The sequence below is a fragment of the Crocodylus siamensis genome, chromosome 5 (assembly GCF_052110815.1).
Source record: "Crocodylus siamensis isolate JL-2025a chromosome 5, ASM5211081v1, whole genome shotgun sequence".
Lineage (NCBI taxonomy): Eukaryota > Metazoa > Chordata > Crocodylia > Crocodylidae > Crocodylus > Crocodylus siamensis.
The window spans coordinates 91,199,493-91,343,671 of record NC_143399.1 but is presented as its reverse complement, the minus strand read 5'-3'; the positions used below and the strand labels follow the sequence as shown (position 1 = coordinate 91,343,671).

At 42.9% G+C, this 144,179-nt stretch overlaps 1 protein-coding gene and 1 long non-coding RNA gene across 4 annotated transcripts; one reads left to right on the top strand and one right to left on the bottom strand.

The window, feature by feature from the left end:
• Window positions 1-33,443: 33,443 nt before the first annotated feature.
• Window positions 33,444-45,617, bottom strand: LOC149864403 (uncharacterized). 3 transcript variants are annotated; one of them, XR_016442679.1, is made up of 3 exons: window positions 45,478-45,617; window positions 42,861-43,043; window positions 33,444-42,133 (listed from the first exon to the last, which is right to left on the bottom strand). It is a non-coding gene; the product is annotated as an uncharacterized LOC149864403 (long non-coding RNA). The 3 variants fall into 3 exon arrangements; XR_016442678.1 differs by having other exon boundaries at window positions 33,444-43,043; XR_016442680.1 differs by having other exon boundaries at window positions 33,444-43,043; window positions 45,427-45,566.
• DAP (death associated protein) lies at window positions 45,223-128,174 on the top strand. The gene is made up of 4 exons (XM_090049704.1): window positions 45,223-45,422; window positions 53,673-53,769; window positions 121,352-121,394; window positions 127,524-128,174. Exons 1-4 carry the CDS (start codon window positions 45,368-45,370, stop codon window positions 127,641-127,643), a joined length of 315 nt encoding a protein of 104 aa, XP_089905830.1. The 5' UTR covers window positions 45,223-45,367; the 3' UTR covers window positions 127,644-128,174.
• Window positions 128,175-144,179: the final 16,005 nt, after the last annotated feature.

Below are 144,179 nucleotides of genomic sequence, written 5' to 3'. Positions count from 1 at the left end.
TTAGGGAGTACAAATGTGATAAAATTCCCTTTGGCCAGCTTGTAGTTATCTGAATGTGGTTACTGTGTACGTGAATGCTTTAACATTTTTTTCCTATCGCAGAAAATTCCAATTTAGATAATTTCAGGAATGTCAAACTAGCCATGGGCTTAGGGTGAGATATAGGGAAGATCTCTGGTGTCTACAAGCCAGGAACTGCAATTTATAAGTTCCTGGCCCCCAACATGTCACCCAGAACTCAGAGTTAGTTGCCTAGAGACCCCCCAAGGGGAGAATTAGGAGCCTCAGAACAGGAAAGATGCCTGCAGAGAGCTAGCAAACCAGGGACCCACAGCATAGAGGGCATCTGAGATCCTCCTCCAGAATTTGTGTACCTGACTCAAGGCTGAGGACAGGTACCACCATCCCCTCAGCACTCTGGAGCTTGCAGTTTTCCCCATTGGTAAACACCTGCAACTGGTTCTGAAAGAACAGGGCAGGGCTTGGGGTAGCTTACTGTTGCATCCCCAGAACACAGGATGTCCCCTTGGTAAGGGGAAAGACCACCAGCCCCCTTAGCCAATCAGTGGTGAGGGGTGGGGCTGACGCCTCCTCAGCCAATCAGCAGCAAGGGGCAGGGCCACCAGGCCCCTTGACCAATCAGCAGTGAGGGGCAGGGCCACCACAAAAAGACTGCTTTTCAGTCCACGAGCCCCATGCCAATGAATGTGTGATCCCCTGTGAAATGAGGGACAGCAAGTGCTAGGATCAGCAGCAAGTTTGTGATCCTCTGCAGCTCAGCTGGCAAGGAGCCTTGCCTTGCTTCCCCTGCATCGTGATTTCACATACCCCACAGCTCTGCCACTCTCTCCAGACAGCCCAGCCTTGAGAGAATGTAGCATAGCAGGTGTGAGGCTCGAGCACCCCTTCCCCCCACTGGGATCTGGTTTCACTCCGGCCCAGCTCCACATTTGAGAGCCAGGGGCACACACTGCATAGGGACCTCATCTCCCCACATCAGCATTCAGCACAGGCACTGGGCACCCAGGAATCCGCCCTGGCCACATTCTGGTCAGAGCTGAGCTGAGAGTGGTCAGTGGGTGTTGGATGCCTGTGGCAGTTCAGCCAGCTGGCTGGAGAGACCTTCCCTTCCTTCCCCAGGAGACCAACAGGTTTGCCTGTCCCAGAGGAGTACTAATAGCTCTGTGAGCTGGCCCAGCCACCCAGGAGCTCAGAGGCCCCTCTGCCTAAAGCTCCCCCTCGCCATGCACCAGGACACCCCAGGGACTTACTGGGCTGCTCTGTGGGTGCAAAGATAGTGACAAAAGCCTCCTCCAAGTCCCACTGGGGTTCCAGCAGATACAGATGTAGTGCTCCGCCTATCTGCTCTCAGAGCTATTACCTCGTGCCAAGGCAGGACAAGGGGGTATGCATGTACATCAACTGCCTAGTCCTGGCAACTCAGCTGCCCCCTGGGCCCAGGACCACCTGCACATGCCCAGCCCAGAGACCAGCACTTGGCTTTCACTGTGCCTGCACATGTACTGCAGTCACAGCTCCTCATGCAGGTGCAGAGCAGCCAGCCCCTGATATCCTCCACCTTGCTCCCTTCTCCCTGGCTGGCTTTTACATGTGCTCCAGGGGCAGGTGGGGGAAGTGGTGCTTTACTTAGAGTAGCTCTGAGATCTGCTCTAATTAAGGCACCACAGTGTCTCATGTAGCAGCTTGGAACCCTGCACCTCCTGGCTGTGCACAGCCCTACCTTTAGACACAGCCTATAGAATCATGAGGACAAATGATTGCCATGTCCACCAAAGAACTGAAAAACAGAATTTTTTGTAGTCCATTCTTCACTCATGAATGCACAGGAGACAATGGGTTTAAGAACAGAACAGTCCAGTATGAAACAAGAACAGTGGTGACCCTAGCCGTGCTCAATATTTTCTTTCAAGCCTCAGCCATCAGAGGAGGTCTGAGCCAAGCCAACACCCATGTTACTGAAGGCAGAGCATTTGCTCAGGAATGAACAACCCAGGTTAAATCCCAGGAGAGTAAGCTAACCACCAGGGGAGAGTCTGGGCTGTAATGCGTCATTTTCTAGCTCTCCTGTTGAAACTGCCACCCTGCAAAACCAATACAAGATTCATGGGAATCAAAAGTAAAGGAGTAAGCATGCTTCTTTCCTAAGGAACCCCAATTTATTAATGGCTAATGCTCTCTCCTGGATGGGGGACTCCTTGGCTCTGGTCTATGCTCCCAGGAGTGTTTATGCATTTTGTATATTGAAATATCATTCGATTGAAAGAAAGAAAAAACATTCCTGGGAGCAGAGACCAGATCTGCATGTTAGGGCTCAGACGCCTAAATCCCTCCTCAGTTCTATCCTAGATGCCTTAGCTCATACTTGCTTGTAGCTTTTAGTTCACACCTGGCACATCTACAAATGTGCTTTAATGCACATTAGCCTATTTTAATGTGCATTAAAGCATCACATAAAAACCATGCTCTTTAGCTAATGCACTTTAAAAATAAGCTAATGTGCCTTTTTCTAGTACCTCACAATGGAAGGCACTTTTACACATGCTCCAGGGCACGGATGGACAGCGCTTTAATTAGAGTGGCTCTGAGAGCTCCTCTAATTAAAGCACCACAGTGTCTCATGTATTCACAACCCTGCACTTAAAAATGGCAGCTGGGGTGCTTGAACTAAGTTCATTCAATGGGCTTTACTTCAAGTGCCCCCACTGACATTTTAAAGTATGGGGATCCTGATACACGAGATGTGGGAAGCTGTCATGCTCCAGCAGACTCTATTATTCAGGTCTGCTGCTGATTACAGTGAGTAAAGCAGCCTCTGTGCTCATGTATAGGTACCCGGAGGTACTAAATTTAATGCACATTACCTAAAGTGCATTAATGCATATGTAGACACGCCCACTGACAGCACATGCATGAGTTTCAAAAACCCAGCCACAAAATCTAATGTACACTACCAGAGACACGACTGGAGTTTGCGCTTTGTTTATATGAAGTATGTGTCATCAAATCCTACCATCACTGAGGATATTGAATTTAGAAAGAGCTGCCAAATTTTACAGATGGAGCAGAGTGAAAAGATATTAGTAGCTGATTCATTAGCTACCAAGCTACTGGCAGTCCAGATCCCCCATACAATAGAACCATCATTTTAAACAGAGAACACAATGCTTGCCACCATTCTAGCATTCAACCTGTAATAACAGCACTTTGCTGATTATATTTAATCCAAGGTTCCCTCCTTACAGGAACTTTCTTTCCCCAGTTAGCTGTTCTAGTGCTAAGTCCTGTAACATCAACACAGTCATGCAGCTGCAGCTTTAAAATGGATGTTTTACAAAGTGCTGTTTGAATTTCTCTCTGGAGGTGGGAAGTTTAGGTATTTTCTTGCTATACAGAAGATTACCCATTCTTTCAAGCAGTTAAAACAGCCCAAGAGTAATGAACGTTAGTCACAGCACTAATGTCTGAGAGAAAAATAAAAAGAAAATTGAAATAATAAAACCTGTGTAGAGACTTGTGCTGCTGTTTTCTCAGCCTCTATCTATAGATACAGAAATGAGAAAATTAGAAATTAGTCCTTGTTTTCATCACTCATCCATGAAAAGCCTCATGATTGAAGAAGTCTGACTTAAAAATAACACAATATCATGAAAACAGGGTTCTTTCTATATGTGAAATATGGGTTTTTTCCCTACATTCATAACAACATAGTATAGAGCTTTGCTTACTATAGCTAAAGATGCTTGCTTTTGTTTACAGCACTACTTACAAACTACTGCAATATAGTGAAAAACTAGACATTGTGGAGGAGGAATGCTATTCTAAAGTTAAATATTTAGATCCCTAACTGAAAATAAGCTAGGGAATGGGGTGTTAAACATGACCTGAAGGCCAGTTCCAGCCCCTGGAACCATTCCATCTGACCCACCAGTAGTCCAGCAAACTACCAGAAGATTGGGGGTTTGCAGAATTTGGGGTCCATGGACTCTGATGGACATTGCAATCCACAGCAGCCACCCATGCTACCAGGGAGCCCATGCTGCTACACACCCTCAAACCCATGCTACCACCCACCCATAGAACTGCCGTCTGAACATGGCCCCATCACATTTGCTGCTGGCACCAGGGACCTGAGCTAAAAAGAACCCCTGTGGTCTGTGGCCCAGTGTGAGTTTGATGTCCCTGAGATAGGGCAAAAAAGGTAATCTAGAACAGTGGTTTCAAACTCATCTGGCCCCACAGGGCAGATGATTGGTGGAGGACTAGACCATGGTCTGCAAGAACAATGCGGGCCCAGCCGTGTGGGTGAAATTGGGCCCACAGAACTCCTTGACTCTGTCTAATCTGGGATGTGAACCTCATGTGGCACCCACTGCAGCTCATCTGGGGTGGATGCCACATGCAGGGCAGGTCCTAAACCAACTAGAGTGGGTACTATGTGCATAGCAGTTCCAAACCAGCTAAAGCAGGTACCAGCTCAGGCATGTGGGGGACCTGTGGAGCCCCCACCCCCCACATGCCAAATCCAGCTGTCACTCTGGCTGGCCTAAGACTGAACCATGTGTGGTACCCACCCCAAGGATGTGTGCTGCATGCAGCATCTGCCCCTGACTGGCTGGAGCAAGCATCATGGTCTTGCATTGCAGACCAGCTAGAGTGGGCACTGTGGTTACTGGATCCAGCATGCTGGGGGTGGGTTGGGGGGAAGGGTCCCCCCAGACCAGGGGCTGTATGATGTGGATCTATGGCCATGATCTAGAAAAACATTCAGGGCAGAGAGAACATGCCCCCTCTGCCTTCCCCTCCCCCCACCCCTTTTCTTACCAGTCAATCACTATCTAATTTTTATATATGAAGAAATCAATCTTTGTTTAATCAATTGTTTTTATGAACCTGCTGCTTAGTGCTCACCGGAAGCCCTAATCAGTGTTTCCAGACATACAATAATTATCATGCTTGTATGGTAAATTCAACCCAGCTTCAACAGCGATTCAACAATGTACAATACATAATTGCTAAAATGGTCAAGTAGGACAATGCAGGAAAATATAAAGAGTGCTGGCATTTGAAAGGAAAAATGCAATCAATTTTCCAGTTTCAGATGACTTTTATGTCAGGCAACCATAAATTGTCTTTGTGTCATCTGCTGTGCAGAGTCACTTGGAGGCATATTACACACATGATTGTGCTTCTGAAGTGGAATTCAAGTGTGGTATTAAAATTCTAAGAGGTGACATGAGTGAAATGAGCAAAATATTTGAGATTTTTAGCAATATGCTCATATATTACGACAAAAATATTCCTAACTCTTTGCAATGCACAATAATTTTTAATTAAACATTATCATTTTGAGATTTCAATACAATTATTTCCATTTTTTCATATCTGAAAGTATTTGTCCTAATTTTTTCTCATTTTGTATTGATTTTCTGTGATGTCATATACATTGTCCCAGCAACTAAGAGAGTGATAACTATAAGAAGAAGCCTGCAGCTTCAGCTGGAATATAACCAAGCAATATGACTAGAAACTCCCAATTAACAATGATCCTGTACCTCTACCATGTATTTCACGCATTAGTTCCAGAAGTGAAGCTATTTGTTTTCTCCTGCTCTCATTAAATTCAATGGAAAGAGTCACAATTGCAGCAGTCGCTGGGCCCCTGGCCTCTAACCTAGAACTTTAATAGCTATCTAATTGGACAAAAGACCCAAGTTTTTCCTTCAAAAGTAATGGTGGGTGAAAGCTCCAATATATTATATACAGTCCACCAAAGCTTGCAAGAAGGGGGTTCTATAAATCTCAGATTTAGAGCACTCCAAAAGCAACACACTAGAGGGCATTTTAAAATAGTTTCATGGTCTATGAAGGAAATAAAACTTATAGGGAGCCCTATCTAAATTTAACAGTGCTGAAATGCTACCTCCTTAAAAGCCAGTTGACCTACATGTGCTATATTTTAACTTCTCCATTACTTGGAGAAGTTTTTTAAAGGTTCGGGGGGGCTGGGGGGAGGGGAGAGGGATGAACAATTATAATTAGCACTAATTAGTATCTTTGTTGACAGACTTATCAGAGACTCACTACTGCTTTCATAGACATTCATGTTACCATATGGGTAACCTGATGTGCTTCAGAGTGGCTGGAATTGGAAAATTTAGACACCATGTTTCCGACATTTGACAATACAGCAATTAATTTCAATGTGTAAGAATAAATTAACAAAATTGCAGTAAATTTGCAACATTGGTCTAGTTTTCCCCCTACTCTAAGTACTTACACAGCCCCATTACTGTGTTTATCTAAATGCTTCATAATGTTTCATGTGTTGATGCTCAGAATAACACCTATGGAGGTAGGGTTAGGGCTAGTGCTCTTGCTCTCATTTTACAGATGGGGAACTGAGGCACAGAGATCATTTTAGACACCTAACTCCACAACCACAATGCTTAAAAAACACTGCTGAACCTCACAGGCCCCAACTTCTCATCAGCAAATTTTCCCAGGAGCCTAAACTTCTGCTTCTCCACACACCTTGGACTACCTCAGTCTTATTGGGGCTAAGTAGATCAACACTGCTCTTATATCTGTGTTCAGTTAGGTATTCTATCCACCTGCAGCCACACCTACAAGATCAGGCTCTACAATTCTGCAAGGTACAGTGGCTGTAGCCTGGGTTGAGGGGTCTGTGCCACCAGCAGAAAAGAATGCAAGGTTATAGGGCCAGAATTAGGAAGATATAGTAAATGTGACTCTAGCTCTTATTTAGAAATAGTATCCTGGATCCTAGTCCCTGTTCCAAAGATGTTTACATTATATTTTACATTGAACATTAAACAAACATTGAATAAAATGCATCTTAATCCTTGGAAACATGACAACCATCCAAGACAACAAAGATACTTTAGTGCAAAAACAGACTGTATGTTTGAAAGAGCTATCCAAATACTCCTCAGTGGCCTGCTATGCTACAAAAAGAAATCCACCATGCTGGCACACCCAACACCTTTAATAGGCAAACTGGGGAAAAAAATTCTTAAGTTGGCTGATCTTTTTTTCTCTTGCTGCCTTTCAAAAACAGGGTGAGTAGTATATCTCATTCTGGGACATACTTTTAGCAAGGAAATATGGTATATAGGCAACTGAATGTGGTGAAATGGAAATTGCTTGAGATCCAACATTCAGACTGAGGAACAGAAACCACCTTAAATGACAAATTGCTAGGTGATAAAATTACAGTTCTCACATTCTGCATTCACTTTCTCACAGTCTACAACACATTTCTCTAGCATTTCCTTTTTGCACTTTTCTTTCCTCTGTTGATGTATTATCAGGTTTCAGTGAGACTCTCTAGAAGTTCTCTTATTACCAACATAGTACGCTGCTTTTTTCCTTCTCAGGTGAAAAGTAATTTTAGTGAAACTGTTAAGTTTATTATTATGTATTTAGTCTATTTATATGTTAGGTGTCTTGACTTGGTCTGTTCTAGGCTTAGGAGGGAGGTCACTGATGGATCCCTGAGAGTAGGATACCATTTAAAGGTGAGTAGATAGGTGGTGAACTCCTTAGATGTGGCCTTTTCTTGTAGCTGTGGTCAGGTCCTGTCTGTGTCAGTTTTGTCTGCCATGGCTGCTCATGTCCTTCCTTCACAGGTATAGCTGCCCCTTAAGTATGAAACTCTAAGTAATTAATGCTTGGTTCCCCATATCAGGAAAACTATTATCAAAATCTTCTTCCATCTTGAATGGATTTATAGATCCTCTCCTATTCAATTTCATTTAAATTGAGGTTATTTAATAGCTGTCTTTCACAGAACTAATTGTAACAATGATTTCCAGTCTTCTCTGAGTATAAATCTGTAGAAATGCCTTTTAGGTCTCCCTTCTTATTCTTGATAGATAAATCTCAACCATGGGGAGCATTGTCAGTTTGGTGTAATAGCTTCTGATTTCTGAAAGTTCAGGCATAATGTTTGGTATTTAATGCTTTAACTGACCTCTTCTCTCTCCCAGATGGAACCAGTATTAGTATTGCTGACTTCTATTACCCCTTGCCTCCTGCTCCTTCCTTACTGAGATGTCTTTTGACAGCTTTCAATTACCTGATTTTTTCTTGTCTAAATTTTAATATTTCTCAAGGTTCTTTTTGGTCTACCTTCTGCAAATGTCTCTGATACTGTCCTTACACATTCTCCATCTTTTGGTATGGGGTTTTGCCACAGGCTTATTCAATTAGGTTGCCTTGCAACATACAAGAACAAGATGGTTCAAAGGATTGAAAACGTGCATTGAATGACCTTAATTCACAGGCCCAGAAGTACATTTTGGGGCATATTTTTGAAGGCAACCACTGCAGCCTTAAAGATTATCTCAAATGTCTCAGTACTGCTAGATTTTATTCCCTATAAAAGAGCATTATAGCCTTCAGAGTTTCCTGGTGCTGTTCAGGAAAATTGTTCGTATTTCTATATGCTTTTATCCAATGATTTCACAACATTTTGCAAACACAGTCTAGCAACTTGTTGCAATATTAAAATGAGATAAGCAAACATGAATGCACCTGTGATGGAGACAGATAAAAATGAAGTAAAGTATAATCAACTAAATGTGAAATAAGTGATCTCCTGGGACTCACATCAGGCATCTAACCCATTTTTCTGGGACAAATGCAATGCAAAGTTTATCTTAGTACTGTGCTAGAGAGCAGAAATGTGCATTCTCCTAGTAGAGCATATTTTACCAAAGGTAACATGGCAATTACCTTTTTAGAAGTCATGCTCTGTATTTGGTAAACCACACTTTATTAAGGTGAACAGCTGGAGTGAAAAAAAGTCCATCTGTTGCACACTTGAGCTATCCCTGTGCTATCTTGAGCCATGGGTGAAGATCCAGCCATGCTGTTGGTGCACCAGTGAAAAACACTTTCTTCAGCTTACCTTCCCCCATTGGTCAGTAGAGAAATGGACTGGGCCCTGGCATATACATCACTTGACTTTCTCCAGCACTCCCAAGACACTGCTCTAGAGCACACCTCATCACTGCTTCCACTCTGGGTAGGGATAGAAATTACACATAAACTGGTATAGGTCATAGGAAACTGGTTCACATATGTAACACAACAGAAGTTCAGTGCATATAAGCCACTTTCAAAAGGCTTTCAATAAAAACAAACAAACAAACTGAAACCAGTTAAAGATAAACCTGGATGGATGTAGTATCAGACTTAACGGATATAAGTTAAATCAGTTTATTCAATTTCCCAGATCCCCTCCAGATTCAAGTTAACTCACAGTCCCCCAGCATCCCAGAATGCTTTGCACCTTCCCTGCAAATCCCCTCTCACGGGCTGGATGGGCTAGCTTTGGCCCAAGTGGTCTGCTCCAGTCAAGCAGGGAGGTGTGCTCTATTGCCCCCCCAGCTTTTGGCCTAGGCCATTGAAGGCATGTGGCTGCATTTCCAGAATCAGAAGTGAATGTCTGTTCACTTGCTTATGGATTCAATCTGTGCAGCTTGAACTAACGAGCAAAGATTGAACTCATTCAGCCTTGGGCTTTTTGACTGTCTGTACTTAGTCTTTTTGTGCCAGGTCTAGAAATGAGGTGATGCTGCTGCTCAGAGTATAATTTCTTGCCACAGCTCTTAAGAGGATGCTCCTAGAGTGCCTTCTCCACCTAATTTCTGGGTTGAGCTTTGAAAATCAATAGGCAGGGCTTCCTTGAGAACAGGGCTTCCTTGAGTGCCCCTATGGGTGTCAGGGAAGCAGTATAGATACAGCCTAAGTGACTTACCAAAATATGCAATAAAACTGGCAATCAAGCATTAAATCCAAAAGCTCTGAATCCCAGTCTTATCTGTAACCCCAGGTATACTGTAAGTACATAAGAACTGGAGAGACAACAGTTGTTTTGGATTTTTTTTTTCTTTTCATCCAGTAGCATGCTCAGACCTTTCATAACTGTTATCTTTGAAACTAGTTGTTAACTCGTCCCCACGTGGTTTCACTTGGTGTTGATCCTGTAGTATTTGTACTCTCTCATTCCAGAGCACCCCAGCAAGACTTATGATGCCACAGCAGAGAAGCAAAATGCAAGATACTGGCAGAACTACCAAAGTTAAAGTATTGTGACCAACAGATCTTCACAAAACTCATTTCTGTTTCAGGCAAGAAAGTTGCTTTAATCAAATTCCAGGGGCAGATCTTAAAAAGAATGACAATTGGGTAAAACCCATTCTGTTCTGCCCCCAGTCTGCACCCCACTTTTTGCTTTGATGGGAATTAATGTAAAAATAAAAATTAATTTAAAAAGCAACGTAAGCAGAAAAAGAAAGTTTCAGGCATGTGATTACTAAATTCTCCCCAACAAACTCATCTTAGATAATAGTGTATCACATAACATTTGCTTTATTTTCTCTGTAACAGCAGGGTATTTCCTAACTCTCACATCCCATCTGTATCCATTTTCACAATGACTGAACAAATGCAATTAGTCTGCAGTCAGCCAAGTAATGGTCTTCAACAACTACCACTAAGGTATTTTTAGTCCATGGATTCTTATTTCTCAGTCATGCCTTTTTTCTTTTCCTGGTTTTCACTTATTACCAAATTGGGTTTTTCTCCTTCCAGTATGAGTTGGTGAAAGAATTCTAATATGTCTTATCTTTTTTATTATTTTTTTTGTAGCCAGAATGACTAAGGCTCATTGAAACCTCAGGAAAATTATCAGGAATATTTTTGCACAGGTTAGTCTCTATTTTTTTCTCAAATTTCACACTTAAAAATAATTACCATCTCTGGGTGGTGGACAGGCTGAGGCAGAATGTTTTACACTGGTTCACCTGGTGCTACAAAAGCATTTCTCTAGGAAATGCTCTAGGAACTCTGTTATGTCAGTTTGAGCAGATTGGGCAATCTCAGGTACATCTCCCCCTCTGTACTCTCCTGCCACGACTTGGATCAAGAAGAAAAGGAAGGGAATCAGTATTTTTTTGATGTTTGAGATTAATAATTGCCGCCTGGATGTTATGCACTCAAAGGGTTTAATTTATTCTGTTACACATTTATAAGCATAACAACACCCATCGCTTCACCAATTACTTCATTGGTGAAGGGAGCCCTGGTTATAGATACAAAAGTTTCCCCTTTTGTCAATCTGTTACTTTAGCCTCTTGTTGTCACTAATTACCTCATTAGTGGCCTGCATGCACCAGGCCTCTCTATTCTTTATAGGTGTCCTATGCTGGGAGCTGCCCCGGCTGCTCCCTCACCGTTTGTGCCACCCTTATGGTACTGGAGCAGTCCTGACCATCACAGGGGTTAGTGCTTGTTTCCCCTGTCTGTGTCTCACCCCGAGACAACTCCTTCACTCCAGGGTTCTCCCTCCCTCTGCCGAGCCATGTCCCCGGCTCTTCTCCGGACTCACCAGTATAACTGAATTTCACAGGTAAGTAAGTGCCTTCTCTCATGCCTGACCTGTTGTGCTCTGGAGTCCCTTGGTCTCAGCATCCTCCAGGGTCCCAGGTCCAGTTACTGGTGTCTTCTCTGGCACAATCTGAATCACTCCCCAACCATTCTTTGGTGCCTGAAGGCAAAGAGTCTTTTCTGCTGCCAGCTTTTATGCCGGTTTTGGCAGGCTAATTGCCTTCCCCCTTTACTGGTGTGTAAGTTCCTTCACCTGGCAGGGTTCATCCTCAGGTCAACCCTGCCCAATTTTATCCAAGTAATCGGGCTCCTGCCTGGGCCCCTGTTATAGTCAGGAAAGATCTGTTGTCTTTTTCATTCTCCTACTGTATTCTTTCTCTATCCTTCCTTCCTAATGACTTGGGATGATAAGCAACTCCATTGACTTTTTTCAAGTCCTAGCCATGTGCCTCCTATGCACGTAGTGGAGCAAGGATGGTGGTCCACTTGATGTGTGCTCCACCCTGTCTGTAAGTCAGAGCATCACCTCTTAATTCAATTTCAGTTCAATAAAAACAAACATCTGTAATGTTAAGTTATCTTCCTCTTTTACTACATCAACCATAGTGTGTAATTTCCCCTTTCTGAAACCCTCCACTAGCTTCCTTAACAAATTAAAGCTTTTCAGGGTATGTCTACACTATATCCCCCAGATTTCTAGGGAAGGGATGCCACACATATCCACTCTCATTCACTCAAACCAAACCTGGAAACACAGCAATGAAACTGCTCCAAGGTGCTCCCTGCAACTGCTCTTACACATGCTGAAGACAGATTTCAGGAGCTGCCCTGAGGGGTTCTAGGTTTGCTATGTGCAGATGGCACAAGTAGGCAAACATGTTCAAGATCATTCTTCCTTAAGAACACCAGGGATGCAGTGTAGACATACTCCCATATACCTCTTCAAAGCCTGAACAGTTACCCCTCTGCTACATCTATGCTTTTAGCTCTTTCTGCTTCTCCCACCCTGTGGGGTCTGATCCCTTCAAGCCATCTCTCATATAAAAGTCATTCTTTTATTCATCTCTCATTCCATACCACTTCCTTATGTGAAACACCCTCCTTTATTGTCAGAAGTATAACTAAGAAGTTTTGGCTGCATGTACACGCCACAAGATTTGCCATTCAAGGCACTGCAGTGGCGTTTCTGTTTACATAAGCGGGTTTTCCCACCACTTTAAAAGCCTTTTAGGCACGTTGAAGTAAGCTGCTGGGACATAGTTTAGTTTGTATTTCCACCAACTCCGTTACCGCATCTATGGATTCAGTGTGTGCAAATATAAAAGCACTCAGAGACATGACATGAGCCTTTTGACCACCAAATGGCACTGTGGCTGTTTTGTAGCTTGTCCCTTTGTCTACCAGATGGTACTTTGAGCTTGTGCATTGTGGCAGCCCCATCCCAGGGTGGGGGGTAGTACAAAACTCCCTTTCTCCTCCCTCCAGCCTGTGCTGGGGCCAGACACATGCTGTCACCTGCATGAGACAGACCAGCATGCTCTGACCCAGTTAGGATGGGGATAGCTGGGGTCTCTCTGGCAGGGATTGGGGGGACAGGAGTTTGTGGGTCAGGAGTGACAGGTACCAGCAGGGCTGGGCAGAGGGCAGGGGGATGCAGGTCAGGAGTGAAGAGCACTGGCAGCACTGGGGGGGCAGGGAGCTGTGGGTCAAGTGTGGAGAGTACTGGAAGGGCTGGGTCAGTGGGTCAGGAGTGAGGGGCAGCAGTAGGGCTGGGGGGGGGTTGTGGCTTGGCATTGAGGAGCAACAGAATGGGCAAAGGCAAGACACCAGTATGTCACTGCCCTCCCCACCAGCTTCTCCCCATGTCACAGGACTACAGTTCCCAGCATCCCCAGCTGTCCAGGCTTGGTACAGTTTCCATGATTACTGTCTCATTTCATGGACCCCGGGTGTATAGTGTCCTTTCTCCATCAAGCCAGGCAGTGGAGAGTTTGTTAACACTTGTGTGTGTGTTTGTACAATCATCTGTTTGCCTGCTTTGTTGGGAAAGAGTGAAAATGCCTGCCTCTGTTACTTTAAATTGCCAATTGCTCAAATCAAGAGTGAGACCATATAAAGAGGGATAAGGCAAAATGTTGTGTTTATTGATTACATGAAACAGATACATAAGCTTGGACACACAAGTCATACAAACAGGCACACACAAGTATACATACAAACAGACATAGACAGACATACAGACAAAACCACTCCAGTAAGATGTTATAATTACCAGCAGAGATTATTCAATGTTAGCACTGGGTGGCCAGCCCAGGTTCATTGAGGGTGATGGGAGCGGGGCGAACAGATGCGCCTGTGCTCCAGAGAGTGGATTCCCCATCATGGCTTGTCTTCATCTCACTTTTGTAGGGATTTCAAGTCTTTGTTTTACATTGGGGTTTTTCCATGCTCAATTTTTAATTAGAAGTTGTTGTTTCTTATCCATCTTCTGGATATCTCAACTTGAGGTCATTCCAGTACAGTTGGTATCTCAGAGTTGGTATCTCAGCCTTGAGGCACTGTGTAGATCAAATGGCAAGATATGCAGAATTCCTTCTTCTCACTATCTCCTTTTGCACCTGATCACAGACGAGTTCTTCAGCCATCCATTAATTAGTTTACTGTCTGGTAACTCATACATTGGTGCCTTGTTGCTTAGACAAACAATTAAATCTTCTTTTGCTTTCATGCAAAAATTCCCATTCTTTCACCATTCACCCTCTCACACAGACTCTCGAGTACACAGGGCATACGAAGTTCATTTACTCATGTCAAGCAGGGAACAAGCACAATATGGAGTTTTAGTTGTTCATAAAAGAAAAAATCAACTAATATACAAAAATTCATACTACATGGGTAGAATGAGGAGTGGGAGGGGGGAGGGGAAGAAAATCCTTCAATTTCTCTTGCTCCCAGGAGAACAAAAGAGATGGAGCTTGGCATGAAAAAGCTTCTAATTGCCCTTTTTGAAATGTAATGTATGCCTTCCCTGCTTTTCTTGGCTTTTTCACTGCACTCTGCTCCGTGGCCACAGAAGTGAGGGGCTTCTGATTGTCTGTGAAAAGCAATAAGGGGTTGGCTTGCTCCTGATTGTGCCTGTAGAAAAGTAAAAGCTAAGTTGGGGGTGGGGGTTACCTTAAGAGTCTGGAAATGCCAAACACTGACAAAATATATTTGTTCTCCTTATCTCTCTCACAAATAACTGCTTCCTACACTGAGAAAACCCCAAAAGAACACTGCATGTAACTAAACTAAAATAAACAGAGAGAACTCCTGATGTTAACATGTTTGCTAGGGGTTTTCTTATAGACACATGTGAATTGAAAATACCTTCCTGTTGCATTCCTTCCACATCTGTAAGGCACATACTTAGAAGATTTCATTAAAAAATATTTCCTCTTATCATGAACAGATTGTGACATAAGCCAGATATTTCTTAATCCTAACACACAGTCTTCATCAAGGGCATATTCTTATTTACACAGTGCAACTAAACTAAAGTAATTGTTTTACCTGGTATTTATAGTCATTTTATCTGCCCTATTCCCAAGCTTCAGGATAAGTATTTTGGGCCTGAACATTTGCCTAACATTTCTCCCAACTGTAAGACTAATCCAATAAAAGATATTACCAAACAAAACTTTGCTTCAGATGTACAAAAGGTAACTATGATTCTAATATTGGCACAATGAGAAATGAGTATTACCTGGCTACAAATAAAGTTAAGCTGGGGACTGAAAGAAAGTTTCTATCAAAATAGTTCTGGAGCAGGTTCTGGAGCAGACTCCAGTAGAAGGAGCAAAAAATGCAACTTCTTTTAGGGTACAGTTTGACCCATTTATAACAGGGATCATCTGATACTGTTTCTTACTTTAGGAACAGACTGGATTTGATGACCAGACAGTCCCTTCCTGTCTTGGAGAAATAATTCTCCAGTCTTTAATGTCAATGCTGAATCATTCAGCAGTGGCCCAGCCTCGTGACTGAAGAGGAAATCTCTTGTACACTGTGATGGTGGCACTTAGGATGCCTCTTCATACCCTCTTATAATCTCCCAAAAAACTATAGGTACTTTCCCACCTGCCATGTCTTGGATGTTATTATTATATGTTCTAATTTATGATGTCACTAGTCAGGAGGGTTATTATATATAGTTCATTTTTTGTTTGTTAGTTTGTTGGGGTTTTTTGTGCCTCTATTAGGGGTTCTGGTATTATGGAGGAATACCTCACTCACCTTCTCAGCTATCCACATGCACTCGCTGATATATATATATATATTCACAGTCTGATTCAGATTAACACTTGTCTTTATTTTTATCTTTTATCACACGATACAAACTTTCTTTACTTTTAAGCAGAAGCTGTCCATTTATATCCTTTTCCTTTTTTTCTTTAGCCTTATCAATCATATCAACTTTGTAATTCTATTATGTAATGTTCTTATGTAATTGCTATCAATTTGGTTGGACTGAACTTAGTATTAGAAAACAAAGTCTCTTTCTCTCTTGTTCATCTGTTTATCTTTTTTGGGCGGGCTTTTATTTTCAAACCCCGACTTACACTTTCTCTTTATTTTGTTGCTATAAGTGTATACCTTTTATTCTGCATGTGCCTGAAGTCATGAATCCTCATGACAAACAACCAGATGCTGTCTCCAAGCTTGAGAGAGTGGGTCGATTCACTCTCTTCTTTTCTTTGTTTACTTTCCAGGGCAGCAGCCAGATATGACCAGAGGTGTGTCTCCTTGGGGATCTGCCCCTCTTCCTCGGAGCTCCGCTCTCTCTGGCGTCATGAGAAGTCTTGAGGTAAGTCTCTTATCCCCTGAGGATCCTTTCTCTCTCATTTTCTCTTTCAGCCCCTCTCCCTTTTTCTTTTGAAACTCCCATCTCCTCTCTTTTTTCCGCTCTCAGAGCTTCCATCCTAATATGGTAATGGCTCTGGAAGCGGCATTCTCCAGCTCTTTTCATTGCATCTGTGTTTACTCTTTCACATACACCATGCCTAACAAATATTTGTGATTGTACATGTAATCCACCCTTGCAAAAGGATTCAATTCTGCATATGGAATCAAAATCAGCCCAAACACTTGACAACTGTTGTGAAGTATTAGCTCTTCAGTAGAAAGGTTACATTGTTTTGAGTCCATAATGCTCTGTGGTATTGTATTAGTTCATTGTAAGACCAATGTGATTTTCATCTTTCTAAGGGAAGGTGTGGTGGAAAAAAGATGATAAGCTCAGCTGGCCTAATGGGCCTGATATTTTTTCAAGTCTCTGCAGTGCACCTGCCTTTGGAAAAGAAGAAGATAAAAATGTGGTACTATTTCAAAGTAGCATTGCTCCTAGCTAGGGGAATTGTAATCAGTGCCTGATTATAACATACTGAGGCCCTAAACTATGTCCAGTTTAAGAGTCCCCATATGATAAAAATAATACTTTATTATTCTCACAGAAAGGACACTGAAAATATAAATATGAAAGCTTTATATTTGCATATATACAAATACATACACACACACACACATAAATAAACTGTAGAGCCATAAATATACCTATTTTTGTCATATTAAAAGAAAAATGTCCATATTTAGAGAGTCATTTTCCCACATCTCCTTTATTTACCAACTGATTATTGTAAAACTCGATATTGAGTCTGACTCTTAAGGTAACCCTCCCAATTTAGTATTTACTTTTCTACAGGCACAATCAGGAGTAAGCCAACCCCTTATTGCTTGTTACAAGAAATCAGGAGCCACTCACTTCTGTGGTCATGGAGCAGAGTGCAGTGAAAAAGCTAAGAAAAGCAGAGAGAGAGCATCCTCTACATTTCAAAGAGGGCAATTAGCACCTTTCTCAGGCCGAGCTCCATCTCTTCTGTTCTCCTGGGACCAAGAGAAACTGAGGGATTTTCTTCCCCTTCCCCCCATCCTATCCAGAAGCAGGCATTTTTGCTCCTTCCCAACAAAGCAGGCAGACAGACAGACAGACAGATGAACATGAAGCTTTATTGCACTGGAGAGATTTGTATGAACACACACACAAGTGTTACACTCTCCGCTGCCTGGCTTTATGAAAAAAGGACACTATTCACCTGGAGTCCCCATGATAAGACAGTGATCTGTGGGTCCCCATGGAAACTGTGCCAAGCCCAAACAGCTGGGGGATGCTGGGAACTGTAGTCCTGTCATCCAGAGGGAGGATGATGGTGAGAAGGCAGTGACATGCTGGTGCTCTGCCTTTGCCCATTCTGTGCTCCTCAATGCCAAGCCACAGCTCCCCCCCAGCCCTACTGCTGCCCCTCACTCCTGATCCACTGACCTAGCCCTTCCATTGCCCCTCACTCTCAACCCACAGCCACCTGCCCCCCAGCCCTGCCAGTGCCCTTAGCTCCTGACCCACAGCCTCCTGCCCCCCAAGCTCTGCCACTGTCCACCCCACACTGCTAACCGACAGACCCGTGCCCCCTCCAGCCCTGCCAGAGGGGACCCAGCTGTTCCCATCTTGACAGGGCCAGAGCGTGGTGGCTCCATCTCATGCAGGTGGCAGCAGAGTGTATCTGGCCCCAGTGCAGGCTGGAGGGAAGAGGAGGGGAGGCTTTTGGCACCCCCCCACCCTTGGATGGGGCTGCTGCACTGCGCCAAGTAGCCTGGCCACAGCTCCCCTTCCCCCTTCTTCCCCCTGGGCAGCATCTCTTGGCTACTAAGCCACTGCAAGTACAGGCACCAGCCCCTGTGCTGCCCAACTGGCCATGGAGTTCCTGGCTACCCTCAGAGGCAACCTCCGCCCCTCCTGCCCTGTAGCAGTCCCAGCCTCTGCCCCTATCCCTCCCTGCCCTGACCATATGTCAGGGATTTTACTTTACTTGGCTGGTGCAAGCAGGGGGCAACGTGACCTGAGCTAGACTGGTGTTTGGCTTCCCCTGCTGGTATTTATGGGGAATTACACACAGGACTTAATTCATTTGAAACCCTAAGGCATGCAAACACAAATGCGATGCACCAAAATAACCCTGGTTAAAAATGTTAAACCTTGTTAAATTAACAAGGATTAAATGCCATGGCATGTACAAGTGCCCTTTGAGCTTTGGGCAAAATCCTGCAGAATTCGGTGTGGTATCAGACCTTATACCTACCACATCTCCAGAACTCTTTCTTGTCCTTTCCTGGTATTTGATCTGAGGAAAACCCACACATGGGAGAAAAAGAATAATTTTGTCTGGCATGATTTAATTTTCTTTTTTTTTAATGTTTTTCTTTTAAAAATGGCAACTATCTTTAAATGTGCTTCAAGCACTTGGAATATGAGAGCTAGATATAACTGGCATGGTTTATCGGGCAGCAGGCTGGTTAAACAGCCAAACTTCATGGTAAATGCAGTGTGTTAGCTGAATCTCAACAAAAAATATTATGTTAATTGTTTATAACATTATATATATTAGAAGGCCATCACTGAAGTTGTCATTAGGGTTATCCATGCCACTTTATTTGCTCTTTTGTAAATGTATTATGATAAAGCCTTTAATGACTGAATCGTAGTTTCATAGTTTCTAGGGTCGGAAGGGACCTGAGCAGATCATCAAGTCCGACCCCCTGCCATGGCAGGAAAGAGTACTGGGGTCAAACAACCCCAGCAAGGTGATTGTCTAGCCTTGTCTTAAAGACCCCCAGGGTAGGAGCCAGCACCACTTCGCTTGGAAGTTGGTTCCAGATCCTAGCTGCCCTGACCATAAAGTAGTGCCTCCTGATGTCTAATCTGAATTTACCCTCTGCCAGCTTGTGACCATTATTTCTAGTCATTCCTGGTAGTGCTCGGGGGAACAGGGACTCCCCCAGTGCCTGCTGGTCCCCTCTGACTAGTTTGTTACAGGCCACTAGATCCCCCCTCAGCCTTCTCTTGTGGAGGATGAACAGGTTCAGGTCCCGTAGCCTCTCCTCGTAGGGCCTGCCTTGCTGCCCCCTGATCATGCGAGTGGCCTCCTCTGGACCCTCTCCATGCTGTCCACATCCCTCTTGAAGTGTGGCACCCAGAACTGGACGCAGTACTCCAGCTGCAGCCTAACCAGTGCTGCATAGAGGGGGAGCATCACCTCCTTGGACCTGCTTGAGATGCATCTGTGGATGCATGACAAGGTGCGGTTGGCCTTCCTGACTGCATCCCCACACTGTCAGCTCATGTTCGTCTTGACATCAGTGACACATACTGTATTTTTTTAGGACCCCTGCCTCATTCAGGGTACAGGGCTGATGGTGTTCACTCAGCAAGACACAATTTGATGTTTTATTATCCTCTCATTGTGCAGTCTGTGTGGCTCCATTCCCTAAATATTGCACATATTTCAAACCTACCTTAAAGAAAATGTTATTTTCCTAGCAAGGCTTTTTATGATCTCTATTATCCTCTCTGGACAAGCCACAAAAGAAAAGTAATTGGTACATTCTGCCATTGGGATTTCAGAAATATCTGAAGGTGGCAATTTGGGAATTTTGGGAATCAAGAATCCTCAGTTACATTCTAGAAAATGTGCTGCAGTGATAAGATCTTGTGACCCCTCTCCTCACTGTTCTGTCACTGACACAGTGTCTTCGTTGTTTTCTTCTGCTCCTCTCCCCTCTGTTTAGCATGCCTGCTTCCTTCTCCAATTTCTAAGACATCAGGAAAAGGACAAGCATTGATAGCAGTCTGATTAGCTTCTGGTCTGATGTTCAGCATCACAGTAGCTTGGATTAGATGGAAGAAGCCATTACAGAGAAATCCCTGCTTTAGCCCTGGGCTGAAACAGTGTCAGTACAAGCGGAATTCTTCAGAGAATTTTTCCACTACATTCTAATGAGCTTATAGTGATCATGTGTAAATAGCAATTTTCAGAAGCTTATAAGCTGGCCAAATTTAGATACACTTTCATAGGGTCAGCTGAAGGCACCTCAGGCCCCTGTCAGACAGTGAAATAGCTCAGGCCTTTAAAACCGTTTTTACAGAGGGACACGTAACTTCAAAAACTACACTGATCAGAGGAAAGAATTTTAAATAAGTCTTTAAGCAAACAGTAGAATATTTACCATTTTGTGATGAATAGTGCAGTGAAAGCAACGGTGATAGAGAGGTTTAACAGAACATTAAAATTAAAGATGTGAAGGTATTTTACAGCGTGCAACACCTTTCACTACATTGCTGTGTTACCAGAGTTTATAAAGAGCTACAACCACAGTTATCACAGAACTATCCATACCAGGCCTGTTGACATGAACTTCTCAGACTTTCCATAGATGTGGAAAGTCATGTACATTATTTCAAAATAAAAGCAGCAGCACCCGTGTTCAGAAAAGGAGACCACATAAGGATGTCTAGGACCACAGGGAGGTTTGAAAAAGGTTATGAACAAACATTCACCAATGAGATTTTCATAGCGAATGAAGTCCTTAGATGTGTGCAGATGCCTGTATACCACCTAAAAGATTACGAAGACGAACCTATCAAGGGTTCTTTTTACCCTAAAGAATGACAAAAAGTGAACTCCAAATGGGACAGAGTTTACAAGGTTGAAAAAGTTCCAGCAACAAAAGGAAAGGGGAGAAAGAAGCAGTTGCTGGTGAAATGGTTGGGGTGGCTGGCTAAATTTAACAGCTGGGTGAAAGCCTCCCGAGTTTGTAATATATAGAGGTACCTCAGCCAGAGGGCCGAGATGTGTGACAGCGGCTTTTACATCACTTTGCCCAGCAACGCCTGTGCCAGGAATTTTCTGCAGAACACCAGCTCAAACTTTACCATACAGCTGGTTAAACCTCTAGATCCTGGGGAACTGGGAGATAGGGTTAGCAGAAATACAATACCCACACAGCTGGAACAATATCAACAAAGTCACCCCTTTCAAAATCATTTCTGGGACCCAAAGATGGGAGTATGTCCTGCATCGGGGGTATTATACAACCATCACAGAGTTGCCAGACCTTATAAATGATATTATTGCTACCCACCCTACTCCACCTAAATTAATTATGTACTATGATTATGTGATCAGAAAAGTGAGACTTAAAACCACTGATAACCCTTATGCTTTTTATACCTGTAGTGAGCTAACCTATATTTTGGGAATGCTACCTGGGTCCCCTGTTAAAAAACCACCCTTCCTGGCTCATGTTACTGGAGGATTCAATTCACTCTATGTCTACATTGCAGAACATTAGCTTGTTTAGAAAAATCAGACTTTTCAGTTCCCTTACTACGCTGCATCCCTGTCTATGGAAGCAACGAGTTTGTCACTATCACATATGACAAGCTGCATTATGTCCCCAGGAGTCAGCACCACATCAGCACAATCAGCATTGAAATAAAGACGGATCAGAACAAACACATCTCATTTTACTTTGGTAAAGTGATAGTTAAACTTCACCCACATCCCTGGAAACCTTTAAGATTTTAAAATAGGTAAAAGCACAATGGTGATGGTAAAAAACTATGGGAACCCTAACTTGTACAGAAATTATTATAAAGTCCAGGCCAGGTCTGGTCTTCCCAGATATCAGGGGGTGCCCGTGATGTATGGGGCTGGCGTGGGAGACATATTTCGCAGCCTCTTTAGAAACGCCATTCTGCTTTTGAGAAGGGGCCTGGAGATTATTAAGCCGCATGCTAGAAATGCGGCTCAAAACATAGCCAAAGATGTGATCGGTCATGTCTCCTGAGCTGTTCTGGATAAGGTGGTCAAGCTGATGATGCAGGAGGGGTCCAGCCTCATTTATATTCAAAGAAGGTGCCTTAAAAGAAAGAGAGATGCACCACATTCTGGACGTACAGGATCTCCCCAGTAACTTAAAAAGAAGAGATTAAGTCAATGGGGTAGCCATACACAAAAGACCAAGAAGCAGCTTGGAAGAAAGAAGTGGTGCTCTCCTGAAGGAACCAGAAATACTTTTTAATCACCATGGCCTTTGTTCACTGTGGGTCTGAAGATTGTGCCAAATCTGAACTGGATGCATTTCAAATAGCTTCTACACAGAAAAAAGCCCAAACTCATCATCATCTGGTCCATGGATAATGATGCCTTTAGAGGGAATTATACTAAGAATCCCTTTAACTTTAAACATTACAATATTAATTTTGTGGACCTCTACATTGATGGAGAAAAAACCCCAACAAAAACCCTACAACCAGATTTTGAGAACGGTAACTGTGTGAGAGAATACCTGCAGCTGGTACAGACCGGTTGTAAACATATAAAAGACCGGGCCCTGATAATCAACCGTGAGGAGCTTGCCTTGGGGTACACCTTGTTTGCCTTTGACCTGTCTCCTGACCAGGAGCGTGCTGATTAAAACCAGGAACCTAGGAGCAGAAATATGCTTTGCCACGACTTTGCCCACCAACGGTTAACATGATCATATACGGAGTCTTTGTCAATGTCATAGAAATGCCCCATTTAACTACATGTGAAGATGGACATTGAAGAGCTCGCCAGGATTTTATCCTCAGATCCTTATGTCAAAGAGACTTTCTTAGACATGTTCCCCTGTGACCGGCTTCCTAAGACTTGACTGTCTCAAAGACCCCTGAGCTTGGTGGTCAACATGCACCCACATAATCAACCCGGAGAACACTGACTGGCTGTTTACCTGAAGGATCAGAACAATGGGGAGTTTTTAGACTCGTACAGTCACCCCCTAAACGCTCTTTTTCCTCCACGTATTATGTTCTTTTTAAACAAGAACATTACTGACACTGCTATTCAGACAAAACAGTTACAAGACCCCTGATCTGTTGCCTGTGGATACCACTGTGTATTTTTCCTGCACCACCATATCAAAGGGCTATCGTTTGAACAGATTTTAAAATTGTATTATTCCAAGATTTAGTGCAAAATGACAGGATGGTGATGCAGCTCGTAAAAGGTAAATATAAAACTTTCTGTGACTGGACCTGCTCAAAACATGTTTCAACATGCTCAAACATGAATTTCTTGCTATGACTTTCACAAACACTTTGTCTAAATAAAACACTCAGTTGATGCTCTGTAAATAAAGCTGTTGCTGTTTAAAAAAATTGTGTGTGATTTCATTTTAAAAATCCTCTGTAGACAAAATTTGTAGCAGTATAGAATAGTTTAATTCAAGCGTAAAACTTTACATGAAGAGCTTTCAGAGACAGTTTTTTGCTTCTTAAGTGGCACTGTTGGTGTTTCTTGGCATGAGGCAGATGCTTTCAGGTACTCCAGATAATCACAATTTACAGCATTGCCCATAACAGAAGACGGTACGTTCAGCTCGGCCATGGCTTTCATAAAGATGTCCCAACCTTTAAGCGGACGTTTACCAGACCCAGTGTGAGTCTGAAGGGTTCCCTAAGTTGAGCATGTTAGAACCCTTGATAAGTAATCCTTTGTAGACAAAGCCCCCTTGATCTTTTGTTACTTAGGTTTTTTAAAATCCCACGTCTCTTTTCAGCATGCGAATTTGATGCAATGTCACAGGGATGTTTCCTTTTAAAGTGTTAAGAGCAATTTCTGAAATGGCCACTACTAAATTGTCAGATGCCAAACAGAGTCTAGCATTTCTCTGCCATGGGAATGACTGAAGAAGCAGTTTTAAGAGAGCCAAATTTCTTTTTACGCAGTTAGACATGTTTCCCTTCCACCCTCTTGAGAGCTAAGAAGAGGCTGCTGCTACATCATCTCTTTTTATTCCCACCCGCTGTTTTTTTTAAAGTGTAAACTGCAGGTTGGTTGGGAGAAAAAAGCCTGGTTCTTCATCTAAAGGCATCTGGGGTAAAAGCATTTAAGTATACCACCAGATACCTGTAAGGTGTTTTAGTAGTATCCTAAAAACTTCTAGAAAGAATTGGGCCTTGCCCAGGTACATCTGCCATGCCAGGGACACTATTTATTTTACTTATCTCAGGGTGTTTTAAACAAAACCATGTATTTTGTGTTAGGGGTAATGGTGTGGCTCCCTTTCCCTTGAGAGAAACCATTCTGAACTATATACGTAATACTAAGATTCCGATGATGCACATACTTGGGAAAGGCTTTCTTGATTTTGCCACTGTCACAAGCAGAGTCCATCAAATCATCTACCACAACCATATTTATTCTTTTAGGAGGAAACAAGCAGTTGTTGAGACTGTCCGGTAGACCCTCCACAAATCTGATAAAAGGATATTTACAAAACAGTTAGTTATACAAAGGCTGCCAACAGCTATAGCCCCACACGATATTCTCGAGTATAACAGGTGACATTCTACCAGCATGATCCAAAAGGTTTTTTTAGAAAGTAACTTTTACCACAGTTGCCACGTCCTGCCAAAATCACAGAAAAGGGGTGCTTCCAGTGCCTATCCATATTCAAAACCCATAGGGGATACTCTTAGCGTTTTCTATGAGGACCCTTTTGTCACAAACAACTTCCTGCATTTTTCTCAAGGCTTTGGTTTCTACTGTCCACTTGTTTTTGTTCCTGACAACAGAGTGCTGTTGTATCACAACTGTTTTAGGGGTGTCCCCAGCGGGATTTGCCCCATAATCTAGAGCAAGATCTCTCAAGCTTTCAAAGTTGACTTTTTCACAGTTGGCCACATTCAGGGTATTCCCTTTGACCTCCAAGCAAACCTTTCCCCAGGACAACTTGTACCCACAGGATTTCGTGCCAGTTAACACAAACTCCACGATGTGTTCATCTGGTGGGATTTCGCTGGTGAGCTCACCTAAATAATTGCCTAGCGAGGGGTCCCAATCTCCCTTGCGGCTCACAAGTGTCATGGAATCTGTGTCATGGTACAGACACTGGTCTTGTAAACTGTCTAGCAGCTCATACAACTCTAAGTGTACATAAGCAGTGGAGAAACAAGCTGTAAAGATGTTTGTGTTATCCAAAAGCACATAACGCTCTTTGGCATGTGTCCAAAACATGAAGGCTGTCTCATCATCAATAAAGTCACAAGATGAAATTTCATAGGTGGGAGTAAAGAGGTAGCCAAAGAGTACTTTGAGGTCTCTCACGATGTTGGTGTTGGGCAAGTTGCTTCTCTGACTGAATTTAACCCACAAAGAATTTAGAAACAATTTTGCTATTTGGCACTTTGTGGGATTTACGCTGTGGCCATAAGGTCACGCCTTTTTTTAGGAAGAAAGCAGCCACATATTTCTCTTGTTTTTCTCGGTCAGTACACCAGGCGGGGTAGCCCAAGGTTTCCTGCTTCTGTCAGAGGTGCCGTTTTATGTACTGTGAAAAAAGGGTGTTAGACCTCTCAGCAAAATGCCAGACCTCATAGATTTTAGCTACTTTGTACCCCTTGGCGATAGCTTTATTCAATTCTGGTGTGCACCACATGCCCAGGAGGGCCCTCTCTTCACCAATGTGGTTGTACTTTTGCTGTCTTGTTTCCATACAGAGGTGGCACAGCGTGAACATAAGTTTCCTGTTCACCCTGACAGGTAACATGGGGAAAAAAAGGTTTCATGGTGGGTACTGTTTCACCCTGGCTATTCCAAAATAGCTCGACAGGGGTTTGAAATTGTCACGAATGATTTCAGGGTGTCCGACTGGGTATTCCTTTATTTTGTTTATGAAGGGGTAAAGACTGGTAAAATCATAATAGTGTATTTGTTCACTGGGTTTAGTTTGGTAATAAAGACAGATAGCATTAGTTCTCCCCCCAAAAAGAGCGTTCCTAGGCACCAGAGAAGAAGGCAGCTGGGTTCTGCTTGAAAAATCTGCAAGCTCCCCATCTGTTTCTAACACATCCCTCCACTCCTGCGCCCAAATGGTCTGCCTGCTCCAGCCCTTAAAAGTGGCAGGCACCAACTGTGACCTGCCACGCTGTCTAAGGCAGTTATCCAGGGGGAGAAGCGTTATGGTCTACGGTTCCAAAAACATAAACCTGTATATGGCCACACAAATGGAGTCCAGTGTGATGTATTGGAAAGTATCTACACAGTGTTCTGCATTTATGAGTTTACTATCTATTTTCACTCAGTCTACCTGCCATGTCATTTTCATAATCTCATCCCTGTAGAGACAGCAGGCCTCTTTCAAAATTGTTATGTCCTGCTGGCAATAGTAGGCCAGCTTCTTTCGCATGTCAAAAGTCTTATCACAGTTATCCTGATACCATTCTAAAAACTGTTCTCTCTCACCAGACATCATATTTTCAACACCATAGTACTTCAATTTTGGGAGAGGTCCCAGATAATTGTGATTTTCTGCCACATTAAAAAAATGTGGGAAATAACCTTTGCATCCTTCAAACCCCATTGCCTGTGGAAGCCTGCTAAGTTTCATTGGCAAAAAGTTTAAAGAATCTATGAACATATGCCTAGCTTGGTCACTTCTATATACATGAGTTTACTGCCCTGGGTGATTAGTTTCACACTCATTTTTTCCTTCAATAACTAGCTAACAATGAAGAAACCATCATAGCCTTTGGCATTGTGAGCTATGAAGGAATAGTCCTTGAACTTTTTATCCATAAAGATCTTAATAAAATCAGACAGACACTCTTCGCCCTTAAACTCCCAAGTGCCTTTTAGCTTTTTGGCCTTAGTTTTATGAGCCTTTATGGGGCTTTTGCCCATGGCTTTCTGAGGTTTTTTTCCCATTGGGCACATGCATCCCCCTCTCCTGCATACATTCAAAATCATTAAAAATGTATCCCACACCTACTTCAGGATTTGTAATCTGATGCATAAAGCACCAGTGCTTGTTTACATCTGTGATGTTCCCAAAACAATGTTTGCAATGCTTTCCTTTGCACGCGTGCTTTTTTTTCACATAAGATTTACACTCGCCGCACACAGTTTTAGTTGGACATTCGATCCACTTTTCAGAGGCCAGAGCCATGTGCCTTTCTAAGCACTCTTTGGAATGACAGAACAGCGCACAATTAGGGCACCTCTGTGTCTTGCTCACTTTGTCAGCGCGGTTCGGGCTCAGGCAAAGATGACATCGGAACCTGCACACATAGCTATGGCTGTACAATGTCTGGCAAAGATCACAATAATTTCTCAAACCAAACACCTTTTTCACATCCAAAACAGAACTCCTCTGTGTACCTCATGCCCCCACACCTAGCTGCAGACCACTCTTCTCACACGTACCATATGTACATCCAGTAAGACATCCTCTGCTGGCTCAGAAGACTTGGGAGCATTTGAGGGGTCCTCTAAAGGATCTTGTCAATCAGATTCGCTATCCCAACTCTCTGAGTCCTCAGGTCTTGGTGAAGGGTCAGGCCTGGGAGGCTAGGGAACATAAGGGGCCCTCTAAAAGGCTTTCTAAATCATATTTGCCATCACCCCTCTCTGGCTCCATGGGTCCTGGTGGAGGGTCAGGACAGGAAGGGGGGGAGTGTTTGAGGGGCCCTCTAAGGCACCATTACTAGGGGATCTCTTAGTTTTTCTCAACAGGTGTTTAGCCTTCCCCACTTCCCCTCTCTAACCAGGCCCTTATTTTTGCCCTGCAAGCCACTTGCTGGTTAGCCACCCATTCTTACCCCTGGGTTTATCATGACTCCTCCTCTTATGATGCATGCCATGACTGCTGTCTGGGTTTTACAGACTACCTCCTGACTAAAATTTACCCTTTTGTTCCAATACTAATCATGATATTTCAAAGCACTCTGCACACCCGTTCTGAGATGTATACACCTGCCAGCACTAGTCAACCCCCCATCTTTTTTCACAATAATCATGAACTTTCAAGGAAAGGTGGCTACCCCCACCCTGAACCCCACCCATACTTTTTTCAGAATAATCACGATCTTTCAAGACCAGCCCCAAACCTCCATCTTTTGTTTTTCACAGTAATCCTTATCTTTCAAAAAAGGAGAAATACCCTCCTTTTTCTCTAAAGTGTGTGAGCAACCAGTCCGGGTTTCTTATTCACAGGGCCCAGATGACCGGTTTTGGGGATATGAATACTTGTGTTTTTAAATATGGTTTCCTCAGAGGTAGGTGGCTCACTTTCTTCTGAGGAACCATGCCCTTCTGTTCTGTCCTGATTGTCTTCTGATCCTTGGGTGTTATGATCTGTAGCCTGAGCATTTCAGTGTCTTTTTGGTAGTGTTTTTAGAGGTCTCCAACCAGGTTCCCACTCTTCTTCGGGAGTGTTGTGTGTGATCACTTAGGAAATATAACATTTACATCTCAGCATTGAGAATTCACTTTCCTCACACACTACAAATTTAAACTTTGCTTAACCCCACCTTCCATCTTCACATTCACAGGGGACTAATTCACACACACACACACACACACACACACAAAACCTCTCCTCCCCAAGAAACACATAAAGTTCCAAAAGCCGATTTCATAAAATTTACCTTTTACTACTGGATAAAAACGTGAATGTATATGTTTGTTCTGTTTTTCTATTTTAGAAGAAGGGGTTCTATTTGAAAACAAACAGTTACAGACAGTTGTTATAACTTAGTGTGCTTTATTAACACTTCCACAAATAACCCACCATTTAAAAATTTTTTTTTACCTTGCTGTGGTAAAATTGCTTGTGGCTTTCCCACTAGATAAGCTCTCTTAATATAAATGAAATAATATAATAAGTATTAAAAATCAAATAATACAATAAGGGAAATAGTGTATGTATAAAGTAAAATATAACTGTTTTAAAACAGAGTCACAACTAAAAGATAACCCCTTTAATCTTAAAATATGTAGAGCTCTGAACACACACATCAATTTTTGTGGTCTGGTTTATCTTTAAAACACACCCCTGGTTGTTGAGAAATTCACCACCCCCAACCGTTCTACACTGCCCGCCCCCCCCCCCCCATAGCATACAAACCCTGTAAAAATATATTTTTAAAATCAGTTTTTATTTCCATCATAAACGTTTACATTTACTGGTTTATTTTGTTAAACATTCTCCTAAGAAAGTTTTTTTTTACAATTTCTAGTGACAATTAAGCCTCATTGGCCTTATCTTCACAAAAAGGTCCCGAGATGCATGTTCTTAGAGATCCAAGACACTAAAGCAAATTCGAATCTGCCCAGCTGAAAAATGTTGATGTGATTTACTTCTTTACTACTCTCCCCCACCTCCCAAAAATCAGCAAAAGTTGTAAAACACATTTTAAACTGTTTTTGCTAAACACTTTTCTTAAGGAGGGTTTTGTAATTTCTATTGCCAATTAAGTATTCAATATAGGATATGAGAGGTTTTTCTTCAGTGATCAAATCATAAAGAGCAGCATTAGGATCTTCTGCAGAATACACAGTGTTTAGAAGCTCTCTAACCTAAAGTAAATGTTTCTCAGTAATTCTGAGAATGTTCCTGGCAAATCCAATGGTTATAACAGTATTGAAAATGCTATCAAGACATATTTCCTAGCAAAGTTCCTGAATTGTTTGATTTATGTCTTCACATAACCAGATAACACAATCATGAGCCCCTTCACCGTCCCCCCTCCCAATCATGAAAACAACCCCAACACTTTTCAAACAGTCTCATCTTCGAGCCATATTTCATTATACCATAAAAGGAAATGCGCACAAGAGACTTCGTGAAGATTTTACGTTCTTGACGTGAAACAGGACTTGATGATTCAATGCCTAATTTCTTCTAAATTCTTCAGCCTCATCCAGTCTTTGTTTTCTGCAAAAACATCTGCTTCCTTCTGGTGTCAGCTTTATGGGTGTACTGGTGAGCAGACGTTCTGGAGTCATTAAAAAGGCTTCATCTAACTGCAAAGGAGTTCAAATAAAAGCCTTAGTTAGCTGTTGTTTAATCAGTCCTTAGCTACTTCCAAACACACATCTGCAATGAAGTGAACCCACATCATCATCAAAACCTAAGTGCCTAACCATACTTCAAGTCTCTTACTGGCCTCTCTTCTTCCGCGATGACCTCTACTTCTCATGCAGGCTCAGGCACAAAGATAACCTCTTCCAAATTCTCAGCCTGTGTTCGGGGGCCTGGGCCTCCTCCATTTGCCTGTTCACTGGAGCTTCCTGAACAGGATCAGACATCTCAAAGAATCTTTGGGCTAGGGGGTTGCCCTCCTCCTCCAAACTATTTCTGCGGTAATGCTTTCTATGTGGCCATCTAACAAGTCTTGTGGTTGTGGTGAGGGGCCTTACAGGCATTGTGTAAGAATCCATATCTGCCACTGCTTGCCTTAGTATGGTCTCAGACAAACAGAGGGCTCACTTGGGAAAGCAGATAGATCTGGTGGGCTTGCAGGTTAGGCCACAACCCTCTACTTGCTCCTGTTGTTTCCGCTCCATTCATGGGGAGATCTGAGGTCTCTGAAACCCCCACCAATTTGTCAGGGGTGGTGGGGTGAGTTGTTAGAGGGGTCACCCGCCTCACTGCTATCCCATAGGCCACACCTGTGCCTGGGGAGCCAGAGCAGTCTGGGGCTTGATAAGTCATAACTGTACCATGTGGTCTAAGACAGGTCTTGCAGCATGAGGGGTGGACTTGCAGGGCTGAATGGGGTGTCCTTCTGATGTCATAGACCATGTGGTGGTAGTGTCACACACCATGTGGCTGGAGAGCAGACAGGAGTGGGGTTTCTGATGTCACACACCATGTGACTGGGGGGGTGGAGTTACTGATGTCACACACCATTTGACTGGGGATAGGGTAGGGTTTGTGATGTCACACCATATAAGGGGAAAGCAGGGCGGAGTGATGGGGCAGGACTTCCAGTCCTGCTGACCAGTCACATTTGCATTGAAGGATGGTGTTCCTATATACTGCTGTTATGCATTCATTTTCTTTCAACTTGGGAAGTCAGCCACTTCATCAACACTTCCCATTGTAATTACACCAGTGCTGTCTTACACCAAGAGAGTCATTCAAAATGGAAGCTGTGTGTCATTCTAAATAAAAGTGTTCTAAATGGAAGCATCCTAAATGGGAGCAAGTGTGGCAAGGAATAACTTTCCACTAGTGAGGCCTTGTCTCAATTCATCTTCCGCTACTTCCAGAAATTTTAGCAGCAGACCATAACTATCACTGCACATACACATCCATGAACTTCCAGTGGCTCTATGCAGCTCCACTTACCTGCTACATTGCTGCCATGGTTTGAAAGGCACTCTGAGAAGACACCAGCTGTGGAAGGGGCTGAGGCAGCTGGCCAAAGGGATGGAAATGCTTACAGGGTCCTGAGCCGCCAAAGAGCTGGACAAGCTTTATTCTGTGCAGCAGAGGTGCTGTAAGTCATCTAGTATATGATGGAGGTCTTGCCTCTGTGGAGGAGTCTTGAGTGTAAATATACCCAAGGCTTGCTGGCAAAACTTTGTAGAGTGGGTAAAGCATAGCCAATTTCTGTTAAGACTTTACAAGATAATATTTTTATCATCAGCAGTGGCATGTCACATTTTATTTCCTTCAGAAAACTGGGATGAATGCTACCCACGCCTGCTGATTTAAAGCACTTAAGTTTCCCAACTTTCTCCATAGTATTCTTCTTACATTTCAGTCAATGTCAAAGCCAAATTCCAATCAGCCATAAACAAGTAACAGTGCAAAGGCAGTTCCACAGAAAGGAAAATAAACTTCTGATTCTTGCTCCATATATTGGTTGCTTAGACAGATCAAATGCTGAAGCTATAGGACACAACCCATTAAAATGTCAGCCTATATATATTATTCATTATGTGCACCACCCTTATGGGATATAGCAAGAGCGAAGAACTATTATTCCAGCCAGACAATGAGAAACCAACAAATCATTATGCTATGGATCTCTGACCTATAAATTAATCACATACCTGGTAAAAGTTCATGGGTGTATGAAGACCTCTTCATTTAGGCTAAATGGAAGGAGCAATTAAATGTCCAATTATTCAGATATAGCTGAAATGAGAGGAAGCTTCCACCCAAGGCATGGTGTCACATGGCAAGGCTAGTCTGAAGTCAAGTGTGTGACTGGAAGAGTTTCCCTGGAGAGTAAGTACAGATACTGGAGTTGGGGATGATTGGTTGCAGCTATGTGCCTGGATGCAAGAGGCAGAAAGACAAAGAAGCAGGTGTGAGCATAGCCCTAAGAGGAACTGAGAACAGAGTTTTTCTTTTTTTGGTGCTGTAATCACTGAAAAAGCAGACTTGTAGTTTTGGGCAATGAAACTAGCTTGTCCCTGCTGTGTGTGCAAGGAAACATGACTTTGTGTAGAACTATAGCTAACCAGGCTTTCACTTAACTCATCTTGTCAGTCTCTGTTCCTAACAGAGATAGCTTGACAAAATCCAAAATACTGACTGAGTCCTCAGGTTAAAAGAGGACTCTTTAACAATGGTATATAGTGCCATTGTTTAAAGCACTGGTGTTCTCTGTATAGCCAAATTATTTTACCTCTTATTACAGAAAGTTGTAAGAAATATGTAAGAAATATTTCATAAGACTACTGACATCTGAAAAAAATATCACTAATATCTAGAATGTGCCTCAAGAAAAGGATATGTAAGAATGCATTTCATTATTGCCCCCTTGATCTCTGTCTACAGGAGAGCTGTGAATGTATCCCAAGGGCATACTAGTATATGTTCAATACTATCACTGTCTATTGCTCCTGAACAAGGAAGCTCAAAGGAGTGGACTTCAGCTTTGTGACCTCGATGAGGAAAAACTATTCTAGGCAATTCTGAGAGGTTTGTTTTTTTTTAAAACATTCCCCTGAGCTCTATGCAGAGACTTGTGATAACTAAGGAGTAGGGTGCTGGAGGCAGAAAGATGCAAGAGATTATTGCCACAATATTAAAAAAAAAATCTCTCAGCCATTGTGTTTTGGCATGCAAAAGTATTGAATGGTGTGGTGTGGCTTAAAGGTTTCATTGCAAGTTTCTTGAGATAACCTTCCTAAAAAACCAGTGACTGAGTGATGTGTGTGCATGTGTGTCTGTGTGTACGTACACACACACACAAATTCAAAATGAGAGTATTTTTAAAGAAGTTATAACTTAGAATCTGCTTCAAGGAGCTGTTGCCCTTGTTGGCTACACAGGACCAACTCATGGGATCATAATAAATTCTAGTTTATTGGACAGGTTGTGAAGTTACCAATAAAATCATAAATGCAAACTTTGAATTATGGGTGGTACTCGTCACCTTAGCACATGCACTCACTCATTCAAACCCATGTAGTATAGTGTATAGTAGTTGCTGTGGTGATTGTGAGAGCGCTGCTGTCAGTATATCTACTTATCTGAGGCCCTGGAGTCTGCTGTTGATGGTCAGCTTCCTTCAAGGCAATGTTTTCTCCAGAAGGGCATCACTTGTTTGTCCTTCTGTCTCGGTAGGTTGGATGCTGGATGAGAGAGCGCCACTGAGGGTCACACTTCACTGCCTTTTATCCCTTTCTGGCAGACTTGTGTGATCCCAGCATTATCTTGGCTATCCAATCCAGACGTTGCTGTACCACATGGGTCTTGAGTAGTACCTGATAGCTGTTAGTCACATGGGTCTTGCCTGCTGATAGTACAGTTTTGGGAGTCAGTTTGTGATTTTGATTAATTAAGGGTGGTATTGTTTAGGGTTACAGGAATAGTCAATAGGGTAGGTGCTCAGTTTCAGGAATCAGTTTTGTACTTCGATTAGCTTAAGATGGAGCTCCTTTGGCTGGCTATTGTCTACTGATGATCATCATTCACTCACATTCACACAAGGGACCGCCCAATATAACAGATTTTATCACTTTACAATTACAATTTCAATGCAATTTTAACAATGGTCCAAGGTGTTACTTCATTCTATAGGAAGTACATTCCTTAAGACTTTAAAAGTATAAAATATAAAATACAAAATGCCATGGTAAAGATGAGACAGATGAAATATAAAAATGCACTGTGAAAAATATGTAAAATTACAATGTGAGGTAGTGAGGATCAAAGCTTACTGGGGACAGTAAGTGAATTAATAGCACCAGGATATATTTACAGTCTTTGCAGTGGATATTTTAGTTCTTCTGTTTTCTGTAGTGATACTGAGCTTAACTGATATGTAAATGTAGTTTCTAGATTTCTCCTACAGAAAACCACTTCAGCTTCTGGCTTGCTCTGAGCCTTGCCACACCCATGCAATGAGTGTGCTAGGTCTTTGCCAGTACTTAGAAGGAAAAAAAATGCACAAAATGTGGTGGGGGGGGGTAGTGCAGGCAAGAAGGGGCTTCTGTTATATCCATGTCCAGAAGTGTACATGAAATGTACAAAAGGGGACTTTCTGCTATACCCTCTTAGCAAGAAAAGGAAAGCTCGGCCATTCCTGTTGACTGCTCATTACATTCCAGCCTCCACACCATGCCATATGACTTCCTTAGCAAGTATATGAATAGGCCTGTTTTCAAACCCTCCATCTTGCCTGTCATGGCAAATCAGAGTGCAGAGACAAATGGGGACAGAAACTAGATTACAACAGTAGAATTTATCACTGCAAAACCTGCAAACTCACTCAATGAGTGAGTTTAAAGCAGTCTTCAAAAGAGTATGTATAATGGCTGGTTTGTTATCACCAGGGTTGTTGTGCCCCCGTTGACTTCCTGAACAGCTAATAACCCTACAATCAAAGGTGTGATTGCAGCTTCTGTCTACTTATCTGACTTTAGCTATCTTGGATGCCAATAGCAGTAAAACCAAAGCAACAAAAAGTTCACCATGGCTGCAAAAACAAAGTTCTATAAATATTTTAGTAATTGGCCATACTGATTACTGTGCTGCTGTGACTATGGCTTCTGGTCCCCAAACTAGCATGAATATCCTGACAGGACGTACAGTCATGCCTTGGACTGTAAGATAGCCATACTCTCAAGGTATGTGCAGATGTTACATTTAGGTCAACCTAATCAGAGTTAGACTGTGCAGATGTTCAGGAAGGTTGAATCAGGCAAAAAATGGCCAACCTTACCTAAATTAGTTCACCTGAGAAAGTGAACTAAATTAGATTGGGAATGGGTTACCCTAATCTACTGAACATCTACTGCATGCTTGGAACACAGCCCTGGGCTGGGAAAGCCCAGCTGTTTGCCCCAGCCCCAGGGCTATACTTTCCTATCCCCTCTACCCTGACCAAGTTATCTTTAGCCCCCTGTCCCCACCATTCCTGGATGGACAAACTCCCTGTGGACCTACCACAGCTTCCAATACTGCCAACCCATTCAGACCCATCAACCCCACTGCAGACCTGCTAGACCTCTCAATCCTGCCTGCTCCTTTCCCCCACCCCAGTTTACATGGGTCAGGTTCCCAGCATGGTTCCCCCACTGGCAAACATGTACACAGGCTGCTCCTGATCTTCGATCATGTGGTTTAAAGTAAGATTGTAGATTGGTGCCGCAAACATCTGCACATACCTTCAGGGATGTCATATTTAGAAAAGTTTCCATTTTATATTATTCCTAAACTCTTTCACAGATCATGGGAGTGGGATGCTTTTTTTCATTTCAATTTCTGGTGACTGAATCCAATGTCTATTATTGGAAGAGAAATCGGAGGAGATGATGCTTTAAGTCTGGAACTTTTATTTCCATGTACCTAGTGTCTCCTGTTGCAATTAATTTCAGATTAAGCCCGAACAGTAATTTGCACCAACCTCATTTTAATTCATACCAACCTCATTGTAATACCTCATTGTAATTCCCCTAGTACCTAAATGCCACAACTTACCCTATAGCGCTTCCAGCCTATAGTGTTCACCCACAACTCACCCTATTAGTGCTTCTGTTTTCCATTTTTTGTTTCTATTTTCTTTTGAATCCTGCTTTTTCTTTCCACTGTCTATATGGATTGCACAGGCACTCCATTAATTTTGAAATTTGGCCTACAGTATCTCCATCCAGAGGTGGATTCCCCCATGCTGGCATTTGGATCAAAATGAAAGATACCTTTAGAATTATACTATAAATTTAGGGACATCCTGTTTAGTCAAGAAAGATTTCTTAAAAAGAAGCATTCTTACAGAAAATAATAAACTAAAATGAATAATTCCCTTTGGATTTGCCTAAGCTATATCTAAAGGCAAGGTATACCAAAGAAATTGCAGAAATACCACACACTGGTGTCTTTTATTAATAGCCAAGTTTAGCTGCAGTGATTTTTCTCTCTTAAGCAAAAACCTTGTAGACAGTCTTCAGCTGGAACTCCCTCTTTTTTTCTGAACAAAACTCAAATACACTTTTCCCCGTCATCTTAGTTCCTTTCCTGACCAAACCATTTTGATTTTCCAGTCAAACCTGTTCCCACTTGGTATTTACGTTTTCTTTCATCTTGGGTGCATAAGCAAGGAACCTACTATGTATATTGGATTGTATATTGCAGTTGTCCAATTTTTTATCATATGCATATTTGCTTTTGCACTTCTTTCCCTTTGATATCAGATTAGTGAGACTACATTAATTATGCATTCCTCTAGTCTAGGAATGGTCATTGTCACTGTGTTCAGCAGTTGATTGCCCTGCCTTTCTACATTAAATAGAGATGTTAGTCCAAACTCTTTCACAGAGGACAATTGAAAAAAATGTTCCCTGCAAGAATTCAGATAAGATGGTACTTTATACAGCCATGAGATGATTGTGTTACAGGACAAATCTCTCACAATGTTTCATACTTTTTTTTATCAAAGTCACTCTGTCTTTGACCTTTTAATTCTTCTTTCTTGAGCAGCCTTTGAAAATACTGGATAGCTTATTACTGTGCTGGCTGAATATGATTAACTGTAACCCAAATGGAATACTCTGGATAGCTTATATCTCTACTGGCTGAATGTGATTAACTGTAACAAATGGAATACCCAGTTGCACTCATGTACACTTTCTTTCACTTCACTACTGAAACGAGGCACCACTGTACATGTTGTGGTGTTCTCTACTACACCATTATATTTAAGTATCTTAGCTTCCTTTGCACATTCTAGAAAAGAGGTAGGTGGTTCCACGCATGAGTTGAAAGGGTTGTCCCTATTATGAAGATTGAACATATGTAAACAGCTTTTCCAGACAATTTTATGTTGAGTGGGGGAGGTGGAACCATGGGGGAAGATATCTAGATGAAAATGTCAATGCAATACTCATTGAATTGGTGACAGATAAAAATTTTCAACAGCTTTACAACTGATTTTAATAAAAAAACTTAATGGAGAATTTTCATTTTGAAGGCAGTATAAAGACTGACTGGAAGCCAATGGAGGGTATTAAAATAATACTGCCTTAGTATAAAAAAAAGAAAGAAAGCTGGTACATTACTGGTTGAGGTAAGGTCAAACTTTCAGTATATTTTGAGGAGTATTAAAAGAACAGAGAAAAATCAAAATAGAATTAGCTTCAGTGATAAGAATAGAATCATATGATTTAGAATTAACCTAAAAATAAATATAAATTATAGTTCATATTAACCTGGATCAGTTAAAATATAAATTGGATCTTGAAAAACAGATGGGAAAAGGAATCAAATATTTGTGTGTGGGAACATATAATGAAGAAGAACATATAATGTATATATAATGTATACATTTAGCTCCTTGCCAGTAAGAGTTTGGAAAGTATAGTTTTCAAAATGAATGTGATACTGTAAGGCAAGCAGAAAGGTAAACAAAACAAACCCTGAAACTATTACAAAGGTTATAGATTTCCACGGTTTAAGGAATTTTTATCCTTCTTCATGTGACATTCACCCTCATATTAGAGAGCAATTGGGAATAGAAAGATAACAGGATACATTCATATAGGGAAGGATGTCTTAGCCCTGTATCCTTTCAGCTATGATAAATGGACTGTCTACTTGCCTTTAAGTATATTCAGCTTCTAACAAAGCGTTGAAGAAAACCTGGATAACAGTGTTGAAGAAACTAGGCTTTGTTCTTTATTAGTGGGAAATCTGGTATTTAGAAGTAGGTTCAAGAGGGATTTTCTCATTGTAGCAGTTATATCTTCTTATAAAAAACGTAGCACTGCAAAGAAGGAAAATTACTGGCAATATTTGCAGCCACACAACATCCCCAGACAAGTCTGCAATATTAAAAATCAGAAGGTTTATTCTAAACAAAGACTTTATAAATGTAAGCCCCGCACAATATATAATTTATTGTTGACTGCTACCTAGTGTTCTTTGGGATAAAATAATACACAATTCATAAAGCAAGGACCTGAATTTTGTGATTGATAAAGGAGGGAACAAAGTTAACAGAAATCTTAAATCATCTATGATGGACTTGAAATAATGGTTCCCCTTAGTAGAAAGTACTTTTTAGAACATGGTGGGCTTACATCTAAGATGGATGAATCTCAGACTGATACACTCAATAGCAGGTGCCTGAATTATGGGACCTTTGACCAGTTTATACATGTTTTAGGCCAGAGATGCATAACTTTTGAGACAAAGAAGTGGGTCCAACTAATATGGGATTTAAAAGTGCTGATCCACAACAACCAAGTGCAATTAATAAAAGCAGTAGGTTGTCCCCTCCCCAATTTAACGTTAGGCCAGGTGGTTGTGAAATAAAACCCAATGAAATGAAACCAGGAGACCACATTTATGTAGTTAAAAGTTCCTTCTGAACCAAGAAGAGTTCTCTCTGAGAAAACAGAATTTCCCAGAACCAACTGAAGTCAGAGGGACTTGCTATGGATTCCAGTGAGACTGGGACCAGAATCCTACATAGCAAATACACACTTTGGTCTTGACACACTTGTAATGGGAGTGCTTAGTAACTGCTTGTGTGTGACATGCAGGAGGTAAAGCATTCTACATTTCCATCAACCCCCCCCCCAAAAAACATACTTGTGACAGCCATCTAAAATGGAGAAGTCTTCAAAATAGAAGCTACTGAATGGCATCGTCAAGTCAGTCCTGAGGCCGCTGCGACCATTGGTGTTATAATAACCCTCCTCCACTCTACCCTGTTTGGCTGAGGTTACTTGAGTTGCTTTGCATCATTGGTGATTCTTCAGGCAGAGTGACCTGGTGGTGCCCATCTACTCTTCAGGTATGGAAGGCTGTTGGCTCATCTGCTCCTGAATGACGCTCCTGAATGACATAGCACTGTACAAATCCTTGTGAGCTTGGGCTCAGAAATACTAAACATTGACTAAATACTGCAGAAAATTTGTGTGTGTCTATGTGATTTTTCTCATACCGAGTGCTTTTATGCTAACATATCTTCCACAGGACTATGAAGGCAACATTTTTTCTAGGGTTAAGTCTGCAACTCTGTTTCCACTATTATCTTTGGGAAGTCTACAAAAGAACATTAGCCTGAAAATAGCTGGCCAGGGAAAAATATTTTCACTACATTTCAACTATAGTTCTTAAAAAATCAATAGCATGAAATGGTCCTACATTAAGCCAAAACACCATTAGAGTCCTTCCAGGTGCCTTTGCTGCTGTTTTTGAGATATGTTTCTCAATTTTTTCTGGGAGTCGTATGCTCCTCAAGATTGAGGACTAAAAACTATCGCTGCTCACAATATATTCTGTCTCCAATTCAGCTCACAAGACAGAATCTCCATCTTGTTATGTTGCCAAACTAGATTACAGTACAAAAATACTCCCACCTGAAAGGAGGACATAAGCTTTGCAAACTCCTAAAAACAGAGTTCTGGGAATGGAGGAAATAATACATATCTCTTATACTGCTTTTTCATCCATGAAGCTCAAAGTGCTGTACAAAGGGGGTTAGTATCATCCTCCCTATGTAGTGGATGCATAGAGAAGTAAAATGACTTGCCCAGGACTACTTGACAGTCTAATGGCAAAACAGGAACAGAATCAAGTCCTCTATTCAGTGTGATACACTTCCCTGTGACTATTTACTACAGAAAATGACTGATGTCGTGTCAGGGAAATCATGTCCTTTTAAATCTGCATGAGCTAATTAAAGGAAAAAGAATATACGGAGGAGAGAGAAATCAGTAGGATCTTTTCTCAAGAGAAACCTGTTGCAAACTATGTACCCTGTCAGTAGTCTAACATCAAAAGTAAGATGTATAGTCAAATAAATGGAGAGAAAACTACTCAGTATTAAATTATATAAGATAAACATATTCTATATTACTATATTTTTGTATTGCAAAAAGAGAAAAAGAAAGCTGTACAAAACAGCATATTCATTTGCTAGACTTCTGAACTTCATTCATTTCCTGAAATGTGATTCCATCATACTGAAACATTGTTTTTGTTCTGTTCTTCTCCTTGGTAAAAGTCCAGGAGTTTAAGCCACTGTCAAAATATAGTATGACATGCATACCTCCAAGCTGCAGACCTTTATCTAAGCCTCCAAGCGCTCCCACCTTCTCACTCATATCATATCTAAGTGTGCCCAGACATCCTCCACTAGCTCAGGAGGAGGTGGGGCATTTGAGAGATCCTCTACTGAGTCCTTTGAATCATATCTGCCACCCCCACTGTCTGACGCCACAAATTCGGGCAAAGGGGAAGCATTTGAGGGACTTCCTGAATCACATCCATCCCCCACTCTGACTCACAGGCTCAGGAGGAGGGGAACCATTTGAGGGAATCCCTGAATCACATCCACCACCCTCACTCTGACTTCTGAGGCTCAGGAAGGGAAGCACTTGAGGGATTCTCTAATGGGTCCCCTGAATCACATTCACCACCCTTGCTTTCCAACTCCAGTTTCAGGAGGGGCATGTGAATCACCATCGCTAGGGGCTCACTTTTTGTTCTCAACAGACATTTAGCTTTTACAAGCCATTTTTAACCAGGCCCTGACTTTTTGTCTCACAAGCTGCTTACTCCTGAGTTTACCACCAACTTTCCATTTAAAATCTGTCCTTTTGCTCCAATAACCATGATATTTCAAAACACTCTGAATACACTGTCTGCAATGTGTACATCTGCCCACACCCCCAAAGATCCCCTCTTTTTGTTGGCACAATAATCATGGTCTTTCAAATCATGCTGCACACTCTTTCTGTAATGTGTAAATCTGCCTGCACTGCCCAAAGATCCCCTCTTGTTGTTTTCACAATAATCATCTTTCAAAAACAGGTGAAAAATCTCCTTCTGAGACTTCTCTAAATTGTGTGTGCAACCAGTCCTGAGTTTCTTATTCACAGGCCCCAAAGCACCAGCTTTGAAACAGTGAATTCTTGTGTTTTACACATGGTTCTCTCAGGGTTTGGTGGTGTGTTTTCCTTTGAAGAACCATGTAGTCTTTTCTGTTTTTTCACCATGTCCTTCTGCTCTGTCTTTTTAGCATCCTGACCTCAGGGTTCTGAACCTTAGGATGAGCATTTCTCTGGTTTTGAGTTAGTGCTGTTAGAGGGCTTTGATCTGGTTCCTGTCCCTCTGGCATTTCTAGGAACTGATTCTCTGAAGCATCTCTTCCTTCTTTGGAGGTATTGAGTGAGATCACTTAGGATATATAAAATTTACGTGTCAGCATCAAGAATTCACTTTCCACAAAATGAAAGCTTAATTTCCTATAAATGCTACAAGTCTGAAAGAGACCCCATGCTTTAAAAAGCCCTTCGCAAAATTAAACCCCAGAACCACGCACCCCAAAATACATGTTAACAGACATGGAGGAGCACATGCTCAATGCACACCCAGCATTTCAAAAGCTTGATTTTAGAAAATGAACACAGAGAAACACACAAACACACACTTTCAAAAGCTTGATTCTAAAAATGTACCTTTCACTACAGGGTAAAGACATGGAGGTGCACGTTTGTTCTGATTTTCCTTTTTGGGAGAAGGGTTTCTGTTTGGGGACAAATGGTTACAACTAGTATTATGACTTAATGTAGTTATATTAACACAGTCACAGATAACCCATTTTAAATTAATTTTTACCTTTCTATGGTAAAATTGCATGTGGTAATTGTGGTTTTCCTGGCTAAACTTTTCCCTGGAACTGGAATATATCATTTTTGTCCCAATTAAGTGTTCAGAGTAGGGTACCAGAGGCTTATCCTCTTTATATGGATCACTCCATATAAAGCAAAATTTGGGTCTTCAGCAAAATGAATAGCATTTATAATAGTTTCATAGTTTCATAGTTTGTAGGGTCGGAAGGGACCTGAGCAAATCATCTAGTCCGACCCCCTGCCATGGCAGGAAAGAATACCGGGGTCAAATGACCCCAGCAAGATGTTCATCTAACAAGATGTTCATCTAATCACTGTGCCCTCATTTACATGTTTCTCAGTGAGGTGCAGGCAATTCATATAATTCCCACAATAACAATATTTTAAACACTTTCCATATACAGCTCAGTATAAAGTTCCCAAATTGTCCTGTTTATATCCTTATGTCCAGTTCACAGACTCATGGCTTCTTTGCCCTAGTGCAGTTAGGAGACAGCCCATGTAGTCTTCCAAAAGTCTGTCTTTCAAGCAATATTTCAGTATGCCATAATATCTCAAGCAATATTTCAGTCTGCTATAACAACAAACACACATAGGAGCTTTCATGAGGCTTTTACGTACTTGACTCAAAACAGGACCTGTGCATTCTATTCCTTGCTGTCTTCTAAAAGCCAAAGAATCATTAGCTTCTCCTGAAACACTGGGCCTCTGTTCATCACAAAAACAGTTTCTCTTTTCCGATACCAGGGTTACAGGTCTGCTGATGTGCTCTTTTTCTGGTGTCATTAGAAAGTCTTAATCTAGCTGCAGAATAATTTCAAAGGAAAAACTCTAGTTAGCCACTGTTTAACAAGTTCATAGCTAATTCTTACCCCATCAGGATCCCCCACAAAACCCCCACCACCAATTCCCCTAAGGGCCCTACATCCACATTTCAAACCACTCATCGGTGCCTCTGCTCCCTTGTAGATGACTTCTTCCCACAGAGGTTCCAGCACAAGTCAGCCTCTTCTCTAGAATACTCAGTGTCTGCTTTGGGAATCTGGGCATCAGGCTCACAAGCCTGCTGCATGCTTGCATAGACCTTCTGCCCTGGTCGAGGCATCTTGGGCGACCCTTGGGCTAGGGCAGGCGTTATCAACCAGGGGTATGTGTACCCCTGGGGGTACCTGAGAAGGCCCTAGGGGGTATGCTTGGGCAGGTGGGGACAGAGCACTGCTATGCACCATCCCGCGCTGCTGTGCAGGCACTGCCTGCCTGGCTGGACGCAGGGCGGACAGGGGAAGCTTGCACACAGCGGCCGCTGCTGCTCTGTGTTCAGCCACATGCCCCCCACCTCCTCTCCACATCCAACATGGCCCTGCATGTGCCAGGGCCAGGCCAGCCTGGGGCTGCTGGCACAGCACATCATGGGCCCCTCACAGGCTGCATGTGCCCTACGTGTCCAGGCAGGTGATGGGTGTGCAAACAGCCAGGGGCCACAAGCACCAGCTGCTTACGGTAGGAGGGGAGGGGAGGGGAGAGGAGGAGGCACAGGGCTGAGGGAGGGGCCCAGCCTTTGTTCCACAAGTTCCCCTCACTCGTTCCTCCCAGGGAGTGGTGACAGGAGAAATCCAACCCAAACATCTCACTGGAATGTCCCACCCAGAGCCTGGCAGGTCCTGGCCTTCGTGTCCACTTTGCTTTGGCAGGGAAAGTCCCTGGAAAAGAAGGAACCCTGAGTTGGGGAATCCCATGCAAGCTTTGTTTGGATTCCTTGCTCTGCTTCAGACTTTACATAGGACACCAGAGTAATCAAGTGCCTAAATATCTTTGGGAGTCCAGCTTAAACCTCAGTACTCTCTGCATGTGAGTGTGGAGACAAAACGCAGGGCAGCGTGACACCATAAAGTCTAACACAATGGTTCTTAACCTTTTACAGTTGGAGGCAACCCCTAGGAAATGCCAGCTCTTAGTATTCTTATTCTTTTTTTTTTTTTTTTTGACTACAGGAAAAGTCTAGAGCAATTCTTGTGCTGCAAGGAACTCAGAAAAGCCACAGCAGGTCAAAATGCCTTTAAGGCTATGGATTCTTCTTTGCAATCTCTGGCCTTATCATCCCTTGACAAAGCCCCCAGGGGTGGAAGGAACCTCAAGGCATCACCTAGTCCAGCGGTTCCCAAACTGACAGATTGCGCACCACTGATTTAAAATTATACAACCTGAAGCACCACCAGCACATTTTTGTCATATCAATTATAATAAATGTTAACCTGTACCACTGGCCCGGTGTCTGCCTACCGAGGGTGGTAGGCAAACCCCTGATCTAGTCCAACCTCCTGCTCAAAGCAGGACCAGCTGCAGCTCTATCATCCCAGCCAAGGCTTTGAGCAGGGGGTTGGACTAGTGTTTCTCAACCTGTGGTTTGCATACCCATAGGGGTACACAAGACATGGACGGGGGTACATGGGTGTCGCATTTTGAGTTTGACCTCCCTCCACCCGGCAGGTTGGAGGTGTCTAAGCTCCAGATGCCACCCCTCCTGCCGCGTCCAGTGCGTGGGGCTTTCACTCCTCAGCGCCCTTGTGCCAGGGGACAGGGAGGGAGGCCCCACACAGGCTGCTTTGCTGTGGTCCACGAGGAAAAAGTGCTGCTCATGGCAGCAAAACCGGAAGTGCCACGGTGGGACTTCTGGTTTCGCTTTTGCCGCACTGATTGGCAGGGGGTACATGAGGTACCAAAGGTTGAGAACCACTGCACTAGATGACCCCCCGAGGAGCCGTCCAGCCCTAATCCTGGCGGTGGCCTGGAGAGGGTCTCAGGCCCCAGGGTCGGAATCACTGGCGTGACTGGGTGGGAGAGGAGGAAGTGGGGGTGGCTCACGCTGGGGCCAGAGGTGCTGTGAGGGGGGCCACAGCAGTGAGGAGACTGGAGGCTGAGGTGGCTGATGGGCGGGAAACGCCAGCAGTGGCTGTGGGCGTTGAGGTGCCGCCCAGGGGACTCCCCGATGGCTTGCGGGGATGGGGGGCGGTCCCGGAGCACCCGCCGCCGGCCACGTTGACAGGGCAGCGGCGGGCGGGGCTGGGCCGAGGCGGAGCCGGGCCGGGGCGCTGCAGCCGTGGCGGCGGGGGTGGCTTTGAACAGCAGACATGTCTTCGCCTCCCAAAGAGAAAGCTGAGACGCGCGCTGGACACCCGCCCGCCGGTACCTGCCCCCGCTCCCCCGGCTGCGGGGCGCTCGCGGGGGGAGGTGTTCTCGCCTGCGTGCACGCGTGTGCCTGCATGGCTTCTTTGTTCCCGGCCGCGTGGCTCCGGCTGCCCGCACTTTGCTTCTTGCGAGATCGGGGGTGGGGATGGCAGGATCCCGAGCTCCGGTGCCGCGATCCTGGGTTGCGGCCTGCTGGCAGCCGGGGCCGGGGATGCAGGCAGCGGTGGATCCGCCGGTTTCGCCCCCTCCGCTTTGGTTTTTCTTCTTCGGCCAAGTTTTGCCGCGACCGCGGAAGAAGTTTGCAGGTCGGGGCCGCGGGGCGGGAGCGGGAGGCGCGCACGTGCTGCCGGAGCGGCCGCCCCTGGTGCCACGCGGCGCGGACGTGGCGGGAGGCCGGGGCCCGTCCGCATCCCGATGCCTGTCCAGTCGCCTCGCCTCGCTCTTACGGCCTCTGCGGGGGTGCTTTCTGTGTCCCAGGCCCTGCCTTCTCCTCTTCCGCTTTCCCCGTTAGGTGCTTACTCGCATGAACTTTCTCTTTGCTGGGGGAAGAGGATGTAGAGCCTTCGGAGAGCCCCACTGCCTTCCCTTCCTGGAGAACAGACTGCCCCTCACCTCTTCCTTTACACACTCCCCAGGCCTGGCCCCACTACAGCCCGGGGACCTTTTGGTCAGCCTCTTCCTAGCCCGGCCAAGCGGTCTGACTCTCACCAGAAAGGAGGACCCCAGGACTGTGGGGCTGCATTCCCTGCCCAGCTTTGTTTCCATCTCGGGCCAGAGTATCACTTAGCAGTGTCCTCTGGCTCCCTGGACTCACTTGAGGGCGGGTGAGTTCTGTCATGTGTGCTCAGCTGGGTGCCACCTGTTGGCACTCTTGTTAGGAACCTTTGATCTCCACTCCTGCCCCTGTTTTCATTATTATTTGTCCCAAGTAACCAGTATCACATCACTAGTGGCCCCCAGTACTAAAAGAGAGCTTACAGTTCACCTGCCAGGCTTGAGCCCATGAAATTCCCTGACCCATGTGATCTCATTGCTGGGCAGAGTATCACTGAGCAGTGTCCGTTGGCTCGTTTGACTCATTTAAGGGCCAGTGGGCACTACCTGGTGTGCTCTGCTTGGTTGGCACCCTTGTTATGAACCTCTGACAGGCACTCCCACCTCTGTTTTTTTTATTATTTGTCATCAGTAATCACTTGTCATCTTTTTTGTAACCTCCCCACCTGAGGGAGACCAACAGGTTACTTGGTGGGCCCAGGGCCATGCCCCTCAAAGTGACAAATAGGCCTGAAGGAGAGACACCAGGCCTGTTGTTTTCTTTCTTGCCATTGCGTTTGCCTTCATGTTCGTCTTTGCACCCTTGCAAAGTTCCTGTCAGCATGTTGTGAGGAGCCAGTCCTTTGCTGAGGTATAAAGTTGCTCAGGGGTGAGATATAAGGCCTAGCTTTTGTAACTTCTGTGAGTTTTTGACACGGGAGGGGAAAGAAAACAAGGGCCCTTTGCTGCTTGGCCACCTGACTTTTCTATGTTTGTCTGTACAGTGTTGCTGCTTTTAGGGTAAACAGAAAAAGTTATACTCTTAGGAGCACCTCTGAGCACCTGCATATGTATCTGGGGGCTTCCTATAAGAAGACTGCATCCAGGCATCATTCAGACCCTGCTCAGCGCAGTGGGATTCTTCCTGGCTTGCCCCGACACCCTTTTTTGCTGTCTCTTTGCTGATCCTTACATAAGGTCTGCGAAAGGGGTGCTTGTGGACAGGCTTGAGCAACCTTTATCATGCCTCCCTCCTGCATTCATGACAGGAAAGTGTTTTCAAGGCTCTGCAGTTAAGGAGCATTTGCAATTCTGCATTCTAAATGAAGTGTCATATTTTTTAGCCTTACAGTTACAGTATTGTTGCATTGTAAATTTTGATTCAGGAGCAACCTGCAAAGAATTTTAAAATAAAATTTTGGTTTGTGCCCTGCTTCCAGGCAGCATTGTTGTATAAAGAGGGCCTGGGAGAAATTTTGTAAAAAGATTAAGTACATAAGTATAATCGTAGCATTAGAAATTCATATCCTGCCTTGCATGGAAGCATGGCTGGGGAATAAGCTAAATTAACATCTCTCAGGAACAAAGAGAATAAAAGTTGAACAATGTAAGAAATTTTCAGTCGGATGGCTTTAAGCAGCATATTTCTAGCGTTTAGAGCCAAGGTATTAAAACCAGAGGAAGACTATTTTTATAATTAAGTTTTAAAATCAGGGGTCCAACTCTTCTGGCTACATGGGGTCAGACCTGGCGCTGCACACAGCACAGGTAGTTCAGGCCATGAGCTGCATGTTGTGACCCACCAGCCTGTCCCTGGCCCCGTGCTGCCCAGGTGTGTCAGAAGCAGTATGCAGTGCCAGTCTGGCCCAGCACTGCATGCCATGCGCACTGTGGACCTCCTGTACTGTGTGCAGGACCAAGTCCAGCTTTTGTGGCACATGCAGCACAAGCTCCATGCTAGCCCTGTGTGCCATGCATACAGCAAGCCCTACGGCTGGTGCATGCTGCATTCAGCAAAGGGGCCAGCATGGTGTGTGTGCTGCATGCAGGACTGGAGTTGATGTGGTGTGCGGGGTCGGTCCAGAGACCTGTGGGTTGGATCATACACCTTGATTGGCCAGATCTGGTCCTGTGTTTCAAAACCCTATTTTAAAGTCTACATTTGGGTTCACAAATTCAAAACTTTTGATTGAGGCTCCAAAAGTCCCACTCCTGGTACAGTCAGGAGTGCAAATATGTTTTCAATCATTTGGCTGGCATTAAATATCTTTTGCTGTAATACCTGTAAATACGTGAGTGACACCATAGACAACTTAATTTTTCTTTACCCTCTCTAAATCTACTAAACAGATACACCACATACTAGTAGAGCAAAGTGAAAGCTTCTCTTCATGCTGACAGGTTGCTTTAAACAGTTCTTGTGGTGGTGAGTTTTCAGATTTAGACATCCCTGAGACTAACCAGCTAGGGAGTTGTTAATATGTGGACATTAGGTCTGTGCAAATAGGGAAGTATCAGATTTGGATTCGGTGGACAGTGATTCAATTTGGAAATTAGGATCACTATCCCGAATCAATTTAGGCTGAATCAGCTTCAGAAGATTTGGCAGTGATTTTGATCAGCCAGGGAGAGGCAGGCACAGCCGGGCGGCTACAGGTTCTCCCACAGCGCGTCAGGCTGTGCCTGCCTCCCCCCAGGTGGGGGGAGCCGTGGGAGAAGCCCGTATGGTTGCTCTGCCCAGTCCCATCCCATGCCTGTTCCCAGCATTTTTTTTTTTTAAGCCCCACACTCACTGGCTCCAGCAGCTTCAACTGGGGCCTCTGGGCACTTGTGCCAGAGCCTCCCCCTCCATGCAGCACAGGGACAGTGGGGAGCAGTGGCGATCACGCCCCCCATCCTGGCACCCATGCAGCAGCTGCCCTGTGGTGTGGGTGCAGCTCCACAGGGCATCATGCTCTGTCAAGGGCTCAGCGGTGCTGGGCTCTGGCTGACACGTGGAGCCACTCCAGCTCTCAGGGGAATCAAATGGGACTGGGGAATTGAACTGGGGGCAGGAGAATCGAACATGGAGCTGGAGAATCAAAGTGGTATAACCCCTACTCCCAGTGCTGCCATGGCCACATCCTTGCCCCACCCCAGCTGGGCAGCTTGTCCCAGCCCCAATCCCTCCTCCTCCTACCCCCCTCCAATCCCAGGAGATTTACCAGCTGGAGGCAGCTGTCAGCTGCCTGTTTAGTCTATGGCCAAGTCTCTGAATCAGACAAATCTTTTCCCAAACCTTTTCTGAATCGATTGTATGGAAACCAAGGCTGTGGCTACATTGATGGTTAGGGTTGATTTTAAGTTTGTCCTCAAGTTCATATTTGCAGAACTTTGGCACTGTAAACCTCAATAGGTTTATTGAGTAGCTTCCATTAGTTGGGAGGGACTTTGAAACTGGGTCTTTTTCATTTTCCAAGTAAGTTTGGTAAGCACTAAGCCAGTGATCCTTGACCAAGGTAATACAGCACCCTGAGGTGTCCTGAGATCCTTTTAAGAGTGCCATGCAGTACTAGTTGTGCAGACACCTACACATGCCTCAGAAGAAAAATCCAGCGTTTTCACATGGAAATCCATAGTGTTACAATATTCTGACCTGCTGTTATCTTTCTGAGTTTTTTGCAATAGAAGAATTGCTGTTATTTTTTTGTAGTAAAAAATGAGTGAAAATTGAGAGCTGGTGTTTTTCAAGAGTAGAGAACCACCACTGATCTAGACTATTCAAATTTCCCAGCTCTGAACAACACAAGAACAAACTGGCAAATAACTTGTTATTGTGTGTAATGTAAGCGGAGAAGACTCCTAAAACAGCCAGATTTAGTGCTGAAAGTGGGTGGGTGGGGGGACAGATGGATGGATTTTTGGCTTCCTGTTTGGTGGTAAAAACATGTATTGGGTAAAGGCACAAGCAGGTTAATGGTGCTTTTAAATAGAAATAGCTTTTAAAGCAATTTCTAGTGCTTTTACCAGAGGTAACTTGTTATATTTGTGAATTGAAGACAATCCCTGAAGATTAATGTCTGTTCACCTTAGTAAAGGCAACTCTGTGCAACTGAGATTGTAGACTGGAACAGGTGATGATTAAACTGAAATTTCTGCTTTTGGTCTGTTCCCCTTGCTCTTGCCAGTGGAAATATTTATTTTAGTTGTTAGTCCAGAAATAATGCAAGGTAGTATGAGCATGGTATGGTTTGCTTTATTTCAAATGCAAAATATGCTGTTATGCTGCCTGTTTTCTAGTGTCTCCGACAACAGTTTATCTACAATGGCGTTGTTTTTGTTGCTACCTTTTTATAGTTGTTTTAATCTGTAAGAGCAAGCTTATGGTGGGGAGGTATTTATGATGTTAATTGTCTTAGTTGTTAAAGTTGCATGGAGATGATACTGTTGGATGGCATTTGGATAAACAACTGAGTCTGTAAATAGTTTGCATCGTGAAATAGTAGCAGGAGATTGTACTGATATCACCTCAAGAATTACATTTCTTTGTAAACATTAGTAAAATCCTTTTCTTAATGTCTGAGAGGTTGCAAAATAGGTCTCACTATCTATTGTAAGGCTTTGGGTTTTGTTTTGGGTTTTCTACATTTTATGCTTTAAAGATAATGTATTCTAAATTTATTTTATTATAAATTCTTTACTATGGTAAATAGTTTGCCAAATGCTTTCTTTATGTTGCCACTTTCTGTCCTGAATTATTTTCCATTGTTAAATTTGAGCATTTTAAAGGTACTAATTCCTTACTATTTTAAGGAAAAGGTGATGGTAGTTTAAAACGATCTAACAAACAAGCCTCTATAAGCAAACTAATGTTACCCCATGTTAGGGCAAACTCTTATGCAGCATTTTTGCGTTTTATTCTCTAATATGCCGAAAACTTATCATATTTAATTGAACCCGTGACAACCCTGAATTTAAGATGACCCCCCCACCTAATAATTAGATTCTATACATGGCAAATGTAGGCATCTGTTATAACTTTTCACGTACAGAATATGATCGTTGGAGATTTGTCTTAAATTTGTCACCACCACTGCAGCAGGGAAAGCAGTGTCAGGGGAGTAGGCAGTGAGGGGCATACAGTAGGGCAGGAAGTCGAAGGAGGGGCAGTGTGGATAGGCAGGACGGGGCAGGTGGGATGGAAGTGGTAGGGGGGAAAGCTGGGGAGGGGGCAAGAAGCTTGTCTCCTGCCATCTGTCCCCTGCACATGCCCTCTGTTGTGCTTTTTCCCTCCATGGTCTTGGGCCCCAACTCCATCTTCTCCACAGGGATTGTGAGAGGGAGATGGCCAAGGTTGTGGTGGAAGGTAGCAGAAACAGTGCAGAGGGGAAATCAGGTCGCCATATTTCCGGGATCAAAAAAGATGACACCTGTAGAGGGGAGGAGGCGGGGAGCCAGCCAAGAGGGGAGGGGAGGGGTATGATTGTGGTGGGTGGGAGGGGCAGGGATATGCCTGTGCCCTTCCTCCCTCATCCCTGAACCTGTACCCCCTAGCCCTGCCAGTGCCTCTCACCCCTGACCCACCGTCCCCTACCCCCTAGCCCTGCCAGTGTCCTTCACTCCCAACACACACAGCTCCAGCATGCATGTACATGCACAGGTGCATGCGCGTGCGCGCACACGCACACACACACACACACACACACTTGCTGGGGCCCACGCAGACCACATGACCTCTGACAGCCAATCACCTTGCCTACTGATCCCAGCCCCAAGCAGCCAGTCGGAAAAAGCGGAGGCAAAGCAAAAACCCAGACATTTACTCGCATTTTAAAAACCTGCCTGGACACAAGGACAGGGGGCCAAAAAAGAGGACATGTCTGGGAAAACCCGGACGCATGGTAACCCTAAGTAGGAAGGGGGCTGGGAACTGGGCTGTGGGTGAGGGGAGAGGCAGGGGATGCAGAGGGGCAGGCAGCAGCTGCTTGTTACCTTGTACTTGATTCCAACATGAGAGACTCCCCTGCCCAGGTTAAATGGGGGAAAAAACCTCATCTTAGAATTAAGTAACTGTCATACATTGGGGTAATAAATTCCAACTTGTGCAGCAAAGGAAAAGCTGTGCAGCTTCAGGCTTCGGGTTTATTTTCAGAATTTAGAAATCAAGGTTTCCTGATTTCTCTGTTTCTGCTCTGTCTACACAATGACTGCAAAAGAGATATTGGTGCTTCTGCTCTTTTTGGGGGACACAGTGTGTTGTGATAAGGTTTTTGAGGCCTATTCAAATTGCCACACCTCATTTGAGACTGCCGGCAAACTCTTCATGGGGCTCTTTAACGTGGAAAAACACAGGCTCAGGGGTGATCTGATGGCCACCTACAAGTTTATCAGGGGTGACCACCAGAATCTGGGGGAACAGTTGTTCACCAGAGCACCCCAAGGTCGAACGGTCATAAACTACTACAAGACCGTTTCAGGCTGGACATAAGGAAGAATTTCTTTACTGTCTGAGCCCCCAAGGTCTGGAACAGCCTGCCATCGGAGGTGGTTCAAGCACCTACACTGAACACCTTCAAGAGTAAATTGGATGCTTATCTTGCTGGGATCCTGTGACCCCAGCTGACTTCCTGCCCTTTGGGCAGGGGGCTGGACTCAATGATCTTTCGAGGTCCCTTGCAGCCCTAATGTCTATGGAATCTATGAAATCTTCCACAGTGGAGATAATATTAGCTTGAAACCAACTAAAAAGTTAGATGTGCTTCTTTATGCATGTGTGGAGTTTTGTCTCTTACGGTTTCTAATGTTTATTGGAAAATAATTGAACTTATTTTCTTGAAGGACACAGTCACCTTAAAATCTTATTTTGTGCTGTATTGCTGTATTCCAGTCAAGAAGATTTTTTTGTTGTTGCTAATATCACTACTGAAAGCTCTCAATTTTACTTTTCATTTTGCTGTAGTGTCCCAAATCAGATATCACCTAAATCATGATTGTAGATTGCTTTTTACTTTTATCTCAGGGTGGACAATGAAAACAACATATGGACCTTGACTTTTCTTGAACTTTCAGAGTGAATATTAATTTCTGTTGTTACTAAATGTAAGCTATGAGAACATGTCAATTGGATTTGAGGTGTGGTAAATGCTTTGCACCCAGATAAATTAATTGTCCTTTTTGGATTTTTTTGTAGTTATTTGAAGAAAATATCTTTATGTTCAAAAAACAATTACTTGGTGTATAGATTTAATTTGGAATAATAAAAGTGAATTTTTACAGCACTTTTTGTGTAGCATAGTATAATTATACAATAACAAAAGAATTCACGTGTGAGATAATCCAACATCATCATTTCTTCCTTTGTTTGCCCCAGATTAATGGAGATGGGGGTCAGACTTGATGATCTGCTCAGGTCCCTTCCGACCCTACTAACTATGAAACTATGAAATAAATGTTGCACCTCTTAAATAGTATTGGTACTATAATAAAAGACAAGCTATGAGTGTGATCCAAGGCAATGCAAGAGGCCTGGCACAGCTACTGCTTAGAACTTTCACCTGTAAATATTTTTGTATACAGTAATCACCATGCATAGACATAATTCTTAAATTTAGTCTGCAAATACGCATTTGATCTTTTTATTTTTATTTATTTCATTTTTAAATTTGCCTCCTAAATTTCCTTGTTCTTTTTATCTTAATTATCTCTTTGACGTCCTTGTCCTTATTTTCTTTCCAGTGAAAGCTGGTGGGATGAGGATTGTGCAGAAACACCCTCACACTTCTGACTCCAAAGAGGACAAAGATAAGGATGACCAAGACTGGGAAACCACCAGGTGAGCATTCTGAGAAGGTGCATGGGATCTTGCATGTAGTGGGCACGTCTATGCCTGCACCCAACAGCAGAGTTTTTACTGCACAGACATTCAGTACTTGCTTTAGCATAGCACTGTGCAGCAACCGTTGGTACGCCGCAGTCTTAGTGTGATACAGGTCATTTCCAACTCTACTGCTCAGTATCTTGTTGCTACTGAGCAGTAGCGGCAGCATCATAGTTTGAGCCCATGGACGCTACGTCATTAGCAATGAGATGTGTTGCCGTAGCTTGTCACTACAGCAACATAGTGTCTCGTGTAGACATGCCCAGCATGTAACTGACTGGTATCTCTTTGAACGTTAACATAATTTTAGGATACAGTTAGATTTAAACATATTTATGTGGGGGGCCTTAGGCTGCTTACAGTTGCTGTTATCTGATTCAAAATACAAATACAGGGCCATGTTACCTATGCTTCTTAGGAAAGATCAGCTGCTTGTACCTGGCTGATCTTCCTTTAACTTTTCTGCCAAACGAATGGGGCTTCCTTCTGTTCCTTCCCTTGAATTGAGTGCTGGGCTGCCTAAGTCTGTGCATTTGATTTTCTCCTGTTTGTGATCCATTGGACTTTCCCTGAGCGGGACTTGAGAATATGGAGCAAAGATGGAGCTAAAATAATTCTGAAAACTATAGCCAAGCTATTTTAGGTGGGGAAATAACAGTTCTGAGGGAGGAAGGTGCCATGCAAAGTAATTCATGTCTCCTGTGCCATGAGTCCTGTACATTCTTTTCAAAATTTCTGGATGTCAGATGTGTGGAAATGGAAGATACAAGTTTATGTGAAGGGGGTGAAACCGTGCTGATTCAAAGCCACTTCTTAATAGAGATTATACAAAGCCTACTGGTTTTGCTCTTTGTTCCCCCTCCCCCACCTTCTCTATGGGGCTGATATAGCTGGCCATATGCAGCTATTTCATTGATTTCATAGACATTGCTTAGAATTGTAAAAAACCTGATCTGGGCTTCTGAATTACTCCTCATTTTGGAGCTCTGTTATAGAAAATTGTTATCTTGCATTCCCCCAGGCATTCATTAGATTGAAGAGTTAACAAAAAAAAACCAGGTCCTGTGTGACCCATCTAATGTAAGGCTGGTCCCTGAATTGGGAGATTGCAAAAACTTAGTGTATGTTACCATGCTTATTCAACACCTTATCTCCATTTCTACTGAAATATTAGCAAAAGATTTTTCATTATTGCATATCAAAGTTATTTTTAGGAGTTGCTTTGAGTACAACAATTAAAGTTATTAAAGCCATATTATTTCAGTTTTTCAAATTATAGTAATTTCTTATGCTTAGAACATGTAAGTAGGTATACCAGCTGTTCTGCCTTATAACAAAGCCCAATTTCTCCAAAATTCTCTCTGTACTAACTTAGTATATACTGCATTGTCCTTGGTATTTATTCAAGGCAGATATTTGTAGGGCTGCTTTCTCTCTGTGCTGTTTTGTACATAGGCTACCTTCAAGTATTTATTTTTATGCCTCAAACAATGATAAGAACACTGAGGTATGTTCATTTGTGTCTTCATGAATAAAAACAAGCCATGACCATGTTTATTTTCTTTCCACAAGAACTGTGGAATTTGAAATAAAACATTTATGTCAGGGTAAATAATTGTTATTAGCATAGTTACAAATTAGTGTGTCTGGATGGAAAGCTGGAAAAATGGGACAGCCTACTTCTTTCGTTCACTCAAATTAGTCATCTCTAAAGTCTTTCTGGAGTTAAACAAGTTGGAGCAGCATTTATGTCAGGGTGGAATTTTGTTTGTATTCAAATGCTAGGAGCTTGGGCAACAAAATGGAGGAACTTGAACTATGTAATAAAAACATGAAGGAATAGCAGCCATGATAGACAGATGTTGAAAGATGCATGCTGCTTAGGATAGATAAAAATAAAGCTGGATTGCGTTAAACGTAAGGTGTGTTAGACCTCAGAGAGGTAAGACAACATATAACATGGCTAAAATAGAATCTGTTTGGGTCAAAATCACTTTGGAGATGGCTGGTAAAAGAGGTTCAGACTGTTGCCATGTCTTTGTAATAGATTCTCAGGATTTAATTTAGACAGGGACAACAGATCTCAGAAATGTTGAGAGAGAGAGACTGGGGAGAAAAACTGTTTTTCACTTTACACCTTCAAAAGGCAGTTACACAGCCTCAAGTTTTCAATAAGGGCATACTGCTAAACATCAAGGCAAAGGTAAGATGAAATGGAAGTTACCATAACCCAGGTGGAAGCAAAATGTACTAAGTTTAATGTGCTTAACTCAGAGGGACAAGTTACTCTCCCTGCCAGAAATCTATAACAACTGTATGTAGAATTGCAGCTATGGTAGAAAATGCCGTAAATAAATATACCTTTGTTTCATAAGACCCACTGCTTCCCCATCTGACCAGTGTTACTGTTAAGCATGCAGCTGGAGCAAACTGTTCACACTCTGACTACATTCCTGTAGAAGGTGTTGTTCGACCCTGTCAGGCTTTTGACTACACAGAGGTGTTGAGGTAATGTTAGATTTCAGATTATTGTATAGTACAACAAATATTAACTGTAAATTAATCTTCCTGTTGAAAATCTGTCAGAGAGGGTTGAATTAAACAGGAATCAGCTATGTGGTATACACCGAGGAGGGTGCTGGTTGTCTGTTTTGATGCGGAGGGGGATATGACCATGGAGGCATAAAAAAAATGCCACATCTACAGGGTAAGGGAGGAAAAAGAGAGGATCAGCAGACCCAGTACTGGCTGATTCCGGAGTACTTTTGCAGTTGCTGACTGCACAGAGCATATCAATTTGAGCAGAAGGTCACTTACTGCTGTAGAGGGATAACAAAGATTCATAGGGTGTTATATACACCGTTATTACTGTTGCCTTTATATATAAAGTTAGTGCTGTCACCATCAGTGTTGAATTACACATTTGCTGCACATCAACTGCTTTGCTGAGAATTGCTGCCTCTTATAGCAACTTTGTCCTACATGGTAGGCTGTAGTCTCCCTGTAAAACCTTTGGACTCCTGGTTTCCATATAGAGGTTGTATTTACATGTTCAATAGCAGGAAGAGAGGATGTTTCTCAGACCCTCCTCCCTTCCTCTATCATTGCTATGTTCATCAGTCTGATATTTTACCTGTTTATACCTAGAAACCGAGGGGATTGGTTTTGCCCCCATAAACCCCCTCACCTTTTCCCTCTGGAGCTTATGTTATTCTTCAGGTATTAAGGGATTTGATTTAGTCTTGCATTCATGTTTCACTCGCACAGACCCATGTTATTAAGTAAACTAAAATTAACAAATATTTGCATAAGTACTAGAGTCAGGTGAGCCCTGATGAGCAAATAAAATATGGAAACTGGTTTCTTTTGTGCAAAAATAAGAATGTTGTGTATAACTTAGTAAATCTTTGAATTTTAATTTCAAAATAGATGTGGATAGAATAACTCATGAACAGGATAAGAGTCATCAAGTATTTTGAAATGTAATTTGATGTATAAATGACTCTGTTTCATAAAGCAAGCAAGCAACACTGTTAACTTTTCCTACTTACATTTCTAGTCTTGGTCATATGGCCTCAATAAAACAATCACATTCTTTACATGATGTAATTTCTCCTCTTCTTGCATTCAAAGTTAAACAGGCAAACAAACCTCTCAGGGAACTATGTCAGGTGACAGCGGCAGCTGATAAAATGGTAAAGGGTAAACAGTGATAATACAGGTAGGACTGTGAATAAAAGCGAGAGGTCGCCCACTGTTAGTATGAAGTGCCTCGTCCTTTCACCGCATCTGATGAAGTGTACTCCATGAAAGCTTGTGCTCTCTATATATCTTATTTATTTAGTCTGTAAAGTGCATATTGACTCCATGTTCCACTTTTGTTTCTGTGGGTTCTTTTCTTCTTTGCCTCTCCCATCACTGTCCACTCTCCCTTATTTCATAGTTTCATAGTTTCTAGGGTCGGAAGGGGCCTGAGTAGATCATCTAGTCTGACCCCTTGCCATGGCAGGAAAGATTACTGGGGTCAAATGACCCAGCAAGGTGTTCATCTAACCTCCTCTTCAAGACCCCCAGGGTAGGAGCTAGCACCACTTCTCTTGGAAGTTGGTTCCAGATCCTAGCCGCCCTGACCGTGAAGTAGCGCCTCCTGATATCTAGCCTAAATCTACCCTCTGCCAGCTTGTGACCGTTATTCCTGGTCACTCCTGGCAGTGCTTGGGGGAACAGGGACTTCCCCAGTGCCTGCTGATCCCCTCTGACTAGTTTGTTACAGGCCACTAGATCCCCCCTCAGCCTTGTCTTCTGGAGGCTGAACAGGTTCAGGTCCCGTAGCCTCTCCTCATAAGGGCTTCCCTGATCATGCGAGTGGCCCTCCTCTGGACCCTCTCCATGTTGTCCACATCCCTCTTGAAGTATGGCGCCCAGAAATGGACACAGTCCTCCAGCTGCGGCCCGACCAATGCCGCATAGAGGGGGAGTATCACCTCCTTGGACCTGCTTGAGATGCGTCTGTGGATGGATGACAAGGTACGGTTGGCCTTCCTAACTGCATCCCCACACTGCTGGCCCATGTTCATCTTGGAGTCAATGATGACTCCAAGAACCTTTTCCGCCTCTGTACTGACAAGAAGGGAGTTCCCCAGCCTGTAAGTATGGTGCCAGTTGTTCCTCCCCAGGTGCATCACTTTGTACTTGTCAGTGTTGAATCCCATCCTATTCTCATCCGCCCACCCCTATAACCTGTCTAGGTCTGATTGCAGCCTGTTCCTCCCTTCTAGCTTGCCCACATCCCCCCACATCTTAGTGTCATCAGCAAATTTGAACAGGGTGCTTTTTACCCCCTCGTCCAAGTCGCTGATGAAGATGTTGAACAGTGTGGGCCCGAGGACGGAGCCCTGTGGAACCCCACTGCCCACATCCCTCCAGGTGGAAAATGACCCATCCACCACCACTCTCTGGGTGTGGCCCTCCAGCCAGATGGCAACCCAATTGATTGTGTGGGTGTCGACACCACAGTCCCCCAGTTTCTTAATGAGAACAGGGTGAGAGACAGTGTCAAAGGCCTTCCGAAAGTCCAGGAAGACTATGTCCACTGCTACCCCTGCATCTAATGATTTGGTGATCTGATCATAGAAGGCCACCAGGTTGGTCTGACAGGACCTGCCACTAATGAACCCATGTTGTTGCCCCTAAGCATGACCTCCCCTGCTGGCCCCTCATGGATATGTGCCAGAATAATTTTCTCAAAAAGCTTGCCCAGGATCGAGGTAAGACTAACTGGCCTATAGTTTCCTGGGTCCTCCTTCTTCCCCTTTTTGAAGATGGGAACCACGCTGGCCCTCTTCCAGTCCTCTGGCACCACACCGGAGCACCACAAGTGCTCGTAAAGCCGTGCCAGGGGTCCTGCAATGACCTCAGCCAATTCCTTTAGTACTCTAGGGTGGAAATCGTCTGGACCGGCTGACTTGAATACATCCAGTCCCTCCAGAAGTTCCCTAACTAGTTCCTCACTAACCCTTGGCCTAGGTGTGCCTCCCCTTTTTTTTTTCCTTTCCCTCCTTCCTTCCCACCTTTTATATTCAAATCACTTACTCCACTTTATACTCTTGTCCTTTCACAGCATCTAATGAAGCCCAATCAAGTTCATAGGAGCTTATGTTCTCTATAGATCTGATTTAGTTAGCCTGTAAGGTGCCTATCTGCCCTGCTTTCAGCCTGAGCAAAAGGGAGCCTAGATCAAGTATGCAGATGATTATTTTTTTATCACACCAGGAGATTTAAATTAAAATTTAAAAAGGTATGTATGGCATGCAAAACCAAAGCCTCAAATAATCTGTGTATGTAGCTCTGTAACAATGCTTTAAAGAAAGAAAATATTTTTCATTGTTTGAGAAATAGTTATGTTGGGTGCTGTCAAACTTAAATCAAATCTGAAGCACCAGTACTTCAACCAGAAGATGTAGTATATCCAACATCAAGCATAGTTTGTTTTCTAATAACTAGCATATCTTCTTATTTGAGAATAAAGCCAAGATTTACAGGAAGTTGAATGCTACCTAATTGGTCTGGTCTTTTCCATCCCTTAAGATTCTGATCTTGTTTTATTAATAAATCTTTAAGCTTGCACATAAAAATAATTGCAGTTGCATTTGAATGTTATGTTAAGTGATTCTGTCTATAATTCTACAGAGTATAGGCTGAGTTGATGTTAGTGTAGGACTGAGGTTTTGATTTGCACCTGTATCCATTGCTGATGCCTAGTTTCATGACATTTTCATGATAACTGAGATGTTAATTATAACTTGAATTTGGAAATCCGGAGGGTCCAATTTATCATTTTACAAATCTTTTACTGTCACGAAAAGTAGTTAATGCTGCTGGGCTACTCTGTTAATATCTTTGGACCTCGTGAAGTGCACACTTGAATGAGACATGGAGTTTCATGCTAACTCAGTCTGTCAGTGTGTTAAATTTTAATGCAATAAATACTCTGAGTTGATATGATCTCAACCTCCTCAGTTTTTTGCAGCATGGTTTCATAAGTTGTTACTCTAGGACCCCAAGAAAGGGAAGATACTATTAGATTTTAGTGCGTAGGAATACCTCTGCTACACTTTATTTTTTAACAATCGTTGAATAAAACCCTGAAGACTAATGCAACTATATTTTCTGATTTGTTTTCTTCTCCTTTGAAGGAATGTCTAATTACCATGGTGTAACTACTCCTTTGTATCATTAATATGATACAGTAGTTTCTAGATGTGTGCACATAAACAGATTTGATGGAAAGATCCCCTCCATTAGTATTTCAAATCAATATGGCACAAAACATATCCTTTAAACCAGTGGTTCTCAACCTTTTCAGACTTGAGGTATCCCTTGATAGACCAAAGACACCCCTTGGAAAATTTCAGCTCTTAGTTTACAAATACAAGAGCAAGTTTTCTGCTGCAAATAAGAAAGACTGCAACAGGTCAACATGCTTTTAACACTGTGGATGATTCATATTTTAAATCTTGGAGTATATCTTATAAATGTACATAAAAGGGGAGCTCACTTTGTAGCCCTGTTCTGTGCTTTGGAGGGATTTTTTTTTAACCGTAAAGTTTTACACCTGGGATCTGGAGAGAAAAACTGTACTATATCAGGGGGAGGATGGCTGTAAAAAACTTAATTGGATTTTGTACCGCAAAGAGTGCTAGTCATGTTTGCACATCTCCCAGTGCTAATGTTGTGTTGCACCCTTTATCTCTAGGCACTGCAGGATGACATGGTACCCTGGTTGAGAAATCACTGCATTAAGCTACTCTTTGTGGTTTAACAACAAACTTATCTGGGGACTGTGAATATAGTGTCACCTCTGACTTCTCCCTGTGCACTAGAGAGTATAAATGTATGCAGTATTCATTTTAGTTCAGTTTAAGATCTCTGAATTGGCCTTAATTCTGTTGATCTTGCAAAATAAAAGTACTGCCAGGATAGTTTAAAATGTGGCACATTGTGATTCAAAAGCATAACTGCACAGTGATGAAGCATATGGGTACCCATATGTCAGAAGAGCCTGGCTCTGCACTCATTCAACTCTAGGGTAAGAGAGAAATTGCTTCAAGCTACCAGCATCCTTCAGTTGCCTGTCAACTTTATTTGCTAAGTCTGAATAGTGCAGTTACAGTACATCTGTTCTCTCCGATCAGAAATAGTGGGGAACCAGGTATGGTTTTCCACCTGAATGCAGGCTGCCACTATTTATAGCCATTCAAAAGTGCATTTCTTTTCCCTTTCCCCTCTACCTTGTGATAGCTGATAGGAAGTAAATGGAAGTAAAGCCTGCATGTTTTTGTTTACTGCCACAGAGCATCAGGTAGTATTGCAACATATTTTGTTTTGGTCTTCTAAAAGTCCCTGCTGCATGGATTTTTTTTATTGTAGTGGGCCAGGTCAGACTTGTTGCCAGAGCTGTTTAGTTCTGTTGCTGGCTCCCCCTGGGTCCTATTGCCTCAGCTTCTCTCATCTTTGACAGAGAGCATGGGGCAGATAAATATTAATTTTCTAATTTTTTTTAGGGGCCCCATGGGCAGGATAGAATAGTCTGGCACATGGGCCGTATATTACCTGCCCCTGGTCTATAAGGTAGCTTTTCCAATCTGCTACACAGAAAATCTAAAAAGTGGCCATCTCAGTAGAGGTGCACTTGGGTTCAGTATCATTTAAAACAAGGAAATGACAGCCCTGTTTACTGTTCTCACTTCAACATGCACAGTTTATAAGGAATGGGAGCCATCTTGATGTACTGAAAATAAAGACAGCCGATGTTCAGAATACTGAAAGTTTTATAAAGTTTCAGAGCCAGGAATATGAGACTAAGATTAAGAGTTAAAAAGGAACAAGTAGGTGACACTGTTGTTTTATACACACACAAAATAAGTAAGTACCTTAATGTTGTTTTGTATGTATCTCATCTGGATAAGGAGAGCCTCCAGCTGTGTAGATATAGCTATAAAAAACAGTGCTGACATTATTCCTTAGGCCTGGGAAAAGGCTGTTTAAGTGTTAATAAGGGACAGCCAGCACCAACTTAGTCCCTGCTTACTCCAAACCAGAATTCTGAACTCCTGTTTGTGGATTGATGATTCCCAGTCACAAACCATTTGCAATAGTGTTAATGCCAGATTATTAAAAGGAAGGTAGAAATGTCATATGTTCTTCTCACATTAATAATTGTTCAGTACATGCCAGGAGACCCTGTTTGAATTTATGCCCCTAAAATACTATACACACCTACTCTATGGCACTGGTTAATACATTTTATTTTTTCTGAGCTCCCATCTGGTGATCTGATTATACACTTAAGTGTAAGGATTAGTTAGTAGCCTTTACACAGATTTTTTCCCTAGCTATTGTAACTTCTTTTTTAATTTCCTATTTTGATTGGTTCTCTCATTAAGCTATTTGCCATAATAACATCCTGTTCATCAAATTTCAAGGTATATTTCCTGTTTGAAATACTCCCTGTAGTTGATTTGGGTGTCACCTTTTTCTTAAAAACTCTGGGCAAAGCAGACAACATAGGAGACCTAAGTAGCATTCTCCATATCTACTATCCTTCTCATGCCACTTCTTTTCCTAAAGCAAACTGTTAATTTAGTACCTACATAATTACTAGAAAATGCAAATTATTACATAAAGTACAAAACTTAGTTTTGACAAAAGCCTTTCCTTGGGTAAAAGCCCCACTTGCCCCACTGGGTTTCTAGTCATTTTGGGTACTTGTAGTCATAACCCTTCACCCCCAAACAATGCTTTACTTTAAACTCGGTGCATTCCCACACTGCACCCCATGCATCTATTTTATCTAATAACGGATTGAGTCAGCTTTAGCTAAAAGTGCCAAAAAGCCCCACTGAAGCTCCTGATCTTTACAGATGCTGCAGAGCTGGGTTGAAGTACCACGCTGCTCCTTCCAGTAAAGCAAGGTTGTTGATTTTTTTAACATCTGCAAGCAGCCTGTTTTGGTTCCTCCTCTTAGGGTCTTTCTTATTTCAAATTCTTTCTGTATTTTTTGGTGTTCCATTGACCAAAATTACTGCAGTATTCACAGTGAGGACATATTGCTTGGGTTTATATAAACTTCAGCTCTGCTCTCTTAGTATGCATGATGATGAATATATTCCCAGAAAGCTTGAGGCAGCTTTTTTGGTTTTACAGAGCTCCATTGTCCCTGGAATGTAGTCACAAAGTCATCTGGTGGGGAAGATGGAAATCTCTCTAACCAGGAATCACCTTAAGAGGCTTTTAAGTCTGTGCTTGGAATTTTCAGGTAGAAGTACAGACTTCAAATAATTCTAGATAGCTTTCCCACTTATCCCCAAATTTTGGGAGACATTTGAATAAAGGAGTTGTTAAACACTGATGTTTTATCATAGTCCTATGTTAAATAGGCAAAAAATCCTATGGATTTTTCAGTGAGTTCAAGACAGTATTAGGAAGAGGAGTTTAGGTTAGATATTAGGAATTTTTTTTTCATGAGGATTGTAGTAAAACAGTGGAACAGGTTACCCAGGGAGGTTGTGGAATCTCCTTCCTTGGAGCTTTTAAAACCTGGCCAGACAAAGCCTTGGCTTGGATGATCTACTTGGGGATGGTCTTGTTTTGAGCAGGGGGTGGGACTAGATGACCTCCTGAGGTCCGTTCCAGCTCTAGTTTTCTATGATACCTTGCTCAGACCTATAGGATTTTGCCCCAAATTATTCTGCATCCCCCTTAATGCAGTCATACATCTTATTTGCAGTCCATTATTGCCAGGCACTAAGAAAATCTTTTTCTTTAGTGGTTTAATAAGACGCTTCTCTTTTTCCCAAGACTCATGTGTAGCATTAGCTGTAATTATTCCTATCTTTGTGCATTTATTTGCTCATCATACACTGAGCTTAGTCTGCACAACATTTCTAAGTCTGAGCCTTCATGCATTCTCACAGTCCTCTCTGACATTGATTGCCTTTCCCCTTGGCAAGACTTCTTACCTCACTGTTTATCATTGCTTCTAAATCATTTATATATTGCTACTACATTGGTAACTGTACAGTTAAAACATTATTATAATTTTTCAGTAGGGTTTGAGGTATAGCTTGTTGTTTGTATTTTCTGTGATGTTTAAGTTAGGTTTTACATTTGAAGTAATTTTGGCAAATTACTCCATTGATGAGAAGAAATGTAATAATTTGCAGTTGTGTACAGTCTTCTAAGACCTTATTTTGATTTACCCATCAGCTGTAGATAGCTGTACATGGGGACCATTAGGAAATTGCCATAGTATGGAGGTCACATATGACTCAATGTAAAGTATAATAAAGTTAGTAATGTTAACATTAATTGATTCAATCAGAATTGAAATATCAATTTAATTTACTTAAAGCTAAAAAGAGGTTGTGACTATCTTAATTGGAAAAAAGAAAACATTCACTGGAAAGTTTGAAAGACTAGAAGAAAACCATACTACCTTAAAAATGAAGAACAAAGGAATGAGGATACCAAACATATCAAAATACTACTTAATACTCTAAGTAATTTGTTCTCTAACTGGCAACCCATGGGCTACAGCCAGTCAGCCCCTAATGGGTTGATGTGCACCCTACAAGCTCCAACCTGACCACCACTCCCCCAGTTGTTCCTGCTGCTGCAGTAAATAGGGTTCTCTGGGGCAGAGCAAGAAGGGGTCTGGTGTGCCTGCTGCTCATATGCCTACAGTAATGGAGGGGTTTGTGCTGCCCAGGCAGTCCTGGAGAGGCTGTTTAGTTCCTGGCCATTTAGAAGTTGGACAGCCCTGTTGTAAAGAAATCCTTCAATATACTATTGATTTATAGTAGAATAATAAAAATAATGGAAACCTTAGTAATGTTGGCAAGGAGAGCATAGGACAGTCAGTAAGATGGTTGAAATGTCCACATACTAATGTGAAAAGTATAGGGGACAAACAGTAAGAATTGGATGTCCTTATACAAAAACAGAATTGTGATATAATTGGGATTGCGAAGATGTGGTGGAATAGGTTGGAGTATGGTCATGGAAGGATATAGCTTGTTCAGGAAGCCTCGGCAGGGGAAAAAAGGAAGTGTTGCTCTGTATATAAAGGTGTTGTACATGTGTTTCATGCAGCACGAAGTGAAAGATAGGCCTATTGAAAGCCTCTGGTTAAAGGTTAGGGGAGAGCAGCAGCAGGGATGTTGCGGCGGGTGTCTGCTATGGGCCTCCAAAACAGGAAGAGGTGGACAAGGCCTTCTTTAAACAGCTGATGAAAGCTTCCAGATTTCAGGACCTGGTTCTCATGGTTCAGGACTTCTATTAACAGGACATCAGCTGGGAAGGAAACAGCAGTGTATACACAATCCAGCAAATTCCTGGAATGTATTGGGGATACCTTTTTGATACAGGTAATAAAGAGGCCAACAACACAGGTAGCCCTTCTTGACTTGCTGCTCACAAACAGGGAGGAATTGGTTGAGAATGTGAAGGTGGAAGGTAATTTCAGTGACAGCGACCACAAAGTGATAGAGTTCAAGATTCAAAGAGGAAAAGGAAGGTGAGAACCAGAATAAGGACACTGGACTTCAGAAAAGCAGACTTGAACAAACTCAGGGGACTGGTAGGCAGGATGGGAGCAAGTCTTAGGGGACAGGAAATGAATCCAGAAATGCTGGGTGTACTTTAAGAAGGTCCTCTTAAGGGCATAGGAGTAAGCTATTGAGATACAGTGGAATAATGGGACATGCAACAGGAGACCAGCCTAGCTAAACAGTAATCTCTTCGATAAATAGAAACTCAAAAAGAAATTCTATGAGAAGTGGAAACTTCCATAGAACTAGGGAAGAATATAAGAGTATTGTATGGACATGCAGGGAGAAAATTAGCAAGGCCAGGACATGATTTGGCTGGCAAGGACCATAAAAGTAATTAAAAAGGGATTCTACAAGTATGTTGAAAGTAAAAGGAAGACCAAAGAAGTCATAGTTCCATTATGGAATGCAGAAAGCAATCTAGTTATGGATGATGCAGAGAAGGCTGAAGTATTTAATGCTTCAGTCTTCTCAAATAGGGCCAGTTGCCAGATGCTGAGTGCAGCTGGCAGCAAAGATAGGGAAGAAGGTAAACATCTTAGAGTAGTAGACTAACAAATTAGGGATTACTTTAAGATGCTTGGAGTCTCTGGATCACTAGTGCAGGATGAGGTGCACCCTAGGTTACTAAAGCTCAGGTAATTTAAGAGCCATTAGCTAGCCTCTGAGAACTCTTGGAGATTAGGTGAAGTTCTAGATGACTGGAATAGGGCAAATATAGTGCTTTTCTTTAAGAAGGGGAAGAAAGAAGATCTGGGGAGCTATAGACCAGTCAGTCTGACCTCTATACCTGGAAAGATTATGGAGCAGGTCCTCAAGGAATCTATTTTGAAGCACCTAGGGAGCCAGTTGAATAGAATCCAGCCAGCATAGCTTTATCAAGAGCAAGTCATGCTTGACCAACCTGATTTCCATGCGATAAAGTCATAGACTCTGTGGATATGTACCTAGAGCAGTGGACTTGATATACCTCAACTTTAGCAAGGCTTTTGGTAGTGTCTCTCATGACTTTCTCATTAACAAACTAAAGAAATACAGACTAGATGAAAGTAGTGAAGGTTGAAAACATAACTTGCTGGATTATCATATTCAACAAATAATGATCAATGGGTAACTGGAAATCAGGTATCAAGAGGGGTTCTCTAGAGGTCTGTCCTAGCTCCAGTATTGTTTAAAATCTTCATTAACAATTTGAACAGTGGGATTTACAGACAATATTAAATCATAGCATCATAGAAAATGAAGGGTAGAAGGGGCCTCAGAAGGTCATCTAGTCCAACCTGCTGCTCAAAGCGGGACCATCCGCAGCTATATCATCCCAGCCAAGGCTATGTCTAGGTGTGTCTTAAAAACCTCCAAGGATGGAGTTTCCACAACCTCTCTGGGTAACCTGTTCCAGTGCTTTCATACAATCGTAGAACATTAGGGTTAGAAGGGACATCAGGAGGTCATCTAGTCCAAGGCCTGGCTCAGAGCAGGACCATCCTGAACTGAATCATCCCAGCCAAGGTTTTGTCTAGCTGGGTCTTAAAAACCTGTATGGATGGAGATTCCACCACCTCTCTGGGTAGCCTATTCCAGTGCTTTACTACCTTTCTCGTGAGAAACTTTTTCCTGATATCTAACATAACAACTTCCTTCCTACAACTTGAGACCATTGCTCCTTATTCTGTCATCTGCCACCAATGAGAACAGTCTAGTGCCATCCTCTTTGGAACCACCGTCCAGGTAGTTGAAGGCTGCTGTTAAATCCCGTCTCAGTCTTCTCTTCTCCAGACTAAGTAAGTCTGTACAGCTTCTGTTCAGAAATCACGTACCCCGACCCTCCATCCATTTTTGTTGCCCTCTGTTGGACTCTCCAATTTGTCCACATCCTTTCTGTATTGGGGGCCCCAGAACTGGACACAGTACTCCAGATATGGCCTCACCAATACAGAGGAAGAATCATTTCTCTTGACAGCACACCTACTAATGCAGCCCAGTATGCTGTTAGCCTTCTTTATAATATGGGCACACTGTTGGCTCACATTGAACTTATTGTCCTCTGTAATGCCTAGGTCCTTTTCTGCAAAGCTGCTGCCCCACCAGTCAGCCTGCAGCCTGTACTGGTGCATGGGATTGTTCCATCCTAAGTGAAGGACTTTGCACTTGTCCATATTGAAAATTGGGTGGAATTGCAGATACTTCAGAGCAGAGGTCAGCCACCCAGTTTAGGTCAGGCACTGGGACCCACCCGGCACCACCACTTTTCCCATGGCAGTACAGGGAGAGTTGGACGACCTCCAAAGCGGGCAGTGACAAATCTTTCATAATAAAATCTGCCTTCTTGTCCATGCAAAAATAAAATGTCCTGTTTACGTTCACTAATGTGTCTCTGTGCCAGTGTAAGGGCAGAAGAACATGCCATAAACAGCCATCTCTAAATTCTTATTGAAGCAGTATGATATACACAGTTCTCCAAATCCAAAATCAGAATAAAATGGCATCCAAATAAGCAAAGTCAAACTTACTATTACCTAAGCATTCAACAACCCTGGAAGCTCTTCAGGGTTGTAAGCAATTTGTGGGTGAGAATATGCACTTGAAATGGCTGCCAAGGAGCTGTATGCTTTTTAAAGAAAAGGTGTAGCCACAGAATCGTGTTACCATGAGCTAAAAGAGTTGCTAGGAGGGGCTTTCAGCTGAAACTGTAGGGTCTTAGAGCAGTGGGCCAGATGAAGATAATGCTGCATTGGGCCCCCATTCCAGGATTGGGCCCTGTGCCGCCTCTGCATGGGGCTGCTTCTGCCCAGCTTCTGTGCTTGAGGATCAGGTTCCATGCTGCCTCATTCCAGTCCCCACACTTTAGGTTTGGGCCCCAGGGCTCCATGCTGCTAGTGCTTGGCCCAATGCACCAGGATCAGGCCCTGTACCACCATGCATATCTGATCCAGTATGTAGGGCCATTCTATCCAGCCCATGGGGCAACTCATGGGTTCAGAAATTTGACAGAAGGGGAGTGGTGCCAGTACAAGTATCGCCCATCTGCAGAGGGTTTTTTTATGTACAGCAATGCATGTGTAAATGCTTACCTGGCTGGCTGGGGCATTGGGATGGTTCAGTGCAGGGGCTGCCTGCTGGCTAGCCCCACACTGAAGCACTCTCATGCCCCAGCCAGCTCTTCTGCAACACGTTGAGCTGGGCAGGAGTAGCCCCAGGCTGGCAGGCTGACCCCTGGAGCCCCCTGCCAGCTGTGGCTGTTCTGACCTGGCTCAGTGTGCTGCAGTCCTGGGCACACATCCAAACAGCATGCCCGGCAGCAGTAACTCTGGTGTGATAAAAGCACTGTAGTTTAGTGTTCTCCATTAATTGCTTATGTAGACACACCCAGAGATTTCAAATAGGAATCCATAGTGTTAAAAACATTTTCACATTTGGTCTTTCTGAGTTCTTTCATAGTTAGTAGTAGTAGGGTTGGAAGGACCTGAGCAGATCATCAAGTCCGAACGCCTGCCATGGCAGGAAAGAGTACTGGGGTCAAACGATCCCAGCAAAGTGATTGTCTAGCCTTGTCTTAAAGACCCCCAAGGTAGGAGCCAGCACCACTTCGCTTGGAAGTTGGTTCCAGATCCTAGCTGCCCTGATGGTGAAGTAGCGCCTCCTGATGTCTAATCTGAATTTAACCTCTGCCAGTTTGTGATTGTTATTTCTAATCACTCCTGGTAGTGCTCGGGAACACGGACTCCCCCAATGCCTGCTGGTCCCCTCTGACTAGTTTGTAACACGCCACTAGATCCCCCTTTAGACTTCTCTTATGGAGGCTGAATAGGTTCAGATCCTGTAGCCTCTCCTCGTAGGGCCTGCCCTGGTGCCCCCTGATCATGCAACGGCCCTCCTCCAGACCCTCTCCATGTTGTCCACATCCCTTCTGAAGTGCAGCGCCAAGAACTGGACGCAATACTCCAGCTGCAGCCTGACCAGTGCCGCATAGAGGGGGAGTATCACCCCCTAGGACCTGCTTGAGATGCATCTGTGGATGCATGACAAGATGCGGTTGGCCTTCCTGAATGAATCCCCACGCTGCCAGCCCATGTTCATCTTGGAGTCAATGATGACTCCAAGATCCTTTTCTGCCTCTGCACTGACGAGAAGGGCGTTCCCCAGCCTGTAGGTATGGTGCTGGTTCTTCCTCCCCACCTTGCACTTGTCAGTGTTGAATCCCATCCTATTCTTGTCCGCCCACCCCTGTAAGCTGTCTAGGTCCAGTTGTAGCCTATTCCTTCCTTCTAGCGTGCCCACATCCCCCCACATCTTAGTGTCATCAGCAAATTTGAACAGGGTGCTTTTTACCCCCTCGTCCAAATCACTGATGAAGATGTTGAACAGTGTGGGCCCGAGGACAGAGCCCTGCGGAACCCCACTGCCCACATCCCTCCAGGTCGAAAATGACCCATCCACCACCACTCTCTGGGTGCGGCCCTCCAGCCAGTTAGGGACCCATTTAACTGTGTAGGTGTCGACACCACAGTCTCCCAGTTTTTTAATGAGAACGGGGTGAGAGACAATGCTGAAGGCCTTCCAAAAATCCAGAAAGACTATGTCCACTGTTACCCCTGCATCTAAGGATTTGGTAACCTGGACGTAGAAGGCCACCCAGTTGGTCTGACAGGACCTGCCTCCAGTGAACCCGTGTTGGTTGCCCCTAAGCATAACCTCCCCTGCTGGCCCCTCGTGGACATGCACCAAAATAATTCTCTCAAAAAGCTTGCCCAGGATCGAGGTAAGACTAACTGGCCTATAGTTTCCTGGGTCCTCCTTCCATCCTTTTTTGAAGATGGGAGCCACATTGGCCCTCTTCCAGTCCTCTGGCACTACACCAGAGCACCACAAGTGCTCGTAAAGCCATGCAACAGAAGAATTACTCTATTATTTTGTATAATCAAAAATGAGTGAAAATGAAGAGCTGGCATTTTCTAAGGAGTGCCTTGAGTCTAATGAGAGTTCCCTTGAGTCCAAAAAGGTTGAGAACCAATGATTTAAATAATACAACTGCCATCTTAATGAGGTGGTTAGTAGTAGTTAAGAAGGTACTGCTGACTGTGAAAGTGTTTGCTTATTGTGAAGGTGTTTACAGTAACAGTATTTTCAAACAGATCTTTACACTTGCTTTTCAGTATTTATTAACTGTGAAGGGCCTTTCCAAAGGTATCCTGGAAGATCAACTGCAGTTATTGGTAAATACTGCTTGGCTTTTGCCTGTGATACTTTGACAGTGTTTACATGCAGTTTCATGCTTCACCTCTTTTGAGTTGAGTCGATCTTTTTGTGTTCCTTGTCCTGGTTTTAAAAGTTTAAATACTGTGAGTCAAATTTGATTTACATGAGCACTGGTAAGAGTAAGGATTAGCTCCAGTGAAATCAGTGGTTTTTTTCTTAGCATATAAGCAATGTGATACCAGAACAGTTCTTCATCATCTTTTTTTCTTCCTCCAGCAAGCTTAGATTTTAATTTTTTTTAATTGCTTGATCCTCGAGTACAAGGCCAAATCCTGTGCTCTTTACTTGTACTGAATTCTTGGCTTTTGTGGGAGTTCTGGCTGGCTGGGGTATAGAATTAGGCCTTAAACCGGACAGCTTTCAGGATGTTTATGAAGGTGTGGTTCTCAAGTTTTAAATGCTACTTGCACAGAAACATTAAAAATACACACAACTATACTTGGTCAAGAATGTTTTTCCTGCATCCTATAACTGTGAATGTTTCTCATCCCCTTCCAGTTTTAGACTTTCTTTCTCAAGAAATAAAATTCTCCAGGTTGCACAACTCAGGTTCATGGTATCCTTCCTTGGAGTCAGAATTATTTGGCACATTTGTTTTGTTTCACTGAAAACAATTTTAAAGAAACTCCTCAGAACTGATAGTGTCTCTGTTGTGATACCCTTTATGGGCGCGTTCACACATGCAAGCACGGGCGCTTGCAGCAGTTCAAATAGAAGCGATGCAAGAGCCAGGGCTTTTTGTCTCAGCGCACATGCTCAGACATGCACTTTGTTATGGAGCAAACTGTGCCACTTGAGGCAAAATAACCCTGCCTGGTTCCTCCCAGATCTGCGACCAGGGGGAGCTAGAGCCAGAGGCCAGCACCTGTGATGTTCCCAGCACTATAAAAAGCTGCCCTGTCCTGGCCCCTGCAGTACAAAAACCTGCTCTGGCCACCTCGTCAGGGTTACTTGACCTCACGAGCTTCTGGGGTCCAGGCAATTGGTTTCTGTGGACACTATCCCCTTGCAGAAGCAGCATCCCAAATTCACTTTTTAAAATACCCCAAAATCCACATTCTTCCACAATTAGAACAAAGAGAGAGAAAAGGGGATTGATCAGATGGGCAATGCTTTATTGTTATATTTACAATGTTAAAGAAATTTGGGAGCCTATCAGTGTCTCTAGCATCATAGTAAAATAAATCCTAAATATCGATATGTTTTAATGTTTGCTTTGGTTTTCCTTATCACATGGTGGGTGTGTGATGGGAGAAGTGGGGTGTGGGAAGTGGGGTGGGGGGATGTGGGTTGGTGTGGAGGGATGCAGGTGGATGTGAGCCACCCTGTGGATAGTTGTGAGGGGACCGTGGATGTGGGGGCTGCTTGGGAAGGGTGGGTCCCCTGCATGAATGCTGCATGCCCTAGCAGCTGGCAGGGCATGGTGGTGCTGGCAGCAGTCGGAGCATTTTGGCAGTAGTAAGCAGGGAGCTCCTGCAGATGCCGCTAGCTTTGTCTGCAGCGGGGGAAGGGTTGATGAGCAGCAAACACCCACAGACACCACTGACAGCGGTGGCCAATGGCAACCGCCTACAGTATCGGTGGCACCTTTTCTGAGGGGGTGCACCACCATGCTCAGGGAGTCCATGTGCACCCCCTACACATCACCAATGGTCCCCTACCCCCCACAGGGCAGAGCATACCCCAAAGCAGCAGAGGGAAGTGGAAGCGAGCAGCATGCAGGAGCGTGAGGCCTCTGCCGGTGTCTTGGGGTCAGTGGCAGTAGGGCGCAGAGTGAAATGGTAGGAGTGCAGGGCTGCAACGGCAGGGAGAGAGGGGACCTGACCTGGCTTTATAGAGCCTCTGCTGGCTGGGACCCCATGCTGCTGCCCTGGCCCTGCTGGTGCTGGCCCTGGGACACCAGCATGGGCCCTGCACTCCCGCCCAGCTGCTGCTGGCTCCTGCACACCTGCTTGCTCCCAGCCCCGGCTGTCCCAGCCCTGTGGCACAGGCAGAGAACAGCGCTCAGCCCCAATCCCACGTGCTCCATGCTTGCCCGCAGGGAACAAACTGGTGTTTAACACAGGGGGGAAGTGGTTCTCCTCCCCCTGTGGCTGGTGCTTCCTGCTGCAGCTAGCCAGAGCCCATGCAGAGCTGTTCTGCCTGTGCACCACCCTGCGGGGCAGCAGTGGCCATGGAGAGTAGGCACAGGTGGCTCTGTACGGCCTCCGAGCAGCTGCAGCACAGGGCACCGCACCGGGGTGGGGGAGCAGCCACTTTTCCCCCGTGCAGAGCACCAGCTGGTTCCCTGCCACCACTGCTAGTCTGTGCCCCATGCCGGCTCCAGGCTCGCCCGTTGGGGAAGAAACTGCTGCTCGTCATGGAGGAAACTGGCCACCCTACTCACTGCCACCAGGCAGTGTTTACTACTGCTGCCTGACTGGAGCTTGTGCAACACTAGGCTGCACTGCAGCTGCTTCACTGCCACCTCTGTGTTGCCCAGCAGCTGCTCCACACAGCCACTGTTGCCAGCTCTCTGCAGGTAAGTCTGTGGTGGGGAGGGCACAACTTGTGGGGAGATTTGAGGCAGAGGCTCATGCTAAGCTTGCGTGATGAGGGAGGAAGTGGGGCAGGTTTGGCTGCTGGGACTGGGAGCACTGCCCAGCTGGGGTGGTGCATGGTCCCCAGATCCAAGGTGGGTATGTGCAGCCATGGGGCCTGGCCAGGGAGTGGGACAGCCACGGGCCGCTCAACTGGGGGATAGAGGGGGGTGGCTCCCCGCCACTGCATATACTCCTGGGAAGGCATTGGGCATCAGAGGCACCATGACCATGGGCTACGTGCCCCTCCAGAATTCTGTGCCCACAGTAGGGCACAGGACTGCAGCCTGGCTGAATGGGCACTGGGCAAGAGCTGCCTCCACAGCCCAGTGGGCAGGACGTGGCATGGGAAGGCAAAGCAAGACAGTGATATTTGTTGCAGGATGGTGAGATAGGAATGTCCTATATCTTGGTACAAAAGGATAGGGCCAAATATTTTTTTTAAAAAACAAAAAAAACCCTTAATTTGTTTTTGCTTCAAAGTGTGTGTGGTGTTACCAGTTTTGCCTGTCACTTTGGGGTGCGCTCATTCATTAGAGTTACGTTTCTGGGGTCTCTGTAATGCTATCAATGTGCTGCTTGTGTTTCTATATAGAGCTATATCTCTCCCTTCTGGAAGTCAACCCCAGAGGAGTCACCTTGCAGGACTTAGCTTCAATGGGGCTGGGTTCCTCCAACCACAGAGTCAGGTGAACACACACACACACCTATACAAATTAACAATGCACATCTGAGCAGGCTGGTTTACTCAGCATTTCCAGGCTGATACCCTCATCACAGAACTTATTTCAGCAGGACAATGATCAAATGCAGTCAGCCACCCACACACACAGGTTAATAGGGCACATCTGAGCAGGCTTGGTTGGATCAGCACTTTCAGCTGATGCCCTTGTGGGCCTCAAACTCAGCACATCCCAATCTCTTGTGACAAGTGTCCTGGTAGTAACTCCCTTGATAAGCAGACCCCACAGGATTTTCAGGCTTTACAGGGATCTTTGGCTTATGTAAAAGAAGCATTGCTGCAGAGCAAGCAAGGAAATAGAGGAGGAGGGAGAGTAAATGAGGTTCAGAGAGAGTATGAAAACCAGCTTGACCATAAAAGTTATTTTATTGCCAGGCATACAAAATTTATAATGATAGTAGTACTAATAGCCATACAAGAAAAAACAAACAAAACAGTTACAATATTACACAGTTTCATTTAGGAATTTGGGGAAGTGTACCTCAAGTTAGATCAGGAAAAGTCAGGTTTAGAAAGCTGTGTGTGAGAGAGAGAGATTAAACCAATTTTGACGTTTAGAAATGGGGCTTAAACAAAAGAGGGGTGGAGAGAGAGTTGGGATCTCACCACTCCAAGGTTCCCAGGTGTTTGTTGACAGGCAGAATCCCCAGCACACCCATCGAAGGTCTTCTAGGCAGAAAAGTTGTGGAACTGGTGCAGCTTCTGGATCCAAGCACCAGGACAGAGACTTGAGCTGGGGTAGGGGTTCTTATAGGGAAATAACAATAGTTCAAGGGAGAACAATGGGTTTGTTTATGCTGGACAATAGCAACTGATTATTCCTGGCTCTGGGCGATGTCACTCAGAGGGAGCTCACAATGCAATCAGGCAGAGACAGTATTTTTGGGTACCTGATAAAGGAATTATCACTAGATTTGGTGTGATAAATGCTGAGCAGGATGTGTACAGGTGTGGGTTAATTAACATCTGGAGTAGATATCCCCTACCATGCAGTGCTTCCCTGGTCCTAGATTTCAGTGCTATCCTTACCTTGGAATTCTGTTCTCCACTCGATGCTAATGAAGGTGCCTCCCTTTTCCCCATCTCTGATGTAAATAGGACTGGGGGGAAGTTGCTGTAATCTTGTTACCCTTATCTGGAGGGGTTTAGATGTGTTTCTTACTGTATCTTCATTTCCTTTTGTACGTTCTTCTGATCAGTTCTGGTTCAGGCAGAGGTGCGGGGGAGGAAGGAGGAGTTCTTCATGAGTTAAGACAGGCTGGGTATTGTGCCAGGGTTCCCCAGGAACACAGAGCTGACAGGTAACTGGGGTGGGGAAGCATGATTATCTGCTCAAGCAGAAGGAAAACTAACCCAAAAGCATCACTAAACTCTGCTAAGAGATGTTTTTGTGCAGAGATTGGAGTGAGATTGGGGCAACTCCTGAATAGCATTCAAAGTCAACTGTGGGGAAAGCACTTCCTAAAAGAATTTTCTTTCATATGTCATGTCTGAAAGGCACCAATATCACTATAATTCTCCAGAGCTGCTACTGAATGTTTACTCCCTTTCCTTGAGCATTTTGTGTATTCTGAGTTAATAGTTTATAGCAGCAACTTTACATCCTGAAAATGAGAGCATTCCCTAGCTAGACAGTTGTTTGGTTACAGCAAACTTTGTATGCTCATGTTGAAAGAGGCAGTTTGCAAAGTCCTTTTAAATAGACCATTTAGAATTCATAACTAGCTTACAGAAAAGCTCCTTGTAAGCATTTCACACTACCACCTGGGAGTAGAGTTTATGCCCTGAAAGACATGCTTCTCATTTCAAGACTGCACAAACAGCATTGCAGAAATTTCACTATATGAAAGACAAATCCATTAAACGTGTGAGCTCATGACCTCTTGTTTCAAGAGGGTACACAGTTGGATCCATGTGTTTGTCTTAGTGATCAGCACAGTCATTATCCATGAGTCAAAGTTTTATTTTACAATAAAAATGCCAAAAATATCTCCCAAGAGTAGCAAAGTCAAACCTAACAAAGGAGAAAACCTTCAGTAGCCTTAGACTGATTGCTCTTAAGCTGAAATAGTAGGCATCTGTCGGTCTCATGAGACAACAGAATTATGCTGAGTGAGACAGCAGCTTGCTGAACATAATCCTCTGCTGAAAGATAAAGGCAAGCTAGAGTGACCTCTCCAGGGCCCAAAAGCCTGGGCAGTGTATATGGAGACACTGATTTGCCCACATACCAGTGTGCCCCTCTCAGCCTTGCTGGTTAATCCAAAGGAAGGGCAGGTGCCTGTATGTTTGGAACCAGCTTGGCTGCAAAAGATGCCAGAGCAAAGGAAATCTTCCATTTGTCAATCTATCGGCCCCACTCCTAGATTGGCTGCTGACCAGGGTTAAAGAGCCCAGTCTATCCTTTCATGCAGCTTGGCGCTTCAGTTTCACAACTTTTTGGCAGCATTTCTTCCACCAGGGGTAAGACTAGTACCCACCCTTTAAGGTGCTCTTCTGCACAAAGCCACTGGCATCCTAAAGTTTGCCAGGTTATTTAACTGCTACCCAGCACTTGGGTGTACTAGTCACAGGTAGTTGACCTGACCTGCATCAGTACCAGTACAGTGTTCTTAATTCCCTGAGAGTGAGGCTTTGGTATGTATTGAACTTTCTGTGCGGCCTCACTGGTGTCGTTATTGTTTTTGAGACATTTGTACAACAACAGCATGGCTTGGTATACTTTCCTTCTTCAGAGCTTTAAAGAATTCTTTTTCAGTTGCTGGTCTGTCTCTGCATCCTACCTTTTTTTACTTCTAAAAGTCCATGGTAGTAATGCCAACTCCCTGTCTTGCCAAGTTTGCGGAAACATACAAAACAGTTGCCAGTATTTTATGTTACCCCAACTATTTTGTACTTCAATGAGAAGCCTTTGTTTTAGCAAACTGATAAATTTGCAAATATGTCTGATGTTTTCTGTTGAATTAAGCAGGACACGTTTTAACTAATAACATTTCATCTGCTTAAATACAAAAGAGATGCTCTTCAGGAAATCCTAATTCTCACTGATGTTGGTCATGTAGTTGATTAAGAACATGGACCAGGATAAATCCTAAACAAACTTCTACGGTAACTCCAGGTTCTCTTAAGATGGGTGTGTGGAAAAAACACATTCAGTCAATTAAGGAGGTTTAAAGAATTGGAAAATCTCATACCTAAGAGCCCTCCTGTGAGCAGCTAAAAATGTATAGTGAATTGCATCATCAAACTAGCTTTTCTACTAGAACTGTTATTTCCAGGACAGATTTTCAAGTAGTGTAAATGGGTACAGCTCAGATATTCTCATTTATTCACCAGTTAAGCATCTGGCCCATCTGTATGTACGCCCATTCAACCTACATGACACTTTTTGGGATTCTGCAAGGAATCACTCAGAAGCAGTAAGTTCAGGTTTTCTATTACCTTGACTCACAAACTACTCCATACATTAGTATCAGTACCTTTAATCTCTGAGTGTTCTTGTGCAAAAGGACAGAGATAAGAAAAATCTGATTACTCCAAAATAACCCTGATAGTCTGTATACAGTTCCCAATCCAGGCTTGATTTCTGCAAGGCAGACCTAAAAAGAAATCCAAGACTTATTCTGTGATTTAGAAAGTTTCACCCACAACACCTTTCATAGGAAGCAAACTGGGAGAGATGTCTTGTTTTTACAAGTTTAATATTAATTCATGGTTGGAGAAAGGTCCTGCCCTGTATGCTTCAACATGACAGTGCTTTTTAATTGGGTCTATAAATCTGTTCCCCCAACCCCCTCTTTCTTTTTCTTTTGTTTGTAAGTCCTCAAGACTCTTTACTGAAGTCTAATTATGGCACTGAGAACAGTGCATATGGTAGCACCTTACCATGTTAGGACTTGAGCACATTTGTGTCTGGTATCTTTAACCTGTAGTGTAATCTGAATGTCACTAAATCGTTTATGGCTTCTATATATGTTGGGCATGAATGAATATATAGATTAAGCTTGAAAAGCAAGACTGAATAATGCATATAGTAAAAAGGAATTAAAGCAGAACAAAGAACAAATTTGATCTGAGCAGCCCAGATTAATACATTTTTAAACACTGAAAAAAGGGTAATCAAACTGAAAAAGTTCAGATAAAAGGAAATGGGAGTTACACTATTAATTGATGACTCATTACTTACCAAAGTAGTATGTAGCTGAAAGGAAAAAATACACTGTGGCTTTTAAAAGGACTAAAGGAAGGAAATGTGGAGTGGTCTGAAAAAATGGAACCCTCTATAAATGAAGTGTGTAAAAAAAAAAAAAAAAAGGATGTTGAGTGTGGGTGTCTTTTTTCCCCCCTTTTAATCAAGTATTCAAAAAACAGCCGACTACAGTAAATTAAAATTGAAGTAACACATGTTGTATTATTACAGTGAAGCTAGTCGGTATTTAGAGTCAGGTCAAGCAGCCTGGTTTTTTTTGTTCATTTAAAAATGTAATTGGGCTTAGTGCATCCTGAAATTCTTTTTGTTTCATATATGCACAACTTTGTAAGGTGAAAGCTCCTTATATGGGAGAAAGCCAGACAGAAGCGAATGTTGAATATGATTCAGAATGTGGCACTCTATAGCCTTGATTTTTTGAGCTAAATAAAAGAATGAACCACTACCCTATTAGGGGGTAGGAAGGATGGTCCCACAGGAGGTGGTATCTTTCCTTTAACATGCAAGTCTCAAAGTCCAAATGCTAATAGGTCACAATGAAACTTTTGAAATAACATTGTTTTGCACAGTGACTCACATGTGAGTCACAATTTTAGAATGTGCCAGAGCTATGGCTCTGGAGACTGACATCTGCTCTTCATCTGCATACTGGTTAAGGCCAGATTTATTTACAGTTCTAGCACTGACATCACTAGGGGTCTACCCAACTAGAGGAGGCAGCTGGCCAATTTCAGGGGCAGGTTGTGGGGCTGGCTGCCATTTTCAAGGGTTTATTGTGGTAGAGCCCCCATGCCTCCTGCTGCTGATTGGTGGAGAGAGCTGCCCATTATTCAGCCACCCTCCATGCTGCTGGTTGGCTGAAAGGGTTGTTTGTCATGCGGCCCTGCCCCTTGTTGCTGATTGGCGGAGCCATTTTTCCTGCTTGCTTTTATGCTGGCAGCCCCTTTTGTGCCAGGTTGCGTGGCTGGGAGGAAGCCTTTCCTATGTGCAAGCCAGCACTTTACTCTTTAAAAGTTTTTTTTCCCCATGGATTTCACAATTTTTGCAAAAATCCACTCAATCATGATTTGGGTAGGTCCCTAGACACCAACACTAAATGCGAAAGACCAGCGCTAAGGAGAAGGCAGCAGATTTTGCCAAATTTATTCAGCCTTTGATCTCTGCTGGGAACATTAGCAAAGGCGTTCAATAGTGATAGTTACTGAGCCTGTAATGTGGACAGCTCCCTATCCTGGGAACAGAGAAACTAGTGACCTGGAAGGAATCTCTCTGTCTAATTCAATCCCCTTTTACATTAAGGCTTTTCAGTTTTTGGCTGTTTCTCGAGAAGGTGGAGTGTGAGCAACTGCGTTACTGCATTTTAAGCAGCCTTGTTCTTCCTGTTCCTCAGTGCTTTAAATTATGTTGAGAGATCATCTCCAGGGATTTTTAAACAGAATATTATCACAATTCACACAGCATTTTGGAGGCCACTTTGTATTGCTTGAAGGGTTCTTCTAAAGAAACTCTTTTACCAATTTCATCATTGTTTTTGCTTTTGAAGCACTACCAGCAGAACAGAAACGTAAGACAATTTTTTTGTGTGTTTTTATTTCTGTTCCTCCTGTGGGAATTTCAAGATGTCTATAACATCAGATAGTGTTTTTGGGGAAAGTTACTTTGTATTATAATCAGGAATTGAATTTACAAACAAACAAATGTTTGAGGGGGCAACATATCACGAGTAGGAAGTCTGCAAAAGAATTATTGGATTTGTTGGGTTATCAAGGGAAAGATTAAATAATTAAGCATGACAGAAGCATTGAAGAGAAGCCAATTTTTCCCTGTCAATCCTCACAACAGAAAACACTGAAGAGACATCTGGTTCAGCCCATGTCTTAACATATGATAAAAAAATTGACATATGCCAACAGAATTTATTGAAGACAGTAAATAGAGAAGTAAAAATGAAATTATAATCATCCCTAAATTAGAAAAGAATTTAAGGATTAAAAATGGGTAAACTGCTATGCAAAATAGCCAACTTCTTATTCATATCAACTGTTAAATTGGAAAATAGCAAACATCAGACTTGTCTTTTAAATAACAAGTGGTAGGAAAGATCTTAGAACTCAAACCAGTAAGCTTTACTGCCATACCACAAGAACTGTTTCTAATTATAATTTCAATCAGTGATCTAAAACACCTACTTTCATAGTATAACAATAAATGAACACAGTTTCTGTAAATGAAAATTGTGCTCTTCAGTCTGCTCATCTATTTTGAGTTCATCAGCAAAATAAAGTATGGAATAAACAATTGGTGTAATTTATTTGTACCTTCAAAACAGTCTCTTAGAAGAACTATGTAAGGAAATGTAGTCCTTGAGTAGGAGGTAAAAAACATGGGACGTGATAGAAGTATACAGCATAGCAAATGAAATAGAGATGATAAATAGGATGTTCCTTTTTATCCTTTTAATCCAAAAATAAGACATTCAGCAAAATTAAAAAATGATAAAAAGAAACACTTAATGTATGACTTGTCTTGGAGAAAGTGGCTAGAGCATTAATGATGGAAACCTCCTAGCTAGTCTGACTGATTATTGTGTGTAGCTGAGGATTTTAAGATTATATATCATGCCTCTGCTTCAAGCAAAGAGGTTTCTTTACTTCTGCTGGAGTGTCTGGAAAAATCTCACGTCTTGGTGAATTGTTGCTATCTAATGTGGTTACTGAGGGCGTATTTCTTGTGAAGCTTGTGCTGCAGAAATCATTACAGGTACTGAGTGAACTGTACCTCTGACTCCTTCTACTCCTCTTTCTCTCTCTGAGTTCATCCCTTCAAGATCTAAGGTTTCTAGCAGTCTCCCATCTTATGGGGTGGAAACACATGATTCCCCTGATCTTCTGTACCTCAGTTGCAATCCCTTGCATCTCAACTGTGATTTACCTCAGTGGATCTGACTGGCATGTTGACCCTGCCATTCTGTTCCCTCAGCAACAGTGACCATGACAACCAGTGACTAGATAGCTGCCCTAAATTATGGTTGGTCTTTAGAACAAATACATAACCTAAATGAAGTACACTAGATGGGTGTCTAGCTTGCCTGGCGTGCAACCATGTTCCACAGGAGGATTCTGGATAGCTCGCTCCCTGCTGCCTACTCACTGGGTGTGTCTACACAAGACACTACTGTGCAGTCTTTACTGTGTATTTATTTAGTCCTTTGTTAGCAAGTACTTGTACTTGCAAGTACTAAGTAAATGTGCAGTAACTGGAGTAGCCTGATAATACTGTGCAGTAGTATATTAGCACAGTCCGTGCTCTGATGCGGTACTGCGCAGCATTTTTCAGCTACTACACAGTCTGCATCTCGTGTGCCCACTGTCACCTTGGCCTGTGTTCAGAGTTCTCTTGATAATTCCTGCCAACTGATCCAAGAACTTATTGCTGTATGGTATAATTGAAGCCAAGGTCTTAGAAGCATTTCCAAAAGGACTATGCCAATAGGAATAGCCAAAGTTTTGTTCACACACACACACACCTCTCCCCTCTCCACCTCTTCAGGGCAAAAGACAAACCAACAATTAATAGATCAGGAAGAATGTCCCCTGTTGTCATATTTTGCTACCCAGTTTTCCATACCATTTTCTGAAGAGCTTGATATTGGCCACCATCACAGAAGGGATGCTGGGTTAAGTAAGCTGTTGGTCTGGTACTGTGAAGTAATTTCTATGAAAAGTGGGGAGTCGGATACGTGTGTTATATCCTGTCTGTCTGGATTACTTTGGAAATAACATTTAATTTAGATACTGAAAGACTGCTTATTCTTTCATTAGTAAGAACTTTCCTGTAGAAAGGGTTAGAAGCCTGAAAAGGCCAATATTTGTACATTGAACATTGGCTGTCCCAGTTATGTGGCTTGTGTGATTGAAATTCAAATACATGGCCACCCTGCAAAACTGCAGCCGTAAAGGGTTTGGGATTACCAATTATGATCTTCTGGCACAGAAGAGGTCAGGAATCTGTGAGGAAGTGCTGAAGATGGAGAGTTTCATATTTGCTAGATGCCAAGGTTTTCTCGGAGGATGTTGGCATTCTTATGTAATAGTCTTCCTATGGCAACAGTCAACTTGTAGTCTTCTGTTCTTGTTTTAGATAACAGGCTGCTGACTGAGTCCAGGAGTACATGATTAGAGGCTGCTTTCTAAAGGAAGGGGGAAGAGTCTTTAATTTACTTTTGTGCCTATGCCATCATCAAACTAATTGGGTAATGTTAAAGATTCTGATGCAGACAGGAAGTATGAGCTGCAGCTGGCAGGGGAAAGAATCTGGAGATGCCTGCCTGTTTGGCAAGGGAGGTATTTTGAAGAAGAAAGGAGTTGGTGCACTAGTTAAACCAATACCTTTTCTTTTATCAAGGGTCTGCCCGTCAAGTATAATTTGATTTCAGACTAATTGTTATAACTGACAGGTTGATGTGCCAGGAAACTGGTAACTACTTTGGTACAGAAGCAATTTTTAGCTGTAATGTCTTGGCGTCATATGACAGTGTATGCCTTTCTCCGTACTTCCTCTCCCATTAACAGTCCTTTTTTAGGATGTCATCCCCAAGTGATTTCTAAGTAGAAATGTAAGCTTTTTTGTTCTTTTCATCCAATGCATTAAAAACTTGGACTGCTTCCATTTTATAATGTGTTAATTACTGCAATTACACAAATATTATTACTTTATGCTTACGTAACACCATGTTTACCCCTAAAATGCTGTTCATGATTATACAGTCTGCCTAACCATCCTGCTGCTTTGGCATATCTGGGGACAGTGAACAATACTAATTCCCTTACCTATTCAAGATTTAAAACCCAGACCATTAATCTACATTTTTGGTTATAAGAGATTTCATCAGAGACACTTGAACTTTAAAGTACTAATTGCAAGCTTATCTTGCAGTAGGTATTAAGAGGACAGCAGGGTCACTTCCTTTGATCAAAGCAAAGGCTCAAAAGAACTGCTTGGCAGCTGACAGAGATAAACCAGAATCAGTACTGCGTATCTTCTAAGTTTTATTGTTATCTCTGCCAACCAGTGTAATTAGACACTGCCTCATCAGCTGCCACAGAACACTCTGATTTCTATCCAAGATGAAATGGAGACTGCCAGAACACCACAGTGATACTGGCTTTGAAATGGGAGAAAAATGTTTCTAATTGAAGATAAGACATCAGCCAACCTTACTGCTGTCACTGATGTATGACTGTTGTCTTTGTGCCTTGTCCTGCCTATGGTTTAGTTTTTCTGAAGAAATGAACATAGACTTGCAAATCAGCCTGGTTTCTTTTTCACAATTTGGCAAAACTGGTCAGCAAGGTACAAGGATAACTTGTTTCTTAGTAAGGTAATAAATGAATGGAGCAAACTTCCAAGTTTTAAGAGAGGCACTTGTGTCATGGATGTATTCCCACAGAAGCCTGCCTAAATGTAAAGCTCTGAAGAATTGCTGTTCATATATGCTCAATGCACTTCAGAATTTAGTAGTTAATCTCTCCAAAAGAACCTGTCCTCCTTGAGTATGCTCTGTTCTGTTCAGATCTTAGGACTACAGGCATGCCATTCAAACACAGTGAAAGAGCAGGTTTTAGGGATTTAGAGGTTAACCAAACTTTACCTGTAATTGCTTCTGGGTGCTAGAACTGGGAGCAGATTGACTCTGCTCTGTGCTCAGTGCCACTCCTGATGCGACCTGAGCACCAAGAAGGATAATTGTGACTGCTCGAAAAACCAAATGGGGGAGAAGAGTAGATTGTAATGAGGAACTTGGAGGGGTAGACTATGGAGATTGGGACTTTTTTAGGTAAGGAGACAAAATTATGAGAACTAGAAAGAGAGAAATTGGACTCCAAGCCATTTGGGGAAGAGAGGTAGAAGTCAGTCAGAGAGCTAGAGGAGGGGTAGGCAACAGGTGCTTGGCACCTGTGCTGTGGGGCAGGCAGTGGGGAGGGGGCTGTGGCAGTGCTGCCACAACAAGGATTGGGCCCTTGCAGCTCTGTCATCATCCATCCCTGGCATGCCAACATCTTATAAGTTGAGGTTGTGGGTGTTTTTGTCACTCTACCCAAGTGCACTGCTGACCCCTGAGCTAGAGGAACATCTGAGAACAAACAGGAGGAGATGAGATGGAACTAATGAAGAACAAGGTGTGGGAGGAGAACAAGTTTGGACAAGGGAAGAAGACTGATAGAGACAAATGATGGAGTGAGGAGACACATTACAGGGTAGCGTAGTGAGGAGAACTGGGACCTAACAAGTAGGGGAAAGAGAATTGCAATGTCAGGGAATGGCCATGGAGCTGCAAGGAGACCACTGGGAATGTCTGGTTAAGGAGGCTGGGGGAGGTAAGCGAAAGTACTGGGCCAGAAAAAAGTCAGGTCAGAGAACATGCTCCCTTCCATAGCCTGTCATGGTTCCAGAGTTTCACCAATCTTCTACTGTTGGCAAACTATCCTATCCCCATGTAGTGCTGCTCTGCACAGAGGATGAGTGCTTACTACTGCTGTCACTCACAGTGTTAGCTCAAGTGGCAAAGCTCTTATTTAGTACACATTAAAGTGTTAGCCCTTTGCAGCAGCCTATGTGATACTTCATGATGGAATTTGTTTTTCCTATTTGCACACATGGATGCTCTGTTAAGCAGTCAAAAGCTGGGAAATGCCAGAATTAGGCTCACCTTTGCCTATTTAATTTTGTCCCCTTTACATATGTGATCTTTATGATCTTTAACTGTGTGATCATGCTATTTTTCCTCACAGGGTCCCTGCCTTAGCATAGAGAATCGGTAGTCCTGACTTACTAAGCAGTATTTCAATATTTGATTTTATCCCCTGTGAAGAATGTGTGACTGCAGTCCTTATTTACAGCACATTATTTAAACTCAACTGTGAAAACAATTATTAATTTCCTCCTGGGCTTGTCTGTGTTGTTTGTCACTGGAATATCTGAGAGCTTCCAAGCATTAACTTACATTCACAATACCCCTCTGATGCAAGAAGTTATTGTTCCCTTTTTCCAGTGTGGGAGCTGAGATGCAGAGAGGTTAGCATCCAAGTGTCCACCTACTTTGGCTGCTCAGTTTGAGACACTAACCACCAACAGTTCGCAGCAGTAGGGACCAACATTTTGGCAGGCATGCTACAAATGAAGCCCCGTGTCCTCCCTGAGTGCTGCTCTGATCCCCTTCTGTCTGCTATGCTTCTGCTCCCTGCCCTATCTGCAGCTGTGCTGCATGCCCCTTCTCTATCTAATCTGCCACATGCTACACACACCAGCAGCCCATGCCACAAACTAGCTGCCCCTGGTTCAGAGTATTTAACAATACAGAGTTCTTTGCATCTTCCAAGCACTGCTCCCATTAACTTCACTTGGAGTGGTGGCACTCCATATTTCTTAAAAGCAAGCTATGGGATATCAAGTTGTCCACCAATCAAGTAAGGAACATACCTTTAGGCTAAGTACAGACAGTCAAAAGGCCTGAGGCTGAATTGATTCAGTCTTTGCAAGTTAGTCTAAACTGCATAGATTAAATTGAAACAGAAGTGAACAGACATTTACCTTTGATTCAGGAAATGCAGTCACATGCCTGCAGTGGCTCAGGTTAGAAGCTGGGGGGCACTAGTATGGCTCTGGCATGTAGTCAGTATGGGCTGTGTGTTCGTTTCCTCTTCCAGCTGTCCCCAAGGTCCATAATCACAGTAGCAGGACTCTGCAGGTTTGCTTCTCACTTCCTCTTCCTGCTTCTGAGATTTGTGATCCACGATCACAGCACGTACTAAGTCTGAATGGAGGAAGGGGTGTTTAACCCTCACTCCCTAGCCCCAGACTCCAGCCAGGGTTTGCCTGGGGGGCAGTCCCCACATAGACTGGGCTGAATCCCTAGCCAGGCTTGCCCCCCCAACCTCCTTGTCACCCAGACCTCACTGCTCTAGCTAGGGAGCAGAGGGGCATGGCCAGCCCTGCTCTCTGGAGCAGAAAACAGCCCAGCCCAGGGCCACAAAACATGCTGGGATGCTGGGGGACTGTGATTTAACTTGGGACAGAAGTTTCATAAACTGGTTTGACCCAAATCAGTCAAGTCTGATACCACATTCAACCAGATTTATCTTAAACCAGTTTCTGCCATTTTGAAACAGGTTGATGTGCACTGAGCTTCTGTTCTGTTACAGGTTTAAACAAGTTTTTGATCACTTAGCCTTAGTGACCTGTTAAAGGCATGGTTTAAACAGCTTGCCCAGCATCACGTAAGAACTCTGGGGGGAAAGCAGGGAGAGAATCTGGTAACCCAAACTAAACCCATCCTCTAAAAAACAAAATTTGTCTCAAGAAACCCAAGAATCCCCTGTGGGGATACCAAACATGTGAAGCCTTATATTACATTATGCCTACCATGCCAAGAATATATTTATCCTATACTATTTCCTCTTTCCTAAACAAGTTGTTGGTTCTTGAAGCTCTATCTTGAAGATGATCTAGTTTTCTGTCTTTTCCACTGTGTGTGACAAACCTTTGGTCAACCATTTCTTCATTCTACCTCCCTTGCCCTCCACTTTTCAAATCTGATAAAAGTTCTCAGTTGCACACCAATACAAAATGGAGCCAATATCAAGAGTGAAGGTAATCATAGCTATCATCTAGGGACTTTTCTAACTGGGATGGTTTTGACCTGAGGACTGGACTCTACCAAATCCAGGCTGGGGTTGTCTTAATCCATCCTCCGAGCACTCAATAAGCATGGGCCTGAACAAAAACTGGAGTTAATACCCTCCACTTCATAAACATTTGGGCTGCAAGGGACCCCAGAGGATCATCAAGTCCAGCACCCTGCCCCAGGGGCAGGAAGTCAGCTGGGGTCATAGGATCCCAGGAAGATAACCATCCAGATGTGTCCTGAAGGCATTCAAAGTGGGTGCTTGAACTGCCTCTGGCGGCAGTCTATTCCAAACCTTGGGGGTTCAGACAGTAAAGAAGTTCTTTCTTATGTCCAGCCTGAATTGGTCTCGGCGGAGTTTGTAACTGTTCAATCTTGTCATCCCTTGGGGCACTCTGGTGAACAGAAGTTCCCCCAGATCCTGATGAGCACCCCTGATAAACTTATAGGTGGCCACCAGATCACCCCTGAGCCTGCGCTTTTCCAGGCTGAAGAGTCCCGTGGCTCTCAGCCTCTCATCGTAAGATCTGTTTTCCTGACCTCTGATCATGTGTGTGGCTCTCCTCTGCACCCTCTCAAGCTTCTCCACATCCTTTTTGAATTGTGGAGCCCAAAACTGGACGCAGTACTCCAGCTGCGGCCTCACCAAGGCCGAGTCCAATGGGAGAATGACACCTCGGGATTTGCTTGAGAAGCATCTATGGATGCAAGCCAGCATTTTGCTTGCTTTACTAGCCGCAGCATCACACTGAAGGTTCATGTACATCTTGTGGTCAATCATGACCCCCAAGTCCCTTTCATCTGTAGTGCTGACCAGGGAAGCCGTGCTGAGCCTATAAACGTGCTGCAGGTTTTTCCTCCCAAGTTGGAGAACCTTGCATTTTTCAGTGTTAAACACCATCAGGTTCTCAACCTCCCATTTTCTGAGCCTATCAAGATCTGCCTGGATCACCCTCCTGTCCACAGGTGTGGATGTTTTACTCCAGAGTTTGGTGACATGGGCAAACTTGGCCAGTCCGCTTCTGACACCTATGTCCACATCATTGATGAAGATATTAAATAGTATAGGCCCTAGGAAAGAGCCTTGAGGGACCCCACTGGTGACTGCACACCAAGATGATTGGCTTCCATCAACCACCACCCTCTGGGTCCTACTGTGGAGCCAATTCCCCAGCCAGCAGATCGTGGTGACATCAAGGCCACATTTCAGCCAGTTTAGCCAAGAGGTGATCATGGGATATCAGATTGAAGGCTTTTTTAAAGTCAAGATATAGAACGTCAATCTCTTCCCCCTTGTCTAGGTGATGGGTTACCTGGTCATAAAAGGAAATGGGATTGGTAAAGCAAGACTTACCTGCAACAAACCCATGCTAGGTATCCCTCAGGATATTGCTTTCAGCTAGTCTGTTAAGGATAGCCTCTTTGATAATCTTTTCCAAGACCTTACCCAAAATAGAGGTCAGGCTGATGGGCCTGTAGTTTGCTGGATCTACTTTCCTCCCTTCCTTGAAGATAGGCACCACGCTGGCCCTCTTCCAATCTTCGGGCACTTCACCAGAGCGCCAAGAGCTCTCAAAGATCCATGCCAGGGGCTGATCTATGATGCTTGCCAGCTTCTTGAGTACCCTTGGGTGTAACCTGTCAGGGCTGGCTGACTTGAAGGTGTCCAGCCTGTCAAGGTGCTCCTTCACGAGGTCAGCTTCGATGGAGGGCAAGGAATCTCCCTCACCCTGGCCTCCCTGACCAAAGATTCATTACCAAAGAGGCCTCTGGGGCCCCTCAAACATTACAGGTACTGCTCAATTAACATGTTGTGCAATTAACTGAGACCAGCTACACAAACAGAGTATCACAGAATCACAGAAAATTGGGTTTGAAAAGGACCTCAGAAAGTTATCCAGTCCAACCCATATAGTACAATAAAGTACCTATCACACAATAAAAAGCTCCAAACAGCTATAAAGTTAAACCTTGAAAATGTGTATGAACTTTATAGCTGGTTGCTATCCAGCTTTAATCTGCATGTGTAGCTGGGTTTCTCCCTCTGGCTTCCATATGTCCAGACAAACATCATAGAACCACAGATCATATGCAAACTTTGCAGTAATTCCAATTATCCTTCCCTATCATTTGTTCTCTGTTTCTTTAACAGCTGAACTGAAAAACTGGAAGTTTCCAAAGGCCCTTTTACATGGGCAGGTAAAGGTACAAAGCATGTGCATGGCAAGAGGCGTGATAGTGGGATTGTGCATTAGATCCCTTCATTCCATACTGCCAGTGCAGGGGGAGTCCCATCCCTCATGCCACCGCTGGGAGATGCAGCTGCGATCTCCAATGCATGGATCTCCCTGTGCCTGAATTACAGCAGCTGCTGTCTCCCAGCTCAAGAGTGTGTGACGGGCCCAGTGGCTGAAATCTCCCAATCACAGGTGTGCTCCACACCCCTGAGGCTGGGAGATTGCATCCTGACAGCCACAGGGCACCTGCAGACTGGGTCCCAGCAGATTCAGGGTGCTGCCAAGGCTCTGCATCCTCAGCTCAGGAACACTGGGTCACCAGCACTGTGGGTCACCACTGGGACTCCTGGGCGTAAGCACCCTCTGAGCATGGTACATCCCTGTAGCTGAAGGGACTCCCAGCTTCAGGAGAAACCCAGCTACACATGCAAATTAAAGCTGGATAGCAACCAGCTATAAAGTTAGTACACATTTTCAAGGTCTATCTTTATAGCTGTTTGGAGCTTTTTATTGTGTGATAGGTACTTTATTGTGTTATATGCATTGGACTGGATGACCTTCTGAGGTTCTTTCCAAACCTATTTTCTGTGATTCTGTGATACTTTGCTTGTGTAGCTGGTCTCAGTTAATTGCGCAACATGTTAACTGAGCAGTACCTGTAATGTTTGAGGGCCCCCAGAGGCCTCTTTGGTAATGAATCATGCTCACTAATTCTGATCATAGACATCACCTAGGGACAAAGGAAGTGACTCATTCAGGTCCTTTTGTAATCCATAGGTACCAGAAAGAGTGTGCTCAGCATCAGCCATGTGGGACTCATCAAATCAGGATTTTGGAACATATTTCCTTTCACGATTAACAGACATTTTTCATTTGAGACAGATGGAGGCATCTGAGGGAATTTCAGACTTGGAGACAACATAGCCCCATCTGAGAGGAGGAAAGTTGCTTCTCCGAACAAGATGGACTTTAAGTTACCTTTATGTGTACGCTCCCCTTTAAGGCAGAGTTAGATACCAAGACAGGACTGCCTCGGCAGGTAGAAATTGGATTAAGCAGAATGGTGCCTACACCCAGATGTGTCCTCAATCTAAAGTAGCATTTGGCAGGATGATAATTGACCTTTTTGTATTTATAAGAAATGTGCCCTGTGGGGACATGTTAGAACCTGGGATGCAATGTGACTGATGACTTCTCAAAGCTGACCAAAGTCTGTGCTGCAGCGATCCCTATGGGTTACAGGTCCAACTTAGCCTTGAGCTGCCTAAGTCTCTACTTCATAAAGAGGGTCTTCCATTACAAAGGCAAAGCCTCCAGCCAGCTGGAAGCATGTTCGGTGCAGATTCTCCAGGGCAGTGATTAACATGTACATAGATTTGAGAAAGATGTCAACGTCATATTATTTATTCTTCCAGCCCAAAGTTGGGCATCAGGCCCTTGGTCAGGCATGTAACCCCCATTATAACATTGTTTCTATGGGAAAATCAGATTCGACTTGCATCATTTCAACTTACAGCGCCTTTTCCAGGAATGTAGCCTACCATAAGTGCGAGGACTGCCTGCAGTCTTGATATCATAAAAATCACTTTGTTTCCCCAAATAAATTCAATAAATCTTTTTCCTTGCTTCTGCCAAGCATCAGAGTCTAATATCTAAGAACCATGAGAGTCTTATCACAGAGATGTCATGTGTCTCCAGTAATGAGATCTGCTAGCCCGTCACATGGCCATCAATACAGAAATTCACCATACTCTACAGATGGGTTGGCTAAAGCTTTGTTTGGCTGAATTCTTCTCCCCAGTATTGTGCTCCACTGTTGGAGAGACAGAGAGCATGATATTACTGCATTTTTAAATATCTATATTTACGGGAGGTGCACTGGGGAGGTGTACACATTTCTGTGAAAATCTCATTTAAATGGATCTGTGGAACGTAGCACAAGGAATAGGAAGTGGTTTGTACTTCTCCTTTTAAAGTTCCCTTTCTTCAAGTAGTAATGTTCATAGATCTGTCCTGTCCTGGAAAGAAAAGTATCATTTGGTATAAAATGGACATTGGTACTTATAAGATTTTTCATAGGTGAAATTATCCCCATCATCTTGCCATAGGAGAGGCTTTTTACATTCAATGCACGGCTAACAGACTGATTTAAGAAAGACGCTATTATGTTGCTGGTGGAAGCTATCTAAATACAGAGAAACTGGTGTTCATCTGCTGCCAGTTACTGGTGGGTCAGGTTCTTCCCACAAGTTACAAGCAAGCTGAAGTACCACTGATCCATTAGAAGGAGAACTTGGTACTCACAGAGAGGAGGGTTTTTTTAGGTAGGAAAATATTTGTCTGTTTCCATTTGTCATGGTTCATGAGCAGCAATCTCTGACTCCTGCTCAGAACTCTGTCCTCTAAATATCACCTACATTGACTGCATCCCTTTCCCTTTACCCTAGAGTTTAAGACTGTAGTTCCCTCATCAGCCACGTATCATCATGGCATACCTGGTTTTACTCCATCATCTGCAACTCTGCTGTCCAGGAGGAGAATACAGTTAACCCCTGATCAGTCGGCCTTGCTAAGAGCTGTAACTTTTATTTTAGGACAGCACATTCCAGAAGAAACAAGCCAAAAAAGCAAAAAGTCTATACACTAGCTTACCTGATATCACCCTTCAGCTTCAGGGATCTTGGTAGGCAATGACATAAGTTCCTTAGTTCTTTGTTCTACTCTCTCTCAGTCTCAACCTTTTCACTTCTTTGTTCAAGAAGTCTCTTGAACTAAAACAAATTTCCACCCAAGGATTTTGCATTAATTATGCCCCAGGCAAGGTCAGGGACTCACAAGGTCCATATAATACGTTCAGCATTGCAGTCATTTTTGAGCATTTCATGTGTCCTTAGCATGTAACGCATCTCAATATAAGTGTCTTTGAAACTTGCATGCTCACATCTGTCACAGCAGTATTAGGTGGCTGTGCCTACAAAGCATAAATTTGATGGCCTGAAAGTACCGCTGTGCTCCTCTAGTCTGACTGGGCAAGTAATTATTGTAACAGAGATAATTGTTTTTGCTTTCTTTGTAAAACAGAACTATCGAGCCCAATACACATGATGGAACTGGAGCCCTGTCTTTTAGAAAGCCATTCAAGCTTTCCCAGCATTTCACCCAAGTTGTGAATAATTTGTGTGCTGTATGCAAACAGTAATTCTCAAAAGCAAGTAAGTGACAGGTTAAGCCACCTAACAGACCCTATCCTTCTATTTCTCCTGCATCTCATAATGGTACCTTATCAATATGTCCATACTTCTAACTGAGTAGCAGGGATGGCAACAAGGGCCTTTCTTTCCCCTTCTTGGTATGTTCTCCTCCTCAGTCCAGGAACCAGTATACATCTGCTTAGCTGAATAGGCTTAGCTAGGCGCATTTTTCTCCTCCCACTAAAATTCTTCTGCTGGGCTGGTGATGGCCAACCCACAGAATAAGTGTCTTGTAAGATTAACAGTACATTAAGATGGATTTTTGTCATTCTACCAAGAAAAAGAAAACCCCCAAAACCCAGGACTCCCAAACACCTGCATATCTTTCTCCTTTAAAGGGAGTGATACATTTAGTATCTCAGCATAGCAAAAACATCCCTAATTATGTATAAAGAAAGTGCATGTGCTACACCAAGTTTTACAGTGACCATGACAGGCAGGAATAATGTGGCTCTGTTGCTCTGCACAGAAATTAAGTTAATAAGAGCATCGGGGTGGAAAAGATACTTTTGTCATCTATCTAGATGAAAAACACAGGCTTCCTAGAAGGCTCGTACTGTTGTAGAGTAGTGCTATTTCCTTTGTTTTCACAGTGCAGTGGTTTTCAACCTTGTGGGCCTTGAGGCACCCCTCACTGTACCTGATACACCCATCCATGACTTTTGTGAATAAAGTGGCACCTTGTAACAGGTCGTCCCTCCTTTAGCCCAACCCAGGAATCAGCTTCCTCATAAAGTCCAGTCAGTTCTTAGTTCCAGTTTGTTTATTTTACAAGAGGAATGCTGGTCCCCACAACAAACAACTCAAGCAATGACATACTCCACAGTCAAATAACAAACAAAAGTAAAACCTCTGGTCTTCCTTCAGACCCCACCCCCCCAATAGAGAGGGGGGTGCTCAGTGCTCAGGCTCAGTGCTTTTTCCTCAGCATCTCAGGCTCTACTCTCTACCAGCTACCCTCCCTAGGAGCTTTTAACTTCCCCTAGGGCCAGTCAGTCATCCTTGTGATCTGACCCAGAGTTCCTAGGCTGGGGGGCTCCTTTGTCTAACCCCTGCAGCTGGACTTTAATCCCTGAGCCATGCCCCTCATTACATTACACACCCTAATTTCAAAGACTATATATTTCCTCCTTACACAAGGGCTGGGCATTAGGGGTCAGGGATTGTCCAGGCAGAGACAAGCCTGAACATGGCTTATCTACTTAGCTTATCTGCTTATACCTTGCAGAACCCTTCAAAGGATCTGGCTGCACCCCAAGGTGCTCTGGAGCCCTGGTTGAGAATCAGTGTTGTAGAAGAATAATACATAGTCTATTATAAAAGCAAAAAAATAGATAACTATTGGTGTCATAGTGACTTCAGGTTCTATAGTATAATAATTCTCTTTTGTACATATTGTAGCATGAATACTGCCTAATGTGATTTATACTTCTAACTTCAAGTGTTTTAATGTCTATGGATAGGCCTACGTATTCTGTACTGTAAAGAGACAGCTCTACTAAAGTTAAAAGCCATAAACTAATTTGTCAAGTTTCATATCAAAAGAATGTCTTTTGAAGGAGAAAAAAGCCTTGTGGGGAGTTTGGGGAGTTCAGTCCCAATTTTGCAGTGGCATTTTGATTTCTTGACGCATGTGTCACAATGTCCCTATGGAGTAAGGATTTTCTTTCATTCAAAATGAAAAGCGAAAAAAAATCTCAATTTTATGAGTGCTGCAATGACCTGCTGTGTAAATTTGATCTATTTAAAACAATTATGTTGTAACTTTAGGCTTTATAATTCGATAAGCCATTTATAATGGACACTTTACTCAATAGCCTCACAAATGCTTTCTGAACAGTCATATAATTTGGTTTGGGTTTTTTTTGTATGTCTGTCTAGTCTCCTTGACACCTTTCTTCTCCCCCTACTCCAAAGAAAATTATCATTTACTTAACAACTGTTTTGTTTTGTGACCCATATAAGAAGGGTAGTATTGAAATGCAAATTTCCAGTGGTCTCAGTAGACTTTTAGAAGAGAGAGTGGGTTAAACGGTCATTTGATTCAGGATTTCCAGTTTAAATCCAGCCAGAGCAATAGTAACTGTCATATTACTTATGGTTTAACAGCTGTTTTTCCCTACTCCCACTGGAGTCTTGCCCAGAATAGGACAAAACCACCCTCTTGGTTTATGGAAGTTACAGGAGTCAGCTCCTACTGCTCAAGTTGGCCTATGCTTCTTGTCTTTGTTTGAGGATGCATCTCTGTTGGGCCCTTGGTCTGTCTAGCCCATAGTGTATACCTATAGCATTTTGGTCAATTAAAAAATGTGCAGTGGTCAGATAGTCCCAACATAATTTTATAAGATTTCTATTTTGTTGATAACCTGTAAATAACCAGAAACTACTGTTCTTTTTTCTTCTTCTTAGCTTAACATTAGCATTACAGTTAAGCCTTTCACCTTATTCTAGAGGAATGCACCAATTGGTTTTATATTTCATCATTCATCATTGATAGTGACTATTGTGACTAAATAATAGGTTCTAGCAAAAGTTCAAAAGTGACATCTGATTCTGAGTGCCTTGTTTGAAGGAGGCAATGATTTTGTAGGGTGGCGTCTTTTACTGGACCAACAGTGTAGACTATAGGATTCCAGATGATGGGTCCCCTTAGGATGATGTTGTGTTTCTTGCACAAGCTTAAGAAGATAATGTCACTGTATAATTTGGATTTTTTTTTGGTTGTGGATTTTCCATTGTAAGTGGTAGATTTCAATATCTTCCATGTCACAGTAGTGTAAGACTGATGTTGTAGCCATAGTGGTCCAGAATTATGCAAGAGGTTTCTTAGGGTGATATCTTTTATTACACTATGTAGTTGTATTTAAAGAATTCAGAAGTATTCGGCACCCTTGAAGAATAGGCTAAAAAGTGTCTCTAACTTTGTGTCCAAATTTTGCATCATAAATTAGAAACCATTTTTTAAGCTTTTTGCTTATTTGTGGGTTGGCTGATGTCTCAGTGAGCAGACTATTTCCTCCAATTCTGAAATAATTAAATGCTACACAGATTACGTTTCCACTTTTTTTTACTCACAAATGACTTGCTGTCTAGATCTGTTACAAAATGAGGCCTTCCAAATGTAACTCTAAATCCTCTCTTGATGAAGCAAAAATCTTCATGAAATTACCAAAAATACTAAACCCAGCTCTATTAACTATACATCTAAATAGGAATATTTTAATGATTTGTGTCATCATCTTGTAGGTTTGCTTTTGATAGGGAACAGAAGAATGTAGTAGAGATTTGAAGCAAATTCCACAGTCTATTTTGGAACCTGCATGTTTTCCATGGCTTGGAATTAACTCCTGGGGTTTCTTATGCTTGCTGGTTGATCTTTCTTATGACAGTTCAAATGTGTGTGAATGTGTACAGATTAAAAACACTGCCACTATTCCATGGAGAAAGGAAGTAGCAGGTCTTATTCTACCAAAAATACGTTCTCCTAAATATTGTGGTAGTTCTTCAGCTGGTCTGGATGCAAGAAACGATTGTGCCATTTATCCCTCTAGTTATTGATGAATACAGAACCACCACATTTTGTACTTGCAGACAGTTTTCCTTTTAATTTGTTCCTGTTTGGTTTTTTTACTGTGGCTTCCATGTGCCTGTATGAGAGAGACCCTTTTAATTTGTTCAGATTGGATTTGTAAAGTGCCTACACCCTTCTTAAGCTAAGGAAATAGATGAAAGTAATATAACATAGATATATAACTGGTTGGATCATCATGCTTAACAGGTAGTGAACAGTGTGCTCTTGTTGCAGAAAGAGTCAACAGCATACTGTGTGGTATCAACAGAAGTGTCACTCACTTGCAAATCAAGAGAAGTGATTTTCTGCGTTATTTGGCATTGGTGAGGCCTCACCTGAAGTACTGCATCTAGTTTTGGGCCCCACACTTCAAAAACAATTTGAGAGAAAGTAGCTTAGAGCAATAAAAATTGTTAAGGAGCTGTGAAGCATGACTTACAAGGGAAGGCTAAAAGAAGTAGGGTTATTTAGACTGGAGAAGAAAAGGCTGCAGGGGATTTGATAACAGTCGTCAAACACCTGAAGGGCAATTACAGCAAGGTTAGAGAAAGGCTTTTCTGGGGCTAGGTAAAAGGACTAGGAGCAATGGCGTCAAGCTTCAGCAGAGGATGCTCAAACACAGGCTACTTAGACTGTTGTGGGATCTCCATCCTTGAAAATTTTCAAGGGCAGGTTGGACAGACATTTGGTTAGGATAGTTTAGTCAGTGTAACCGGGAACCCCAACTGTGTTACTCCTAGAGGGAGGAGGAGCAGGAGAGTAGAGCAGGACTCATACTTTCATTGCCCAGAGAAACATGACTGGATCTGCCAGTAGGCACAGAAGCATAAAACCATAACCTCTAAGATTGCAGAGCAGTTGGTTTGGCTGCAGCAGAAGGGAGCAGCCTGATTAATGGGTAAAAAAGAAACGCCTATGCCTGATTCAGAGAATTAGGAAAGTACAGGGGTGACCAGAAGAGGTGGGGCTTATGGCGAATACAAGTCCAGCTCCTGAACCAAACCAGTTTCTCTGGCCCTGACCTCTGTAGGAAAAGGCGCTCCTGACGGCCCAGGCTGCTAGAATACAAGCTGCAGACCCAGCGACGGCTCCTCAAACTTAAGTTTTTTTCTTAAGCGTTTATATCCTTTTACAGCCCTCTTCTGTATATTCCATATATGGTCCTGCTATAGATCCTCACCAGTTACTTTTTACAGTAATTATTTCCTCATTAATCTCTCACCCTAAATCTGTTTCTTCTGAACTTATTTCTTACCTACTGAGCTATCCTTGGGCTTGCTTTGCTTCTCTATTCTATCTTGTTGTTCTGCATTCTACAATGTAACAGGGGGCCTGCACTGTGGCCCACCCACCTGTTTCTGGGCTAACCGCCTGCCTTCTCATCCGCCACACCTTGTTAATTATTTATTTGATGTTAATAAAGCGGGAGGCTGCCTATTTCTTGCCCCGATGCCAGGGGGGTCTAATAAAAGATATTACATCTTATCAAAACCAGTCAGTTTATATCTGAATGATCCCCATTTGTACTTTTTCTGCTTCCACCCTCAAGTGCCCGGTATGTATATGAATGCAGACTGTCTGGACTACTAATGTTGGGATACAGAGGTGTCCTTCATTGACATGGCATACCAGTGGGAGAAAGGTGGAGGAAGTGCTTCACATGAATGAGGAGTTATAGTTAGGTATGATGGACTGTATAAACACCAGAAGGAGAAGGAGAGCTGGCTTTAAATAAGCTCACTAACACAGCATTCCACCAGGCTAATTAGCTTTACTGGGAAGTATACTATTTCAGCCCAGAGAAAGTGCCCTGCTATACTGTGCTCAGTATCAGAGCATTCTCAAGGATTATACTGTGCATAATGCTTTGCTATGCTGTGCTCAAAAAAAATTAAAGACAAGCATTGTGGATAAAAATCATATTGTAAAATAAATGCCAGGGTTTTTAAAGTTTTAGTTTTGACTCTGAAGCAGTTTTGTTTTCCTAAGGATATGTTTTAATTAAAATAGTTTTAGCCCTGAGGAGGCAAACTGTTACCTACCATGCTTAACTTCAGCATGAGAACAAAGATATTAGCCATATTAGCCAGAAGGTAGGGCATGTTGCCACAGCTGACTTAGTGAGTCAGAGGCATGAACTTTGGTAGACAACAACTACTTAATCAGATGCTAGCAACAAGCAGGTTATGACCTATTAAAGCTCATGCCTCTCTAAAACAGTCTCTAAGGGCACATTTACATGTGCACTTTGATGTGCATTAGCCTATTTTAATGTGCATTAAAGCATTACAAAAATGTGCTCTTTAGCTAATGTGCATTAAAATAGACTAATGCACATTTTTCTAGTACTTAATGGAGGTACTAAATTTAATGTCCATTACTTAAGACACACTAATGAACGTGTAGACGCGTCCTAAGGTGTGACCCTTCCCTACCTTCTATTTAATATGAGACTCAACCTGTTTACGTTAATATGACTACAGCTGTGAATAAGGTTATGAACTTAAGTATTTCCAAAGTCGGGGCCTTGATTTTCACTTCTGTCTCACCAAAAGTGGCAGTTAATTAGGCTGGATTATAAATATTGTTAAGTTGCAATGGCACACAGTTTTTAAATTAGTTAGTTTTACAGAGTCTCATGCTGCTTTCATTTAAAGTCTTTCTAAGTAAAGTTACTTAAACTACTCCATCCTGAAGGGAAGGGCATCATACCTAAATGTAAACAAGTAACAGCCAATCAAACTGTCTTATAACAGTAATATGACACTTGACAAAAACAGAAAGGTAGATCTTGGACCTTTCTTGGCTGATGTGGTATATGAGTCCTCTTGCCAAATTCTGAACTCATAAAGGTAAACACCCTTAAAGAGGCATTTGCTAGCACAGAGTAAGGGTGCATCCTACTTTGACTGCTCCCTCTTGTCCCCTTGCCCTTGAACAAATACCCAAACCAACAGAAACCATGTTTTGGTTTCTAACTGGAAACATAACTGGATGGAGGCAAGGGATAGAAGCTAGGGTCTCTGCCTGGAAAAATCTCCTGTAAAAAGAGAGGCTTTGGTTCAGTTAATTCTCAAGGTCAAGCTAACAAGTGCCTTGTAATTCTGTTGATACTTACCTCTCTAGAACTCAAAGTGTAGATACATATTTTAAAGATAAATATTTTTAAGTTTGTCTCTTACGGAAATATTGTACAGTACTATTTTAGGACAGGAAAAGAGACAGATTACAGGAACATCACGTGGTGAGACAGCGGCAAAGCTGCCAGCTGAAACCAAGAGTGCCAGCCCCTGGTATCCAATCCCTGCAGCTGGCAACAACATTTATGTGCATAAACCTGTATTTTTGGTGTGAAATGCTTCCCATTGTTTGTGACGTCTAGGGAGCAGTGTACATGCCTGGCTAATACTCATAACCTCCTTTGATTATGCAGGATTTGTAACAAACAGCAAACAAACTCGGTAGCAGTTTTAACAGCAGGATCACAGGCTAGGTTGTCATTCAGCTCATCGTGATTCTCTGTAGTTTATTGCTCCCGTCAGTTATTTACCTGAAGCCATAAGAAGTGTTGATATTGGAATCTGCAGGGATTGCAGCTACCTATTTTGGATAGAGCAATCTAAATGTAATCTCTGACATGGCAGACAATTCATGGTAGACTCAACTTTGAGGCCAGTATATTATGATTGTAAATGAAGAACCAATGCACTTTAGTGTATCTGTTTTATAGGCACGAACAGGTCTGGTTTTTGCTTGTTTTTGAAAGTTCTTCATATATTTTATAGAGCTGTTTAGCCAAATCGGAGAACTCAAAGGCACATAGGTTTTTGGCAAAACTAATGTTGGGCATGTAAGCTAAGGGCTTAAATTTAACATGCAGTCAGAGAACAACCGCGTGTCTTTCAGTGCTTTTTCTTAATTTCAGATGTGAGAGAATTCTTGTAGCAGAGATTCACAGTAGTACCTTGACATGTAGTACATTGACAGCAGGAGCAAAATGGAATTGTTGCCTGCGTGTATTCATCAAAATAGTATAATGTAAGGTCTTATACAGGACCTAAGAGTGAAAGTTGTTTTCATTGTTCTCTAGCAGCTTTCTCACACTTTCTAGGGACAGTGACCTGATCTATTCATTCTCAAGTAAACCTGATGGTCTTTGAGGCAAAACCATTGAGAAAGGTGGACATGGAGTCTTCATAGGTTCCTCCCCTCAGAAAGGATTCACAAACAGAAAGACTGAAAGAGGAAATACTTGTCTTTGAGATTGTTGAGGAGTGTCTCAGGCACTGCAGAAATAGCTAGGAAGGGTGGTGGAATCTAGTGGACAGGCACAGAGCTCTGTCTATGGTTGATGTTTGATGGGTGTATTCCTATACACCCATCAACCATAGAAAGAGCTGTCTGTATTCCTGTACACCCATCTGGTGAGGTGTTATTGCTAGTGAATGAAAACTAATATTTAAATAATAAAATAATGGTTTAAAACACATTTAAAGTGAACAAACAAGAATAACTTTTATTATAAAAGAATTAATAAAGAGGAACAAAGAACAAACACACAACAATTATAAGATAAAATGATTTAATATATACAATATAATAAAGGGCAACAATGACAAGGACTTGTACAACAGACACAGCAACAAGTTACCTATCCTTCCTAATGATCCCATAATGAGAAAGAAAGCACTGGTCCGATACAGCAAAGGAAGCAATGAGGAGCCTTGCTCAACAGAGAGCATTCAACTCACAGTTTTCAGGTGCAATCACCCTTCTTCAGGCATTTGCACCCTTCTTCAGATTTCAGAACAGCAGAGACTCCCTATGGCTGAAGAAGGGTGATTGTGCCTGAAAGCTTGCAAAAAACTTTTTTCCAACTACTCAGTCGGTCTAATAAAAGATATTACATCTACCCAAAGAACCTGGCCTGCATATGTCCATAGGCCACCATGGGCACAACCAAAAACTAGCAACTCACAGTTCACACTCACCATGCGTCTCCCACACACCCCACTCTCACACCCTCAATTTTGTGTCCTTGGGAACTCTTCCCTGAGACACAGAGGTCAAATCTGGGATTTAAAGTCACTCACTCCTCACACTGGAATACACACACACTCACACCACAGGAAGGAAACAGGCTATCAGGCAGTACCCCAAGGATTGGGTCAAGCCAATACAGGAACAACTGAAACTCTCCTTGCGAAGAAAGGAACCAGGGCAAAAGCACCAGGACAAAGACCCAGAGCAAAAAGCAGCACTCACTCGGGGGTACCCAGCCTTTCTAAAATCAAAATCACCTCACTCTTACTCATCAATCACAATCTAATTGTCAGCTATAAATCATCCATCTGTAACATATTTTCCAGTGTCATGCAATCAATATGGTTCTTATCTCAGGCACTCACTGTCATTCAAAGTGATCTGCAATTTTTACCTCACAGAAACTGGACAGAACCAGTCCAGTTTTACTCCAAAACTAGGATGCAGTACTGTACATCCTTGGTTGATGCGACTTGGCTTTAAGTTCATAAGTTCACTAACTGCTAGCAAGTTCTTCAGCATCCACAGTGCCCATGTACAACAGGTTCACTTGCCATACAGATGATGTAATGCCTTCAGAGTGCAACAGAGTTAACCATTTCAGAACTGAAACAGAACAAAGTCTTCCACAGCAGTGGGATCATCTAGGTGCTTCCTGCACGAGTGCTTTGCACATGCATTTTACTTGGATCAGGCAGAAGGAAAATGTTGCTGTGTAAGACCTAGTAAGTCATGGTGCTTCCTGAGACAGTGTTACAGTCATGTAGATCATACAAAGTAAAAAATCAACAAATCAAAGCCTGCTTGTCCTAAATAGCTGTAATAAGTAATAGGGGGGAGGAGGGTCAATTTGCCCCCTCCTGCAACAAAACTTATGGGAAGGAGTAAAGAGGAAGAACACTTCCTCATGAGGTCTCTCACATTGGGTCACTAGAAATACTAGGGAGGCCATGACCTCTTGTCCAGTGCTAAATCCTTTATCTCCCTACTTACATGGGTGCGTGGTTCCTATCCTTTATATAGGCTCAGTACAGAAGCTTGGTCCATCCTTGCATCCTTGCCTGGTTTTTCTGGTCTTTCCTCTATTTCATTTTGTTAGAGAGCATCCCAAGAATTACTTCTTTTTTTCCTTTTCTTGCTCCTACTCTAAAGCCCTTCTTTTATGAATAACCACCTCCTAAAAGGGAGAAGTAATTGGACCTGGACCACCCTCCAAATGCATCTTTAATTCCTTTCTAGGTCTGCTTAACTCTTTCAGGATTAGTGCAGGGTTTATACATCACATCACATGCAGTTGCAGAAAAATAATACTACCTGGGGCTGAAATGCCCCTCGGCAGAGAGACTAGCACTCTTCAGGCTCTGCCCGCCTCTTCCAGACAGCACAAAGACATCGAGCTTCCAGAGCTCCTGCTTTGTGGCCCTTTCCCTTTCTCTGCCTGGATCAAGGAGCATGGTTAAAACTAACATAATTGTATTGTTTATCCGGGAGATTTCCTGAAATGTTAATTGTTGCAGCATCTTACATTCACTTGTATCAGCAAAGTCCATTGCTCTATCGAGCTCGTCTTCAGAGTTAGTTTTCCTTCCTGGCCATATATCTAACATAAATACTTTTTTCTGTCTTTCTCTCAGTTCTCTCAGGCCATCCTAAAAATACTATACTTTCCTTGACACATTACGGAAGTCAAAGGAAACATGGAATTAAATAGTTCCCTGTAAAATATATGGAAATTCCTCTAATTTCTTCTGCATTTGAGAGTGGAAAATGGAGAGCCCTCTGATAGACAAAGATGAAATTAAGCCTCAGTTTGCAGATGGCTGTTCTGTTGCAGCAGCAGTGTTGCTGTCATCTGGGTGCCTAGAATACATCTCCGTGGACTTCTTTTCTATAAAGATTTTAAATAAATATGACAGGAGCCCAATACCCTTCTGTCAATTCTAATGCCATAACAGCAAGTAGTCAGAGCAAGTATACACAGGAGGTCTGTCTTCTTCTTGAGTGTACTGGCTAACAATAGGAATGCCACATTGGTTAATGTAAAATTGTGCCATAAAAAGAGAGGGTGAAAAATCAGAAAATGGCTTTAGCCTTTTATTAAATTAGGAATGTTTCTTCACACATGGTCTTTTTTCTGGGTAAAATAAACCAATAATGAATGGATAGCTAAGTTGCTCGGTTTGAAGAGGAATTACCAATATACATTCCCTTGAGTCAGATTATAAAATGCCATCTCAGAAAAGAATATCAGTGGAGGATTATAATTACTGGTGAATCCAACTGGAAAAAAATATAAAAGCTCTTGTTTATCATTTTTTGTAGTCTGACTTCATAAAAACAGCTGCAGTGTTTTGTCTCTTATGCTTTTAATATTCCAATTTAGGATATTGCTCAGTTTTAAAAAGGGGATGAATTTTCTTAGGCGCTCACTGTCATGCAAATGTCATGGCTGCTTTATACTGAGCCTTGTTCTTGTGTGTTTTAATGTTTCCATATCCACTTAATAGTACATTTACAAAGTAATGCCTCTGGATTATGAAATGAGCAAGCAGTTTTTTTCATCTCTACAACAAAACTTGGATTGTTCCACGTTCTAGATTCCTAATCTGGTATTTTAATTCTAGATGATAGCACTGGAGATCAGAAGGATGACTATTCAGGAATACTTAACAGCCTGTCAGAGGAAACTTACTGTTCAAAGCCTGTGTTCTCATTGCTCAAGTGTACCTTAATATATATTGGAACAATATACTAGATTTTCTTGCATACAACACACCCAAAAACAGCTTCTGGCAACTGTAGGGCAAGTTGGATGTGTGCAATATGGTAAGAACAGTTTCTGCCATTTACAGGCTAAAGTGAAAGTAAAATCTGAACAGGACTCAAAAGGGAGAACAACAGTGAGCAGGTGCTGCTCCTTAGCTGCTACTGCTCAGTTGCCTACTGCAAGGAAAGATCTTTCTTTCTTTGTTCTTCCTTTTAAAAACAAGGTGCATATTATATTCTATGATTTGTTGTATGCAAGAAAATATGGGTACTCAAGGCACCTACTTCAAGTCATGCTAGAGCAGTATTGTGCAAAACCAAAATGAAATTTTTTGTATTGGTGTTAAAATTGTGTGTGTGGTCGTGGTTTGGGAAATTAAAGGAGAAAAACGGAGGCAGCATGTGAGCAGCAAACAGGACAAAGGTAAAAATGATTTTAAAAGGTTTCCCTTTCGCAAAAGTGTTGTGCTTCCTTTATAGGTGCAGTATAGCACCTCTGGCCACTTGTAAAACAATTTTTAAAATAAATTGGGACCTTTTCAGTGTTTTAAATTCTTTATAATTAAAAAAAATGAGTCCATAGTGGCTGTTAAGCTGCGACTCCTGAAAGTGTAGGGGTGACCTTAACAGAGGGGAAGAAAGATATTAACCAATATAATATATTCAATGTAGAGAAAATTCGTATTTTCATATGAAATTTTTTTTTCAAGAAGTGGAATTTTAACCATAGTAAGCAGGGGTGTAGGTTGTAGACATGTTGGTCTAAGGACATAGGCAGACAAGGTTATTTGGGTAAATCTTATATCTTTTGTTAGAACAACTCAGGTAGTTGGGAAAATATTTGGGTTGGTCTAATAAAAGATATCACATTTACCCAAAGAACCTTGTCAACCCTAGTAAGCTGTGTTTTGCCAGTAAGCCACATGACAGGAGGAGTAGGCAGCTGCTCAGATATGACTTACTGGTGGACCTTGACGAACACACCACTTCTTGTGCCTCAGTGTTATAGACAGACTTATCATGGCGAGTTATATTTCCACTTTTATAACTGCTTCAATGTCTTCTTTACACTGTGTACCTCTATTCATCTTTACACAGACTTACAGGGACTCTGCTACACTGCCAAACTATGCTGTTCCAGGAAATTCCTGTATTTACATGCTAATGCATTTCTATAAAAGCTATGTCCTAGATCATTAGGAAATAAAGGAACTATTAATTAAATTTTATATAACAGTTTATATGTCCAACTGCACACGGGATGAAGGGAATGTCTCTTTGAATTAAAATAATCTGTAATGCTTCTGAAAAGATTTATTGCTAAGATAACCTCACTAGGTTTGAGTACAAAGAAAAGGAGTACATTGCACTTCTGTACCTTGGCCTTGATTTCATAGGTGAAGGAGTTGAAGACGTCTTAAATCAACTGCCACTACATAGTGCAATTTGTTGTACTTTCCCATCAAAGGCAGGATATACTGGAACTAGGGTAGTGTTTGGAGGGAACAAATGTTCTTGCCAAAGTCACATTGCAGCTGGAACCAAACTACAGCTTTAGGGACCAAGACTGCAGTATTATGAAATCACAGGTAGAATTTGCAATTTATCTGTAATCCAAATAAAGTTCTTTGAGCATTCTTTTAAGGAATGTCCCATCAACACTCTGCTTCAAGCACTTAATAAATATGCTATCCTAGTTATTTCTGTTCTCTCCTTTTGGCAGACTACCAATATTACTGTGGTTTGATTTGAGTTAATTTTTGGCTGCTTGGACTGGGAAATGCTATTGATGTGTGTTTCTCAAAGAAACTAATTCATTTGCTCTAAGTGGGCAATGTATGGGCATCTAAATCAGTCACAAGCACCAACAAAACTTTTAGTCATTTGCTGGAGAAGTGTAAGACTAAGAGAGGGGTGATATATACCAAAGTGAGCACAAGACCAAATGCACAGTTATGCTTATTCAAGTGCCTTAACCTTAGTAATTGCTGAACATTTAATATGTCTTCTAATGAATGAAATGGTAGGGATTACATATTCCACAAATAATTCTTTTCTGAGACCTCCAGATTTTCCATAGCTTGAGCACTCCTTTGAAACCAGGCCCCAGGCAGATCTCCTAGCAAAGGTGAGTCCATGGCTTCAGAGACTAAGAGGGGGCCTTGGGATCATTGTCATTGCAGCTGCTGGTGTCTCCATAGTTCCATTCATGAGCTCAAATTGTCATAGGTCCTCATGAGGAATTCCTCTATTGAGGGAAGGAGTATAGCCAAAAAAGAAATTGAGAAAGGCAGAAAGCCTCTCTATAAGACAGCACATATTGCTCAACGGCAATACAGCAGGCAGAGTCCTAGGATCAGAATAGCTAAGTCCAGCCTAAGCAGACTCCATGTTACAGGTCCATGTTTTTCTTTTTCCTAAGGTCCAAGTGATGCCCCTTTTCATGCTATTTCCCATGTTAGGCGTCTTTGATCTGCCTCCTGGGTCTTTCAGGCCATGGCCCATTTGGGCCTTCGCGGAAATAGTTGTAATGCAGATCCTGATACTCCAACAGCTACATGCAGAAACACATATCTCACCCCCTTAGACCAACATGAACGTTTCCCATAGTATAACAGCATACAGTCAAGTATGGGAAATAAAAGAATTTACAATTATTGTAGAAATATTATAGAACAGTGCAACATTCTGTCACAGCGGTATATGAAAGATATAATGCATTGTTTTTGCATTAGCATTGTTTTTGCATTTTGGATAGCATTGTTTTTGTTGTAGCAATGAGCAATAAAATTATTAAAGTTAATGACGTTCAGGGGATTTTGATTTTTACATTCCACTGACATAAAGGATGCTACTGCAGTAAAAACTCTGTTATCTAGCATCCCTTGGGAATGGAGGATGCCGGATAACAAAATACGTCGGTTAATTGAGTGGCCCCAGCTGCCTCTTCTTCTGCCACGTCTGGGGCGTCCGCCGCATCACCGTCCCTCCTGCTGCATCGCCGCCCATCCTGTGGGCCCCACAAGACGGGGAGGCAGGCCCTGCACAGCCCCACGCAACCTGTTATGCCCCCGGGCCATGGAGGCTCAGTAGGGCAGGCTGCTTTGCCCCCAGCTGGGGCAAGGGGGGAGACCGGAAGTGCCGTGGTGGGCACTTCGGGTTTCACTTTATCTTACAAGCTGGCATGCTGGTTAGTAGAGCGTGCCAACTTGTAAGATGCCAGATAGCACAGCATTTACTGTACATCACTTTATTCAAACTCAGCAAGACATCTACACATTCATGTTAATCTGTCACCACGTGCATTATTGTTTAAGAGGCTGGAAAATTTTCTTGCCCCACTGAAAAGTTCACATTATAAAGACTCTTGTTAAAAGTCCTTTGAATGGTTGTGTTTTTAATCTTATTGCTATAGATTTCTGTTCTTCTGTATGTTTTTTTATTCTTCTTTCAAGATACCAAATCCTGATCCCAGTGAAATCAGGGGTAGTTTTGCAATCAGCCTTAATCCAATCTAATTTTGGCCATCTACACTGGAGAAGTAGGAAAGGAAAAAAATTCTAGTGTGATGATGCTGGAAATAATAAATATTTCTGGATGGCAAAGGAGTGAAGAGTCTCTTTTTGACTTCCATAGGATAGCAGCAAGCCTTAGGGGGGAGTACAAGACTTCTGCTTTTTGTCACTGAGGACCTAAGCTCCTCTCCTTCATGGAAAATTTGAGGAACATTCACTTAAGCATGTTGAGAGTTCTGTGCCATGTCCTATGCGACAAAATATATATTATAGCTGAGTAGGTCTGTTAAAAGATAAACTATAAAGTGGAAAACAAACAGACTTTTGGTTTTGTCCTTTGCTGGTCTTTTATGGTCTCTCTATATAAAGTCATAGTCTACTTGTTTTCTTCAATTGAAATAGCAAGAATTTCAAGTACTAATGCTTAGTGTCCCTTGAGTCTTCAGTTAAGAGAAGTGAGAACGACAGCTCAGAATGCAACTGGGTGAATCCAAAAATTTGTACAAGGTCTTTAGGAAAAAAGGAAAGCAAAGACACTGGTGTTTCAAATGTAAAAAATAAGAACAGTGATATTTCATGGGGGAAACATTAACAATATATTACAAATAGGAAGGAAACTGCAAAAGGAAAGGGAAAAAGTTATCTGATCTTTACCTTACCAGTAAATCACTTGCTACTGGCAAGTGGAAAGCTTCCTGTAGACTAGTGGGTCAAAACCTCTTTTGTACCAAGACCCATTTGTAAACATCAAGGGCCAGTCCCGACCCAGTGCCCTTCACTCCTGACCTGCTGCCCCACAGCCCCCAATGTGTGGAGAAGGGGGTTGGGTGCATGTGGGATATCGAGGTTCCCAAGCAGCTTTTTGAAGGCTGGAACTGCCAGCCTGCAAGGGAAAAGCCACAGTTTCCCATGCTTTTCTTCTTTAATGGAGAATCAATTTTTAAAGGTTGTTTGTGACCCTTTCATATATTCCTGTGGCCCACTTTTGGATCATGACCCATGGGCTGAAAAATGCTGCTTTAGAGTATATAAGGGACAAGTCACTTAATGAGGTCTTGTAGAATTTAAATTTTTACTTTTAGAAAGAACTCCTACCATGCATGGTTTGCAGTGATAACCTCCTGAATGTGATACAGTTCTGTTTTCCTGAGTCTGCACACTGTTCCAGTGCCTTTACAGCTGCTCAGAGCCCTAACAGGAGCCCTAACAGGAGCATAAAAGAATATATTCATTTTAAGTATCTATTCATTTTGTGTTTTGCTATACAGCACCCAGTGAGCAGCCTTGGAAGTAACAAGAATCCTACTGGCTTTACAGTTCTTTAAATTTTTGAGTAATAACAGAGATGCCATTCAGAAGGAAGAGATTATAGAGGCTGTAGAGGATGGTGGGAAGTCAGACCACTGCAGCCTCCTCCTCATAAGAATTTATTGATTGATTGATTACTGGGGGATATGAGAAGTTATAATGGTGATTCACTTCTGCCACTGCCCTCCTGGCTAAGTACACAGTCAAAAAGCCCAAGGCTGAATTGATTCAGTCTCTGCAGGTTAGTCTAAGATGCATAGATTAAATTGAAACAGAAGTAGACAATTAGATTTTTTTGGCTAATGTGGCAGATAATGTCACTGAAAAATGCTGCATGCATGTGCACAGCCACAGCATGCATGCATCCAGAAGTGCACCCACTTCTCTGTGTTCCCCAGACAAGCTGCTCACAACTCTGTCCTGCATCCTGCGCTGCCCCAGCTGTGCAGCACCTGCCCCAGCCTCAACCCCACTCCCTCCCTCACTGCAAGAGCCTCAACCCCTCCCCCTGCCCTTTGCCCCAAAGGCTTACCCGTCTGACACTGCTCGCCACACTGCCAGGCTGCATATTAGCGGTCTGATCAGTATCGTTAATAATCAGCCATCGGTATTGGCCCAAAAAATCTTTATCGGTGCACCCCTAACTCTTACCTTGTGCAAACATTCAGTTTCTCCCAGGAGAGTCGCTGCTGTCTCAGGAGAAACCACAAATGTACAGATGTTGTCTTTTCTCCCCAAGTAAAAATGGCCACTCCAAGAGAAAAATAACCTGGGGACAACCTTCCAGGAGAGTTTCTCCTGGGAGAGCAAATATCTGTATGTACTGACAACACAGGCTGATCATGGGCCGTCTGATTTAGCGAGTCAAGACTGCCCTGTGCTTTGCTGTCATCTGTTGCGAGGCAGACCAAGGGAACCTGCAGAGCATACTGAGATGTGTGTACAGCCTCCCACCCTTTTCCCACCATTGTTGCACAGCAACAGCACTGCAATCTCTCCACTCTTCAGGTGCTCAGCATTCAAATGTCTGTATACATGGCTCTGGAAAGTTTTTCTACTATGAGAACAAACCTGGGAGAATACTCCCAGATTATCTGAATGAAGCCTCTGTGTCTTATTGGTTATAGCAGGGATTCCGAACCTTTTTATGCTGAGGACCGGCAGTAACTGTAAAAAGTTGGCTGCCAGTCTGCAGTATTCTGGTCACTTCCAGTCTGTGGTTTCCTGGTCCACGGTCACTTCTGGTCCACAGCAGCCAACCCTTCACAGCCCAGTACTGGGCCGCAGCCGAGTGTAACTCTGGCCCAGGGAGGAGGACACTCCCTAGAGAGGAGGGAGGCCTGAGTTCTGGTCCTGCTTCTATACTCTGCATTAGACAGTAATGTCTATAATGGGGGAACTTGCACATGGGATTTATTGAAATTCCAATTTGTACATGGGACAGCTAAGTTATTTGACAAGCATAGTGTGCATATTGTGAATATGGGCAAGTGTTTATGTGCACTGCTTTTCTTGAATGAGTGCAACTGTATTTTACTTGTTTTTAAAAAAATTCACCAAAGCTCTAGAATTTGTCTGAGGTTGTTTTTTTTGTCTCAGCACATAACACTTGGAGGTTCAACAGTGCCATCCTGTGGATCATCCTGTAGGTTTCAGACATAGCTTTGGCTAGCATACAAGACAATGTACATGGAGTAAAATGTTGCAGAATGTCAGAGACTGTGTTTCTGCAGTCAGATAGAATGCTTCCCTCTTGTAGCCTGGCAGGCTAATTATTACTTTTATGCCCACAACAATTAATACATGATAAACAAAACAATGATGAGCAGCATGCTTGTTCATCTTACCCTTTTTATTGGGAAAGATGTTTTTAATCATCATCTTCTTTTTGTAGAGACAATTGTCAAAATCATTAAGAACAATCAAACAAACACCTGCGTGAAGCTTTAAATGAAGCCCTTCATTGAGATGCTAAAGTAAAAGAGAAAACAAATAATTCTCATGTTCTGGCAGCAGAAAGTGACTGAGTGGCTGAGACACTGTGGCTAAAGAACCATGAGTTCAAGCTGTGTACTGGACTTATGCCAAAGGCAATGACACAGATGTACATGGGTACCTGCTCATTTGGGTTGGAGAGACAAAGGCAGCCGGATGGGATGCTTACCACCTCATTCTCTTGCGTGCTGCTAGCTAAAAAACTGATGTGCCTTAACCACACTACTCCAGTAGATCATTATGCTCAAATGGACCTTCTTAATGTTTTATAGGAGAAAAATAAAAATTCCTACATTGCTTTAAAAATTTAACTGGGGTAGCTGGGACGTCTCACCAACATAGTTTTTAGTTCAGAAAGACAGGGGCAGTATTGGGGTCTGAAGTTTTGCCCACGGAAAGCAGTAAGCATGGGTGGACCTCTAGTTGAAAAGGTTCACTGTGTAGAATGAACTTTATGGGTGAGCACATAACACAAATTCAACATATTCATCAAAATGGCAACTTTCATTCCACTTGCTTATAGATGGGGCTTCTGGGGATCAATAAATATCCTGCCCATTCTCCAGCTCCCCACTTGGGATATTTGAGGAGGGTCTTATTAGGCACACAGTGGTTGCTTTCTTCTATGGCCCCTGACCCAAGGACTCACAGAGGCAGACCTGGTGTTCTTACTCCTTTTGGTGCTCTTCTGCAGCTACACAGACTAATTCTTGCCTTTAACTGGAAGGAACTTTTGTCCTTCAAATGCCATAACTTGAGAGACTGCAGTTAAAGGTCATGAAATATGCTGCTTCAAGATTAAGAGAGGGAAGAACATGTCCAAACTACAAATTCTTTTCTTGCTCCTTGGAAATAAAAAGCAGAATTTAATTTGTGCTTTTTGGCCCCTGAAAGCACTCCCTGCAACTATGAAATGTCTTTCTTTTTCTCTGTTCTTACCATTATGTGGGGCTGCTTAGTAAATTTTTTCAGCCTTGCTACAAATAGGTGCCAGACAAATGCACCTGTGACAAGGCAAGCAGAAGACTGTTTCTTTTCTCTTCCTAAATGGAAGACCACACATATGTGCCAAACATCTCTACTGAGGAGAGAGAGTACCATATTGTTAGTAAAGTATTTGCCATTTTTCTGTCCTGTTTCCTTCAAACTGCCCATACCCAATAAAAAGACTTGTCCTTATATTTCTCTCCAAATGTCCCATGGAAATTTTACGACCTGGCCCCAGTGACTGACATACTGGAAATCTCTTGTTAATTCTGCTTCTTCCCAGACTTAGGGTAGTAATAAGGATATATTGAAACATAGCCTCTTGTGGTATTTCAGCAGAAACCAGGAAGAATTGCATAAAAGTTTAAATTTGTGCACAGAGGAAGTTTATTCCAAGTTCCACTCTGTCTAAGGTTAAATAATGCCCTATGACATGAGGGTTTATTCACCTTTTACATTCTTTTATCCTAGCTGCTGTGTGACTTGGATGTGTTCATTCTGCTTTTAAGTCTTCCTAAGCTTGGTTTTAATAATATCTTGTTTGCAGGAGGCAGACTGTGTCCTACCTAGAAAATATTTCTTTTTTTCCAGTTTCAAATGTCCTGACTTTTAATTTCATTGAGTTTCCCCTTCTTCTTGCAAAATGAGAGACAGTAAATAGGAGCAACAGTGTTCATTATTTTAAATAAATATTATCGTTAATTTAAATAAATATTTAAATAATTAATATTACCCTCTGTTGTCCTATTTTTTCAATCTTCTCTCAATGATCTCAAGACCTAAACAGTCCTAATCTTGTCCTTCTCCCCACTTATGGAAGGCTCCCCAGGCTTCTGATAATTATCTAGATATCCCTTCTATTTGTAGATAAGTAGCTCAAATTATTCCCTCCAATATGAAGTTCCTTGCATGTATCTGCTGTGAATTTAGCTCTCACTGCATTTCTTGGTCACCTCACTCTGAAAGATCAGTTTGCAATTCCTCACAAACTTTCCCAGCCTTAACTAACCATAGTATTTTTATCATAGATTTTAATCATATTTTTATCACAGATTTCATAAGCATATGAGGCGTAATAAATACTGATTATTAAAATAATCAGTTTTTATTTTAAATTGATTTGTAAAACATTTTGTTATTTCAACTATGAGCTTTTCCTTTTCAAACTTGGACCTGATTAAAATTAAATCTAGCTTTAGTCCAACTTATGTTAAGGCCTCAACTTGTACCCTCTATAGAGGAAGAGCACTAAGCTGGATCTCTGTAGTGATCCATTCCCTATTCGGTATCTTCCCTGGCATCCACCATTATTGGTTTAGAGATGCTAGAGGAAGCATCTCCAACACTTCTGTTCAATAGCTATTAACAGATCTATCATCCATGAATTTATCCAGTCCCTTTTTTGACCCTGGCTATGCTATCTGCCTCCACCACCTTCTATGGTAATGAATTCCATAAGTTAAATATGCATTGCATAAAAAAATAGTGTTTCTTGTTAGTGTTTAAGCCTGTCACCTACTACTTTCAGTGGATACCCCCTAGTTCTAATAGGTCATGTACTGGATGAAGGGCCTGGTCCCACACAAGATGTGCTACTGAGTGGAAGAGACTGATTAAGTCATAACAGGTATTAGGACCTGGCCTTTAACCGCAGGAGACACCGTATTATATCTTATCAGGATCATCCATTGAGCCCACCTGAATCATCTCACTTCTGTTTTAACACAGCTGTTAGATACAAATCATGAGCAGAAAATTAGTTATCTTGCAATAAGCAATATGACATTCACTATTATCTGATGCGTTAAGTGTGTAAAATTAGCAAGAATATTAGCAGCTCTACAATGGCTTAAATAAATGCATGGCATACCCTCCTAGGTAGCAAAAAGATGTATCAAAAGATGTCTAGAATCATGGCTGTATTGGGGGTAAATGTACAGGTATTAATGGCTATACCAACCAAGGAGAATACACCTTCCTTTACAAAACAGTAGAGGTGTAACTGGAAATTTGACTAGGAGCAACTACTTAAACTGAGGTTGTCCACCTGACATGGATGAGCTGGTTCTGCTGTGGAGATTTGAGGGGGTGCCCTTCTGCTGCTGCCATGTTAGAATTTGTCTGTATGTCCATTTCCCTCAGACTCCTATCTCCCAATTAACTAACTCTGTAAACACATTTGACTGTCTTACCAATATGGATTACAGGCTTCAAATGCCGTAATGCATTACTGCCTTTTTTAAGTTGTCCCTTAAAAACATACGGAATGAGTAATCTCTTGGCTCACGTATTATTAAGCGGCCTCTAGGAGCTTTCACATGATTAATTTTTAACTTCAGGGTTTGTCTTTACAGTATGTCTGTGAGACTGGAGTTCACAGATTTTAAACCCAGCAGGATGAAGACAGAAGCTTTTAGTATATTATTAATACTTCATTTCATCTGGTTAGTGGTCTTTTCAAGTATTCTGTCTTCTCTGTGATTTACTTGCAGTGTCAAATAAACACCTTGTTTAAGTTTAAGTATTATAGAATAATAACATTCAGTATCTTATTTAAATACTTCCAGGGCAAATGAACCCAGCAAGGATTTTGATGTTTAGCAGGTGCAAATCCTAACAGCACTGAATAAGTAAAATCAGATGTGAGATTTTTCCCCATATGTTAAAATCAAATTAGAGTTCCTTATGAAAGAAGCTACATGTACTCAAAACGATCCTGACAAAATTGTGTTCCTTAAACAAGATCTTCCCTGACTGTTATTTAATGTTAAATAAACATGTCTATTAAATGTAATTGTACAAGCATGTATAGGAATTCTATTTTAGTATGAGGGGGGTTTTTTTGCTTTTTTTGTTTACTAAAGAAATTCTGCATCTTCAAAATAACATCTGTCAGGCTGATTTTCATTAGATTAAATATATTCTCAAAGCAGCCATCACATCTTACAATAACTAGAAATGTAGGTTGTGCTATGCATGAAACACTAATAGAATTTCAAGCACTTGAAAATGTTGTATGAATGTAGCAGTGAGAACCCACTATTTTGGGAGAGGGAAGGCACTGACAAGACAGCCTCACATCACCTACTCCCTTTCTCCATTTTTAGTATGTTCTTTTGAAACACACTCATGGATGCTGGAGTGCTACACATGCACAAAATGGTTTGTTACAAAGTAAGGTTTGTTACAAAGTGGCTTTCACCAGGTCTGGTTGAAGATAGTGCTGGCACAGGACAAAGCAACAAGAAAGTAGTGCACATCAGACAACTGGGTCTGAGTCCAGGAGAGTGAGGAAAGTACGGGAGACTGTGGGCTCACATCCTTGATTTGGTGGGGGGCGAGAAATGTACCAATTGGAGTGAAGTGATTCACTTTGCTGCACTACCCAATGTGCCTATTGCTAATCTAACCTCCTCAGAAGCTTGTCTTAGATTATTCTACATTTCCAGAAGTTTATCTAACGTTCAGGCCAAGTCCTGCTGCATGTCTTGTAGTAAGTTGCACCTGAGCCTTTTTGGCGTTTCTAAACAGTACAAGGCAGAGCTATGTAGAAATACTAAAGCTAGCTCTGAATTAACATGTTCAGGTATCAAGCAGCATGCCTGTATCAGCATGCCATTATACCATGCTTCCCACCAGGGCTAATTATCTCAGGCAGACAATATGGCCAGGTACAGACAGACTTTACACATTTACTGGTATAGGTAATTGGAAACCAGTCTATACTCATAACAGCAGTTCAGCATCTGTAGACTGGTTTAAAAATGGCAGAACCTAGTCTAAGATAAACCTGGATGGATGTGCACTCAAACTTAATCAAGTTAAGTTAAACTGGTAAATCAAACTTCTGTACTAGATCCCCAATTGATTCATGTTAGGTCACTGTCCGCCAGCATCCCAAGCTAGTTTGCAGCCTCTTGCTAGCCTCCCCTTCCAGGGAGGCACACTACCACTCACCCCACACTTGACTGCTTTGAGCACCCACTCACCCCAAGCTCTCACAGAGCCAAGTCAACACAGACCCTTTCCACAGTGTCTCCTCCTGCCTCTGGCTAGCTGTCAGGCAGCATGGAGGGGGAGCATACTCACCCATGCCTGATAGCCCGGTCAGACTCTGTGGGGCTGCATCCGCTCACAAGGGTACTCCTGGACTCAGTGTCAGGTCTGTATGTACAGTGTGGGTGCTTCATGACAGAACACAGATGCCTCCTTTCTTCCCCCTCCCCAAGCTCTGTCTGCCTGCTGCTGACAGATGCTTTTGGCTGACAGAGGACACAGCTTCTGGTAGGAAGGGGGAAACAACTTGCTTGCCTATGCCCAGTAGCCAGTTGGGTGGCCCAGGCACTCAGCTGGGCCATGCTAGGAGGTGTGCAGGAGCACCCCCAACCTACTGGCCCCTGCGAGTGCAGGCAGCCTGTGTGCCCCCTCCCACCACCAAAGGGCAAATGTGTGTTCTGTTCACTACTAATCCACCCTACACTGCTTCAGAAACTTCCATAACTTAACCTGATTATGCCTCGGGCTTTCTGAATGTCTGCGTACAACTCTTTCAGAGCAACTGCATCAAAGATTATAAGGTACCAAGACAATGATAAATGCTGTGTCCCTTACTTATTTGTATTTAAAAAAATATTTTGGCCTGGGTATGGCAGGCAGAGATAAAAGGACGCGTGTTTCAAGCAGGGGTAATCCTGGAAGACATACATTTGCTGGGATTCCAAAACTGAAGGGACAACTTTCCCATGCTGCTGGTAGAAGGCCTTCTGTCTCTGCCAGGGAGGTGTTTTGTTCCCTTATGACTGATGAGGAAATAAGTGATTGGAGAGGTCTAGAAAGTAAAAGCACAAATTATGGAAAGTTTGCCCTGCCCAGTTTCTCCTCGATCATCATCATCCAGGAAAGTTCTAATGTTTTGGCAGATATCCATGGGGTGCTCACCAAGAACATGGAAACCTGCTTAAAACAGATGTGCCTCTGACATCCTATCTATCCTGTCCATCAGCAGCAAATGAACAGAGTTCCCAAGGACTTAAAAAATACTTTGGTACAATCACAGGTCATCCAGTGGGACTTTTGCTAATGCTGATGCCAGGTTGAGGAAAAAGCGCACAGGGTTGCAGGCTCAGGTTTGTGTGCATGTGTGGAAGGGAGAAGGGATCAGGAGTGCCTCACTCATCTTGCCATCCACAGGCATTGCTAGGCTTCTGAAAAAAACTCTGCTTTAGCATGCCTACAATAAGCAATGCTAGAATGGATCACAAGTGGCAGGCTGCAATTTTTTCCCCTCCCCTTAGAATTCATCCCATATCACACGTTGGTAGGGTGAAAAGATCTTCTGCAGCATGTCATATCCCACATCATAATTAGATTCAGTTTAAACCACAGAACCCATCCCATTTAGGGTATAATGTTGTCCTTAACAGTAAAAACTTGCCTTTGCCCCTGGGATTTTTTCTATTTCCCCAACCTGTAATCCCAAACATTTGTCCCGCCCATTCTCTGCAAAGTGCTGAATACTACCTCAGAGTAGGTGCAGGCCAGTAATGAGCTGCCAGACATGCTGCTGTAATCTTCTCTCTTCATGGTACATGGTCTCCAGGCCTTGTATTTCCTCCCTGCTCCCTACTTCATCACCTACACCAACCTCTTAAGAGAAATGCTCTTCCAAGTGATTATTATGTGTGGGCCACAGAGGTCTGTCATCATGGGAGTCCTATATCCTGGGTTTCAGTTTTCACTCCACTGCAAGTGGGTGAGTTAGAGCCTGAGTTAAAACAAAACCTGGACTCTCATCCTCATCCCTGACTGGGTAAGCCTGAGTTCACAGCACACTTAATCCTGAGTAAACAGCGTGGCTGGTAAGGGATTTGGGGTTCTCTGTAGTGAAGAGATACTCACATAGGCTGCGTTCAGACAAGCGCTGCCATGTGGTATGTGGCACCGCAGACATGTCTGTGGTGTCACATACCACACATTCGGCTGTTCTCCACGCTGCAAGGTAGCTCCCGGGAGGGGGATTGACCCGGAAGATTCCAGGTTCAAAAAACCCATGCAAAAAAAAGCATAGCAGAGCATGTGGGGGCAGTGGGCCACTCTCCAGCTACCAGCCAGGCTCCAAGTGGCAGGGTCACTGCTGCTGCAACACCAGGAGCAATGTTCCCTCTAAGGAGTAGCAGTCTGTGAGCACGCCACCTCGGTCTGTGAGCGCACCGCCTCGGTCCAGAGTGGGACACTTATCAAAGGGGGCTGGGGGCTGGGGCCGAGAGGCTGGGGGCCGGAGGCTGGTGCGGCCTCCGCTGGCTCCGGGGAAGTGCTTTACTCCCCCGCATCACTGCAGGACATGCCCCCTGAGGCTATGTGGGGGAGTGGAACAGTGTCCCAGAGCCGGCGGAGCCTCACTCGGGGCAGGCAGCGGCTCCTCCCCAAGGTGAGGCAAGGCAGAGATGGAGGCTGGAGCAGGGGGCTGGCGCAGGCTCCGCCGGCTCCAGGTAACTGCTCCACTCCCCGACCCTGATGCAGGGGAGCAGAGCACTACCCAGCAGCCGGCGGAGCCCACGCCAGCCCCCAGCTTCAGCCTGGTGCGCGGCCTTTGAAAAGGCTGTGCGCAGCCACACCTTTAGTTGTGCGCGGCCACGCACACACGCACCTTAGAGGGAACCTTGACCAGGAGGCCCCCAGGACCCCACCTAAGGCTGCTGGGGCCAGCCCAGTGCCAGCCACAGCCTCCCCTACCCCACCTGGGGTAACCTGCTGTGTGCCAGATGGCGCATGGCACAGATGTTCCCCAGAGACAAGTAGCAGCAGCACAAGGTGCACTGCTGCTTGTTCCCAGGGAAACAAATGTCCATTATTCATGTGGACATGGCCATAGGTAGTATAATGCTTGTGTTGCTTCCCCCATACATTGTCTGACACCAAATGGAGCTTGAGTGAACTAGAACATCTTGGCCATTTACTGTTGATTTGACAAGAGCCAAGTGGCTTCTTTCATAGAGGACAAACATGCATGTCATTACCATAAACACAAATGTTGAAATAATTCTAGTTTACTATTAGGAGGTATTTGATTTGTCTTAGTAGTTCTACCAGATTCTTAAATGTAGCCATCTGTACTACAGTAAGCATTAGGACTTTCTGTAATTAACCCCAGTATAGGACTGTGCAACTAGGGCCAGCAACACAGCTTGTGAGCAAAGCTGGTAGTAGTCATTACTGGAATTCAGGAAGGATGAATGAAACCTGAGGATCTTTCACCAGGAAGCTGGAGTTCCTGTTTAATCTATCTCATATACATGCATATTAGTTCTGAAATGACTGTCTCAGTGTACTTACAAACTCCATTGGCTAGGAAGCTGATTTTAAAATCTGACAGGATCTTCAGCAAAAGTATCCTTGACAAGAACCAAAAAAACCAGTGTACTCAAATGAAAAATAAGGGCCCATTTCTAGAAAGTAATGCAAACTTCATGTGCTAAGCTTCACTGGGAGTTCAAGGAGCCTGGCCCCTTGCTGAATCAGGCTTGTTGAATATTAATGGTGTAGCATTATGACACAGAAAACCAGAGTTCCTGATCAGCCTTTTCAGTGACTGGTATTTAAAAACAGTCATGAGGCCAAATGTTCCCTTTGTTTAAATGGAAATTTTGCTTCCGGCTACAATTGTGGGCTTTCTGGTTGTATTTTTTTAAGCAGCAGGAAGCATGGCACACATAATGGCATATGGTGGCAGGTTGACAAAGCATGGCAGGCCCAGCACACAGAAGCTCTTTTCAGGAAATGCTGGTTTATATTTGAATTTCATGCATCATCAGAGCACAGTGCACACTGAAAGGTCATGGGGAGAGGAGAAGAAAAAATCCATCTGATTCAGATTTGCCATTATGAAACTGTTTTTTAAAATGCCACGGCAAACAAATAACTCGTGTTCCTGCGAGTATGATTAAAACTCAGTTTCATGTATTATTAAAGGTTCATTTGCAATTTATTTTTCTTTGTTTACTATTCATTTGCTTTACTGTGTCCCTTAAGTGTTAATGAGAGTTCTTTTCTAAAGTTTGCAAGTAGAATCTTCTATTGCTGTCCTGAAGATTCATGCCAGGTTTCATACAGCAGAACTGTACTGGGTTTCATTATTTTTTGTTTGGTTTTGTTGTTTATGATTGTCTGTTTTAGTCCAGACATTAAAGTACCCTTCTTCCTGTCCAAGCCTAACTAGTAAAAAATGCAGATGTTTGCTAGAGATACTTAGCTATTGTGAATTAGTATTAAATGAGAAGTGTTGATGCACTGATTAGTCTTCCTTAGTACGGAAAGTAATACTAGTATTTTTAAATGGAGTCTCGTACCAGTTCGTCAAACATGAGATGCTGTGGGCTCTTTAATTAGAGTGGCTCCGAGAACCACTCTAATTAAATCACCCCTTCCCGGCCCCCGGAACACATGTCAAGATGCTGCTAGATACCGTAACTAATATATGTGCTAAGAAGGGATGAAGTGACTTAATGATAATAATAGGTCTGGCTATAGAGGCCTTTACTGCTGTCAGGCGTCCACCCTAAATTTCACTGAGCCAGGGCTTGCACCAGTGAGAAGGTTTTGGTTTTCATTTTTTTACTGCAGTGTCAGATACAGGTTCAGCCCTGGGATCAACTTTTATTAAAAATGGACAGGAGATTTCACTTGGCAAAACAAGGGCAAAATTTGCAGCTTAGAATGCAACATTTTGTTTGCAATGGACATTCTGTCTCCTCTGTTTGGAGTGGTAGTATTACAAATGGGTACAATGAAAGTTATTGCTTTTCTGAGACTCAGAATCTTAATCTTTTTGACTGACAAGTTTAAACTTGGAAATTGTCTCTGTTCTCCATCACAGCAGCCAGGTAAGTCTAACTGCTTAGTTACAGCACCTTTTGCAGCACAAATACACTAAGCCTAAAAGTACTGCTGGCACCTTTTGTATGTGGTTTGAGGATTAGCAACCCAATACAAACAAAGACAGACCACTGCTCCACACAGTACTGTTGGAATAGCCTTCTGCTTCACCCCATCATTTAAGCTGCAGATATAGCAGCTAAAAAATACAGCTTCATCAGTGTCCTTGGTTCTAATTGGCTAATTAGTGTAGCAAGGAAAGGTTGAAAGGAAAAATTTGCTCCCTTCTGTTTGAAGCATGCATTAGTTGCCAAGCATGCCTGCAGTTTTCCTACAGTAGAATGATAAAATTCTGTTTTTGCTTCTCAGATTGACTGAAGATGAATAACAAAATTATCTTTCTTATTTTTCAGCCCACCTAAACCAACCGTGTTCATCTCTGGTGTCATTGCAAGGGTGAGATTACACTCTAAAATCTTTTCAGTTATTTCAAAGCTGTTTTGACAAAGCATTGTTATTTAGGCAAGATTCTTAATTTTGGTCACTGTTTTCCCTTCCTATCCTTCATTCATTTTGATTTGAAAGGATTTTATATTAAATATGCAGAGGCCTGCAGCAATGCAGCAACCCTAGATTTCAGGAGGGCAAACTTCACCGAGCTAAGGAGAATAGTCAGGGAAGCACTGAGGTCCCAGAGGGGAAGGGAACCAGGTGTCCAAGGAGAGTGGTCGCTCCTCAAGGAGACGATCCTCCAAGCCCAAAGAGAGGTAATCCCAACGAGGATCAAAGGGAGCAGGAGGGCACATAAGCCCCCATGGCTCACCAGAAGCATCTGGGAATGTCTCCTAGCTAAAAGGGAGGCATACACCCAATGGAAAAGAGGGAACATCACCAGGGATGACTATACTGCAGTTGCTCGGGGATGTAGGGGGGCAGTCAGGAAGGCCAAGGCAGAGATGGAACTGGGACTAGCTTCCCAGATTAAGGACAATAAGAAGTCCTTCTTTAAATACATAGGGGGTCAAAAGAAGGTTCCGGGTAAAGTGGGGCCCCTGCAGGACATGTTAGGAAATTTGGTCGTCACACCAGATGATAAAGCCAACATATTTAACGATTTCTTTGCCTCCATCTTCCTAAGCAGGGACCGGAACAGCCACCCCCCCGCTGGGCCCCCATCAGGCCCCAGGGGAGGCACACCTGGGCCAAGAGTGAGGAACTAGTTAGGGAGCTTCTGGAGGGACTGGACATATTCAAGTTAGCTGGTCCGGATGATCTCCACCCTAGAGTACTAAAGGAATTGGCTGAGGTCATTGCAGGACCCCTGGCGCAGCTTTACGAGCACTTGTGGTATTCTGGTGTGGTGCCAGAGGACTGGAAGAGGGCCAACGTGGTTCCCATCCTCAAAAAGGGGAAGAAGGAGGACCCGGGAAACTATAGGCCAGTTAGTCTTACTTCAATCCTAGGCAAGCTGTTTGAGAAAATTATGCTGGCACACATCCATGAGGGGCCAGCAGGGGATTTCATGCTTAGGGGCAACCAACACGGGTTCATTAGTGGCAGGTCCTGTCAGACCAACCTGGTGGCCTTCTATGATCAGATCACCAAATCATTAGATGCAGGGGTAGCAGTGGACATAGTCTTCCTGGACTTTCGGAAGGCCTTCGACACTGTCTCTCACCCTGTTCTCATTAAAAAGCTGGGGGACTGCAGTGTCGACACCCACACAGTCAACTGGGTTGCCAACTGGCTGGAGGGCCACACCCAGAGAGCGGTGGTGGATGGATCATTTTCAGCCTGGAAGGACGTGGGCAGTGGGGTTCCGCAGGGCTCCGTCCTCGGGCCCACACTGTTCAATATCTTCATCAGCGACTTGGACGAGGGGGTAAAAAGCACCCTGTTCAAATTTGCTGATGATACTAAGATGTGGGGGGATGTGGGCACTCTAGAAGGGAGCAATAGGCTACAATCGGACCTAGACAGGTTACAAGGGTGGGCAGATGAGAACAGGATGGGATTCAACACTGACAAGTGCAAAGTGATGCACCTGGGGAGGAACAACCAGCACCATACCTACGGGTTGGGGAACTCCCTTCTTGTCAGTACAGAGGCAGAAAAGGATCTTGGAGTCATCGTTGACTCCAAGATGAACATGGGGCGGCAGTGTGGGGAAGCAGTCAGGAGGGCCAGCCGTACCTTGTCATGCATCCACAGATGCATCTCGAGCAGGTCCAAGGCGGTGATCCTCCCCCTCTATGCGGCACTGGTCAGGCCGCAGCTGGAGTACTGCATCCAGTTCTGGGCGCCGCACTTCAAGAGGGATGTGGACAACATGGAGAGGGTCCAGAGGCAGTCCACTCGCATGATCAGGGGGCAGCAGGGCAGGCCCTATGAGGAGGGGCTATGGGACCTGAACCTGTTCAACCTCCAGAAGAGAAGGCTGAGGGGGGATCTAGTAGCCTGTTACAAACTAAACAGGGGGGATCAGCAGGCACTGGGGAAGTCCCTGTTCCCCCAAGCACTGCCAGGAGTGACCAGGAATAACGGTTACAAGCTGGTAGAGGGTAAATTTAGGCTAGATATCAGGAGGCGCTACTTCACGGTCAGGGCGGCTAGGATCTGGAACCAACTTCCAAGGGAAGTTGTGCTGGCTCCTACCCTGGGGGTCTTTAAGAGGAGGTTAGATGAACACTTGCTGGGGTCATTTGACCCCAGTAATCTTTCCTGCCATGGCAGGGGTCGGACTAGATGATCTACTCAGGTCTCTTCCGACCGTAGAAACTATGAAACTATGAAACTATTCAAGACTCCTTGACTCTTCTTGTTTAGGTTTGTGTGAAACTGTTTATTGAAATAATTGGTACTGTTTTATTTTGAAATTGGAAATGTTGAGATTCATTGGATTATTTTTCCATATCATTTATGGTCACTGCCTCCACTATTCCCAGTTCCTGGAACTAGATCCATATAGATGGATCCTTCAGCCTATATAAATCCTTGTTGCCATTAATGGGTGCCCATAAAGGTATAGGCACCTATCTGGAGGTACACACTAGAAAGATCTGATCACGAAAGTATCATGTGGTAAAAACATTTAAAACTCTTACTGAATTTTAAGCATAAACCCCTCATTAAAATTCTGTTGTTGGAAGATGCACCGGTAAATCTAGTAACAAGAATCCTAAACAGCCGAAGTTGGGAAGTACTGTTGCCTCCCTTAACAGTGTTAACATTAACAGTGGTAACATTAACAGTTCCTGTGAACATGTATGGGCCTAGATTATGGACCCTGTCTCATGCACCCAGGTTCCCATGTATATCAGTGGGGTTACCTGTTTGAATAAGTACTGCTAATATAAGAGTTTCACAACCTTATTTTTCAACATGTCAGCTTTTTCCCCCCTGTCTTGTAGTAGTCTGTGAGCACCCTGGAGCAATGGCTGGTGGTGCTCAATAAATGATAAATATATTTTTAATTGTTTCCTATCATTATAATAGCAGATAAGGCCTGAATACAAATATATTAGGTCATTAACATTAACCAGCTATGAATCTAATACAAATAATTCATACCCAGGCATGTTTTTAATCCAACTTTTAATAATTTGTTTCTAAAATTACAATGATTACAACAAACAATGAATAGTTTAAAAGATCATGATGATGCATGAGGGAGTTTGGTAATGAGTTTTCAGGTTATGAATAACTGAAGCTAGTTCACTGGGTAATCTTCCATCTACAGAATTTTCCATATCCTTTCTACATAGGCAAAATACCTTGTTCAAGCACGTGATAGTAGTATTACCATCAGTTGATGAGGTGAAATGAAATCAAGTGTTGGTTAAACGCTAATACTAAATGAGTGTCAGTAAATCTTTTAAGTCAATGTCACATTATGTTTGACATAGATACTGTCTGCGTAATCATCAGTGCTCACTTGTTGAATTTTCACCTCCTGCCTGCACTTATAGGTCAGGGTCCTCTATTCCCAGCTCAGGTACTCCTGGATGTGTGCCTGGCCCTGCGAGGTCACTCCCCCAGCAGGCTCAGGTGCCTCCAAAAGCTTACCTGGCCTACCCTGCTCTGATGGTAATGAAATAAGGCCCATCCAAAGGTGAGGGCTGGGATTAAGGCACCCCTACTCTCCTTTCACCACAGTGATCACTGGCCTGGCATTTCCTGGGGGCTCTCGCACCGCTGAGAGCCCCACCAGGCCAGCCACACCCAGCAGGGTGCACCTTTAGGTCATGCCCAGGACCAGGAGCCTCCAAACCATCCCCTACAGCTCCTCCTTTACCTCTAGGATATTCTAAGCAGCCTTGCAGCCAGGCAGTGTTACTGCCCTACCTGCCAGCAGGGAACTGCCCTGTTTATATAGGCAGCCATAGATCTAAAATGGCTGCCACAATTAAGCACCTGTTGGCCGCTTGGCTTGGCCCTTAAAGTGGCAGGCACCCACAGTGCCCTGCCACACAGCAAAATGGTACCATAGAGTTTGTGACCACAGGAGTGTCTTCTACAAGACTGCTAGCTATCCATGGTGTAATGGATCTGCATTAGATCTTGTGGCTACACCACACCCCTGAGTGCCAAGAAGGGGCTCCCTTGAGCTAGAGTAGCCAGTAAACAAAAGAACACTGAATGTGGCTGGTTCCTTTCATGCACATAAAGCTCAGCAGAACTGTGCTGTTATGAGGATAAAGTAAATATAAACCTTGAGTTATTAATAACCAAAACCACAGTTCAGTGATTCTGATCCTGCTTCGACTTCTCTAGTATGATAACATTTACAAAGATACCATGCAAACACCCTTCCTTTGTCTGAGCATAAAAACAAGGGACTTTGGAAGCCTGCAAGAACTAGATTTGGAGAAAGTAGAAAGAAACCCTTTTCTTGGTTACCACATGACTTCCATCATTTAGCTTGTACCATACTCTAGAAAACATTTCACTGCTTGATAGGTGCCTGGGGTTACCTGCAGCCTGTTTGCAACCAGCAGCCTGCTTGTGAAGGAGCTATACAGTGTAGAATTATCTACTACAGCTGTACTTATCTGGAATATTTAGCAAAAATCCTTCCCCCCTGCCCCCAACAAAATAGTGATTCTTTGAACTCAGTCATATTGGCACCTACAGCTTGCAGCCTGACTCCTAGTGATTCTCTTTATAGCAGAGAAGCATTTCCAAATGATGTCCAAGGACTCAAATCTGTCACCTTCGGAAACAGTTATCAGTCTTCTTAAGGGCATGCCTGCATCCCCCAAGCACTGCATTAGTGATCACTGCAGTGAAGTAGAGAAAGGATGGACAATCTGCACAACCATTCTGGGCTCTTAGTAAAGGAGGTGCATCAGAATGGAGGCCTGTTCTGTCCAAATTGTTCTCTCCAGTGTTTTTGGTTTAGTAGCCATTAGTGCATCTCCAGCCAAGGGCGGCTACATTACATCTATTTCAGGGGGTAGCATATAAGGTGTCCCTTAGGATAGGCCTCAAACAATGTGGAAAGACCCATAGTGTAATAGTAAGATGTTCATCCACTCTACTTTCTCAAGTATGTGAAAGGAAAAGGTGGTGAATGTTGTGGGGGAGCATGTTAAAAATGACTGACAAGACAGAGAGGAGAGATAATGTCTGTGAAAAAGAGGATTTGGTGGGAAGAGAAATTAAATGAACAAATGTAAAGGCAAAAAAAGTATAGAGGAAACAATCTAATAAAAATGTGGACACTCAAAGAGCAAAGAAAAAATTGTCAAGAATTAAAGGGAAAGCAGGGAAAGGGTGGCATGGAGGGAAAATGACACAGGCGTGCTGGATTTCTGCTTTGTACAAAATGACTGCATGGAACATTGTCACTCTCTGGATCAATAGATTCTCAGACAGGGGAACTGTAATCTCTCATACTAACTATTTTCCACTGATTTTTTAAAAAGTTACCACCAACAACAGGCTTAAGCAGCTGCTCATCTCCTTACTGGGAGAACAGCAATGATAAACCTGTGGTATTGTAACTGGTTGTCTGGTAGTATTTGTCTTGAGTGAAGACGGCACAAATAAGGACTGTTGCCTATTTGAAAGGCACATTTCAAATCTGAAATCTATCCAGGCTTAAAACTTTAGTTATAAGTACTTTTCCCACTGAGGAATCCTGTTTGTTTTTGTGGTTTTACAAACTACCTTATCCTGTTTTTAAAATGTCCCACCCTCTTGCTGACATGTTAAAAATCCCCACCAACAGCAAACGTGACCGCACTGACTCACTGAAACTGACTTAACACTGTACTGGCAACTGCTGAAATCGAGCAAGTTAAAAAAAATGAAGACAACGTGTTTCTTCTCTCTTTCTCCAATCACATTGATCTTAGGTGCTGCTTATTAAAAGTGAAGTTGAGGTTAAAATAAAACTGAGGTTGACAAGGAGAGAAAAATATAGTGGGGCTGACCAAGTGATACCTGCTCAGTGTTATTACCCATGGGCCAGTGAAAGCTGAACTGTTGAATCAGTGACTCACAGTGATGCTTTTCATCCACTTTTGACTAGCAAGCACACTTCTAACAATTGTTACTTGTACTGCTGTGTTCTTTAAACAGGGCGATAAAGACTTCCCTCCAGCTGCAGCCCAGGTGGCTCATCAAAAACCACATCCCTCTGTGGAAAAGCTGCCTAACCCACAACATGTCAATCAGCACATCCACCAACCCCGCAAGTGAATGCTCTAGAAAAACCCAGCCAAGCTGCCATAGCCGGATATGTTCTGGAGAGAAGAGCTCATGGTTTCCTTAGGATTCATGCTACCCAGTGCATAAAACTGGCCTTTAAAATAACATATATTTCTTTTGCCTTAATTCTCCGTGGATTAATAAAAAATGAAGACATCATTTTGTTCTGCTGTCCCAGGTGAAAAATGTGCCTCTTTGCTACTATGTATACACTGATCAGGAGTGTTTCACAGTTTTGATTAGAGATGTAACAACTGGTTATTGCCAAAACCAAACTTGAATATAAATAATATAACAAATGAATTAAAAACTCTTTAACTTTAGTTCTGGGATAGCAGCAGCCAATAGCTGAAGTAGTTTTATGCTAAATGTATAAGGGAATATACTGTATATGATTTTGTATTTGGTGGTGGGTGGGGAGATTGTTCTGTTTGTGAGTTAGTATATGGCAGTCTGGTTTTATAGAACCATTGCAGTCTCCAGTACATTTGTAATTTAGAATAAAGTAATCATGTCACTAAACCAAGGTTTATGCTCTCTGATTTTGGCTCTGGAGGGGTTAAATGGGCAGAAAGTCTAGCTGAATCTTCCTGACACCATGTACCAGGCTCACACTCCTGCTGAAGCTCTTTCATTTGCACATAAGAAATATCAAAGTTGAAGGAAGACTGCTGTATGCAGAACCTTTACTCAACCCACCTGTGGTGTCAAGATAACTTCATTGTCAGGCTTCAGTGCTTTGTGAATCATTTCTAAATTAAGCAAGGAACAAGGCATAATGGTATATCTCTAAATCACTGAGATACAAACAATCTGTATTTGTGAGGTAGCAAATTCTCCTAATTCCCACAAAAGGAAATGAAAGAACACAGTATCTTATAGAATTGAGCCCAGCACAAATCTGAGGTAATCAAGTTAAATTATTTCTATCATGTGATTACTGTTGGAAAATGCAGGTTATCTGTGACTGCAAATTGTATATAATTTTAGTATGCATGGTATAGAATACACTTTGTCCATTTGTCCAGTCTCTTATATAGGCTAGCAAAATATAATCATGAAACAAATAAGATACAGAAGTTATCATTTATCTAGAGCAGCTTGCTAAGTCAATGCTAGTCTGGCCATGTGTCTAAATCTTTCTGATTCAAAAGTTCAAAATCACTTAGGTTTATCATCCCTCACCCACATCTCATTTCTGTAAGCCCATGAAAATGATTTTTAAAAAATGTTTAATATACATTTTTTAAAGAATTCTCCAATTTTTAAATGAATATAAATACACTATAGCTTTCTCTACCCTGAAGGATTATAGAACTTTTAACAACCTCATGGAAAGTGGGCACTTGAACTAATGCTGCAGTCACTCATCTGGCAATGTAGTTGAAGTCTGCAGCTGCTTGGGGCTTTGGTAGTGCATTTATATTTAAAATCAAATAGCATGGAAAAGTAGTGAGGAAAGCTTTAAAATATGAATTTTTAAAATATTATCCATATGCTAAAATCATAACTTCCATAAGCAGCTGATTATTTTAAACCAAGAAAGTCTGAGATGGAAGGTGCCATTTTCCAACTGGAAAAGCTCACTGCATTGTGGGAAGGCTCAGTACAAGGACTCAGTATTTCTGAGTGATAAGGCTCTCTTGTACAGGAGTGAATGTTACTTTGTATGCAAACTATTGCCAAGTATGTTGTCTATCAGTATGATCCTTCTCTTTGCAGAATAAGATAGTGGTGATACTGCAAAAGTATGCTATTTAATAATTTTCCTGCAGAGATTTTTCATGGCCTGTATTGTCTTCAGTTTATAAAAGAAGTATGTGAATTCTCCCTGCCTAAGTGATGCAGCATACTGTTATAATAGAAAATAGGCCTCCTCAGTATTTAAAAAAACGTATTTTTTGTTTATATTGGTGTCTGGCTGAAATATGCAACATAGGGCTCTTCTCAAAGGTCTGATCCCATAATCACCTACACTTGAGTAACATTGCTCATATGTGTCGTACCATTAAACCCAATGGGATTATTTGCTTACATGTATGTTTGGAGGATCAAGATATAAAATGCTAGTGTATCAGTGTTGGTACAGCCAACAGTTGTCATTTTGCTGCATCAGTAAATCTTCATTAATCATTTGGTGGTACTTAGGTACCGGCTTTGGACTTAACTGTATTCCAGGAGTGAGACTGGATAGGACTTGTAGTTGATAGGGCCTTTTGAAAGCTTCATTGGGTGCATCTACATGTACAATTAATGTGCCCTAAGGTTACTGCACATTAAAATAAGACATGGTAAACTGTGCCTGGGAACACATCTATATGTGCACCTACATCAGGAACAAATTTGCTCCCAACTGGAGCAGTAGAGTCCAGGGCTGCTCCTGCCCTGCTCTCCCCCCTGCACCAGGCAGGGGGACTTCCAGGCGCCAGCTCCAAGCTGGCAAGGGGAACTCGGGTCAGGCCTGGTCTTTGGGACACAGAGAGAATCTGTACTGGGTCTCACTGCTGCTTACCCTTCCTGTTCTGTGGCTCCACACATCCCAGCACTGCTTCTTCCCCCTGCAGCTCCCCCTGGTTCCAGCTCTGCTCAGCCCCCAGCTCCCCCCAGGCACAGGTGGGGAGCGGAAGCCAACGGGGTGTGCACAGCATGGGCAGCATCAGGGCTGTGGGAATGAGGAAGCTGTCTGTCCCCAGCCCAGCACTGTGGGGACAGAGAGCTCCCCCATCCCCTCAGCAAGCAAAGTGAGGGAAGAAAGGGAGAGCTCAGGGTGTTGCTGTCACTTGGCCACAGGGCATCACCTCAAGCCAGCAATACTGGGCTAGGTTGTGATCCCAAGCTCTGCACTGGAGGTGTGGACAGCTCCCACCCTCTGTGGCCCCCTGGTGCATACATGTGCACTAGTGCACAGTAGCTAATGCATAGTTAATGTAGTACCTGTATTTCACAGTACTAGCAAATCACATATTAGCCTAATTTACTATGCAGGAAGTCCCATGCATGTGTAGACAGTGATGCTTTCTGATTAATGCACAGTAAAGCGTCTTGTGTAAATGCACCGACTGAGAACCAAATCTCAAACTAAAAACTAGGAACATGAATAATGTTGTAATTCTGAATTCTTGTTGGTTTCCAGTAAAATAAATACAACAATTTAGAAAATATTTGCTGACTTAGACAGACACATAGGTATGGGAAGTAGAAAATGACTTGCAAGATATTTTCAGTGATTGTCAAGATTGCAAGAATTAATATTAGCATAGGAGGTTTTCTCTCATGGAAGTATACTATGCTTTGAACACAGGAGTCTTTGTAAGAGCATCACCATTTCCAAACTAAAAAGAATTCATAGCCAGAGGGATGGATTGTGTGCTGCTGATCGCTGATATATTTTTCAGCAAATAATTGTATTTTAGCAGCCTCCACATGCAGTATAAAAATCCAGATCTGCAGCTGTTAACATGAAATGAATATTAGAAATTTACTTGGGTTGTCAATGCAATAATAATATGATAATAAAAGCCGTTCCAGCAGTTACGTATCTGACCTGTCTTTCCATGGGTAAACTATTTCTCCATTTCTATTGTAAACCTCATTCAAAACATTGAGCAATGAATCATTTGTAACTAGTGACATTTACCGAGGAGCTGTTTGGCACAGAGCATAAAAAGCTTTAAATATGATTTTCACTCTGTGAAATATTTCTGTATCTTCTGCAATAAAAGCCTCTCCTGTCTACTGGGATGTAGGCTTCTGCTAACCATTATGAAATTGGGAGTCTCAGTGGCTCATTGTCGAGTGGGAAGTAAAAGCTGAAGAATGTAGGTGCACCTATTGGTATTAAAATGATGTGGAAAGGGAAGTGCTACAATGTTAGCATATTGCCTGTTCAGTTCTGTTTTGCTTTTTATGAAAACAGAGGTTTCATAAAGGGCATACTTAATAAGCACCATAATGTTGGTGACATTACAGCATCTACACTTGTAGTACCCCTTGTCAACAGCTAGTTTAAAAAGGCTAATACCACAATATTTTGGAGACATACCAAGACAAATGGCATTCCAAATTTACATAGCACAACAAATGTGCATATGTGCACTTCACAATACTGATAGAGGTGGACTTACTGCCCATTCTAAAGCCCTGTTCCTACAAACATTTATGTATGTGCTTAGATTTACAAACATGATTTGTTTTATTGACTTCATTGGGACAAGCATGTGTTCAAAGTTAAGCATATGAATGACTTGGTTTTCTAATACTTTTTGAACCAGAAGGTCCTGCAGAACAGTTATTTCACTGTCTTCACACATCTCGGGTTATTCAGTCTACAGTACCCCCTCTATCTGCTCCAGTTTATAATCCATATAACTCCTCCCAAAACTTGCCTATTCTACAATTTACATATCTGAAGTATTGAGCAATTAATACTAGTTAAAATGGAGTAAAACTGCGGAATACTTGTGGGTGTTCTCTCAATGCAGGAAGTTGCCTGTTGAATATGATGTATTGTAGTGCTGTAGTTGAAGGGGGTGGGGAAGCTACGCTGCTGAAAACGAGGATCCCTGCGCTGATTCAAATCTTTCACCAAACCAATAGTGCTCCATGTCTCATCCTCTTGCCAAAGCCTGGGGACTTGGCAGAGCCTCTTCGTGGAATTTTTAAGCATTCCTCCCTTCAGGATGACATTTGGGCTTCCAGCAGGAGGCAGACTACCAACTCTGAAGATCTGTGTGGGTCAAGATGCTCCAGTTCTGTACATGGAGTTAGGACTCCATAGAACCCTGAGTTCTTCTGGGTCCCCTTCTCCCACGGAAGATCAGAGTCTTATACCCACTGGCCACCAGACCCAACACCTGCACAAGGAGATAGTGGTGTGGTGGCTCTGGACATACTGGAACAACATTACCTGCATATCTTCCAGCTCCAGAAAACAGGCTACTTCTTGCCCTCACAAATGAGGTTGGGCAAGCACCCATAAGTCTGGAAGGAAAGGAAAGGAAAAAGTGGTGATGTTGCTGCTTTTTTTCCTTCTCTGACCCTGAATCCCCATCTCCCAGACCCTCTGTGCAGCTATTGGTTCTCTTCAGCCCATATCAATACAAAGGGAAATCTGGCATATGACATTTGTTTCCACCTTTCCATAATATTTGAAAGAAATGCTGGGGCTCGAAAAAGGGATGAAAAAAGTTGTTTGTACAAAGCAGTGCACAGAATGAAAAAAGCCTGAGGTTTGTTACTGCAGTGATGTGTCTAGTTCCCTCTCCTGAAGGATATTAAGCTGAAGCGAAAACAGGTATACAATTTTTGAACCAGAAAATATGTCAGGAAATGATCATTTATATAAAATGTATGCATAGTACCTGTCAGGGCAACGACTGAAATACAGACACCAAACTTACTACAGAAATGTATCTTTAAAGGGGTCATTAAAGTATAATACAATCCCTCCTGTCCAACTTCTGTTTGAAAAAAGGATCATTAATGTTCTACATCATAAGTCATTCACGGCATTAAAAAGAAAAAAGAAACATTTATAATTGCTTCTCTGATTTTTTTTCAGGATTACAAAGGTCACTTTGCTGTGAATGATTTGTCTACCATGGTGTCTACTGCCAGCAGTGACGATATGCTATTTCCTTATTGTTCTCTCAATAGTTAGTATGTGTGTGAGCAACTTACTTTTTTTTTCCCTTTTGACCCTGGTTCATGAGCAAGTGATAGTTTATACCATCAGCAGTCTCTGTGTGGGAGTCTAATATCCTGTTAAATGGGATCATAACATTAAATAATTGTGTAGAATGCAAGAAGCAACCTGAACTTTCAGCTTAAACAGAAATATTTCTGGACATTCAAAATCATTGATTTAATTAAACTGAATAGCAAAAATGGTCTATATTTAGTAGTTGCTACCAAAAACTGAACTGCCTTGTGACTTACTTTGTGCCCAGTGTGATAGAATCATAACAGAATCATAGAAAATTAGGGTTGGAAGGGAGCTCAGGAGGTCATCTGCTCAAACAGGATCATCCCCAACTAGCTCATCCCAGCCAAGGTTTTGTCTAGCTGGGTCCCAAAAACCTCCAAGGCTGGAGAGTCCACAACCTGTCTGGATAACATGTTCCAGTGTTTTACTACCCTTCTTGTGAAAATGTTTTTTTCCTTATATCTAACTTAAACTTCCCTTGCTACAACTTGAGACCATTGCTCCTTGTTTTGTCATCTACCGCCACTGAGAACAGTTCTAGTGCCATCCTCTTTGGAACCCCCCTTCAGGTAGTTGAAAGCTGCAATTAAACCCCACCTCAGTCTTGTCTTCTCTGAACTAAATAAGCCCAGGTCCCTCAGCCTCTCTTCCTAAGCCATGAGCCCCAGCCCTATGACCATTTTCATTGCCCTCCACTAGACTCTCCAATTTGTTCACATCCTTTCTGTAGCAGGGACCCCAAAACTGTACAGTACTCCAGATGTGGCCTCACCAGTACTGAATAGACGGGAATAAGACTTCCGTTGATCTGCTGACACTCCTGTTAATGCAGCCCAGTATGCCGCTAGCCTTCTTCGCAACAAGGGCAAAATATTGGCTCATATTCAGTTTATTGTCCACTGTAATGCCCAGGTCCTTTTCTTCAGAGCTGCTGCTTAGCCAGTTGTTCCCCAGCTTGTACCGGTGCAACCCTAGGACATATTTGAAATCTTACAAAGCAAGCAGCTGTTCTGGGAATCCTAGCTCAAGTCAGGATGTATTTGAATAACAAAACTGTATTTGCTGAGGTCTGCTGATTTATCAGAAAAATAGAAATTGGAGATAGGAAAAAAATACCTCAGTTCCAGCAGATAAATATTCACATCACATAATTGAAATAAAAGTCCATCACATTGTGATAGAAAAATTAATAGATTGGATCAGAGCCACTTGATGTGAAACGGCAAACCCAAACCCTCCAATACTAGGGTTAGTTGAGGTGCATGCAAAAAGAAGGTTTTGATGAGTTGATAGCCTGAGTTAGGTGCGACCGCCTCAGGCTCTGCTGGCAGAAACCCATCTGACTCTCCACAGAATTTCAGGGCAACTACTTACATGAATAAAATTAGTCACAAGGCAAGTGTTTGTCAGGCGAGGCCCAAAGATAGCAATCTTGTCAGTTCTGTTTTCCTGTAGCTTTAACTCACTGAAATTGTAAAGAAACTTTTTTTCAGCCTTTGCTTCTTGAATTGTGTGCACAGTTACCCCTGCCTTTTGTTGTATATTTTAAAATTATGTCTAACTTCCTTTAGCAGAGCAGGTACAAAGACCAATGTGCCATAGAAGGTGAGTTGTTGCTGAGGGAGTTTGAAGCCTTGTCTACGCTAGGCTGCTTTTGCTACCGCAAGTTCTGGTGGCAAGCAGAAAAGCCAGCAAGGTACGCCCCACACTCCCCACAGCTCCTGCCAGAACTATGTTGCTCCACTTCATCAACTGCCAGCAAGGCATCCTAAGAAAACACATAGACTGTTTAATGGCCCACAGCAGCCAGCAGAAGACCTGGGTGTTTCTGTTTATGTCTGCTGCCAGCTGGTGGTTGGTGGCAGAAAGTTTCTGTGGCTGCATCTACACATTCATTAATATACCCTAGTTACTTCACATTTAGTTTAGTACTTCCTTAATGAAGTACTAACTGAATGCACAGTAACTGGAGTTACTGCGCAGTAGTGCTGATGCACATTTGTTTTGTTATGCTTGCTGTGCATTAGCCTGATTACACCGTGCACTAGGTTATTAGCACGATTTTTAACTACCATGCTACTGCGCAGAGCTATTAGGCTAATGTGTAGTAAGCATCTTGTGTAGATGTGCGCTGTTGGTTGGAGAGTTGGTGTTGCTCTGCCAGCAAAAAGGATTTCTCATGCCACAGATGTATGTGCCATGATTGTGTCCATCAAAACCAGTATAGACTAGGTAGGCCCTAGTGCTGAACTGGAGGGATTGCAGGTCAAAGTACAGGGGAAACCTAGGTCTCTTAAAGTGATACGCCGCTGGTGTAGCTAGCAGCTTTCAATTTCTTCTCAAAGAGGTTGTTAGAGATGGAGGGATGGGGGGTCACAGCTTGTGTGACTGCCCCTAGAACTAGTGAAAGAAAAAGTGAAGTGGACTCAGTCTTTCTTTCCTTACATCTCTCCCCACTCATCCTGCCATCATGGAAGCTTGTGAGGGAGCTGGGGGCTTTGTAACTAACTCTGGAAGGCCTGTGGAAGGACACACATGCTGCTGCAAAACAGAACAAAAACAATGTCCTCACCCCCTTTGAAACAAAGGTTTCATTCACATCTACAGTGAGCGGGTGAGAGAGCCTAAAATTAAACAGCTTATGTTTCTGAAACAACAGTAAATGAGTGTTAAATGAATATAGTGATGCTCACTAAAAGCAATTTTAGTCAGAAACCTGTATTGCAGACAAATGACCAGTTACAATTCTGGTTCTGGGACTGGTGCTAAGCATGTCCAAGCCTGGGTAGTACTGTTGATTACTTTTAACCTTCAGTTGAGAGCCTTCAGCACCCTGTCAGATTGGACTCTAAACTCCATACATTGCTTTGTGTTAAAGAGAGATTTGCATGATGCACATTCATAATGCATCGCTTTATTCTGGAACTTCTTTCAAAGGGGAGAAGTTTTTAGATAATGACAGATTTAAACATGTCTGGTTCTTATTTATGGAACTCAGTACAAGAAAATAGATGGTGATTCTCTGTGGTGCAAAGGTTAGGGCTAGAGACAGTCATATAGGCTGTAGATTCCAGACGTATTTTTAGTCCAAGTGACCCCCAACAGTAAGTATTGTAATCTACCTACTGAGATGAGATATGATCTGGGTGGGATCTGCTACTTTATTCATTTCAGATATCTGGAGGATTGTGGGATCAGATTTCATATTGTATGTTTACTGAACTAACACTGGTAATATCCTTTTTTTCCTGTATCTTTTCACTTTGTTAAATAATTAAATCTGAATGGCTATTTTTTTAAAAGTTCCAATAGAAGAAGTCTGGTTCCTATTCTCTTGGAAAAAAAATAACAAATAGCATGAGTGAGAATTTTTTCACAATCTGATTTATCAACCAGAACAGAATAAACATTAGCCCACTGCTGATGTGACAAATGTGACAGCTGGAGGGGCCTGGAATGAGCACAGAAACCTTAAATAAGCTTTTCAATTGAGCTCATTATGAGGACATTTGTTAAACACACAGCCTCCCCGCGTGTGATGCCAAACAGTTCTTAGCATACACATATTGGAAACCCATACTTTATAGTACAAGAGCTCTATTTGATATGCTAATAGTTGTTTCGCCATTAGCCAATTGTTTTTAAGATAAATATTTATAGAAATTAGGGAGCATGACTTGATTATTTATCAGGGCTTCAGATATTTTTCCTGGGTTTGTATATTTATTTTTTAATATATTTTTTCTGGATATTCTTATGTGCAGTGGAAATTGCTGGTTTTTATGGTCAGTCAGTCTGCAAGTGGTGTGACTTTACCCAGTGCAGGCAGGTTAAAATGTAGAGCACTAAAGCAGTACCCTTGTCTGGGACACCCTGTAAGCAGAATTAACACAGATCTTTTTTTCTGTTGTGTGCAAGGTAATTCTACAGCATCTTGACTACAAACCCACACTTGAGCCTGTGCCTATGCAGTCTGCATCCACAAGGGCCTGTTGACATCAGTTCCATGTCTCCTGGGACAAAGGTGGTTGCAGACTTCTTCTGCAGAACTAGCTCAATTATTTAGATAATAATGTAGGGGTCTCCAAATGCCTACATCCTCGGCCAGTGTAAGGCAGGTCAACTTGAAAAAAAAGGACAGCAAGAGAATTAAGAGCCAAATCCTGGACTGCTGTGTTGTATGTACTTGGAAGAAGGGTGAAAGCATTTAGTACCATCTTTATATCCCACTCCAGTCCTAGAACTTATTGGCCATCAGATCAGTATCTGACATAGATGGCTCAGCATCTATCAGTCCCTGAGGGTGTTGTAGCACCAGGTGATAGTCAAGGAACAAGCATGCCACCACCTCAACCCATTCTCCCCAGTCATATACCTTCATGTTTGAGGTCAAAAGGAGATTGTCAAACCCCACAGGAGGATCATGAGGTGAGAGTGGGGAACGCTCTGCTGGGTCTAGGCCTTTGATATTTTACTTGACCATTATAAGGACCAGCCCACTCATGGACAGACTCCTTGCCCTACACAGTCCCATTTATTTCAAAGAAAGGGAGCTGGAATTCAGTAAGGCTCAGTGAAGCCTTGCATATTTACTTACTTAACTGGGGTCTTAAAGGAAAAAAAAATGATGGCAGTGAAAAGCTAAATCATTTTTTGCTTCTTTGATAGGAAGTAGAGATATTCATTACTGCAAAAGTGTGTGTGTGTATCCACGCATACACACACCAAAAGTATTAACTAATAGCAATAAGAAATTATTCTGCTTCTTAGAAGAAAATCACATTGATTTTGCAAAGGGTAATAGAAAGTCACAACACAGTATTCATCAGCTGCATTGTATCCATGCACAGACGCAACACTTTGAAGTAATGATGCAAAGCCTGCATAAGCTTGCAGACATAATCATACTGGGACTGTTCTACAGTTTTTACTAAATGTAGCTTGCATTTATACACTGCTGTTCCTGCAACCCAAAAAGATCACAAAGCACCTGGCAAAGTACCTGGCCTTGCACTGAGTTATTCTTAAAGTGCTGTTTAATAGTCAAACTGAACAAAGACATCATTCTCAATTTAACATCCTCTAAAATAGCAAAAATCCAAATAGTCTTCAGCTAACTGCTTCCAAAGAGATGAGATCATAGAATCCAATGATATAGGCATAGTTAAGGATGGACAGAGACCATCTGCCTCAAGAAGCTGTTTTGCAATTATTTGGCCTGTGAGATTACCCTGAAGAGTAACAACAGAAATATGGCCTCATCTCCTTCCTTTAAAGCCGCTGTACTTGTGGGTCTGTGGGGTATAGAAGAGGTGGAAAATGGTATGAAGGGACCCTTCCCTTTGCTTAGCTGTACTCGACTTCTTGAGATGTTTTCCTTCACATATCTGCAGCCTTCAGTCACAATAAGTTTGAAAAGTTTTTTGCCTCTTTAGCCATGCAGAGTGAGAATGTTATAAGAATGGAAGCCAGGTTCTTTCTTATTGTCTTTAATCACCTTTAAAGCCACAATGATTTACACGTGCATGGACCTACTGCGAGCAGCCATTGGTATCAGTGGGAGGATTGATTTTAGCACAACATGATAGGCACAGGTGTGAATGATATTCTCCTTTGGCTCCTCCACTATTATTATTAATAGTGATGGGAATGAAGAAAGACTCAATTCTGCAATCTGAAATTGTGAGGCTGGCAATTTCAGAGAAATATTTTGCACTCATAAACTAACATATATTTGAGCTGGAATCCTTGTAACAACATGGAGACCCAAATTGTCATTTTTCCTGGAGTCACTTTTCAATGACGAGTTGCCCTTTAGGGGAGTTGCCAACAGTAACTTGGGCAAGGAGTCACTGGGAAATTTATTTTTTTCAATCCCATTCTCTCCATCCTAAAAATGCAGCAATAGAACAGGCATATTGAGAGAGATTTAACAAACAGAGTAATGAACAGACTGGCTGAAAAATCAACCTGAACAACCATCACGTCTCCCTTCAGCTAAACTGAACTTTAAAGCCTTTCAGTTCGGCTAAGAACCTTCTCTTCTACCTGCCCACCACCTTTACTGAAAAGAAGTGCCAGAATGCTTGCTTCTTTCTCCAGGTTCTCCTTTGACCCAGAAAACAAGAATTGACCTGTCTCCCTCCAGGAAGTTGTTTTCAGTAGACACCCTATGATGAAGGGGCTGGAGAATGGGGCCAAGAGTCTGGAAACCCACGTTTCTAATCTATTTAGAAAAAGGCCCTGCTATATCTGTATGAAGATTCATTTGTTGTCTTTCCAAAAAAAGAGTGATTATTGTAACTGGTTTGAAAGAATTTGGTTGCAAAAACAGGGGAAGTAAAGAAAAAAAAGGCTTTAACAGGGCATGTACACGCTTGTCAGAATCTAAGCATTCAGTATTTAATCCAGTTAGTGCTTTGTGAAATTTAGAATTGAAACACCAATGCCCTGTACTTTTTACAAAAACTTAGAAAAGTTACAAGCAGGTCCCCTTGTTATGGGTCTTGCTGCAAAATTCACCCTTTTTGCAGCTTTGTGCTACAGAATCTCTTCTTTCCCTCCCAAAAATAGGTTCTGGATGTTATCTTGAAAAACGTGAAGAGTGTAAGCAATATGTTGACACATGAGTCTGCAGACAGCTTGAAACAATATCTTAGAGAGCCAAGCACTGCCTCATGCATCTTAATGGGTTGTTGACTCTGAAACCTGAAGATGACAATCAGCAGCACGGTGAAAATTGAAACGGTGAGGACAATGTAAAACATATTGAAGTTCATATCAAAATAGTACAGGTGGTTACTGCTCTGATTGTATCATTTATTTTTATATTTGATTCAATAGCCTCTTTTAAAAAATGATGTGAAACTGCTGTAGCCTTCCTACTAAAATCCAAGGACATTGTGGTAGAATTTAGGTTCTGTGGGGTACATGGTGCCTACCTTACCGGCTGCGGCTCATCAAGCCTGGTACCAAAAACCTTGGTGATTCTCAGTTCTTGCAAAGTGTCTAAGATGCCACCAAAAAGCACCTGCTTTGTCTGTGTTCACAATTATTTTTCTAAAAAAAACATTGAAGGAATTGAGAGAGCCTAAATAATACCCAAGTTCTGTGTGGCCCCAATAATCCTGCCCGTAAGAGATGTGCTCTTGTTTTAAGATAGTGGCCACTGATTTTCCAAGCAATCATGCCATAACTAGCACTAATAGCTGAATTTTTTCTCTTGGCGCAGGAGAATGCTACTAGTTTCAGGATGTGAACTTACTGTTCTTTCATGAGCCTCTAGTCACAAAAGAGGATATGTTGTGGCTGGATCAGGCCCTTAACTATGGAAAAAAGATTCAGAGTATATAGCTCTGCATTAAATGATTTATAAATAATTCTACTGGGAGATTATCAGTAGGTTAGACTCCTACTTTGGTGTCCTGATCTCCCAGTTGTTAGTGGGTAGCAGCCATTTTATCTCCCTTTCCTGTATTCCCACCATGTAGTAGTCATTCCGTCTTCAGGGCTTTCACCCTCTAGGATTATTCATTCAGTCTCCTAAAAATAATAATGGAAACACTAATTCTGTATCAGGTATGTTATGTGAAATGCATAGATCTACATTTTTAGCCTTGCTTTTCTCTGTGTAACTGCACTGCTCCCTTCAGCCGCATGAGCATGGGGGGGAGGGGGTACTGTGCAAGGGAAGGGAGAGCTGCTGTAGTACCCCCAGGCTTCTAGCCTGAGACACTGCAGGCATGTGACTGCATATCTGTGATGTCTGTCCAGTTACAAACTGACTCAGCCTAGCCAGGTTAGACTAACCTGCAAAGATTGAATCAGTTCAGGCTCAGGCTTTTTCAATGTCTATCCCAAGCCTCAGTGTTTCCCAGACCTCAAATAGTACAGGACAGAATCCCCTTGAAGGAGTGCTAGTCCATATGTCCTTCCCTGCCCCTAAGCTATATAGGCTTAAGGGAATCACCTTTGATAGAGCCAGCCACAGACTCAAGCCAGCAGGTGCAGATTTTGTAGCAATTTCAGCTGCAGACATCTCTGAAAACACTTGGTCATTAATGTTGTCTTTATTATAGTGTTCATTCTCTCAGTGAGATTGTTCCCACCTTTTCTTCATACTCCTATTACCATCTGCTGTGGAAAAACATGGAAAAATGAGGATTTTCTCCATTAGCAGACAATGGAATTTTTGCCTTTAAGGAGAAAAACGCGGGGAACAGCGGGTTTCCTTTGGCAGGCTGGCCGAGTCCCAGCCTGCAAGGGGCTCCTTAGGGTTGGGGCGAGTGGGAGGAGGGTGATCAAGGTGGAGGGCACCACGTGCATGTGCACGCATATGCATGTGGCAGCTGGGCACAGTGAAGAGCAGTTCCCACAGCTCCCCACAGGTAAGTCTATGGGGGCAGGGGAGCAGAAGGGGCACAGGCCACATGAGGGGGGGCACAGGCTGTGCATTGGGTGTGGGGAGGAAAGTGGCACAGGCCATTCATTGGCAGGGGGGCACAGGCCATGTGGCAGGTGGTGGGGGCAGTACATGCCCTCTGAGATTTCTGTACAGCCAGGCCAGAACAGATCCAGACAGGAGCCACCTCCCCAGCCATTGCCACCAAGGTGAGGCACGTTCTGCCCACCTAGCAGCAGCAAGGCACAATTTTGCACCGCTGACACTGTTTTCCAGGCCTCAGCATGGTGGTGCGCCACTCCTTCACATGCCGGGTCCCATGGGCGACTGGTGCCTCCTGAGTCTGTCGGGGCAACAGTGGGGCATGACTCAGGGGGAGGTCCCCCAGCAGCCTGCCACTGACAAGGGGGGGTTCCCCAGTGGCCAGTCACTGAGTGCACCAGTGGCACAGCAGATATGGCAGTATTCACCACCAGCACTTCCATTTCAGGGGGGGCACCAGTGCTCTCTGTGCCCCCCCTATCAGTCAGAGCGCTTGCCATTGGGGGGGCACCAGCACTTTCAGGGGGGCATGTGCCCTCCATGCCCCCATTACACGTTGCTTATGCCGGGTCCCACTTGCTGGGCCTCAGAGAAGGCCCCTGCCCAGAGCTGGTCCAGCCCTACGCCCCACTGTGGGTGCAGAAATCTCAGGGGACACATGCCCCTCCCACCACATTGTTTGTAGCCCCCTCCTGCACCTTCACCACAAACCCACTCCCTTCTTCACACACTGAAGGGCTGGGGGCAGGAGACAGCAGGGCTGGGAAGCTGTGGGTCAGGAGTAAGAGGCACCGGCAGGGCCAGGGGGCTGTAGGCTGGGAATGAGGAGGCCAGCAGGGCCAGGGGGCTGTAGGTCCAGAGTGAGAGGCACTGGCAGGGCTGGGAGCGGGGGTTGGAAGTGTGCAGGGCACTTGCATATATGGGTTGCTCAGCACCACAAATCAGCATGAGGGACAGCTGCAGCTGGCCCCATGTCCTGGCAAGAGAAGAGGACAGGGGAGCTCTGATTTTCTATGATAAAAAAACCCAAAATCAAACACCAAAATTTATAGGTATTTAGAATTTATTTTATTATAATGATTAAGGCACTGATGGGCTCCCAAACTGCTTTAGAATGATAAATATATCAATAAAACATAGTTTCATAGTTTCTAGGGTCGGAAAGGACCTGAGTAGATCATCTAGTCCGACCCCCTGCTATGGCAGGAAAGATTACTGGGGTCAAACGACCCCAGCGAGGTGTTCATCCAGCCTCCTCTTAAAGACCCCCAGGGTAGGAGCCAGCACCACTTCTCTTGAAAGTTAGTTCCAGATCCTAGCCGCCCTGACCGTGAAGTAGCGCCTCCTGATATCTAGCCTAAATCTACCCTCTGCCAGCTTGTGACCGTTATTCCTGGTCACTCCTGGCAGTGGTCTGGGGAACAGGGACTTCCCCAGTCCAATGATACCTATCTATATAGTGGATTTTCATTTTAATTGTGAAAAAACACAAATTTTGGGTTTCTTAATCAAAGAGTTTGCAAATATTTATTTTTTGTTTAAATCTGAGAATTTGTGATTTTTATACAGAAAAAACAGGATCCCTTGCCCATTGCTTCAGCCTCATTCCACCTGCCCTTTGTGCTGTCCTCCTCACTTTTCCCTTGTCCCTTCCCTCATCCTCCCAATACTGGTGGCTTTTCAATATAGTTAATATCTCCTTTATCTAAATACCACTCAAATAAATGAAACAAGGAGTGGAACTAATACAACATAGCCAAGTCATCATATTGTTTGCTTGGCTGATACATTAAGTCTCCTCCTTTAGTCTAGTTTGTGTGCCCAAATTGCCATCTCTACAAGGGATCTCTGAATACAATGGAGTCCTTTATCTTATATTGAGAGGGGAGTAACAATAATAGAAAACATTAATGAAAGAAAAAATGAAGGCTCAATTTTCAAAGAGTCTCCTCATGGTTTGAGTATTTAATATTCAGTAGTTCAGGCTGGAGCTATGGGTTTTATAGTCTGAGTGAGCCAAGTGGTACCAAGCACCCCTAACACATAAATTCCCTGGGCTAGTCTTTCAGGTGTTTAGTTCCACAATTTGCTAAATATAATTTACTTCTGTTTGGCTGGTATTTTTGAAAAAGGCAGTTTTCCATTTGGCATTTGTTCAGTCTTCCCCAACTCCACCACCACCACTCCCACCCCTCACCTCCCCACACACACACATATTCTTTGAATCAATATTAGTAACTAATGTTGAGGGGCATTAAAAAGTTTTGAGCTTTCAACTATTTCCCCCCTTTCCTAGTGCTTTTTTTCCTAGTAAAAAAAGGAGGATGGAGAAATAAAACAAGAGTGTGGAGGAGGGAAACATCACTGAGAAAGAGGAGAA

What these genes read in the sequence shown, in the direction of transcription:
- DAP (XM_090049704.1), top strand. Translation starts at nt 45,368, where the DNA reads ATGTCTTCGCCTCCCAAAGAGAAAGCTGAGACGCGCGCTGGACACCCG. An exon ending in CGCTGGACACCCGCCCGCCG is followed by an intron (nt 45,423 to 53,672) that starts GTACCTGCCCCC and finishes TTTTCTTTCCAG; the next exon opens with TGAAAGCTGGTGGGATGAGG. An exon ending in CAAGACTGGGAAACCACCAG is followed by an intron (nt 53,770 to 121,351) that starts GTGAGCATTCTG and finishes CTTATTTTTCAG; the next exon opens with CCCACCTAAACCAACCGTGT.